Consider the following 137317-nt stretch of genomic DNA (forward strand, 5'->3'; position numbering starts at 1 on the left):
AACGGGATATCAAGACAGACATCAGCATCCAGCATACAGTGAGAGCACAAGGAATGCTAGTCACTCTTGTTCTTAGACAGGCTCGCTAGGGCAGGGTGGAGGGAGTTGATGACTGGCTGCTGATTGAATTTTATATTCTATCATTGAGTTGTTACCATGGGTCGTTGGTTGGGCTGAGAGCTCTGTTCTGTATGGCTCATGCTGGATTCCAAGGGTAAACTCTCTGTCTCATAGCCTCCCTGCCCACCACCCAGAGGTGAGAAAGGAGACTCTTGAGCTGGGGGCATGGGGATGCGGGCTGGTCTAGGGCTCCACGAAAGCTCAAGGCATTCTGGGCGGGCTGTTCTCCCAGTGAGTTCTGCTCCACACGCACACATACACCTGCCCACGTGTACACACTCATGCACTCAGTTGTGCACACAGCAACCTGTGTACTCCTTACGTGCTCAGGCACACACTCAGGAATGGCACGCGGGCACGCACACTCACACCCGTTCCTGCACGGTCACACAGCGGCACACATACGTTTGGGCATGGATGTGCACACTTACATGCATGTGCACACTCCCATTCCCCCGTGCACACAGACACACTCGCATGCATTTCTACCCCCTGCAGGATCATTGGCTACACACCGGACCTGGACCCTGAGACGGTGGATGATGCCTTTGCCCGTGCCTTCCAAGTCTGGAGTGACGTAACTCCGCTACGATTTTCTCGTATCCACGATGGGGAGGCGGACATCATGATCAACTTCGGCCGCTGGGGTAGGCAGAAGAGGGGTGCAGAGACAGAGGGGCAGTCTGGCCATCAGGGGGCCCGGGATACTGAGTAGAGCTTAGACAAGAGGGTAGAAGGTGTAGACACTGGGCGGCCACACTGATTGGGGTCAGGTGACGTGACAGAGGGATCCTGAAGGCCGGTGGTCTGTCTGCCCCGCCCAGCATGGTGGCCACTAGGGGCACAGGGCCATTCACATTTAAATTAGTTAGAATTAAACTGAACTGGAAACTCCGTTTCTCCGTCACACTAGCCACATTTTGGCTTCTCAGTGGCCACATGAGATCAGTGGCTCTTGAACTGAACGGAACAAAGAATACCCCATCATCACAGAAAGTTCTCTTGGCTAATGCTGGCAGACATGGAGGCATTCTAGATGTGAGAGTGAGTCAGGAAGAGTGGAGCAGTGTAGACTTGGGAGGAAGTGGGCTAGATCCAGGGACCAAGGACGCCATGTGGATTGGTCCTATGAACGCTGGCGGCAGTGTGGACCTGAAGGTGGGTGGTGTGGACATTGTGAGTGGTAGCATGATGTGGGTAAATGACACGGGCACAGGCAACAGTGTTGATAGGCGGGTGGGCAGCGTGCTCCTGGGTGGCAAAGCAGAGCTGAAGGTTAACATTGTGGATTTTGGAGATGGGATGACTTGAGGGTAAGCGACAGGCTGGACGGGCAGTGTGGGTGTGTACAGTGTAGGTGATACAGACAACGGTACAGATGAGGGACAGTAGAGAGTGGCGAGGACATGGGTGGACGTATTGGTCTGTGGGTAGGTATGATGTTGCCGGCCGTCATGTGGACAGTGAAGGTCAGCGGTAGAGATAACGGGGAGCCATATAGACTTGAGGGGACAGCGCAGACCATCGGATGATAACAGTCAAGTCAGGAACTCTCTGCTGAGATGCTCTGTTCCCAGGATTGAATAACCACACCGGACAGGGAAAGGGATGGACGTCAGGGCAGCTAAGGGCCCACGGATGGGAGTGTGGCCGGGTTTCGGGGCCCAGCTGGAGCAGTTGGAAGCCGACACCCTGTGTGTTGCAGAACATGGAGATGGATACCCTTTCGATGGCAAGGACGGGCTCCTGGCTCATGCCTTTGCCCCCGGTCCCGGCGTTGGGGGAGACTCCCACTTTGACGACGATGAGCTGTGGACCCTGGGAGAAGGGCAAGGTAAGAGAGTGAATATCCGGGTCATGCCTGGGTCTCCTCTCTGGTCCGCCTCATGCCTCGCTGTCCCTTGGCCACAAGGACTGTGGCTTCCCTGGCCACCTCAGGCCCCTCCATCTGCTCTGATGGGACCAGAGAGCCAGCCGTGGGAGGGAGGTCCCATAACCCGGCTGAGTCAGAATCCCGGTCTCCAAAGAAGCGCCCAGAGGGGCTGACCACCCACCCTGTGCTGCCCACAGTGGTCCGAGTGAAGTATGGGAATGCCGACGGCGAGTACTGCAAGTTCCCCTTCCTGTTCAACGGCCGGGAGTACACCAGCTGCACAGACACGGGCCGCTCCGACGGCTTCCTCTGGTGCTCCACCACCTATAATTTCGAAAAGGACGGCAAGTACGGCTTCTGCCCCCACGAAGGTGAGCGACCGCCTGGCCCCAGGCTTTCCTCCTCAGCCTCCACCTCCCTGGGTCGCCCCCCCACTCCCATGCCCACTCCTCCACAGGCCTGATGCTGCCCATCAGCCAGCATCCCCCCACCGCCTCATTCGCGCAGCCCCCCCCCAACTGAGCCACAGCTGCATCCTTCTTGTCCACCCATTTACGTGATACTGTCATTAAACCAGTTGGTTCGTTGGTTTGTTTTGTCGTTAGCAATAATAGTTGTGAAATCACAGGTTTGATGTGCTAATTATGTTTTTTCTAGTATGTGTGAGAAATGAACTTGGAACTACTCAAATGCCCGGTGGTTCTCTCTAGAATCACTCTCTACCCCCAGACCAGGATTGGGGGGGTAGGGGCGTGCCTCAAGGACATGAGGAGAGGCTGGGGGATGGATTGAAAGCCCAGCAGCGGGAGTGGGAGGCAAGATGCAGACACTGAGGCTGGTACCCAACCCGGCTTGGGGACTCTGGCCCTGGGAATGTCAGTGATTGTTTCTGGTCTTGATGCTAACTCTTCCTGCGTGTGTGTGTGTGTGTGTGTGTGTGTGTGTGTGTGTGTTTGACACACACACATCTGGGTGTGGGGGCGGTTTCATATCTGTCTGAGTCTTTGTCTTTGCTTGTGTCTCCATCTCTGTGTCTTGGCAAAGGAAGTAGGCCTGACTCAGTATTCTCGTATGTGTTTTTGCCAATGCTTGGGACACGACATTTTCAGATATTTTGAAACCATATAGAGGGAGAAGTTTTTTAAAGGGGTAAGGTACTGACCTACACACTCAATCCTTTTTTAATATATTCTTCACAGTGAGACACACTCTGTAACCAGAAATCCTAAAAAGACAGCATGCACATCTTCGTACGTGGTCACATCATTAGATTGGATGATTCTAGAAGTCAAAAGTCCAGAAAACTGGGGGGGACATGGGAAAAAAACCCAAAAATTAATTTTGCGGATACGTGTTTCTTCTCCATCCCGTAAAGACTCTTTGATCTATCTATGCCTCTGTCTTTTCAGCTGTAATTTGACGTGTTTGTGACTCTCTCTGACCCCACTGCAACTGAACGCTGAGCACCAGCCATCTTAACAGAAGGGAGGGAACAAAGAGCTAGTTAATCATGTTCCTGTTTACACTTTTAATACCAAATCTCTCACAATACTTTGTATTAAGTAAGAGTTCAAGCCATTGACCATTCATGAGTCAGAAACTTTTAAACAAAAGTAGTTTATGTATGTGGCTTTTCCCAGGAGGGATTCAAGCAGCCTTAACCATGCCATGTGTCAGTCCCTATGATTAGAACAGAATGCCTTGATCGTAGAAGTGGAAACAGCTGTAATTCATAAGTCTGGTTTTTCCTTGCACTGGGCATTAGCCATTTACTTGGTCTTTAGCCAGATGCAAATACGTAGAACACGCACGGGTTTGGGTCTTGGGATAGATGTTCTGGTTACTCAGGCCCTCCTGACTGCTGAGTCAGTGGCTGTTTTTCTTTATCTTTGTTGGGGGCTGGATCTGAAAGGAGATAGGGGACTTCCTGGGGGGTAGACCTGCAGCTGTCTGCAGAGCAAAGGCAGAGGCTGGCCTCTGTGGAGGTTAACACTTTGCCTTTCCTTCTCTGAGGTCACCAAGGCATCTCTGGCTTCAGTTTGGGCTCTCCCCAGTGTCTCATTGTTTCTGGCTTTGCGGGGGAAGGTCTCCTGGTTGGGGAGAGGGGAGTAGTGAGGATATGGGGCCCTGATCCTGTGATCCCTGGCCCCCATTTTGGTCATGGTGGAGTTAACGGGGGGCTGATGAGGTCACTTCTGGCGCCTCTGCACACAGACTGTCCTTGTTACGCACTTGTGGTTTTGCTCATTGGCAATTCCGGAGACACATCATTTTGTAGCTTTGGGGTGGATGAACGCACGGGGGAGCGGGGGGAGAACCCACCCAGATGAGCCCAGACTCTGAACCCCACTCTCCCCCCAATCCTCCAGTCCTAGCCTCTGTCCTGGGGAGATTGGAGAGGGAACTCAGAGGGCGTGTTAAAAGGTTTCTGAAGACACCACCTCCCTTCCGTTCCCTCTGTCCTCCTCTGCTCCTCCTCTCTGTCCAGCAGGGACCACAGCAGGCCATCCAGGAAAGCCCCTGGGGTTGAAAGGGAGGTGAAGCTTCCTGTGTGTGTGTTTGTGTGTGTGTGCGCGCGCAAGCACGCACGCGTGCGCACGTGTGCTAAAGACTGTGAGCAAGAGAGAGAGGAGGACCAGGAGCCTTCTCAGAACTGTTTTCCTATCTCTCCAATGGAAAGACTCTTATGGTCCTGCCAACCACAATCTGCATGGCGTGGGCACGGCCAGGCAGCTTGGACCGTGTCCTTGAGGTGTGGGCCGGGCTCTGCAGATCCTGTGCTATGTGCCAGGTTTTAACCGTTTCATTGTTGGGAGGAAGGGGTTTGGGTGCGTTCAGGCAGGCGTCCCTAAGGTCTCTGGGAAGGGATGGAGCTGGCCAGGGAGGCAGGGATGCTCTCCAGGAGCCCGGAGAAGCACCAAGTCCCCCACCACTGGAGACGGTTTTGAATATTCTCACGATGCTGTAACCTCGCTGGTGTGACTTGGCCGCCAGCGCCATCCCCATGCAGGCGCCCAGCTGATCCCCAGCCAGGCAGGCGGGTGGCCTCTCACATTCGCACCCTTCCCCTCTCTCCCCGCCTCCCCAGCCCTGTTCACCATGGGTGGCAACGCTGATGGACAGCCCTGCAAGTTCCCGTTCCGCTTCCAGGGTACATCTTACGACAGCTGCACCACGGAGGGCCGCACGGACGGCTACCGCTGGTGCGGCACCACCGAGGACTACGACCGTGACAAGAAGTATGGCTTCTGCCCCGAGACTGGTGGGTGTCACTGCCTCTCCCTGCCCCTCCCTGCCCCTCGGGGCCGGCAGCCTGCCCTGCGAGAGAAAACCTACCAGAGCCCCTTCCCCACCCCAACCTCCTTTCCCCAGGACTGGGGTGCCAGCCAGAGTGCTTAGCGGCTGGGACAGCGTGGGCACCCACATCAGGACAGACAGTGCATGGGCACCAGTAGCCCGTTGAGCTGAGTTGGGGATGCCTAACATCCGGCCAGCTCAGAACCCTGTCTGAATGGTCCACATTCCCTCAGCTTTCCGGGTAATCCTCTCTCTCTCTCTTTCCCCGTCTCATCTTCAAGTTTTTCTTCCCTGCCTTTCTTTGCTCTCATCCGCATCTCTAGCCTTCAGTTGCTGTTTTACAGCAAGGACTCCCTGCTTTCTTTCTTCCTCCCTCTGTCCTTGCTTCTTTTTGCTTCTCCCAGCAGATCTTTACCGAACACCTGCTTTCTGCTGGAGACCCAGGTAGGTCCTCCCTAGGACCCTGCGTGAGGGTGCTCACGGTCTAAGGAAGTATATTGGCACCGTTAGCTCTGCCCGGCCCCTTCTGCCTCGGGTCCCTCTGGCCCCATCCATGGGAGGCTGAATTAAGCTCTGGAATCTGGTTGTGTGGGTTGAGTCTTAGCCCTCACACTTCTGGCAATAAACTGCTCAGGCAAGTTTCTTTACTTCTCCGAGCTCCATTTTCCCATCCATGAAACGGGGGGGGTAATGAATGGTCCCTACTGCCCAGGGTTGTCGAGACATGTATAAAGTGCTTGCTTCAGGGCCCGGGGCTGAGCGAGTACCCCGGACGTGTGGCTCATTAAAGTCCACATTGTGTCATTCCCTGGTGGTGGCCTCAGATGACTTACTGCCCCCTGACCCGTATCCCTCCCTCCACAGCCATGTCCACCGTTGGCGGGAACTCGGAAGGCGCCCCCTGTGTCTTCCCCTTCACCTTCTTGGGCAACAAGCATGAGAGCTGTACCAGTGCGGGCCGCAGTGATGGCAAAATGTGGTGTGCGACTACGGCCAACTATGACGATGACCGCAAATGGGGCTTCTGCCCCGACCAAGGTACAAGGCTCTGACCACTGGGCAGAAACACCAGACACCGCCCCGCCCCTGCACCAGAAACCTTCCAGGGCACCCCCACCACTTATGGCATAGACTCCAACCCCCCAGACCCCCGCTTGTGTTGGTTGAGACACGGTGGTGGCAGAGGTCCTGCCCAACCACGGAGATGCTGTCTTTCCCCTCCAGTCTTGACCACCCTTCCAGTGGGGTTCTTACTACCCCAAACATTCAGCACTGGGCACAGGGTATCCTATACCAGAGAATGATTCCCCTATGGGGCATCCCCACCTTCAAGGGGCTGGGTGGGCAGGAGAAGGGAAGAAAACGGAAGTAACCTCATTCTCCAATGCCACTGTCCACACAGCACGAGAGCCCCCCGAGCCTTCCTTGCCCCCTCGACACCATCCTTGGCCAAGTTGTGAATGGGGGTTCTCTGACAGTGCTGAGTGCTAAGGACAGAGCCACCTGAGACAGCTCTCAGCCCTCCAGGGCACACAGGCTGGGGCAGGAGAGTGACCAGGAGGTAGGCCATGACCTTACCATGTGGTCAGCACAGTGAGCAGGCTGCCTGGGGTTCCTATCTGATGGCCCCGATGGCCAGGTGAGAGGGTTGGTCCGTGGCTGGTCAGAATTCGATCAGCCTCTTTTTCTGTGACTTTTCTTCTTTTTTACTCACAGTGAGGTGGAGTTTGGATCATGCTAACTGAAAGAGGCTGGACAAAGGAGTTTTTTTTAACCCCTGTCGAACAGCATGCTGGGGCCTAACTCTGCCCCAGTTTCTCCTTAGAGGCGGGAGTCTCCCTCTGCTGGTAAATGGCGTGAGACTCTGGAGCTGGTGTGGCACCTTGGGGTGTACGTTAGATTCCCAGGGCTGTCATAGCCCAGTGCCACAACCTGGGTGTCTTAAAACGATAGGAATTTATTCTCGTGCATTTTAGAGCCTACAAGTCCAAAGTCAAGGCATTGGTAGGGCCAAGTTCTCCCTGAGGGCTACATTGTTCCTGTCTCTGCCTCTCTTGTTACGTGGCCTCCTATGTATCTTCTCTTCGTAGAATGACACGGTCACATTGGATTAAGGGCCCACTGTACCCCAGGATGACCTCATTTTCACTGAATTTATCTGCAAAGAAGCTATTTCCAAATAAGTTCCCATTCCGCGGTGCTCGGGGCTAGGCATCCCACTTATCTTTTTGGGGAGACTCAATGCATCCCACAGCAGGGTATGAAATGGGGTTTGCTCTCTGTGGCCGAGCCTGGGCAGCCACTCCAATGGAGAGTGGTTTTTACTGCTTCCTGGGGGAGATATGGCAGACCCACTCTCTTACCTCCTTGGAGACCGGGCATGCAAGGTTTGCCCCTACTCTTTGTAAAGAAACACATAGAGCCAGAGAACGGGATTTTTAACAAACGGGACTTGAAGTAGAGGATTTGCAGCCGCTTCTTGCTCTCCTTTATAGCTCCCAGGAAGCCCACCCTGGAAGGGGACAAAGGGACTTTGGCTGGCCCTTCTTGAAGGCAATGGGCATAGTCTCTTGGTCCCGGAACTCTTAGGAGAAAGAAGAATGGATATGAGCCAACCGCAGAGCTCTCAGCCCTGCTAAGGTCCCCACTGCTGGGGCCAGAGCCTCGCTGCTCTCTCAGCTCTCTCCCTGTCTCTCTGCCCCCACCCCTTCCCTCCTCCTGCGGCCCTCAGGGTACAGTTTGTTCCTGGTGGCAGCCCATGAGTTTGGCCACGCAATGGGGCTGGAGCACTCGGAGGACCCTGGAGCCCTGATGGCGCCCATTTACACGTTCACCAAGAACTTCCGCCTGTCCCATGACGACGTCAAGGGCATTCAAGAGCTCTATGGTAACTCTCAGCTTGGGGGCCTCCGGATGGGGGTCTGGGGCTGCCTGCAGCCTGGGATGGAGGCCCAGGGTTCTCCAGGACTGCAGGAGACAAAGGCAGGCGGCAGGAGCGTTGATCTGGGCTGGGGGTAGCAGACAACCCCCGCAAGGGTTAGCCCCTTTCCTTTGGATGGTCCTTTTCCTTTCCAAATAACACCAGCGTTCACGCCCCTCTTGGCTTCCCAGAGCCACTGCGCGAGGTCGGCAGGGGAGAAACTGGTCCCCCACTTTCTAGATGTGTAAACTGAGGCCCAAGTTAAGCGACCCTTCTGGCTCAGGGTCACCAGGTTTAGAATCCAGGTTTAACGAGCTAAACACAGGGAAGAATTGCCCAGTGTATAGAAAGACCCTGATGATACGGGGAATGAAAGTGTCTGGTTTTCATGCCGATTTTTTTCTTCTCTTTTAAGATTTTATTTATTTATGTGTGAGAGAGAGACAGAGATAGCAAGAGAGAGCATGAGCCAGGAGGAAAGGGGGAAGCAGGCTCTCCACTGAGCAGGAAGCCTGAAGAGGGGTTTGATCCCAGGACCCTGAGATCATGACCTGAGCCGAAGGCAGATGCTTAACCGACTGAGCCACTCAGGCGCCTCTGATTGCTTTTTTACTTTAATGTGCAGTAGGCACAGTCCCACCAGAGCTTGAAACCAGTGTTAAATTTATTAACACTTATAATGAGGTTAGAGTGGGCCCATTAAAAAAAAAAAAAAAGGTAGCTATAAAATGGTCCTGGACCAAGTCACAGCAGCGGGGGTGGTGCTGGATGACAGGGCTAGGGGCACATGGATTTAGGAATGAACACCAGATCCAGGGATAGACGCTGGGTTCGCATGCATCCACCACTCACCAACAGCAAGAGAGGGAGCAGGTCTTTACCTCCCTAGACTTGGTTTCCTCATCTCTAAACGGTGGCCAGTTGCCATGAGGGGCAAAGGGATGAATCCTGGAGAAAGTTCCACACACCCAGTGCTGGACACAGAGGTGGCTGCGGATGTCCCTGACTGTCCTGTAGGCTTGAGAACCAGAGCTTTGGGTTTGAATGGTTGGGCGAGTCACTCAACCTCTGTGGGCCTCAGTTTTCCCATCTGTAAAACAGAAGTAATAATGATAGTAATAATGGTGGTGGGGACTGGTCAGGGTGACATCAGCCAACAGCCTCTGTCAAGACTCAGGTTTCTCTTTACTGTCCTCCCCGCTCCACGTCCAGGCGTTCTCTCTGTGTCTTCCCCACGCTCACTCCAAGGCCATAATACTATTTTTTCTGACCTTTCGCAGGCAGGGGTGGGTGGTCTTGGGAGCTCAGCCTGGTGGGGATAGTCGCTGGACCTGGGAGGGTCTGAGGTCACATCCTCCTTCTCCAGGGGCCTCCCCTGACACTGGCACGGGCACCGGCCCCACTCCAACTCTGGGACCCGTCACTCCTGAGATCTGCAAACAGGACATCGTCTTCGATGGCATCTCTCAGATCCGTGGGGAGATCTTCTTCTTTAAGGACCGGTGAGTGTGGGAGCTTGCTCCTTGTTCTTGCCCTCTGCCCATTCCCTGTGATTCTTGCCTCCCCAACCCTCAGTCAGGGAGCCTACTGGGGGCTTCATAGAGCGGCCTGTAGAGGCACTTTGTTCCGGGTATCAGACAGCCCCCAGATGTCAGTGGCTTATGGCAACAGACATCTCTTTCGCTCTCTGCTAGTCTCTGGGTCTGCTCTATTTGCTTTGGTTGTCTGGGTTTCAGTCTGAGGTTTGGGTTCGAGGATGTTCAGCACGTCTCTCATTCTCCCGGGGTTAGCAGCTGCTCGATGCAGATGACAAGCACAAGAGGCCGAATCAAACCACATGAGCACATTTAAAGCCTCCACTCACATCATGTCTGAGAATTTTCCATTGACTGAAGCAGATCGCACGGCCAGCCCCAATGGGCCCTGCTGTCAAGGGTGGTGCCATGAGGTCACATGGCAAACGCACATGGATGTAGAATTTTGAAATAGGGGTGGAGGGAAGAATTGGGAACAACAATCCAGGCTCCCAAAGGCTTTCTCCTGGAATGGCCTTGACCCCAGACAGCCAGATCGTTCCTTGGAGGGGGAGCGAGTAACCACAGGGGAGGTGTGGTCGCCTTTGTGCTAGAGATAAAGGCCCCAGCTCAATCAGCCAAGAGCTGAGACTCACCCAGCCGCCCTAGCCCTCCCAGAGAATGGCAGACATAATGTGGGACTGCATTAAGGCGTCTGCCCATCATCCATCTGTACATAAGTACATGCATACATACACCCATCATTCATCTCTTTGCCCATCATCTATCCATCCATCATCTTTTTATCTATTACCCATTGGTCTGTCATTATCCATCCGTCGTCCATCCACCCATCCATTCATCCTACCACCCATCCATCCACACACCCAGCCAGCCATCCACTCATCCTTTCATCCATCCATCCATTCATCCATCCATCCTTCCATCCATCCAGTGTGGTAATTGACAGAATGGGCTCTGGACCCAGATTGCCTGGCTGGGTTGGAATCCAGGATCTGTGGCTTACTGGTTGCGTGAATATAGGCAAGTTAATTATGAGTTTTCTGTGTACCTCGATTTCTTCATCTATAAAACGGGACTAGTATTCTTACCTATTTCATGGGGCTGTTTTTGGGATTCGAGGCTGTAAGATTAGATGCTTAGAATAATTCCTGACATGGGGTAAGTGTATGCGATCACACTAGCTAGGATTGTCAGCAACGAGCCATTTGGGACCTACGGTGCCAGCTACTTTGCTTTAAGAACTGGGGTGGAGGTGGTGTGCTGGGAGCGGAGGGTATGCCTAATGCCTAGAGAAGCGTTCTCAAAGAGAGGTCCGAGAGCCTCCTACGCCAGAGCTCTCTAGGGAGTGAATGTTAGGGGTATGGGTTGCTGTACCTGCCCGAACGCCCTCTGGCTGAAATCTCTGGGAGTGGGCTCCGGGCATCTCCATATTTGCAAATTCCCCATGAGTCTTAGGCACATTGAAGTGTGAGTAGCAGCGGTCAAGTCTGGGAAACAAAGGCAGGGAGAGCTGACAGTAGTCCATAGCTGAGTGAAAGGATGGAATTGCAGAAGCATTTGGAAAATGCTTGCCTGGACAACCTCGAGTCAGGAAAGGTTCTGAGTAGGAAGCAGCACTTCAGAGGGCCTTTAAACTAGAAGCAGATCTGGGGGGAGTGATGAGCTGACAGGTTGGGAGGGTGTTTGGGTCGGGGGCCCTGCAGGACCAGAGCCACAGAGATGTGAGAATTCCTGGCTTGGGGGAGGGAGAGAGAGAGCCTGATGAGGCTAGAAGGTGTTCTGCGAACTTCCGTGAAGGACCTCCTCCTCTGGTCCAGGCCCTGGGCTAGGTGCTGGGGGACAAGGGCCCTGCTTTTTCCAGTCTTCTGGCCCACAGGGAGATGGCCAGGATGCAGAGAAGGGGGGGGAGACTCAAAATGCAGTGAGAAGTCAGGTACCATCGGGTCCCCCTCCCCAACAGAGTCCTTAACCTGGAGCTCTTCCCACTTGGGAGGCCCTGACCACGTTCAGAGCTGAGACATGCGGACCTGGGAAAGGGCGCAGAGCAAAGGCCTGGGTTTGGAGCCATCTGTGGCCTGACACAGCGTCATTTCAAAAAGAAGTTGATGCGTGTTTGATGGGTTCAATGAATTAGCCAGTAAATACTTAAGCACCGCCCATGTGCAGAACGGGTGGTAGGCACTGAGCTGGGGGCAGGGCCAGGGGAGGGGATGAGAAGGGTAATAGGCAAGAAAATTAAACTCAAATCTTGGAGTCAGGTCTGGGTTTGAATCCTGGCAATACCATAATCTCTCTGAGTTTCATTTGTCGGGTAAAGATGGTGATACCTTCTTACAGTATCAGGGTGCCAGGAAGAGGGAACCCCAACTCAAACCAACTTACACAGCAGAGAGAAACTGCTCTCACATGGTATGAAGTCCAGAGGTAGGGCTGCCTCGCGGGATGGAAAACGTTTCACTGATTCAGTGATGCCTTTGTCCACTGCTGTCCTCTGCATTGATTTTTCCTGAAGGCTGGGTCCCTCGTGGTCACACAGTGACTGCCAGGGGCCAGGGTGGGGGTGAGTGGAGGGGGCCGCAGGCTTCCTTGGCCACATCCAACAGGAAAGAGTGAAAGGTTCCCTAGCTGTGAATTCCAAGTCTGTTCGATCTCGTGGGCCCACATGAATCATACAGTCACCGCTGAATCAATGCCACTTACCAAGAAATGCTGATAGGCTTAGACCAGCGGTTCTCAAACAACGGCATGTGTTAGGATCATCTGGAAGGCGTGTTAAGACAGATTGCTGGGCCCCAAGCCCAGAGAGTCTGGTGCATAGGTCCCAAGTGGGACCCAAGAAAGTTGTGTTCCCCAGTTCCCAGATGATGCCCATGCTGCTGGTCTGGGGATCATACTTGGAGACCAGCGGCTTAAGCTCATCAGAATGGGGATGGGATCTGAAGGTGGGCAAGCTTGGATCATAAACACAGGAGTGGGGTGAGGAAGGATGCTACGGAAATAAACGTATCACAGATGCTGGTAGACCACCAAGAGTGCATAGTATCTTGTCATACTGTGAAGATTGCATTTTACAAGACACACAAAGTGCTTGGCACTTAGTAGGCCCTCCATAAATAATAATAGCTCTCACCCTTGCCAAAGTGCACGTGTCCATTCCATTGCAATTCAGGAAATATTTTGAGTACCATCTGCCCCTGCCTCAGTGGAATTCTGGTTCAGTAAGAGACATTTTAACAAACAATCAAACTACTATTCCAAGGCACTCAGTGTTAAAAGCCTCAGAGGAGGAAGACTATGGTAGAGACAGAGGTAGTTAGGGAAGGCTTCCTGGAGGAGGGAGCAAGACAGGGAGCAAAAACGTGGCTTCTCAGCCCTGGCATCTTGCAGAGGGGGCTCTGTCCATTCTCCAATCCCTCTCCAATGTGCCTTTGACCTCGCCTCCCCCTCTGGAGATACCACCACTGGGAAGTTTTTGAGTGGGTTTGGGGAGGCGTATGTGGGAACAGGTGCAGAGTGATGGAAGGTGTGGTTTCCTTTGTCCCCTGCCCCCTACCCCAGGTTCATTTGGCGGACGGTGACGCCACAGAACAAGCCCATGGGGCCCTTGCTGGTAGCCACTTTCTGGCCTGAGCTCCCAGAGAAGATCGATGCGGTGTACGAGGCCCCACAGGAGGAGAAAGCTGTGTTCTTTGCAGGTTTGTGGGAAGGGTTCTGCCTCGCCCTCAGCTCCGCAGGGCTCTGCACCAGGGTTCCTGTGCACCTGTGCGTGCTCCCTTTCCTTTCTGGATCTGTTCTCTCAGTCATTAGTTCCGGAAGCATGGGCTTCAGGGAGAAGGGCTCAGACACCCAGCATCAAACAGCACTAGCCCACGGAGTGAATGTTCCATTACATTTTAATTTTCAGTCCTTCCGACTCCTCTTCTAGAAGCAAAATCCCTGCTCAGTGAGGTGTCTCTAACACTTTTCCAGTACTAGAGCCTTCGGCAGACAGCGATTTTAGCTGGAACTTTTTAAAAGGTCGTGTCATTTTTAACATTTAAAGTGAATTTATTTCCAAAAAATAAATGTCTTTCTATGGATTATAAGATAAATTCCTCAAAAGCAAAGAAGGAAGTAAATAAAAGTACGGGAAATCTCTGTAAGTGGTAAAAACAACCGAGGTAGGGTCCCGTGGCCAACATTTAGGAAACCTTGCTCACCCTGGTTTCTTCAGAACCTACCGTGTGACAGGGGTCCAGGCGCTGACTTCATGGAGCTCACAAGCTAGCAGGGGAGATGGAAAAGCAGGTTTTTAAAAGGAAATGCAGTAAGGCTGTGGCTGGGGAGGGAGGACCTACAGGAGCCTGCCCGGGTCTGAGACGTGGGCCCAAAGGCTCGGCAGTGTGATGCGTATGTGTTCCCCCAGCCAGATCCCTACCTCCTCCATCCCAGAGGGGTCCTGGGCTGTGGTGCCAGTTAGGAGAAGGTCTCATGGCAGGTGTGACATTTAGGGTACGTGGCTCGGTGCGTGAGCGAGGGCTGGAGGTACCCCACCGCCCCCACTCACCTCCTCAGCCAGATAAGCAGTTTGTAAAACCATATACAGGAGACCAGATTCTGGGCACTGAACCGGAAGTGAGCAGGACCCCGTGTCCCCATTGAGAATGGCCACAGCGGGGCCCCCGGCAGTCAGATGACGGAAGGAACAGGCCAGGCTGCGGGATTCCAGCACAAGGAAACAACACAACCTTTGCTTCCGCCCCAGGGAATGAATACTGGGTCTATTCAGCCAGCACCCTGGAGCGAGGGTACCCCAAGCCACTGACCAGCCTGGGGCTGCCTCCTGATGTTCAGCGTGTGGACGCGGCCTTTAATTGGAGCAAGAACAAGAAGACCTACATCTTCGCCGGAGACAAGTTCTGGAGGTGAGGGGTGGGCGGGGAGGGCGCGGAGGAGGGGGGGGGCAGTAGAAAGGAGGTCAGTGCGGCCAGTGTGCGGACGTGGAGAAGATGCTTTATGGTTTCAGGCTTCCTGCGTTAGGGTCGGTGGTTTGGGGCCTCAGATACCCCCTCTCTGACCTCTAACTCGACAGGGCTGCAGGCCCTCTGAGAGGTCCCTGAAGGATGAACAGCACACTGCTGGTACAGGGCTGGTCGGAACCTCCTTTCCTTTTCCAAAGGCTTTTGATAGGGCCCATGTCTGCCCGGTCTGGAGCTTTCCATTTGGGGGCAACTCGCTGCAGAAGGGGATAATAAAAATAAGGCTAATAGCTGCTACTTCTGACTCTATATGCCAGACGTTAGTTATGTCAAGGGCTTTATGAGATCAGTATTGTTACTATTATTCCCATTTTGCAGTTGAGTCAACTGGAGTTCAGAGAGGTTAGGTGTCTAGCTTAAAGTCACCCAGCCACATCATGGCGGGCTGGGATTTGAACCTTGGAATTCTGGCTCCCAGAGAACACGCTATCTATTCTTCACTGTTCAATACTGTACCTAAGATAGCAGGGTCCTCTGAAATAGCGGTGGTGAAGGCAGGGGGAGGGCAGAGGATGAAATATGATGAAGACAGAGATGGGTGCCCCAGCTGCCTGCAGGAACATCCAAATTGGGCCCCCTGGGGAGCAGCAGGTGTGTCTGGTGTGTCTGCCACGGGCGCAGTGTCTGTGGGCACAGACTGGCAGGGGGCCAGTTCAGAAGCAGGTAGCTCCCTGCTCTAGGTCATCAAAAGGGAAGGGTTCAATTCCAAGAGGCCACGGTCAGGGCTACAGGTCAGGGAGCCCGATATCCAAGAAGGGTCAGTGAAAGGCCGCCCAGACTTCCGGAGTTTGATTATAATTTCTTCATATTTCCCAGACAAGGGAACGGTGGCCCAAAAAAATTAAATAACGTGGTCTATGTTACTTAAATGCAAGTGTGTTGACCACAGAGCCAGGACGATGACCGCATCTCCTGTGCCCTAACCCCACGCTCCTCCCCGGTACCCTCAGGGTCATTCGGTTAGTGGGAAGGGGTGGGGGGAGCAGGGGCTGGTTCCTGCATTCCTCCTGTGGCTGCCTCTGGTGGGCCCTTTGTCTGCCATTCCTGGAACAGTCCAGCTTCCCTCCCAGGCCTCTCTCTTCTCCCCCTTCCCTGCGACCCTCCACCCCCGCCCCCAGCTGCCCTGCATTCAGAAGCTGTTCGCCGGTGTCAGGGAGGGATTCCAGACATATCGCTAAGACACTTAGCAACTCAAGCTGATGGATATCTCAAGCCTCAAGAAAGAACACAGTCAGCCAGGAAACCTAGGAGCGGGCTTTCTGCCCACAGGCTCCGGAACAATCCTCAGCACAAGCACATACTACAAATGGCCTTTCTGCATGGTAGGCGCCCTGAATCCCCTCTCCAAATCTTAGAATGAGGACAGTAGGACACACAGAAACGTGAATCTCAGAAGTCGATCATAAAGACAGGTGTCTATGGCTCATGGTGTTGGAAGGACTTCTCTAATCTCCCTCCAGTGCCTCCTGGGGGATTGGTAAACAGACAGGACAGATGTGGTCATGTGTGAACGCAAGGGTATGCGCATACGCGGGCACTCGGGCTGTGCTGGTGCTTTGCTGAGTTTTGGGGAGAGTTACCTGCTTCCCGGTCCCTTTCTGCAGCAAGCTCACCTTCCCAAGTTGGGGTCCACAAGGCCCTGCTCTAGGTCAGCGACACTTACTTAAAAGCAGCCGAGCTGAAGGCCTTACTGGATGCTCTGGACTGAGTTTCCAGAAGAGACAGATGTGTCTCCCAGAAGAGGTGGTTGATGAACTTGACACTGTTACTGGAGCTGAGTCTGCAGAGGGCCCAGAGGAGAAGGACAGAGAGCCCCCGATGACAGAAGACAAGCATCTGCCTCCAGCCTGGCATCTCCCTTATGTCAGGGAGTACTCTGCTTCTGCTTCTGGAAGCTTCCACTAAACCCACCAATATACACTCAGCATCCCCTATGTCCCGGGCACTTAGCTGGGTGCTGGAAGACAGTGGTCAAGACATAGTCACACTTTAACTTGTGGAGCTTAAGCGAGAATGTGGGAAATAGGCATATGTGCATTTCACCTTTATTTCTTATTTAAGGTAGATACTATTCTTAGCCCCATTTTCCAGGTTTAGAAACTGAGGCTGAAGTGTCTCAAGGATACACACCTGTGGAAAAGTTGGGACGCAGGTGTCTGTGTTCTTCACATCTGCTCTACACTGCCAATTCCTACAGCTGCAGGGAAATACAGGGTGTCACAGAGAAAGAAACTTTTTTTTTTTTAAGATTTTATTTATTTATTTGAAAGAGAGAGTAAGAGAGCATGAGCAGGAGGGAGAAGGAGAAGGAGAAGCAGGCTCCCTGTTGAGCAAGGAGCCCAATGCGGGGCTCAATCCCAGGACCCTGAGATCATGACCTGAGCCAAAGGCAGACCCTTAACCGACTGAGCCATCCAGGCATCCCGAAGGAAACCCTTTAAAAGACAGCCAGCAGGAAACACTGTAGGAGCCTGGGGACAGAGCTAAACAAAGAGCTCCAGGCCCCTGCAAAGGCAGCACCTTCTGATGCCTTGATGCTGTGTTCTTCCCCGAGAAACAGAACTTGGAACCAAATGAGTTCACTTCTCTAAGCCTTCGTTTCCGCATCTCTAAAATGCGATTGCCTCCTGCCCTGCCTGCCCTCTGCGGGCGGACTGGACACTAACAGAAGACACATAGCTCCGAGCGGGGGCGTCAGGGAAGGTGATGTGGTGGAGTGCTGGGACTCTGAGCTGCACACTTGAGTTTGGGACGCCCGGTCACGAGGAAGCGTGTTAGGTTTTGCAAGCAGCCTTATGATGCAGCTGGGATCAAGGAAGGCTTTTCTGGCCGTTCTCAGGGTGATGAGGAGAGGGGGAAGCAAAGCTCCCCTGTAGAAGGGAACTTACAGGGGACGTTGTTGTTGGTGTCTCGGGTCGGGGTGATCGGGCTGGCCGTGGGGACGGGGACCCACTCTGAGGCACGGCTGAGGAAAGCCTGACTGTCACCCGAGTGGTATTCAAACACAGGTCTGTCTAGACAATGAGCTCCGCAAGGCCGGGACTTTATCTTGACTAATGCAGTAACCACAGGCAGACAGAGGGGGAGTTCATTAAGTATTTAGGGAACAATGGATAGGTTGAGTGTAAGTGGAGAAGCAAAGGAACCAAAGTGACCCCAGCATTTAAAAAATTCTCTCCGAAATGAAAAAGGTGGCGGCATGGCCAGGAAGAAGACTCTGCCAGCTAATACTCAAGGTATTTAGCTGCGTAACAGGCACAGCCCAGCATAACTACTCACCCTGGTAGCTGCAACAGGGATGGGGGTGGTGGGAGGCCCGCCCTGTGACTAACAGGGCTTAGGTCCCCAAACCTCTTGCCCTGTAACCTGGCCATCCCCGGTGAGATCATCTCTTGGGATGGGGACTGTCACCTCCACCTGATGGATAAAGCAGCAGCAGTTTGTCCAAGTCTCTCAGCCTCTCAGTGAAACAATAATGAGGCTGGAACCCATCCTTGGGCTCCCAGTCCAGTGCTCCTCATACCGCAGCAGGGATCAGAGTTTGGAAAGGGACTAACATTTCCCAAATACCTACAAAGTACCAGATATGGAGACAGACACTTTGCCTATGTTCTCTCATTTGCTCTCTATGTTAATTAAAAACATTAACTACAGCCCCATTTTACAGTTGGTAAAGTAGAGGTTCAGAGAGCAACTCACAGCCCTGGAGTCAGACAGACCTGGTTGGATTACCTCTTGGAAGTTGGATGCCCTTTCAAAGTCTCTGGTCTGTGAAATGGATATTATGGTAATAACTGTGTCCTGGGATTGTCACAAGGATTGACTGAGAAAGTATATGGAAAGCGGTTAGCACATTGCTTTACACATTAGCAATAATCACAAGACTGCTTTTATGGGACTGTTGAAGGTCATGTAATTAGTGAATAGTGGAGTCGGGATCCAGACCCCAGTCTGACTCTCTGGCCTTCCACTCCAGCCGGCTGCCTCCCTGCAGGGCTAGGTCTGATTTCCCAGGCTCAGCCAGGAACTGGCTGCTGGGCCCTCCCAGCCAGGTTTGGAGAAGGGCTGGCCTTTAGGGAGGTCCCATGGGTTCCTCATATCCGTTTCCTTGCAGATACAATGAAGTCAAGAAGAAAATGGATCCCGGCTTCCCCAAGCTCATCGCCGATGCCTGGAACGCCATCCCGGATAACCTGGACGCCGTGGTGGACCTGCAGGGCGGTGGTGAGCTGCCCGAGCCCCTGTCCGCTTTCTAGGACGTGCCTCCCTGCCCCCAGCCAGGGCCCAGCTCCTCCCAAGCACACACTCCCTCATTGTGTAGGGAGGCAGGCGGCGCTTGGTGGGGGGAAACAAACCAGCCTCTTCAGCCCCGTGCTGGGAAGGCATCCAGACCCCTGACCTCCGCTCACTCAGCCGGCTCCAGGCAGTAAGACCCAGAAAGGCCCATCACAGCTGCAGGGCCTGGAGCCAGGAAAGGGAAAGGCAGGAGGCCTGCTGGAACAGGAAACATGGGCTCTGTGCCCTGGATTCATTCTGGGGTTTGGTCCAGGCCTTTCAGGTTCCATAGGAGGCCTTGTGACTGCTTCTCATTAGCAGAACGATGGCTCCATTTGAGACAGGACAGACTTTGTCGTGCCCTGCTGCTGATGTGGCAAAGATCTCCCACTCACCTCCATGCGCCCCTGGTCCCACACTGAGTAAAACACAACTAGTATCGGCAAGGGATAGCATTTGGAGTTTGCAAAACATCTTCCTGGGGAGGCTTCTGTGAGGTCTGCAGGGGCCTGGAAAGGGGTCCCAGTTTGGCCTTTTTAGAAGAGGTTGCATTTAAATTCCTCAAGGATTTCTTCCGAGCCCCTCTGCTACGCGAAGCCCATGGCCCTAACTTCCGGTGGTGAAAGGTCTCACACGTCCGAGAAAGACCTGTGTATTATCTAGAGGGGGCTAGGTTGAGGATTATCTTCAAGAATAAACATCTAGGGAGCACCCACTAGGTGCAGGGATTTTCAAGGAAGTAAATGGGGTCATGTATGTCAGGGGTCCCACATTTTCAAGTCCGTGGGGGCCAGGCCAATAGCGCCAATGAGCAAGGCAGGCGGGCAGACGGGTCTGCGGCAAACCAGAAGGCACATGAGTTATTCACAATCACCTGCTTCTCCTGGTTGCTGTAGGAAAGGGGGGAGGGGCGTGCCGTTAAGATATTCTAGCTGTTTTAAAAGGAGGTGAGAAATGTATATTTTCGTGTGGAATTTCCAGATGTTTACGGGTTGGCATCTTACTCAGAATTCAGAACAAAACAAAACAAAAACCTTTTGGTGTGAGCCAAATACAACCCATCTGTAGGCCGGACAGAGCTAGAAGCCTCCTGGTGTTCCACAGCTGGTCTCTGGGAAGTGCTTCATCTGTGCCCGTGCTTGGTGGAGTGTTGTTATTATATTTATAATATAATAACACATATTATCTCATTTAATCCTTGCCACAAGCTCGAAGAGGTTGGTATCTTTAGTCCCATCTTCAAGATGAAGAAACAGGGATTCCGAGCACTTACTCCCACAGCCATTCCCCTTCTACCGCTCTCCAAGGGATCTTCTCTGGTTGAAAAGCTTGTTCCCTATGGCAGGTGACTCTCAAAGCTCCCGGGAACCTTCCATGTCTCAGGACACGGTGGTGACAGCCTCCCCTCTTTCTCCTCCCAGGTCACAGCTACTTCTTCAAGGGTGCCTATTACCTGAAGTTGGAGAACCAAAGTCTGAAGAGTGTGAAATTCGGAAGCATCAAATCTGACTGGCTGGGCTGCTGAGCAGGCTGTGTCTCCCCCAGGACCTGCCCCTCCGACATCTTCTGCCTACCGAGCCCTGAAGCCAGGGAAGGACCCGGATGGCCTGGCAGCCTTCAGCTCTGTACTTAACCAGCGTGCTCACCCCTCCCTGGTAATTTAAGGTTCTGGAGAGTGACTCTGCCCTGTGCCCAAGGAACGGTGCTGATTGTCCCCCTCCCAGCTGCCTTCACCTCCCCACTCCGTATCCCACCAGCCCTCTAAAGCCACCCCCCAAAGAGATACTTTGATGTTCTCAATGCAGCCCTGACCTGGGCTGCCCTGGTGCTCCCACACTTCAGGCTCTCCCCCCGGCCACGACTTTCTATGGCTGACAGCACCCTCAGAGCCAACAGACAGAGACTGTCTCAAGAGGGCACTGGTGGCCCGACAGCCCGGCCTGGCAGTGGGGCAGTGGGATGGGGACGTGGTCCCGCGGCCGCCCCACACACCTGACTTCTCACTGCTGGCTGCCTTAGGAAACTCTCCTATCTTAGCAGATCGCTTTGTACGCACTTTGTTCTTTTCTTTCAGTTTTTATTTTTCCACTTTGACGTTGAATTTCTTGACAGAAGGACTCAGGTTGTCTGAAGTCACTCCACGAGGCATCTCAGCCCACTGTCGGGATGGTTCTCTCATTTGCTCTATTTAGTACGTCCCTAACCCATCACTTCCTCCACTGGCTGGAGGAAACCCCGCTCAGTCCCGTCCCCCGCTTCCCTTCAACAGTTCCCCATGGGAAATGTCAACGACTACGAATAAAGACACCAACTGCGTGGCAGTGTTTGTGGACTGTTTTGTTTTGTTTTGTTTTTTGCGGAGTCCAGAGAGGATGGAGGATAACAATGTAAAAAGTTTACATCTCTGCTCCCTCTGGAGCTCAGGTGATCTTTGCTGCAAAGGTCAGAGCTGCCAAAATTAATAGCAAGAGGCCCTCCGAGTGGGGGAGCTGGAGTCCCTCTGTCCCGTGGAAAGAGCCTTGACATAGGGGTTCTGTCACTTTGCTGGCAGGGTCTCATTCAAGGCTCCCTGCCTTTTTGAGTCTCTGTTTCTTTGCTGACAAGAACACCAGTTCTAACACTGCTACTACTAACAATGAACAATGGTAACATCCCCTACATCAATAGAACGCTTACTCTGTGCCAGGCCCTTGACGTGCCTCACTTGGTTTAACCTTTACAACAACCTAAAGAGGGGGAAGCTATGATCCCCTTCTCTGGAAATCCTGGAGCTGCTGGGATAACAAGTTGAAGGCCCGGGATTATTTCAGAGCCCCCTTCTGGCTTTAATTAGACTTATGCTTCAGGCCTCTCATGGTGGGGCTGGTGGGGAAGGGGATGAGGAGTAGACACGACTCTCTGCGGGTGAACTTAGTGGGCCGAGAGTTGTCTTTTCTCCTCCCTGTGGCTTGCCTCATGGCTCAGGTCATTGAGGGTCCTAAAGAAATAATCTTCGGGGATGCCTGGGTGGCTCAGTTGGTTAAGCGGCTGCCTTCAGCTCAGGTCGTGATCCCAGTGTCCTGGGATCGAGTCCCGCGTCGGGCTCCTTGCTCCGCAGGGATCCTGCTTTTCCCTCTACCACTCTGTCTGCCTGTGCTCACTCTCACTCTCTCTCTCTGACAAATAAATAAATAAAATCTTAAAAAAAAAGAAAAGAAAAGAAAAGAAAAGAAAAGAAATAGTCTTCGGTGCAAGTTTCTGGCTAAAGAGCCACATGGGACTGCCAGCCCCTACTTGAAGACTCCCAAGGCTTATATTGTGACTGTAATACGCTATTATTAATCTATTAATACACTATTATTAACAATTAAAAAATTGTTTCTGCAACCCTGTGGCGTAGACATTAATCTTTCCCCATGCTTTGATGAGAGTACAGGCTCGGAGAGGTTAATCAAGGAGCTGCAAGCCACACATTTCTCTGGTGGGGTTGGAAGATTTTGAGATTCTGCAGTAGCTGAGTATGAAGCATCGCTGAGCCAGGGCCCAGATTCAGATTCTCACCATGCCCTCCAGCCTGATGTGAGCAGTTGACCCGTAACTGTAAATCATTCCCCATCTTCAGCCTCTGCTTCTCAGCACTCAGGGCTTGACCTGCTGACCTCGGGCTTATCTTACCCAGCGCCCCCCCCCCATCCATCTATGTCCAGATAGGCCCCTGAACTTCCTCAGGGTGAAATGGGGTCACAGCCCAAATCATTTCCCTTTTCAGGGCCGGGTTCCTCATCAAATGTGGAAGGCAATAGTTGTTTCTGCCTTTTTCTAGTAACAGCATTGGGAAAGCTCAGTTTTTCTTTGGACAGCCATCTCCCAGGGTCAGTCCATGTTTTGAGGGGAAGATTCCACCCCAAGTACCAATCTCTCCGTTGTCAAGGCTCTTTCAACTGTAAATCTGAGTTCCGTATATCCCCATTTTACAGAAGGGGCCAACTGAGGCTCATGGAGACATCGGTTTAGCCAAGGTCAGCCACAGAGCCCGGAAAAGAGATTGGTACTCCAGGTGGGCATGACCCTCAAGCAGAGAACTCTGCCTAAACTGTCATTGGGGGTGCCCTGCTCTGAGGGAGAAAGTCACCTCCAGGGGGCGGAGCTATATGACCAAAGAGGAAGAGCCCATACCTTAAGGGGTGTGGCTAGCGCTCAGAGGGTGGAGCCAGGGCCGGAGCATACGGAGTCAGAAGGGTGGGGCGAGACCGGACTGTGTCTAGTTGACTCGCGCTTGCGCGGAGCGCCCGCAGTAGCGCCGCGGGCTGGGACTCCGGAGAAGCTTCCCCTGGGTCTCCCGGGGCGCTTACTCCCGTGTTTCGCATCCGTCGCTGGGTCCGGTCCGACGGCCCGGCTGGGCCATGAGCCAGTGTGCGGAGGCAGCGGCGGTGGCAGCCACCGTGCCGGGCGCGGGCATGGGGAAAGCCGGGCTGCGGCCGCCTATGGTGCCCCGCCAGGCGTCCTTCTTCCCGCCGCCTGTGCCCAACCCTTTCGTGCAGCAGACGCGGATGGGAGCCGCGAGGTGTCTCCAGGTGAGAGCGTGGGCCAAAGGAGGGGTGTGGGTCTGACGGTGGAGGCAGACGCAGGTGAGAGATGTGGGACCGAAAGAGGAGGCAGATCTGGAGAGGGATGTGGGTCTGAAAGAGGAGGCAGATCCAGGGGAGGGGTGCGGATCTGAGAGGGGAGGCGGAGCCAGGTGAGAGAGGTGAAGGATGTGGGTCTGAGAGAGGAGGCAGATCCGAGGGAGGGGCCTGGATCGGCGGGGAGCTGTTGTCTGAGGGGAGTGTGGATATGGTGGGGAGGTATCAGGGGTGGGGGGCGCAAGTCTGAGAAGCAAAGGCCCTGCGGAATAAAGAGATGTGGATCTGCAAGGTGAAGGCTTTTGAAGAGACCCTAAGTCTGGAAGGGGCAGAGATGTGCGTATGAGAATTGAGGGCACTTGGAGGATGGTCCGAGGGTGTGTGAGAGGAGAAAATGCAAAGAACATGCGGGTCTGAGAGGCAGGTCCTAAACAGGAGAAAGCTGAGCCAGTGGCAGAGGAGACATTCCATGCCAAGAAGGGAGATCAGTCTGTGACAAGAGCTTCAACTTGAGTTTGTTAGAGTGGAGGGCTGGGCAATCTACAGGAGAGTGGGCTTGGGAAAGTATTTTCTTTCTTTCTTTTTTCTTTTTTTTTTCTTCTACCTTAGGGAAGGAGTGGAGTCAGTCTAGGAGGTGAAGAGTGAAGGAGAAGGCAGAGAACCCAGGTCTGGAATTAGAACAAGTAAGGCTGGGATGATCTAGCTGAGAAGGAGCAGCAAGGATAGGAAATCAGAGTCTAGGAAAAGGGATAATGTGGGTCAACTTAAGGTGTTCAGAAGTCTTCGCACTGATTCGGTCCTGAATCAGTCTTCACTCAAACGCGTCTAGATTCAACACTTCTGCAAACTTTCTTCCACTGTTAAAAATTGCTGAATACAAAAAGGAAGTTTCCTTTTCTTTCCTTTTTCTTGTAAAACGCTCTTTTACCATTAGCAGTTACAATTCGGTCTGTGGACTTCCTCTTTAGTGCAGTTAGCGATCAAAGAACAAGATAGAGTGTGCAAGCTACGTTTGTCCTGTGTGCTCTGCATGAAAGAAGAGGTTTTGATGTTTTCCTGTCCATCTCACGTATTTCTTTACTTCAGATTGGAAATCGTGTTATTTTTGCATAACCTACTTATATGCACTGAGACTTGTCCCCCGCAGTGGGTAAGAGTAATGGTAAATGGGTGTCTGTTGCAGAAGGGTGTGAGAGAGGAAGAGGAAGATAATGTAGTAATACCTCTTTGTAAAGAAACTAAATGTTTAAAAATTTAATCTTCATGTCTTTAAATGGGCAGATGCCCCCCTTTGTATCTTAAAACTTCTGAAACATTTCTAAATACATGGACTATCACTCAAGATTAATTTTAGTCTGATTTGGTCAAAGTAGTCATTCTTAAATGTAAATATGTCTATTTGGCTTCATATTTTGGAGAGAGGACCAAAGTGGTATATTTATAAAGAGACTAATTGTTGGTGTTGGTTTTCTTTTATTTTTCTTTTCTTTTCTTTTTTTTTTTTAATAGCATGGCCTGTTACTATTCGGAGAGCACTTTGGCATAGCTGTACGAGAGCTGTAGTATAATGGAAAGATCACTAGTTAAGTCAGGAAACCTGCTCAGGCTGTGCCATTTATCAGTTCGTTATATGACTTTGGCCAAGTCACTTAACTTCTTTGAACTTCACTTTTCTTATTTATTAAATTGAAATAGTCTTACACCAAAGAAGGGTTAAAATTAAGTGAGAAAATGTGTGAAAGAATCTGGACTGTTTGGTGATTTTAATATTGATAGTTATGCTATACTATGTTGCCTACAAATCTTAATACTGTATTTAAAATTTACAATTTGTATTAAATGGAATTGAATAGGTCTAGGTTTTTTTGTTTTGTGTTGTTTTGTTTTTAATTAAAAATGTAGACCAGAGATGGCTACAACAATGGCTTGAACAGTCTAGGCAAAAGGAAGATTTAACCAGACATGATTGAAAAACAGTATTGTCTGTATTATCAAGTTTAAAAGATCGATATGCTTTCACTTAAGTATGACTTACTATGATCAATTCAGACTAAATTTAATCTTGAATAATGATCAATATCTTGCTTAAGGGCTGTTGTCACTTTTGTATCTCATTGTAGGACTTAGCTTTGCCCTTCCCCTTCTCTTTTTTACAATTTAAGGTCCTGCTGCTTAGTGGCATGGAAACAAGTGGCCTCGCTTTCATTTCCTCAATAGAATATGGAATTGAAATAAGTGTTTCGTAGTAATCGTGGGTCATTTATCATACCAAAAGTATTTGTTAAATATCATTGTGTACCAGGCATAATGCTAATTTCTGGAGATATAGCAGTGGACAAGAGAAACAAGAACTCTGCCTATGAAGAAAATCCAGAGAAGAAGATTACATTAATAGAGTGTTGAAACAAGGCCTCCCTCCAAAGATGATGCATTACCAAACGGGAATATGATGGGGAATCCTCTTATTTTGTCAAAGAGTTAATCAAAGTTGGTTTATTTACTGTTAAATACTATTATTCGCTGCAGATCTGGAAATGGCACACAAAAAAATTAGCCCAATATTTGACAACTTAATTAAGGTGTTCATTCACATTTTGAATGTGAGTTAGCTTATGTGAATTCTAACCCTATCTTCAGGATCTATGCTATGGTCCTTTCTTGCAGTAAAGATTATTTCTAGGTCATGTGCAAGGCTATTTGCAAGGCTTATTTGACCTGCCTTGGAGGTCACCCGCTGCAGTCTTTTCTCTGGGGGTGTTTGCCAAAACAATCAGAGGCAATTGCTTAACATGACAGCTACCCGAGGCAGTGACTAATGATTGGAGCAAACAATAGGCTTAACCAAACAGCTTGCAAGAAGAAGCAAGGGAATGAGATGCCCATACGGGTTTGACATATTCATGGGAATCTAGAAGGGTATCTACCTGTATAGGTCTGTGTGTATTCCCAGGGCTAAGCAAGGGAATGAGATGCCCATACGGGTTTGACATATTCATGGGAATCTAGAAGGGTATCTACCTGTATAGGTCTGTGTGTATTCCCAGGGCTATGCACGTGAAAACAACAACAACAACAACAACAACAACAACAACAACAACAACAACGGAGACTATCCTAAGCTCTCATCTCTAGCTAACCATCAAGCTTTGTAGAAAGAGGAGGTAAAAGCTAAGGCAGAGCTGTGGACTTCCACTTGGCTGTGTGTTGAAGGTGTGTTCCAACATGTGCACAGAGATTCTTCACAAACATTGAGGAACTTACTGATTCCAGGCACTGAAGGAAATTTTATCTAATATTAGCTGACTCCCAAACTAATTGGTCAGAGACTTCAGTAGCCACACAGGATACATGGCAAAGAATACATCCTTTATAGAAATACATCATAACAGTTACTGAAGAAGCAAATAACAACAGATAGCAATAACAATGCACCTTGGTGACGGAAGAGAATCTGATTTTCAGAGTTGTTACATTATTTAAAATGTTTGGTTTTCAACAAAAAAATTGCAAAATATGCAACAAACAATAAAGTATGCCCCATAATAGCAGTCAGTAAAAACTATCTCCAAGGGATCCCAGATGTTGGACCTACTATCCAAAAACTTTAAGTCAGATATTTTAAATATGTTCAAATAACTAAAAGAAAAAAAATGTGAAAAGAACCAAAGCAAAATATGAGACAGTGAATCACCAAATAGAGATGGTCAGTAGAGATAGAAATTATTTAAATTATTTTAAAAAGAACCGAAAAGAAGTACAATAACTGAAATGAAAAATTCACTAGAGGGACTCAACAGCAGACTTGAGCAAACAGAAGAATCAGCAAATTTAAAGATAGTTCAATTGAAATTAATTGATCTGAGGAACAGAAAGAAAAAAAATTGAAGAAAAGTGAACAGAACCTCAGAGACCTGTAAGGTATTATCAAGTGTATCAACATAAGCAGAATGGGAGCCACAGAAGGAGGCAAAGAATTTTTGAAGAAAAAATGGCTGAAAACTTGCCAAATTTAGTGAAAAATAGTAACACATTCAAAAAGTTCAATGACTTCTAAGTATAATAAACTCAAAGATATCCGTATCTATACATATCATAATCAAACTGTTAAAAGGCAAAGAAAGAAAGAGACTCTTGAAAGCAGAAAGAGAGAAGTAATTCATCATACAGAAAGAGATCCTGAATAAGAGTGATGTCTGATTGTTCATCAGGAACCATGGAGGCTAGAAGGCAATAGGATGATATACTCAAAGTGCTGAAAGTAGAATATTGTCAACCAGGATTTATATAGTCAGAAAAACTATCTTTCAAAAATAGAGGAGAAATTAACAAAAACAGAATTTGTCACTGGTACACACGCTCTGAAAGAGATACTGCAGGGAGACCTTTGGTTGAAATGACACTAGAGAGTAACTCCAGTCCACATGAAGAAATTAAAATACTGGTAAAGATAACTACATGTATAAATATAAAAGACACCATAAATATAATTTTTATTTGTAAATCTTTTGTCTTCTTTGTGATCTTTTTAAAAACTAATTAATTTATTTATTTGACAGACAGAGATCACAAGTAGGCAGAGAGAGAGGGGGAAGCAGGCTCCCCGCTGAGCAGAGAGCCCAATGCGGGGCTTGATCCCAGGACCCTGGGATCATGACCCAAGCTGAAGGCAGAGGCTTTAACCCACTGAACCACTCAGGCACCCCTGTCTTCCATGATTTAAAGGACAACTACATAGGGGCACCTAGGTGGCTCAGTCAGTTAAGGATCCAACTCTTGATTTCAGCTCAGGCCATGATCTCAGGATTCTGGGATCAAGTTCTGTATTAGGCTCCACACTCAGTGGGGAATCTGCTTCTCTCCTCTCCCTCTGCCCCTCCCCTGACTCATGTGCACACATATGCTCTCTCTCTAAAATAAATAAATCTTTTTTAAAAAGACAATTACACAAAGCAATGTTTAGAAATCTGTGTTGATAGATATACAATGTATAAGATGTAATTTATATGACAAAATTAGCAAACAGGAGGAAGGAGGAAATAGAGTTGAGCTATTAGAGCACAATTTTTATATCCTATTATAATTAAGTTGGTATTAATCCAAGCTAGGTTACTGTAAATGAAGTTGGGAACACTTAGGGCAACCACTAAGAAAATTAATTTTAAAAGAAGTGACAAGGGAATTAAGATAGTACACTAGAAAATATTACTTAACATAAAAGAAGGTAATAATGGAGAAATAGAGAAATGAAAAAGACATAGATATGTAGAAAGCAAGTAGCAAAAGAGCAGATGTAAATCTTACCAGTAATTACATTAAATATAAATGGAAGTGAGAGATGGAAGAATTGATAAAAATATACAATCCAACTCTATACTATATAAAAAGACACACTTCAGATTCAAAGACCCAAATAGGTTGAAAGTAAAAGAATAGAAAAGATACACCATGCAAACAATAACCAAGAGAGAACTGGAGGGGCCATATTAATATTAAATAAAAAAGACCTTAAGACAGACATTGTTACTAGAGATAAAGGAAGACACGTTACAATGATAAAAGGGTTACATCATCAAGAAAACAATTAGAACCATATATGCACCTAACAACAGAGCACCAAATACACAAAGCAAAATAAATTGAAGCAGAAAATACACAATTCAACAATAGTAGTTAGAGACTTCAGTTCCCCACTGTGAGTAGTGGTAGAACAATGAAACAAAATATAAACAAGAAAAAGTCTTGAACAACACTCAACTAAGAAATATATAAAGAGAGCAGCCCATCCAGCAATAGCAGAAAACACATTTTCTCAAGTGCCCAAGGAATATTCTCTAAGACAATTATAGTAGGCTATAAAACAGGTTTCAATAAATGTAGGAGGATTACAATAATATAATATATGTCATCCAACCACAATGGATTGCAATTAGGAAAAAATAAGAAATTGGGACACCTGGGTGGCTCAGTGGGTTAAAGCCTCTGCCTTCGGCTCAGGTCATGAGCCCGGGGTCCTGGGATCAGGCCCCACATGGGGCTCTCTGCTTGGCAGGGGGCCTGCTTCCTCCTCTCTCTCTGCCTGCCTCTCTGCCTACCTGTGATCTCTATCAAATAAATAAATAAAATCTTTAAAAAAAAAAAAGAAATTTAGGAAATTCACAAATAATTGGAAATTAAATTACTGCTAAATAATCAGTGATTTAAAGAAGAAATCATAAGAAATATTTGTAAATACTTTGAGATGAATGAAAATGAAGACAGTGTGTAAAAAATATGTGGCTAGCATTACCTTGATAACAGCATCTGAAAAAATATAAGAAAGGGTTACACTTCTGTTCAACATTAAACTGGGGGTCCTAGCCAGTGCAATGAAATAAGAGAAGAATTACAAGATGGAGAGATGAGAAAAGAAAGTGAATTTTCTCAGTCAGAGAAAATCAAATACCTTATGATTTCTCTCATATGTGGAATTTAAGAAACAGACAAATAACAAAATAAGCAAAGGGGAAAAGAGAGAGACAAACTGAGAAACAGACTCAGAACCATAGAGAACAAACTGATAGTTGTTACCAAAGGGGAAGTGGATGGGGGGATTGGTAAGATAGGTGATGGGGAGTAAGGAAGGCACTCTTCCTGATGAGCACTGGGTAATGTATGGAATTGTTGAATCACTGTATTGCACATCTGAAACTAGGAGGACACTGTAATGTTCCCCTAACTAGAATTTAAAATAAAATTTTAAAAAATTAAAAATACAAAAAGAAAGGAAAAATTATATTTATTTCACAGATATCATGTTTGTATATGTAGAACATTCTAAAGAACCTACAAAGTGGCTAACAGCTAGAAGTAGTGACTGAACTTGGCTAGGTTGTAGGACATAAGATTAAAACTTAAAATCAGTTACATGTCTATATACTAGTAGCAAACAATTGCCATGTAAAATTAAATTATCTTGTTTATAATAGCAATAAAATAACATTAAACAACTGGGAATATATTTAACCAAAACCATTGAAAACAACAAAACACTGTTGTGAGGAATTAATGAAACTTTATATAACTGGAGAGATGTGTTATGTTTGTAAATTGGAAGAGTCAATATTATCATGGTGATAATTCCTCCCAAATTGACCTATAGGTTCACTGAAACCCTAACAAAAATCCCAATAGACTTTTTTGTTTGGGTAGAAACTGACAAATTAATTCTGAAATATATGTGAAAATGCAAAGGAACTAGAGTAGCCCCAAAAAAGTTTGAAGAAGAAAACGCTGCAGAACACAGTACCTGATTTCAAGACTTATTTAAAAAAAAAACAACAAAAAACGGCAGAGTTGAGAGAATGGGGTATAGACAGAAGAGTAGATGAACCAAGCAACGAAACATAATGGAGAGCCCACACATATGTGTTTGATTGATTTTTGATAAAGTTGTCAAGAAAATTCGTTATCGAGTATCAAGTCTTTTCAACAAATGGTGTTGGGACAACCAGATAGAGGCTATGGATGAAAACTAATCTCGATCCCTAGCGCATACCACACACAGAAAGTAATTTAACATGGATCATAGACTGAAAAAAGCTAACACCATACAGCTTCTAGAAGAAGAGAATATAAAATATCATCATGACCTGGAGGTAAGTAAAGATTTCTTAGAAATGACACAGAAAATTAAAATTGATAAATTAGTCTACATCAGAATTAAAATTCTTCTCATCAAAAGATACCATTAAGAAAATGAAAAGGCGGGGCGCCTGGGTGGCTCACTGGGTTAAGCCTCTGCCTTCGGCGCAGGTCATGATCCTAGGGTCCTGGGATTGAGCCCCGCATCGCATCGGGTTCTCTGCTCAGCGGGGAGCCTGCTTCCTCCTCTGCCTGCTTCTCTGCCTACTTGTGATCTCTCTTTCTCTGTGTCAAATAAATAAATAAATAAAATCTTTAAAAAAAAACCCCTCATAATCTGCACGCTTAGAGTAGATGCATTTTAATTTGAGATAAATTGTGCCTTGATAAAGTTGATTTTTTAAAAAAGAATACTAAGACCAAATGTTGGCAACCGACCAAAATTCTCATATGTTGCCAGTAACACTTGGAACTATTACAACCACTGTGGAGAGCACTTTGGCAGTTTCTTATCAAGTTGAACTGTCTGTAACCCAGCAATTCCCCTCCCAGGATGAGAAAGGAAAACACATATCCGCGAAAAGGTTTGTACAAGAATGTTCATAGGGGCTTCAGTCATAAGAGCCCACGACTGGAAATAAGCCAAAGATTGATCAACAGAAGACTAAATAAATTGTCCCATACACAATCAAAAATTCTGCAATCAAAAATAATGAATTATTCATTTATAAAATCACATAGTTGAATTGCAGAAACATTATGTTAAGCGAGAGAAGCTTAGACACGTAAGAATGGATAATGTATGATTCATTTGTATGATGTTCAAGAACAGACAAATGGATAATGTATGATTCATTTGTATGATGTTCAAGAACAGACAAAACTAATCTCTGGTGATAGAAATCTCACATCGGTTACTTAAGAGGGTAGGAAGAAGCCCAAGATGACTGGAGGGCAGACATCGTCTGTGTCTTGATTGCGGTGGTGGTAGGTACTAGAGTACACATTTATCAAAACTCACTAAGCTATCTACTGAAGAGCTGTGCATTTCCTTGTATGTAATTTTGACTTCAAACACGCACACATGCACACACATAATTTGACAGAGATCAAATTAGATGTTAAATCATCTGACAGAAAAGTAGGATCATTTTGGTGTTCATAAATTATCTGATGATGCCCAGATTCACATTAAGGGCCAGGAAAAGCAGAAGGACAGCGCTGTTTGAATAGTGTGGTTGGCTAATAGAAAGATGATTTAGCATGCATGAAAAAAGTCAATATGGTGGGACGCCTGGGTGGCTCAGTCAATTAAGCATCTGTCTTTGGCTCAGGTCATGATCCCAGGGTCCGGGGATTGAGTCCCGCATTGGGCCCTTGCTCAGCAGGGAGCCTGCTTTTCCTTCTGCCTCTGCTGCTCCCCCTGCTTGTGTGTGCTCTCTCTCTCTCCCTCTCTCTGACAAATAAATTTTTTAAATCTTTTAGAAAAAAAAAGTCAATATGGTATAGGATTAAGAGCAAAGGCTTTGTAACCAAGCTGGGTTCAAACCCTGGTGTTGCTTCTTAGTAAGTATGATCTTAAGCAGTGTCACCTAAGTTCCTCTGTGCCATTCTTTTCCCATATGTAAAACAGCCTAAGGTTATAGGAATCAAATGGGTCCCTATATGCCAAGTGCTTCTTCCACCCACTATATAATAAGCATTCATGTATTATTGGCCATTTTTACTAATTTTCATTCTTATTCTTACTTGTTTTTTATTTTATTTTTTCCTTCTCCATCTTCTTATTGTTGTTAGTTATAAAGGACTGGCAGGTCTATAAAATACTGCACTTACTCGTTCACACTCTAATACCTTCATTAACACTCTTCCTTCTATTGATAGCTCTCAAAAACCAATTTCCCCTCTTACCTTGCTAGCTTCTGCTTGTCTTTAAAGACCATTCAGCCGTCAACTCCTCCAGGAAGCTTTCCCTGACTGCGTAGTGAGATACAGCGTTTCCCCAACATCCTCTAGTCACTTTCCTTAATAAACAGATCAGGTGTTCTTATAGTACCTGGTTTTCTTCACTGTTGCTTTTGCTATATTGTAGGTGGTGTACAGCAGGATATAATATGTACATTATTTTTCTTTGAGCTGAGATTCATGTCTGGTGCGGGGTAATATTCAATTCATCCTTCAATGAACACATGAATGACACAAAACTTTGCTCTTCTGCGTTTCTGGTTGATAGCCAGAACATTAAAATACTGTCCCTTCATCTACTTTTTTTTTTTTTAACTTTGTGCTTTCAGATTTTCTTTCTTGGAATTATCCTGCTTCCAATCCGTGCCTTGTTGGTCGCATTAATTGTATTACTCGCCTGGCCATTTGCCACCATTTCAACTGCATGCTGTCCTGAAAAGCTGACCCATCCAATAACTGGTTGGAGGAGGTAAGAAAGAATAATGTCTAAATGTTAGGTAAATCAAATAAAGAAGAGTTTACCATAGTTCAGTCATCGATCGATAGCTTTAGCTACTGATGCCAACACAGTAGTCACCATTTATTTCCCATTTCTCAGATGAAACGGTTATTAATTCATCGTTTGGAGAAATTGCTTCCGGAGCACCTCTGGATAATCTGATGAAGCTCTAATTTCCTACTATTAAAATATTGTTTTCTGAGTTATTGCCGAAAAGCGATAGATCCCTTGTTCTGGAAGACCCAGGTAGTAGGCCTGAAACTACTACAGCTGAAAAGTACCTTTTTCTGCTCTCCCTCAGTCTTGACATTTGCTTTTGTCCCTCCATAGTAACTACGTATTTTCTGCAGTGGCATAATTAGGCAGGTCAGTTACAGTGTATTGAATACTTCAGTGATTATTATTACAGTTTAATTCTTAATCAGTAGAGCCTAGCTTTTTAAAACATCAGCGTAGAAGCAGAATGGAACTGCTTCTCCAGCATTATCTCATTAGGAGGGTGTTAGAGAATAGACTTATCACAAATTAACAAAGTTACTGGTCAAAGTTCACTCCCCTGGGGCAGAGTCAACTTGTTGCCTTAGGTTTATCCTGAGAGTGAAGCCTTTTAAAATGTGCATTTCCTTGGAATGGGAAGCCATCGCTGAGTTTTAGGGCACGGTCGAACTTTCTAAAATTGTGCACATTTTTTTCTTTGCACGCAGGGTCCATTCCTTCCATCCAAATCTCAAAGGAGAATGTCCTCCAAAAATTTTTGAAAACCACTGTTCTAGAAACTTTTAAAAATATGCAATTCACCATCCAGTTCATGTTCTAGTAAATGTCAACATTCAGCCCAAGGCTGGTTTGAAGCAGAAGTGAATCCAAGGCTGGCAGTGTCCCCAGAGAACTAATACCACCTCAATCCTTGCAAATTTCACTGCTTTGTTTTAGAGCTCAAGGTTGTATGTCACTAAAAATTACTTTATGAGAGGTTCGTTTTTTGGGTTTTGTTTTTTGTTTTTTTGTTTTTTCCATGATGTGCTCATCCCTCTCAATTACCCCTTTGGTTTCTATCATTGATGGCTTATGGAGCCCTATAATGACGGAGGGAATAGTCCAAGAATCCAGAAAACAGATTTAATAAATGTTAGGGGGGGCAGAAAGTTCTATTTTTGCCAATTAAGCAAGTATCTCTACTTATCCTCAAACGGGTAACATTGACGTTAATTATGCAGCACCCAACTTTTAGCCTTTTTGAAATCATTTGAATGGAAGTGTCCAACAGCTTTGAACATGGGATATTTTAAAATGCAATTGTCAGAATTTACATCGCTGTAAATCAAAACTAGGAGGTGTGGAGATTCGGTTAATGGGGCGAGCTTTTTATTCTTAGGTAAATGGACATCTGAACTGGAAAGACCGAGAAGGAGAGAGACAGTCATTTCCCCATGCCCTCTGGAAAAGTGCTTTGGTTCTCTGTGTCTTACTTTCTCCTTATGGAGAAACTTCCTCAGTGACCTTCCTAGCCCCTCACTGCATTTGGCAAGACTGTTGAGAGGTAGACAGGAAGCCTATTTTTTAAGGCTCCCATTAGATGTCTTGTGGGAAATACACACGATTTGCTTTCCATGAAAAGCTGTATGCTTATTCACAACCTCAGATGCCTATTCTGTGTTTGCATTTCTAGAAGTGGGTTTTTGTCTCCCTGCTCAGTTGAGCTTCTCAAGGACCGAGACTGGGTCTTATTTGTCTCCTGTGTCCAGCGCAGGTCACCTGGGCAAGTTCGATGAATTATTTTCTAAAGACAGAAATTCTTTTTAAAAAGGAAGCAGTTCGATATCTGAAATTAAGTGCATCTATGTTCCAAGGAATTGAGATGGCGAATTTACCTTTTAAAATATTTGATGATGTCTAAGAATTATAATGGTCTAGTTAATAAGGCTTTTAAAAAAAAAAAAATTACTCCGAGGACAGATTCAGCATGAGAGTTCCAAAAGTCTTTGGGGGAGATAGTAGCATCTTTATTACCCAAATGTACGTTCCCAAGGTGTCTGCTCTGAAGGACTGTACTCACGTGGGTTTCTCAGTGGGGGATGTGTGTTGTCAGTGGAGTCACTTATTAGCCATACATCCTTGGGAAATTTCGCTTCTCTCTGCCTCAGTTTCCCAGCTGCAAAATAAGGGTGCTAATAAATAATACCCATTTCATAAAATTGGGCTGAGGATTAAAGAAATCTAAAGTCCTTCGAATAGTGCCTGGCGGAAAGAATGTTTCATATAACTGCGAGCTATTCTTAGCTCATATTTTAAAATGAAGTATTCTGACACGTTTGGGTTTTTGTGTTGTGTTTTAGAGCAAAGCCCTGCTGTTAGCTGAGATTAGCAAGACTAATTGTGTCTTTTCTTTTCTTCCTTTCTTTCTTTCTTTTTTTCTTTTCTTTTTTTTTTTTTTTTTGTATTTCTTTCCAAAGGAAAATCAGTCAACCAGTTTTGAAGATTCTGGGTCATGCCATGTTCTTTTCAATGGGGTTCATAGTTACTGTGAAGGGAAAGGTGGCGAGACCCACGGAGGCCCCAATTTTTGTCGCTGCCCCCCATTCCACATTCTTTGATGGGATCGCTTGTGTCGTAGCCGGGTTGCCCTCAATGGTCTCTCGAAACGAGAATGCACAGGTTCCTCTGATTGGCAGTAAGTACTTGTAAGACAACATAGATATTTTCATGCTCATGGTTTGCCTTAAAAAAAAAAAAAAGCCAAACTATCATTTATCAGTGGGCTTTTTAAAAACTCTCAGATAATGAAATACTTCAAAACTATTCCTTACTTCTAGTGAGGAACTATATGGAAGGAAGGAATTTATGGTCAAGGTTAGAGACCTCCCTGTCTGTACCCTTAGAATTCTTTCAAATTCTTATTTTTGTCACCGTACTATCACTGCTTAGTGTTTGTATATCTAGCTAGAAAGACCAGCTTTCAAGTCCCAAACATGCTTGATTTTTCGAGAGAGAGAATGTAACTGAAGAATTTGTGAAAACACTGGTTACTTGCTATTTCACGAATTTCTCTTTGGGGTATTAGGCTGATAGACACATGAAGTCTTTTTCCTCTTAACTCTGTTTTCTTATTATTGCCCCAGAGTCTCCATGAGGGACCAACGTGAAACTCTTTGAAAATTATGATGTGGAACGATAAGTGCCTCCTGCCATAAAAAATAATGAAGTCAGTGAGATGTGTATCCCACCAGATGCTTTGGTCCCTCCCTAGGGTGCAGGTCTCTAAGCAACCGCTCCCAGTCGTCCCAAGGTTATTGCAAGCATCCAGTGGTGAGAGAGTGGGTGTGGAATTTGCCTGATGTTACCTTGGCACTCTGGAGAAATAGCATAGTTCCTGCTACTTTGTCACTCAGCTAAGAAAAACACACATGCACACTCTTTCTCTCTCTTCTCTCCGCCCCCCTCTCTCTGTCTCTTTTTTTTTTTTCCAGTGTAACCAACTTGCTTTGTATAATATGGCATTTTCATGAAAAACTATTTAACAGTAGATTTTCAATAAATTGGGGCACTTGAGTGGCTCAGTCTTTAAGCATCTGCCTTCAGCTCATGTTGTGATCCTGGGGTCCTGGGTCCTGGAATCGAGCCCCGCATTGGATGCCCTGCTCAGTGGGAAGCCTACTTCTCTCTCTCCCACTCCCCCGGCTTGTGTCCCCTCTCTCACTGTCTCTCTCTCTCTCTGTGTCAAATAAATAAATAAATAAACACGTTAAAAAAAAAGATTTTCAGTAAACTGAGGTTTATTATGCATGTATGAGAAAGCTCCCCACTTAGAAGACTGGCGTGCTGAAAATGTGAATAAAATTAATAATTGCTCCCTATCCATGTGTACTCTGAATTCACAAAATCAGTTGTCAGGCTATTCCTAAAATAAAACAAGATAATCTTGTAGTATATATTCCAAAGGTTGATTGTCAGTTGAGGAAGAAGACCTTCAGGGAGAAAACTGCATTTGTTTCCTTTCGTATTCTTGCTGCTAACTTCTGTTATATCAATGAAATCCTGTACGTATAAAAACAAAACAAAACAAAACAAAAAAAAACCCTTCTCATAAGCTGTGAATTAAAGCAGATTTTTTTAAAGTTCTCTTTGATTTGCTATATTTTAACTTTACATGAAAATTGTTTTATGATTTATCCAGTATCATTGCTATGGTAGCTTTAGCCAAAAAAAAAAAAAAAAAAAAAAAAAAAAAAGACTTGGCTCTGACCTTTTGTTTGTCTTAAAGGACTGTTACGAGCTCTGCAGCCAGTGCTGGTGTCCCGGGTGGATCCAGACTCTCGAAAAAACACAATAAATGAAATAGTAAGGCGAGCAACATCAGGAGGGCAGTGGCCACAGGTAAAAACACAGGAAATGTCCGTTTAGATATATTGCGAGTTTACTTACTGCGTATGTGTAAATCATTTGGACCCACAGATGGCAGCGTCTGGGGACACCCGTGCTGGGTGTCTTCAGGATAATAGAAACAGAACAAATGAGTGAGTATTAAAAAGTCCTCTTTCCTGTGAGAAACTCCATGGGATTAAATATATCATTCTTTCTTACCTTCCAAACTCTTCGAAACAATTTTTACTTTATGTCATAAAAAGTAATTCTCTACCCCTGAATTTATTTATTATCTTAAAAACAAAATATCAAAGCTCAATTCTACTCAATAATATGGTAGGTTTATTTATTTATTTTTTAAAAGCGATTATCATCTTAATCTTGTCCAAAGTTTATTTAGGCAGGGCTTTTCACTTCAGGGGGTACATCAGAATCACTTATAGAACTTTTTCAGACTTTCAGACTATCTTACTAACCCTATCACCTAGAATGCCTTTTAAAGTTGGCGGGGGGCGGGCAATATTTTCTGGATAAAGGAAGCCTCCTGGGTAATTCTGGTCAGTATCACTCTACCTTGTCCTGGGTATAAGCGGGGGACTCTAGCAGGACTCATGATCTGCAGTGATCTGGCCACCCATGATGATGAGTAGATGTTAAAATACCAAGAGGAATATGTGGGTTTCTAAACCCACCAGGAGGTTTAGAAACCAGGGCATGTGAGGAATGATTTTTAAAAAGTGACCAGGAAGGGGCGCCTGGGTGGCTCAGTGGGTTAAAGCCTCTGCCTTCGGCTCAGGTTATGATCCCAGGATCCTGGGATCAAGTCCCGCATCGGGCTCTCTGCTCAGCAGAGAGCCTGCTTCCTCCTCTCTCTCTGCCTGCCTCTCTGCCTACTTGTGATCTCTGTCAACTAAATTAAAAAAAAAAAAAAAAGTGACCAGGAAGAAACAGCACTCGGAATAAGGGTTCGGTTTTTCTCTTTGGATCCAGGGACTCTATCTAGGACTGGTAGGCCAAAGTTAACAAATTGGTAAGATTTCAGCCCATCTCGCTCATCTCAAGGAACTTTCTGTCCAGATGTACGATGATCTGATCTGAAATCCTTTTCCAGAATTTTCAGGCACTGACTAAGCAACCACTTGGGGGGGATATTGTAGAAAGAATTCAAGCATTGGCATACTGGATGGCTTTTAATGCCCCCTTCCAGGTCGGAGATGTTATGATTTACACTGTATCCACTCATTAATAGAGTAGCTATAGAGTTTCCATTGAGGGAACCATATTTGATATTGTAACCAGTTACAATAGGAAATAGGAAAACAATAGGAAACTTGTTTTTGTTTTTAAACTGGGGGGTGAAATTGCATACACTTATCATTTTTATTTTATAAATAACCCATCATGGTAGCACTTTTGCCTGATAAAGTTTTCCCTTTCTAATTATCGTTTAAAAAAATACCAAATAATTACACATACTAACTACTGTGGGTACAGGAACTTTCTGTTTTTATTTTATGTACTTCGCAATTCACTCATTGCCAAATTCTAAAATCTTCAGAAAATCCAGCTTGTTCACTTAATGGGGAAACTAACTGCACTGTGTGACTTTCACATGAAGAACAGAAAAAACTATGTTAAAAGATAAAAATACTTTCTCAAAAAAGATACTGAATTGTATTCCATATGTCTACTAACCCAAGTAAGCATAAAGCATTGTTGTAAGTATTTTCTCCTTTTTCCCTCCTCCAAATATCCCTGAACAGTATGTTGTAGGAGTGAAGATCCTTGAATGGGAAAACAGAAACAAGGAAGTAGTAATGATTCAGTTAAGGATGGATAGCAGGAGAGGAAAGAGTTTAATGTCCTCTTTGGCCATGACGTAGGGCCTGCATCTTCTTTTAAGTTTATCCAAATCATTAGCATCGTCATTAAGAAACATTTATTAAATGTATTTTCTATTCAGAGCTTTAATCCATTTACTAATTATCCCAATGGTCAGAAAATAGTGCTTTTAGAGGAAAACTGGATAATCCAATTCTAACTTTCGATAGTATCAAATATTAGCCTTTTATTTCACTTTTGTTTTATAAGAATTAGCAGCTCTTTGTGAATTCATAAGAATGAGTAAAGAGGTAATCTATTAATTAGACTGAAATATTAAATCTACGTATTCCTTTTCTCCCAAGATACTAGTTTTCCCAGAAGGTACTTGTACTAATCGTTCCTGTTTGATTACTTTTAAACCAGGTGAGATCAATTAAATTATGTACTATAACAAAGTATGGACGATTTCTCAAATGATTTGATACTAATACACAGAACAGCTTGTTTGTGCTGGCGTTTCCCAGTAGAAAGTTTTTAACATTGCAAATCCTCAAAACTCACTCCTTTACTTTCTGTTTTGGTTTCATAACCCCTTCTTCCTTGGATTGTTGTGCGTGTGTGTGTGTGTGTGTGTGTGTGTGTGTACGTGTGAACCATATTTGATATTGTATCCAGTTGTGTACGTGCACACACATGTACACACACAGAAACCACTGACAGATTTTTCTTTTCCTCCAAGGATACTCTTATAGGCACTCCAGTTCCTGCATTATCCAGTAGAAAACTATTTTGGTGATCATTATAAAGCCTTCAGATGCATTCTTTGCTTTACTCCTTTTTTTATAAAATATTATAAAGTCACTAATTTCATAGTAATGTGTAATTTCATACATAATTTCCTAGTAACTGGTAATGCTTTAACATGTTTTTGTATTAGCTGCTAGAATGCCCAGAGCCAAAGTTAGAACTCACTTCTAGTAAGTGGGATAGTCTTTGCTCCCAGGTATTTGCTTTTTTATTTTATTTATTTATTTGTTCTCCTCAGTTTCTCTTGGTCTTGTCTTTGTCATTACTTTTTTAAAAAATAATGAGTATTATTTTTTTGAATAATGATTTTTTATAAAAAAATTTTTATATTTTTATTATAAAAATAATTTAATAATTATTTTTTGAATAATGAGTATTTGGAAAATGAGAACACGTGGAGATGTAAATAAATATTTTCAGCAACTTGGGCATAACATAAATATTTTGGTTTCATAATTCTGAATTTTAGAACGCTCTCGTTTTGGTAAACACCAGGGATTTACCAACCTTTAGCAAATAGTTTATGTGTACTCTTAAACCAGTAAGGAAAGGTATATCGCTTATTATTAATTTTCTTCACTGTAAACTGTATAGTCCTATAAGGAAGATGCTATAATATTTCACTGTGGTTATAGGAGCCTTCATTCCTGGAGTTCCGGTGCAGCCGATCCTCCTCAGATACCCAAACAAGCTGGTGAGCACAGTGTTTTACAGTGGCAAAAATCTCAGACGTTCCCAACAGGACAAATTCTCTAGCACCCCTTTTAATCTTTGAATAAAGTCCTGAATAGACATACCATGGATGAACATGGGCAGACCCCACTCCCCTTGCCATGTGAAGGATTTAGAAGTTTGCAAGATAGGCACGTACTTGGGGACACCAATATTATATTCTGTCTCTGCTGTTACTAAGCTCCAGGAGAGCATTTCCTTAGCTTCTACTCTGTTGTCAAGGTGATGGTACCAGTAAGTCTCAGATTCAAGGTCTTCTTAGACCGGGTAGCAGAAGACTTGCATATAGTTTGTGATTTTCACTAAGCCCAAAAGGAGAATTTTCCTGATTCAGTGGTTATTGCTGAAAGGATAACGGGTGTAGCAGGATAAATTTGGGGTTGGCTTGGTGTTTCATTTCTGGCTCCATACTTACTAGCCATGTGACTCTTAGCAAGTAACTTAAATATGAAGATAGGGAAAGAATCTGTCATCCTACAGAAAGTGCATAGTTGGCTTAGAAGACAGTCTCTCTGCTCTAGCCAGGTACACTGTTGTCCTCTGGATATGGACGGTGCCACCATTTCCCTAAAGAAAGATTTTCTGGAATCTGTTTTGGTTTTTAGAGGAACTTTCCCTACTAGAGACTTTACATAAAAAGGCAGGCTGTAAATAACTACCTGTGTTATTTAAGGTCAAGAGTTCTTGCTCAAGTCGGCTTTTCTTTCAGTGGCTTCTCAAACTTTTGATATCCGTGGTTAAAAAAATTAGAATCCATCAAAATTTACTTATACTTCTGCCTATTTGACACCTACTGAAATTCTTTCACTATGTATTACTTTAATCTGTTCTCCCAAATACCTGCCCCCCCGACCGCCTTTGGTTGAGAACGGTTATATTCTGGGTTTTGTTAGCAAATTAATTACCTAGCTATGTTCATATTAGGAGAAAGATAGCTAACATGCACATAGTTTTATTAAAAATTAAGAGCAACTTAATTCCACAAAAAGATAGGTGGTTACATATGGAAAACGGATTTTGGTATGTCGATATATAATCCAAGAATTCACAGAGTAATGCCCTGCTGATAATAGTCTCATTTTACACTTCAACATACTGCTTTTAATTCAGAAGGAAAGTATGTGAATACCAATATTAAAATAAGATTTTTTTTTAAAGATTTGGCTTTTATGTGGCATTTTTTCACTGAACTAACAGTCTAAATATTTCTGTTATTGTAGGATACCGTGACTTGGACGTGGCAAGGATATACATTGTAAGTCACTTCTCTTTATTATTGGTTTATTTGAATTTTATTCAAGTGAAGAAAAAAAAAGATCATTTATTCCTTTTTTTTAAATAAGCCTTGTTTTTTTTGTAAAAGGAAAGATTTCTCTTTTTTTAAGCTTTTATTTGTTTATGTATTTATTTGAGAGAGAGAGTGTGTGTGGAACCGAGGGATAGGGAGAGGGACAAGTAGACTCCACCCACTGAGCTAGAGCCGGAGCCTGACGCAGGGCTCGATCTCACAACCCTGAGAACAGGACTTGAGCTGAAACCAAGAGTCAGACTCCCAACCGACTGAGCCACCCAGGTGCCCCTAAAAGTAAAGATTTCTAATCAGCTTCTAAAATCTTGTCACCGAGAAGTCTCTGTAGAGAGCATCACTCTCTTGCCCATTAAACCCCCAGTCCCTCCCATGTGCAGAATTCTGTCTGCCATGTCTTATGGGTCTCACGCGCGTATCTACCAATTCTTAAGAACCAGTCCAGTGACCTGGTTTGCATCCTACTTAGCTTTAATCTTGTAGTTTTATTTCCGTTGCTGGCTTGACATGTTAGCTGGTGTCTCCATTGTTGTTTTACTCTATCGGTTTAAGCAGTCCAGAGCCATTGCGTCATAGGGCCTGAAATAGCCGTGATGTGTCTGATCTGAGCTGAGAAAATAGCTAAGCTTTCAGTTCCGTTCTTGGATTCTAAAAGCATGGGGATCAGCAATTTCTATAAACATTTAAGAGAGGAGAGAAACAGCTCACCAGTAAGCCAGCTGAAGTGAAACAGGCCTTTAGAAAGAACAGAACATGTAGAATCTTACTTTCCCTCAAGACCTTTGATCGAGTTCCCCCTGGATTAAGTCCGAGCCCATCCACACTGTGGTGAGAACCTTGGATAAAATGCCTGGATTGGAGGGCTTTGCCTTGGGCCTTCCCCAGCAATGCCTTTTGATACTGAACACAGAGTTTATATAACATTGTTGATGCACAGACAACCACTTGGACATATTTAAAGGGAATCCTCATTTGCCTTCAAGTACCTTGTGACTTCCTTAGATCATCCCAACAACATATGAAAGTCTGATTTTTTTTTTTTTAACTGCATACCAATTTTCTCCATGTGTGAATTGCACTGAAATAATAAGTTTAAATCAGAGTAGGTAACTGACAGGCCAGTTACATGCATTAGTGGTTATTAACACGTGAGGCACATATGTTCCTATTACGGTTGGGTCCTTCATAGTCAAAGTAAGTGACACTCGAAATAAAGACCATCGATTGTGAAGGACATCTAGGTGTTATGTGATCTTTAACTTCTCTGGAAATCGGTTTATTCCTTTGGCCAGAATACAGGTTTCGTGTCGCTGTTGGTCTTGAGTTCCTGGTTTTCAGCTTTTTAGATAAGGGCCAGTGAGGAGGAGCAAATCGTACGAGAGCATTATAGAAAAGGGAGCGCCTAAAATCTGGGTGTCCTGAGGTATGTGTCCTGAGGTGTGTTATTTTCGTGGCCTTTACAGTTTAAGCTCCTTATAGCGACAGTGACCTGCGTGGTCAGTGTGCCTCGTGTAACTTGTGTGGCAGCACAAATACAGGAAAGCCTTCCTGGAAGGGGAATCAGGCTAGAAAATGGAGTGGCTGGGTTAATCCAGGCTTCTAACCTGGGATGTGTGTGATAAAGGGAAAAAGAAAATAGAAGAGGGAAATCAAAAAAGAGAAGGAAAACATTTTCCCAGAGGTGAAGATTTCTTAGGACCGATAAAGACAAAATCCTCAAAAGGCACGATTTTCTTTTGTCCAGATGCCACATTGCACCTGCCCGGGGTGACTCTCATTTCCACTTCTATCTTCCAGTGGTCTTCATGGCGTATTTAACACTGTGCTGTTTCTGTCAAGTCCGTTTCTTCAGTTGCCTTCGCTCTAAGGGCAAGTCTAGACTGAGATTCTAAGGAAGAGAGTCTATACTAAGGCAAATAGCCTAAGGGAGAGGGATAGTAAACTTAGGGAGTACACTTAGAGAAGGGGAAGCTATGGAAAAGCTTTTTTGTGTGGGTCCAAGAGGTGTTTGGTTTGTGTGTAGTGTAGACAACACAGGTTTAATGAGGTCTTATGCCTGACTCCTTTCTTTCTTCCTCCATCCCTGCCCCCCATCGCTCCCACCCACCCTTCCTTCCTTCCTTCCTTCCTTCCTATCTTTGTCTTTCTTTCTTTCTTACAGCAGTCAGAATTTTCCAAACAGATTTATCTGTTTGAATCGCTAAATTCCAAATCTCAATTTAGATAATTCAAGAATAATTTACTTCATGGTAAATAATGTGGATTGATTTTGCTTGCTTGTGGTTGATAGTAAAAGATCTTTTTCCTCTCAGATGGAAAATTTGAGAACTGATACTTACATTCACAATTTAGAATTATATATAGAATTGGTACATCTACCTAAATTCCTTCTTTTAACTAAATTCCTTGTTTAAATTTCTAAATTTCTTGTCTGAAGTAAGTCCTTCAAGTAATTTTTTATAGATAAATCATATTTTAGTTTCTTTCTTTTTTTTTTTTTTTTTAAAGGGAGAGATGATAGAGCACAGGAGTGGGGAGAGGCAAAGGGAGAGAGAGAATCTCAAACAGACTCCCCACTGAGTGGAGAGCCTAACATAGGGCTCCGTCTCAGGAACCTGAGATCGTGATCTGAGCCAAAATCAAGAGTTAGATTCCTTCAGGGAAATACAAATCAAAACCACAATGAGATACCACCTCACACCAGTCAGAATGGCTAAAATTAACAAGTCAGGAAATGACAGATGCTGACTAATCTCTGGTGATAGAAATCTCACATCGGTTACTTAAGAGGGTAGGAAGAAGCCCAAGATGACTGGAGGGCAGACATCGTCTGTGTCTTGATTGCGGTGGTGGTAGGTACTAGAGTACACATTTATCAAAACTCACTAAGCTATCTACTGAAGAGCTGTGCATTTCCTTGTATGTAATTTTGACTTCAAACACGCACACATGCACACACATAATTTGACAGAGATCAAATTAGATGTTAAATCATCTGACAGAAAAGTAGGATCATTTTGGTGTTCATAAATTATCTGATGATGCCCAGATTCACATTAAGGGCCAGGAAAAGCAGAAGGACAGCGCTGTTTGAATAGTGTGGTTGGCTAATAGAAAGATGATTTAGCATGCATGAAAAAAGTCAATATGGTGGGACGCCTGGGTGGCTCAGTCAATTAAGCATCTGTCTTTGGCTCAGGTCATGATCCCAGGGTCCGGGGATTGAGTCCCGCATTGGGCCCTTGCTCAGCAGGGAGCCTGCTTTTCCTTCTGCCTCTGCTGCTCCCCCTGCTTGTGTGTGCTCTCTCTCTCTCCCTCTCTCTGACAAATAAATTTTTTAAATCTTTTAGAAAAAAAAAGTCAATATGGTATAGGATTAAGAGCAAAGGCTTTGTAACCAAGCTGGGTTCAAACCCTGGTGTTGCTTCTTAGTAAGTATGATCTTAAGCAGTGTCACCTAAGTTCCTCTGTGCCATTCTTTTCCCATATGTAAAACAGCCTAAGGTTATAGGAATCAAATGGGTCCCTATATGCCAAGTGCTTCTTCCACCCACTATATAATAAGCATTCATGTATTATTGGCCATTTTTACTAATTTTCATTCTTATTCTTACTTGTTTTTTATTTTATTTTTTCCTTCTCCATCTTCTTATTGTTGTTAGTTATAAAGGACTGGCAGGTCTATAAAATACTGCACTTACTCGTTCACACTCTAATACCTTCATTAACACTCTTCCTTCTATTGATAGCTCTCAAAAACCAATTTCCCCTCTTACCTTGCTAGCTTCTGCTTGTCTTTAAAGACCATTCAGCCGTCAACTCCTCCAGGAAGCTTTCCCTGACTGCGTAGTGAGATACAGCGTTTCCCCAACATCCTCTAGTCACTTTCCTTAATAAACAGATCAGGTGTTCTTATAGTACCTGGTTTTCTTCACTGTTGCTTTTGCTATATTGTAGGTGGTGTACAGCAGGATATAATATGTACATTATTTTTCTTTGAGCTGAGATTCATGTCTGGTGCGGGGTAATATTCAATTCATCCTTCAATGAACACATGAATGACACAAAACTTTGCTCTTCTGCGTTTCTGGTTGATAGCCAGAACATTAAAATACTGTCCCTTCATCTACTTTTTTTTTTTTTAACTTTGTGCTTTCAGATTTTCTTTCTTGGAATTATCCTGCTTCCAATCCGTGCCTTGTTGGTCGCATTAATTGTATTACTCGCCTGGCCATTTGCCACCATTTCAACTGCATGCTGTCCTGAAAAGCTGACCCATCCAATAACTGGTTGGAGGAGGTAAGAAAGAATAATGTCTAAATGTTAGGTAAATCAAATAAAGAAGAGTTTACCATAGTTCAGTCATCGATCGATAGCTTTAGCTACTGATGCCAACACAGTAGTCACCATTTATTTCCCATTTCTCAGATGAAACGGTTATTAATTCATCGTTTGGAGAAATTGCTTCCGGAGCACCTCTGGATAATCTGATGAAGCTCTAATTTCCTACTATTAAAATATTGTTTTCTGAGTTATTGCCGAAAAGCGATAGATCCCTTGTTCTGGAAGACCCAGGTAGTAGGCCTGAAACTACTACAGCTGAAAAGTACCTTTTTCTGCTCTCCCTCAGTCTTGACATTTGCTTTTGTCCCTCCATAGTAACTACGTATTTTCTGCAGTGGCATAATTAGGCAGGTCAGTTACAGTGTATTGAATACTTCAGTGATTATTATTACAGTTTAATTCTTAATCAGTAGAGCCTAGCTTTTTAAAACATCAGCGTAGAAGCAGAATGGAACTGCTTCTCCAGCATTATCTCATTAGGAGGGTGTTAGAGAATAGACTTATCACAAATTAACAAAGTTACTGGTCAAAGTTCACTCCCCTGGGGCAGAGTCAACTTGTTGCCTTAGGTTTATCCTGAGAGTGAAGCCTTTTAAAATGTGCATTTCCTTGGAATGGGAAGCCATCGCTGAGTTTTAGGGCACGGTCGAACTTTCTAAAATTGTGCACATTTTTTTCTTTGCACGCAGGGTCCATTCCTTCCATCCAAATCTCAAAGGAGAATGTCCTCCAAAAATTTTTGAAAACCACTGTTCTAGAAACTTTTAAAAATATGCAATTCACCATCCAGTTCATGTTCTAGTAAATGTCAACATTCAGCCCAAGGCTGGTTTGAAGCAGAAGTGAATCCAAGGCTGGCAGTGTCCCCAGAGAACTAATACCACCTCAATCCTTGCAAATTTCACTGCTTTGTTTTAGAGCTCAAGGTTGTATGTCACTAAAAATTACTTTATGAGAGGTTCGTTTTTTGGGTTTTGTTTTTTGTTTTTTTGTTTTTTCCATGATGTGCTCATCCCTCTCAATTACCCCTTTGGTTTCTATCATTGATGGCTTATGGAGCCCTATAATGACGGAGGGAATAGTCCAAGAATCCAGAAAACAGATTTAATAAATGTTAGGGGGGGCAGAAAGTTCTATTTTTGCCAATTAAGCAAGTATCTCTACTTATCCTCAAACGGGTAACATTGACGTTAATTATGCAGCACCCAACTTTTAGCCTTTTTGAAATCATTTGAATGGAAGTGTCCAACAGCTTTGAACATGGGATATTTTAAAATGCAATTGTCAGAATTTACATCGCTGTAAATCAAAACTAGGAGGTGTGGAGATTCGGTTAATGGGGCGAGCTTTTTATTCTTAGGTAAATGGACATCTGAACTGGAAAGACCGAGAAGGAGAGAGACAGTCATTTCCCCATGCCCTCTGGAAAAGTGCTTTGGTTCTCTGTGTCTTACTTTCTCCTTATGGAGAAACTTCCTCAGTGACCTTCCTAGCCCCTCACTGCATTTGGCAAGACTGTTGAGAGGTAGACAGGAAGCCTATTTTTTAAGGCTCCCATTAGATGTCTTGTGGGAAATACACACGATTTGCTTTCCATGAAAAGCTGTATGCTTATTCACAACCTCAGATGCCTATTCTGTGTTTGCATTTCTAGAAGTGGGTTTTTGTCTCCCTGCTCAGTTGAGCTTCTCAAGGACCGAGACTGGGTCTTATTTGTCTCCTGTGTCCAGCGCAGGTCACCTGGGCAAGTTCGATGAATTATTTTCTAAAGACAGAAATTCTTTTTAAAAAGGAAGCAGTTCGATATCTGAAATTAAGTGCATCTATGTTCCAAGGAATTGAGATGGCGAATTTACCTTTTAAAATATTTGATGATGTCTAAGAATTATAATGGTCTAGTTAATAAGGCTTTTAAAAAAAAAAAAATTACTCCGAGGACAGATTCAGCATGAGAGTTCCAAAAGTCTTTGGGGGAGATAGTAGCATCTTTATTACCCAAATGTACGTTCCCAAGGTGTCTGCTCTGAAGGACTGTACTCACGTGGGTTTCTCAGTGGGGGATGTGTGTTGTCAGTGGAGTCACTTATTAGCCATACATCCTTGGGAAATTTCGCTTCTCTCTGCCTCAGTTTCCCAGCTGCAAAATAAGGGTGCTAATAAATAATACCCATTTCATAAAATTGGGCTGAGGATTAAAGAAATCTAAAGTCCTTCGAATAGTGCCTGGCGGAAAGAATGTTTCATATAACTGCGAGCTATTCTTAGCTCATATTTTAAAATGAAGTATTCTGACACGTTTGGGTTTTTGTGTTGTGTTTTAGAGCAAAGCCCTGCTGTTAGCTGAGATTAGCAAGACTAATTGTGTCTTTTCTTTTCTTCCTTTCTTTCTTTCTTTTTTTCTTTTCTTTTTTTTTTTTTTTTTGTATTTCTTTCCAAAGGAAAATCAGTCAACCAGTTTTGAAGATTCTGGGTCATGCCATGTTCTTTTCAATGGGGTTCATAGTTACTGTGAAGGGAAAGGTGGCGAGACCCACGGAGGCCCCAATTTTTGTCGCTGCCCCCCATTCCACATTCTTTGATGGGATCGCTTGTGTCGTAGCCGGGTTGCCCTCAATGGTCTCTCGAAACGAGAATGCACAGGTTCCTCTGATTGGCAGTAAGTACTTGTAAGACAACATAGATATTTTCATGCTCATGGTTTGCCTTAAAAAAAAAAAAAAGCCAAACTATCATTTATCAGTGGGCTTTTTAAAAACTCTCAGATAATGAAATACTTCAAAACTATTCCTTACTTCTAGTGAGGAACTATATGGAAGGAAGGAATTTATGGTCAAGGTTAGAGACCTCCCTGTCTGTACCCTTAGAATTCTTTCAAATTCTTATTTTTGTCACCGTACTATCACTGCTTAGTGTTTGTATATCTAGCTAGAAAGACCAGCTTTCAAGTCCCAAACATGCTTGATTTTTCGAGAGAGAGAATGTAACTGAAGAATTTGTGAAAACACTGGTTACTTGCTATTTCACGAATTTCTCTTTGGGGTATTAGGCTGATAGACACATGAAGTCTTTTTCCTCTTAACTCTGTTTTCTTATTATTGCCCCAGAGTCTCCATGAGGGACCAACGTGAAACTCTTTGAAAATTATGATGTGGAACGATAAGTGCCTCCTGCCATAAAAAATAATGAAGTCAGTGAGATGTGTATCCCACCAGATGCTTTGGTCCCTCCCTAGGGTGCAGGTCTCTAAGCAACCGCTCCCAGTCGTCCCAAGGTTATTGCAAGCATCCAGTGGTGAGAGAGTGGGTGTGGAATTTGCCTGATGTTACCTTGGCACTCTGGAGAAATAGCATAGTTCCTGCTACTTTGTCACTCAGCTAAGAAAAACACACATGCACACTCTTTCTCTCTCTTCTCTCCGCCCCCCTCTCTCTGTCTCTTTTTTTTTTTTCCAGTGTAACCAACTTGCTTTGTATAATATGGCATTTTCATGAAAAACTATTTAACAGTAGATTTTCAATAAATTGGGGCACTTGAGTGGCTCAGTCTTTAAGCATCTGCCTTCAGCTCATGTTGTGATCCTGGGGTCCTGGGTCCTGGAATCGAGCCCCGCATTGGATGCCCTGCTCAGTGGGAAGCCTACTTCTCTCTCTCCCACTCCCCCGGCTTGTGTCCCCTCTCTCACTGTCTCTCTCTCTCTCTGTGTCAAATAAATAAATAAATAAACACGTTAAAAAAAAAGATTTTCAGTAAACTGAGGTTTATTATGCATGTATGAGAAAGCTCCCCACTTAGAAGACTGGCGTGCTGAAAATGTGAATAAAATTAATAATTGCTCCCTATCCATGTGTACTCTGAATTCACAAAATCAGTTGTCAGGCTATTCCTAAAATAAAACAAGATAATCTTGTAGTATATATTCCAAAGGTTGATTGTCAGTTGAGGAAGAAGACCTTCAGGGAGAAAACTGCATTTGTTTCCTTTCGTATTCTTGCTGCTAACTTCTGTTATATCAATGAAATCCTGTACGTATAAAAACAAAACAAAACAAAACAAAAAAAAACCCTTCTCATAAGCTGTGAATTAAAGCAGATTTTTTTAAAGTTCTCTTTGATTTGCTATATTTTAACTTTACATGAAAATTGTTTTATGATTTATCCAGTATCATTGCTATGGTAGCTTTAGCCAAAAAAAAAAAAAAAAAAAAAAAAAAAAAGACTTGGCTCTGACCTTTTGTTTGTCTTAAAGGACTGTTACGAGCTCTGCAGCCAGTGCTGGTGTCCCGGGTGGATCCAGACTCTCGAAAAAACACAATAAATGAAATAGTAAGGCGAGCAACATCAGGAGGGCAGTGGCCACAGGTAAAAACACAGGAAATGTCCGTTTAGATATATTGCGAGTTTACTTACTGCGTATGTGTAAATCATTTGGACCCACAGATGGCAGCGTCTGGGGACACCCGTGCTGGGTGTCTTCAGGATAATAGAAACAGAACAAATGAGTGAGTATTAAAAAGTCCTCTTTCCTGTGAGAAACTCCATGGGATTAAATATATCATTCTTTCTTACCTTCCAAACTCTTCGAAACAATTTTTACTTTATGTCATAAAAAGTAATTCTCTACCCCTGAATTTATTTATTATCTTAAAAACAAAATATCAAAGCTCAATTCTACTCAATAATATGGTAGGTTTATTTATTTATTTTTTAAAAGCGATTATCATCTTAATCTTGTCCAAAGTTTATTTAGGCAGGGCTTTTCACTTCAGGGGGTACATCAGAATCACTTATAGAACTTTTTCAGACTTTCAGACTATCTTACTAACCCTATCACCTAGAATGCCTTTTAAAGTTGGCGGGGGGCGGGCAATATTTTCTGGATAAAGGAAGCCTCCTGGGTAATTCTGGTCAGTATCACTCTACCTTGTCCTGGGTATAAGCGGGGGACTCTAGCAGGACTCATGATCTGCAGTGATCTGGCCACCCATGATGATGAGTAGATGTTAAAATACCAAGAGGAATATGTGGGTTTCTAAACCCACCAGGAGGTTTAGAAACCAGGGCATGTGAGGAATGATTTTTAAAAAGTGACCAGGAAGGGGCGCCTGGGTGGCTCAGTGGGTTAAAGCCTCTGCCTTCGGCTCAGGTTATGATCCCAGGATCCTGGGATCAAGTCCCGCATCGGGCTCTCTGCTCAGCAGAGAGCCTGCTTCCTCCTCTCTCTCTGCCTGCCTCTCTGCCTACTTGTGATCTCTGTCAACTAAATTAAAAAAAAAAAAAAAAGTGACCAGGAAGAAACAGCACTCGGAATAAGGGTTCGGTTTTTCTCTTTGGATCCAGGGACTCTATCTAGGACTGGTAGGCCAAAGTTAACAAATTGGTAAGATTTCAGCCCATCTCGCTCATCTCAAGGAACTTTCTGTCCAGATGTACGATGATCTGATCTGAAATCCTTTTCCAGAATTTTCAGGCACTGACTAAGCAACCACTTGGGGGGGATATTGTAGAAAGAATTCAAGCATTGGCATACTGGATGGCTTTTAATGCCCCCTTCCAGGTCGGAGATGTTATGATTTACACTGTATCCACTCATTAATAGAGTAGCTATAGAGTTTCCATTGAGGGAACCATATTTGATATTGTAACCAGTTACAATAGGAAATAGGAAAACAATAGGAAACTTGTTTTTGTTTTTAAACTGGGGGGTGAAATTGCATACACTTATCATTTTTATTTTATAAATAACCCATCATGGTAGCACTTTTGCCTGATAAAGTTTTCCCTTTCTAATTATCGTTTAAAAAAATACCAAATAATTACACATACTAACTACTGTGGGTACAGGAACTTTCTGTTTTTATTTTATGTACTTCGCAATTCACTCATTGCCAAATTCTAAAATCTTCAGAAAATCCAGCTTGTTCACTTAATGGGGAAACTAACTGCACTGTGTGACTTTCACATGAAGAACAGAAAAAACTATGTTAAAAGATAAAAATACTTTCTCAAAAAAGATACTGAATTGTATTCCATATGTCTACTAACCCAAGTAAGCATAAAGCATTGTTGTAAGTATTTTCTCCTTTTTCCCTCCTCCAAATATCCCTGAACAGTATGTTGTAGGAGTGAAGATCCTTGAATGGGAAAACAGAAACAAGGAAGTAGTAATGATTCAGTTAGGGATGGATAGCAGGAGAGGAAAGAGTTTAATGTCCTCTTTGGCCATGACGTAGGGCCTGCATCTTCTTTTAAGTTTATCCAAATCATTAGCATCGTCATTAAGAAACATTTATTAAATGTATTTTCTATTCAGAGCTTTAATCCATTTACTAATTATCCCAATGGTCAGAAAATAGTGCTTTTAGAGGAAAACTGGATAATCCAATTCTAACTTTCGATAGTATCAAATATTAGCCTTTTATTTCACTTTTGTTTTATAAGAATTAGCAGCTCTTTGTGAATTCATAAGAATGAGTAAAGAGGTAATCTATTAATTAGACTGAAATATTAAATCTACGTATTCCTTTTCTCCCAAGATACTAGTTTTCCCAGAAGGTACTTGTACTAATCGTTCCTGTTTGATTACTTTTAAACCAGGTGAGATCAATTAAATTATGTACTATAACAAAGTATGGACGATTTCTCAAATGATTTGATACTAATACACAGAACAGCTTGTTTGTGCTGGCGTTTCCCAGTAGAAAGTTTTTAACATTGCAAATCCTCAAAACTCACTCCTTTACTTTCTGTTTTGGTTTCATAACCCCTTCTTCCTTGGATTGTTGTGCGTGTGTGTGTGTGTGTGTGTGTGTGTGTGTGTGTGTGTACGTGTGAACCATATTTGATATTGTATCCAGTTGTGTACGTGCACACACATGTACACACACAGAAACCACTGACAGATTTTTCTTTTCCTCCAAGGATACTCTTATAGGCACTCCAGTTCCTGCATTATCCAGTAGAAAACTATTTTGGTGATCATTATAAAGCCTTCAGATGCATTCTTTGCTTTACTCCTTTTTTTATAAAATATTATAAAGTCACTAATTTCATAGTAATGTGTAATTTCATACATAATTTCCTAGTAACTGGTAATGCTTTAACATGTTTTTGTATTAGCTGCTAGAATGCCCAGAGCCAAAGTTAGAACTCACTTCTAGTAAGTGGGATAGTCTTTGCTCCCAGGTATTTGCTTTTTTATTTTATTTATTTATTTGTTCTCCTCAGTTTCTCTTGGTCTTGTCTTTGTCATTACTTTTTTAAAAAATAATGAGTATTATTTTTTTGAATAATGATTTTTTATAAAAAAATTTTTATATTTTTATTATAAAAATAATTTAATAATTATTTTTTGAATAATGAGTATTTGGAAAATGAGAACACGTGGAGATGTAAATAAATATTTTCAGCAACTTGGGCATAACATAAATATTTTGGTTTCATAATTCTGAATTTTAGAACGCTCTCGTTTTGGTAAACACCAGGGATTTACCAACCTTTAGCAAATAGTTTATGTGTACTCTTAAACCAGTAAGGAAAGGTATATCGCTTATTATTAATTTTCTTCACTGTAAACTGTATAGTCCTATAAGGAAGATGCTATAATATTTCACTGTGGTTATAGGAGCCTTCATTCCTGGAGTTCCGGTGCAGCCGATCCTCCTCAGATACCCAAACAAGCTGGTGAGCACAGTGTTTTACAGTGGCAAAAATCTCAGACGTTCCCAACAGGACAAATTCTCTAGCACCCCTTTTAATCTTTGAATAAAGTCCTGAATAGACATACCATGGATGAACATGGGCAGACCCCACTCCCCTTGCCATGTGAAGGATTTAGAAGTTTGCAAGATAGGCACGTACTTGGGGACACCAATATTATATTCTGTCTCTGCTGTTACTAAGCTCCAGGAGAGCATTTCCTTAGCTTCTACTCTGTTGTCAAGGTGATGGTACCAGTAAGTCTCAGATTCAAGGTCTTCTTAGACCGGGTAGCAGAAGACTTGCATATAGTTTGTGATTTTCACTAAGCCCAAAAGGAGAATTTTCCTGATTCAGTGGTTATTGCTGAAAGGATAACGGGTGTAGCAGGATAAATTTGGGGTTGGCTTGGTGTTTCATTTCTGGCTCCATACTTACTAGCCATGTGACTCTTAGCAAGTAACTTAAATATGAAGATAGGGAAAGAATCTGTCATCCTACAGAAAGTGCATAGTTGGCTTAGAAGACAGTCTCTCTGCTCTAGCCAGGTACACTGTTGTCCTCTGGATATGGACGGTGCCACCATTTCCCTAAAGAAAGATTTTCTGGAATCTGTTTTGGTTTTTAGAGGAACTTTCCCTACTAGAGACTTTACATAAAAAGGCAGGCTGTAAATAACTACCTGTGTTATTTAAGGTCAAGAGTTCTTGCTCAAGTCGGCTTTTCTTTCAGTGGCTTCTCAAACTTTTGATATCCGTGGTTAAAAAAATTAGAATCCATCAAAATTTACTTATACTTCTGCCTATTTGACACCTACTGAAATTCTTTCACTATGTATTACTTTAATCTGTTCTCCCAAATACCTGCCCCCCCGACCGCCTTTGGTTGAGAACGGTTATATTCTGGGTTTTGTTAGCAAATTAATTACCTAGCTATGTTCATATTAGGAGAAAGATAGCTAACATGCACATAGTTTTATTAAAAATTAAGAGCAACTTAATTCCACAAAAAGATAGGTGGTTACATATGGAAAACGGATTTTGGTATGTCGATATATAATCCAAGAATTCACAGAGTAATGCCCTGCTGATAATAGTCTCATTTTACACTTCAACATACTGCTTTTAATTCAGAAGGAAAGTATGTGAATACCAATATTAAAATAAGATTTTTTTTTAAAGATTTGGCTTTTATGTGGCATTTTTTCACTGAACTAACAGTCTAAATATTTCTGTTATTGTAGGATACCGTGACTTGGACGTGGCAAGGATATACATTGTAAGTCACTTCTCTTTATTATTGGTTTATTTGAATTTTATTCAAGTGAAGAAAAAAAAAGATCATTTATTCCTTTTTTTTAAATAAGCCTTGTTTTTTTTGTAAAAGGAAAGATTTCTCTTTTTTTAAGCTTTTATTTGTTTATGTATTTATTTGAGAGAGAGAGTGTGTGTGGAACCGAGGGATAGGGAGAGGGACAAGTAGACTCCACCCACTGAGCTAGAGCCGGAGCCTGACGCAGGGCTCGATCTCACAACCCTGAGAACAGGACTTGAGCTGAAACCAAGAGTCAGACTCCCAACCGACTGAGCCACCCAGGTGCCCCTAAAAGTAAAGATTTCTAATCAGCTTCTAAAATCTTGTCACCGAGAAGTCTCTGTAGAGAGCATCACTCTCTTGCCCATTAAACCCCCAGTCCCTCCCATGTGCAGAATTCTGTCTGCCATGTCTTATGGGTCTCACGCGCGTATCTACCAATTCTTAAGAACCAGTCCAGTGACCTGGTTTGCATCCTACTTAGCTTTAATCTTGTAGTTTTATTTCCGTTGCTGGCTTGACATGTTAGCTGGTGTCTCCATTGTTGTTTTACTCTATCGGTTTAAGCAGTCCAGAGCCATTGCGTCATAGGGCCTGAAATAGCCGTGATGTGTCTGATCTGAGCTGAGAAAATAGCTAAGCTTTCAGTTCCGTTCTTGGATTCTAAAAGCATGGGGATCAGCAATTTCTATAAACATTTAAGAGAGGAGAGAAACAGCTCACCAGTAAGCCAGCTGAAGTGAAACAGGCCTTTAGAAAGAACAGAACATGTAGAATCTTACTTTCCCTCAAGACCTTTGATCGAGTTCCCCCTGGATTAAGTCCGAGCCCATCCACACTGTGGTGAGAACCTTGGATAAAATGCCTGGATTGGAGGGCTTTGCCTTGGGCCTTCCCCAGCAATGCCTTTTGATACTGAACACAGAGTTTATATAACATTGTTGATGCACAGACAACCACTTGGACATATTTAAAGGGAATCCTCATTTGCCTTCAAGTACCTTGTGACTTCCTTAGATCATCCCAACAACATATGAAAGTCTGATTTTTTTTTTTTTAACTGCATACCAATTTTCTCCATGTGTGAATTGCACTGAAATAATAAGTTTAAATCAGAGTAGGTAACTGACAGGCCAGTTACATGCATTAGTGGTTATTAACACGTGAGGCACATATGTTCCTATTACGGTTGGGTCCTTCATAGTCAAAGTAAGTGACACTCGAAATAAAGACCATCGATTGTGAAGGACATCTAGGTGTTATGTGATCTTTAACTTCTCTGGAAATCGGTTTATTCCTTTGGCCAGAATACAGGTTTCGTGTCGCTGTTGGTCTTGAGTTCCTGGTTTTCAGCTTTTTAGATAAGGGCCAGTGAGGAGGAGCAAATCGTACGAGAGCATTATAGAAAAGGGAGCGCCTAAAATCTGGGTGTCCTGAGGTATGTGTCCTGAGGTGTGTTATTTTCGTGGCCTTTACAGTTTAAGCTCCTTATAGCGACAGTGACCTGCGTGGTCAGTGTGCCTCGTGTAACTTGTGTGGCAGCACAAATACAGGAAAGCCTTCCTGGAAGGGGAATCAGGCTAGAAAATGGAGTGGCTGGGTTAATCCAGGCTTCTAACCTGGGATGTGTGTGATAAAGGGAAAAAGAAAATAGAAGAGGGAAATCAAAAAAGAGAAGGAAAACATTTTCCCAGAGGTGAAGATTTCTTAGGACCGATAAAGACAAAATCCTCAAAAGGCACGATTTTCTTTTGTCCAGATGCCACATTGCACCTGCCCGGGGTGACTCTCATTTCCACTTCTATCTTCCAGTGGTCTTCATGGCGTATTTAACACTGTGCTGTTTCTGTCAAGTCCGTTTCTTCAGTTGCCTTCGCTCTAAGGGCAAGTCTAGACTGAGATTCTAAGGAAGAGAGTCTATACTAAGGCAAATAGCCTAAGGGAGAGGGATAGTAAACTTAGGGAGTACACTTAGAGAAGGGGAAGCTATGGAAAAGCTTTTTTGTGTGGGTCCAAGAGGTGTTTGGTTTGTGTGTAGTGTAGACAACACAGGTTTAATGAGGTCTTATGCCTGACTCCTTTCTTTCTTCCTCCATCCCTGCCCCCCATCGCTCCCACCCACCCTTCCTTCCTTCCTTCCTTCCTTCCTATCTTTGTCTTTCTTTCTTTCTTACAGCAGTCAGAATTTTCCAAACAGATTTATCTGTTTGAATCGCTAAATTCCAAATCTCAATTTAGATAATTCAAGAATAATTTACTTCATGGTAAATAATGTGGATTGATTTTGCTTGCTTGTGGTTGATAGTAAAAGATCTTTTTCCTCTCAGATGGAAAATTTGAGAACTGATACTTACATTCACAATTTAGAATTATATATAGAATTGGTACATCTACCTAAATTCCTTCTTTTAACTAAATTCCTTGTTTAAATTTCTAAATTTCTTGTCTGAAGTAAGTCCTTCAAGTAATTTTTTATAGATAAATCATATTTTAGTTTCTTTCTTTTTTTTTTTTTTTTTAAAGGGAGAGATGATAGAGCACAGGAGTGGGGAGAGGCAAAGGGAGAGAGAGAATCTCAAACAGGCTCCCCACTGAGTGGAGAGCCTAACATAGGGCTCCGTCTCAGGAACCTGAGATCGTGATCTGAGCCAAAATCAAGAGTTAGATTCCTTCAGGGAAATACAAATCAAAACCACAATGAGATACCACCTCACACCAGTCAGAATGGCTAAAATTAACAAGTCAGGAAATGACAGATGCTGGCGAGGATGCGGAGAAAGGGGAACCCTCCTACACTGTTGGTGGGAATGCAAGCTGGTGCAGCCACTCTGGAAAACAGCATGGAGCTTCCTCAAAAAATTGAAAATAGAGCTACCCTATGACCCAGCAATTGCACTACTGGGTATTTACCCTAAAGATACAAACGTAGTGATCCAAAGGGGCACGTGCACCCGAATGTTTATAGCAGCAATGTCCACAATAGCCAAACCATGGAAAGAACCTAGATGTCCATCAACAGATGAATGGATAAAGAAGATGTGGTATATATATACAATGGAATACTATGCAACCATCAAAAGAAATGAAATCTTGCCATTTGCGACGTGAATGGAACTAGAGGGTATTATGCTTTGCGAAATAAATCAATCAGAGAAAGACAACTCTCATATGATCTCCCTGATATGAGGAAGTAGCGATGCAATGTGGGGGGTTTGGGGGTAGGAAAAGAATAAATGAAACAAGATGGGATCAGGAGGGAGACAAATCATAAGAGACTCTTAATCTCACAAAACAAACTGAGAATTGCTGGGGGTAGGAGGGTAGGGAGAGGGTGGTGGGGTTATGGACATTGGGGAGGGTATGTGCTAAGGTGAGTGTTGTGAAGTATGTAAACCTGGCGATTCACCTGTACCCCTGGGGCTAATAATACATTATATGTTTATAAAAAAATTTAAAAATTAAAAAAATAAAGTAAGATGCTTCACCAACTGAGCCACCCAGGTGCCCCAATTTTAGTTTCTTAAGAGCAAAAACAGGTTGGCTGTTTTCTTAAACATGTAGATGAAGCCATTCAGCCACCTCATCTGTCTAAATGAGGTGAAATAAAAATCCCATTGATGTCCCATCCCAATAGTTTAAATATGTATTAGGAAGCCACACATAGAAACAACTGTCCCAGAAATGTTCCTTGAGAGGGTTGGTTATAATCACTTTAAAGCCTTTGTCTTTTGTCTAGCTTTGCAGTGAAAGAAAATTTCTCCATAACTAAAACATTGACAATATATTAATTGGGAAATTATGATAAAGTTTCTGCTGTTAGGGAAAGGCCCTCTGATTTCTTTTTTCTTTTTCTTTTTCATATCAGAAAAGAGTTTAGAAATGTAATGTTCTACTCAGGAGTTGTCCTGTAAACACAGTCACGTACCTTAAAATGTGGCTTCGGTAGTTCCTCTAGGGTCTTAGGCCTACAAGTCCGAGTTGTCAAGGAGACCTCAAATTTGGGGGTTAGCGTGCTGAGCCGCAGCTCTGACTCACAAGGACGTATTTGGTATTGCATTTAGTGATTTGACTTTTGAACATCACGAACACTTGTTCAAGCCCGTGCTACAGCGGCCCGGTGACATGCATAAATGCGGAATATATATGAAGTGTGACATGACGGTGCTCGTGTACAAAGAAAGGATCGTTGAGTAATAATACTAGTTGATACTTGCCTTACCACATAAACATGGCCTGCTCTTTTTTTCTCTTCAGCATTCAGCTTTGTATGCTTACTTTCTGCCAGCCCTTCACAAAGGTGGAAGTTGAGGTAAGTCTTTCAACACGCAGCCTTGGAACCGGACATTTGGCCTTCCCTTTTCTTTCTAATGTCTAGTCTAGGGACCCCAGCTGTACAGAGGTTGGAAGTTAAACCCACCCCCGAAAATGAGCGCTGGTCTTTTACACATTGTCCACCTGGCTCTCAGATCCAGCCCTGAATACCAGGAAGTACTGCTAACTTCTGGGAACTTCCGCCCTTAGCTGCCCTTGGCTGACTAGATTTGCATATTGTTCTCTCTCTTATTCCTTTCAATGCTGACTCTGCCCAGGCGGTTGGTAGGCTTCCCTTCCTCACAGAAGGAGCTCCTGCAGTTGATGGAGTCCTAGCTCTAGCTCCTGGAAGACTATGTTCTGTCAAAGCAGAAGCCCTCACTTTGCGAATCCTTGTGCACGCGGAAGGCCTGGGGAAATCCTATGTGGGAGGCCGCTCATATCATCATGAACAAGGCAGTCTTCTGGTTGGAGTTGCAGCAGCAGGCAGGGGGTGGGGGAGTAATTCGATCTTCCCGAAAATTCTGACCAGATTTTTAAGACTCTGAAGGTGGATTCCAGAACCATTCTCAGATTCTAGGAATGGCGCAGAGTGGACACCTCAATGCAGAATTGAGTTGGTTTTGGTGATGCTCTCAGGTTGCCTTTGAAGAGAGAGGGTCAGAAGGGTGGGGCAGACTCTTAATTTCATTTTTCAGTTGCATCCATAGATTGTGTAATGAGAACGTGGAGTTTGCTATATAATTCAGAATCCTGAGTGGGGGTCCACGTTCCAAGTGATGGGACATGGAATTTAAGTCACGAGGATACTGTCTTTTTACTTTGTTTTATAACTTAGGCATTAAGCCATGTAGAGGTTGTCAGTAATACCAAATGGCACAGAAGGGCAAATTATATCTCAAAATGAGTCTCACCATGGTTGAAATTTTTCTTGAGACTTGCAGGTTGCTTGCCTGCCAGGAAAAGATGTTTCTTAATTATATGCCACACTTCCCCACATTTAAAACCAACTCAGTATCTATCAGAGTGACCAAAAAACACTCGTTCTTGAAATGTGCATAGATGTTTCTAGAGAAAAACACTAATCTGTACCCTAGTAATTAGTTTAAGAAGTACCAGGGTAAACACAATGGATCAGATTTCTTTTCTCAAGAGCTGTCATTGCCTTTGAGGTGGTTTGACTACAGTACCCCTTTTTCTCTGGATACCTCCTGAAACTGGTATTCCAGAGGAAACATTCTGGGGAACCCTATCAGGAAGTAATTTTGTATTATTTCTAAGTACTCCAAGCAGGCTTTTCCTTCTTTAACAGCTATTCAGATCAACTAGCCCTGTGTTCTTTCTCTAAAAAAGAAAAGAAAAGAAAACTCATACTTAAAACAGCCACGCTGTCTTCTGTGCAAATTTGGAAGATACTGTGTGTATAGTATATATGCTCCCCCTAACCACATACCCCTCCCCAGCTAAAACAAGATCTAGCGACAGATGTGGAAATACACATATGTACTTCTTTTTTTTTTCTTTAAGATTTTATTTATCCATCTGTCAGAGAGACCACAAGTAGGCAGAGAGGCAGGCAGAGAGAGGGGGAAGCAGGTTCCCTGCCAAGCAGAGAGCCCGATGCGGGGCTCAATCCCAGGACCCCGAGATCACGACCTGAGCTGAAGGCAGAGGCTTAACCTACTGAGCCACCCAGGTGCCCCAGAACTGTACTTCTTTTGTCTACATGTGTCAGTGGTCAAATTGTTACAACAGAAGTAGGCAAAGTGCTCTTCTCTTTTTGCCCTGAACATTATTATCACATTTCCTTTCTGTGTCATGGCCGGCCTGCCTACCTTCCTACCTTTCCTTCCTTCTTTCTTTTTCTTTCTTTCTTCTTTTCTCTTTCTTCCTTCCTTAGACCTTCCTTCCTTCCTTTCTTTCTTATTACAATATTTCCTTTTTTCCACCCAGTTCTTAGACCAGTCTGTGTAATATTTCCTGGCAAAGACTATATCCCTTGATAACATCACAAACAAAATGGCTACCAGCCTGTGTAAAATAGAAGAATCGGTGAGATTCAATGTATTAGAATTGTGGCACATAGCAAGAGGATGGGAATGGGTGGCCTTTCAAGTTCCGTCTTCTTAGTTTAATTATATTTATTTTAGATTTACGGTGCAAACTTTCACTCTGGGCACTCCTCGCTACTTTATGACTTTTGAATATTTTCATTCCTCCCAGGTTGGGTTCAACTGAAAAATGCATCCCACTGCCTGTCAGGGGCTGGGTGTATCCACACCCAGCTCAGAACTCTCGAGATCTGGGCATGGCCTCCAGGCTTTTTGTACTATGTCCGAGGAAGCCTGGCCTGAGCTGCCGCACATGGAGCTTACATGGAAGGCTCAGTGCATTTAGTTGCACCAATGTCAGGTGACTTCGTTACTCAGAAGCTCCCTCCCCTGCCCACCACCACCTCCATGTTCTTTAAAACTGTTGGAATTCGGGGCACATGGGGGACTCAGTTGGTTAAGTGTCTGACTCTTGATCTCAGCTCAGGTCTTGTACTCCGGATCATGAGCTCAAGCCCCACACTGGGGCTCCACACTTGGTGTGGAGCCTACTTAAAAAACAAAAACAAAAACCAAACAACTTGGTGGAAATCCTAGTTATTGCTTTTTCACATAATTTTTAGAACTTTGTGAATATTCATTAGGTAAGTCTAGTTGAAGATGTGTCGTTCAAGAATATGGTCTTAGTTTTGTGTTTTTTGTTTTTAAGATTTTAGTTATTTATTTGACAGAGATCATAAGTAGGCAGAGACACAGGCAGAGAGAGAGAGGAGGAAGCAGGCTCCCCGCTGAGCAGAGAGCCCGATGCGGGCCTCGATTCCAGGACCCTGGGATCATGATCCCAGCTGAAGGCAGAGGCTTTTAACCCAGTGAGCCACCCAGGCGCCCCAGTTTTGTGGTTTTTAAATGAACTTTGAGTGGATCATTTGATGTCCTTTTAGACACTGCCCTGGTGAGTCACAGGATGTAGAAGGCCTTATTCTTTGATCTTTTACAAGTTGTCCCTCCCTGATGACCATTTCCAACTCTGTAGTCCCCAGAATCACTGGATCACTAAAATCTAGGGAGTGTAATATTGAGGGGTGTTTTCTCATCTCCTCTCCCCACTCCTTCTCTGCTTCCTCGACAGAGACTTATTTTCAAAAAGACCATCATTTTCCTAACTCTTGAATGTTAAAAGTATAATCACTTCCAAACCGCGTGCCCTTTGTAATTGATCTTCCGGCATCCTTGAACAATGGGGCCTGTGTGTCCACAGAGGGTTCTACTGAAAGTTATCCTCTGGGTCATAGTGGCCTAGTGGGTGTGTTTAAAGTGTCTTTTAGTGGTTTCTTTTATTGGCCAGCGACTTCACAAGGGTGCCTTTATAAGCAGATGGCTTGGGGCATAAGGAAGAAAGGAGATAGCTAGTAGGAAGCATCCCAAAATGTGACATAGATCAACAGCCTGCTAGTTGTATCTCATGAGAGAGGATCCACGCAAAGCTGGACTATCGGGCATTGTGAGCAGCATCTGGTTTAATGAATGGAAACAGGGCGTTCACGGCGACCATCAGTCTGTTTCCTCCTTCTTAGGCTGTGTCTCCGTCGTACTCAGAGCCACCACAGGAAAATGATTCGTCTGGAGGCATATTTTGTTTTCATAAAATTCCTTTGCAAAGCTTAGAAGGAGCTTCTGGTGGCTAGTGTTAGACCTACAATACCTTATGGTAGGCAATCCGTGGCTATAAGTAGTAGAAAAAGATTGATTTTCATGAAAACACAATTCTGATTTAGGAAACGATTGCAACAATGAGTGTTATGATCAACACCTGTATTGATAACAACTTTTTTTTTTAATATTTTATTTATTTATTTGACAGACATTGATCAGAAGTAGATAGGGAGAGAGAGGAGGAAGCAGGCTCCCCGCGGAGCAGAGAGCCCGATGCGGGACCCGATCCCAGGACCCTGAGATCATGACCTGAGCCGAAGGCAGCGGCTTAACCCACTGAGCCACCCGGGCGCCCCTGATAACAACTTTTTAAATCTCTGAAGAGTTCATTACTCAAGGAAGGTTCAGATATATTTATATGGATTACTTAAATATCCAAACACACTCAAATGACTTATAGTTTTGAATTTAAAATGAATGGACGTTTTAGAAAACCTTTATTTCATGAATACACACATACACACAAAACCCATATATGCCCGTTTATGTACTTGTTCTAACAAAACTAATTTCTTCTGGAACTTGGTAGAATTCTGAAATTTCTAAGTAGTACCAGAGAAATGGAGCGTTATATCTATATTTTTATTTTCTTTGAGAGACTGCATGATTGGGGTGGGGGAAGAGGGGCAGAGGGAGAGGGAGAGAGAGAATCTCAAGAAGACTCCGCACTGAGCATGGAGCCCATCCTGGGGCTCAGTCCCACGACCCTGAGATCATGACCTGAGCCGAAATCAAGAGTTGGATGCTTAACCCACTGAACCACACAGGCACCCTGAGAAATGGAGTGTTGTAAAAAAAGAGTACTAGCTAGGGTTTTGTTCCAATTCTGCTGCTACCAATCTGTATATGCTTGAGTAAATGAGCCTTTGTTCTCACTGGGAAAATCGGGATGTAACACGTCTTTTCTAGGGTAGTTAGCATTTAATAAGGCGATGTAAGTGGGAGCACGGGGTAGGTGTTCAATAAGCATGCACTTCTGTTTCCCTCACCATCTCAGTTGTTCTGTCCTTTGGGAAGAAAGCAGCAAATGTTAGTTCCCAAATACCTTCCTTCATTCACATTTGCTGTTTTGAAGCCTTCACAGAAGAATCATGGGAAGAACCAGAAAGGCACATCTGTGGAGACCGACTCATGAAATCCTTTTCTGTTACTTGGAGAAAGGAAAGGCTGTTGGTAGTAACATCATTCATCAGTCCTTCTCCTTTTTTACAAGCATTTATTTAATAGAAAGGAATGTGCTCAGTGTGGTCAGGAAACAATGAATAAAGCAGCTTTTCTGGTCCCGAGTATTCGTGTGAAGGGTTGGCTCTGGATATCTGAGCGCCTTCAAAACAGGCTAAAGAATTCTGACTTTCTCTTGTGCGTAGCCTATGGCCCAAGAGATGGTGGGGCACTGTGGGACCAGAAGGGCAGAAGGGGGTGTTCTATGGGCAACTCATCTGTTAGCCGCCTCCTTATATGGGACACGATGGTGCGGAGTCGGCAGGCAGAGGACCAGAGCACCCTCGAGTGAGGAGGGCAGAGGCACTGGGAGCCAGTCTCAGGAGAGATGGAAAAGAATTGGACATTCACGAGGACCTTTGTGGGGAAGGCGAGCCTTCCCTCTACCCACCTAGGTTCCATAGCTGGATCTGTAAAAGGATCTCACCACAGGCAGATTCGTAGGAGAAAAGTATACAGATTTATTCATTTTTAATATGTACACAAAGGCATCCAAGGGGATAAAAAGTGAATGCCCCAGAAAGTGGTGAGGATGGGGAAGGAGATGTTGGCCACTCAGTGGAGAGTCCGTGACCATCAGGAAGGACAGATGGACCCTGGGAAGAATAGCTTGGGAGCTATGATAGTGCGCGGTAAAGCTTGTCTTGGTGTGATGTCGCCTTCCAGTCCCATCTCCTGGGATAAGAGTCCATCCTACCTGTTTGATGAAAGTCCTCTAGGAAGGAATTTATGGCAACCGAGTTCCTTTTGGAGGAGCTGACTTGAGGCAGGTAAGGGAAGTTCAGAGAAAACCTGTCCCTGCATTTGCCATTTTTCAAGTGCCTTTACCTCAAAATAATCAGTGCACCAAAGTGGTACGTTATGAGATAGCATGTCCTGAACTCCTTCACAATTTTTTTTCTAAAGTTGAGCGTGAGGTGCCATTGGAGGGAAAGGAGAATCAAGCCCCTAGAAGCATGGACTGTGTCCGAAACATTAAACTATGATGGCAGCAGGTCCAAAAGGCACACCCCAAGCAGCCGCGAGGGTCAGGTCAAGTCACGTGATCCTCGCATATCACAGAGACATAAAGGAAACAGACTCAGGATTAAGATCCCATCTGGGGGCACACTGGCATGAGTGAGAGGATAAAGGAAGGCCTTCCGCAAAACAAACAGAACCACTTTTGTATCTGGAGGCAGTATGGTCGTCTTGGGAAAATAACGTAATTTTCAAGCAGCCGTGAGGACCCTGTGGAACATAACATGAATTTGTGGTAGACTCAACCCATGAGACCACGGCCCTTCGTTTTAGCACCCCTCAGTGGTCTCTCACTGTGTGGGAAGGAAGGAGCAGGAGAGGTGATTACCCGCTTGTGATTGGCGCCATGAATGTGGCAGAAGGGGGAGATCCTAGGTGACAGAAAGTTGACAGGGAAATCCAGTGAAGACAGGCAGCCAACTGTTGCCAGGAGGGAGTGAAGGAAGAGGGACGGGCCTGGTCCTGAGAGTGACCAGCAGGTTCTCACAGCTGTGTGGGACCGGGTTAGAGAAGTAAACAAGAACTCGTCAGAGGAGACGGCCATCATTGTCAGAAGAGATGGCCGCCATTGTCATTGTTATTGTCTCTGTATCCCAGCCACAGCTGAGAACCCATGTGGCCAGGTGAAGGGGCTTCGAAAGCAATAGGTCAGATGAGCCATCTGTGTGGATACTCGGGATGATGAGAGAAGAGGAAGGTGGAAAGGAAAATCACGGGTCCTGAAGTGACTAGGGTATCGAGCTGTGTGTTAGGGGACGGTAGTAGACAATGGCAATCATGTTTCCCTGCCTTCGGCCAATCTTCCTTCCCAAATAAAAGATGTGGTTTTGCTGTGAGCCTTGAATGACCACATACAAAATAGAAATGTGAAAAAGAGGGCAAGGTCTGCTCTGAGGAGAAGTGACTTTTTATGAGAATTTCCATTGTATTGCTTCTCAGGAGGCATGGGGGGGGGGCCTCCAGGGCCCGTGAGGGTCAAATCCAGGTTTTTAATTATTTTGTACTCTCCGTGGAATTTTCTTCGAGAACAAAATGCCATATAATATGAGGGTTATTAAAAACCATTTTATGGAAAATATTACCTGCACTAAAAGGAATTGAACCCACAGCTTATTGTATTGGTTAACAGTTGTAGCAGCAATTTATTTCCCAGGGTTTTCTGGGTGTGTGTTTATAACCGACAAATTAAGCGTGTTACAAATGATCATGTGGCTTTTTTTTTAATGAAGAATTATATGGTGGCTTAAAACTTTATCGTTTTATGTTGTTAGAGACTTTATGAATATTGATTTTAACATGCCATTTTCTTCCTTGGATTTCATATGAAGCAAATACAAGAGATGAAAATCTAGAACAGGATGGAGGGCATTTTGAGAAATACTGATTTGCAAAGATCCGTTGTTGCTCTGGATAGAGAAGTATTGTGGGGACCTCTGGTGGCTTAGTTTATTTTTCCGTCTTGAAGAGTAGATCCTGAGTGGAAAGCTAATTGCAGAATTCCAGTTGGAGAGGGACTTTGAAATCATCGAGCCAAACTTTTTGATCGGCAAGAGAGGGCACTGAGTGACCTCAGTGATTCAGACCTGATTCAGACCTGACCCCGTCAGGGCTGAATGACTTTTCCAGGATCTTATGGCAGAGCCAAGGCCACAGCCAGGCCGAGTGCTTTTTCTGCAGCATCCCTCCAATCCACTGGGAGAGAATGTTCATTGTGGTACGTGTCACACAGCGCGCTGTCCCGTGATTCGGATCCATGTCATCCTAAAATGCCACTTGCCTTCTTGCTGTCCTCTGCGTCCGCATTCCCTCTCGTCCGCATTCCCTCTCTTCTCTCACCGAGTGGTTGCGGTAGCTTCCCGGGCTACTCCCTGCTCTTAGACTTTTCCTCTTTGGCTCAGCCATTCCCTGCCGTGGAGATTTCCGCTCAAAAGCTTGGCCTTGATCACCACACTCCCTTGCTCAAAGCTCATCTCCAAATCGCCCTTGCCCAAAGGCGTCTTAACGTGACTAACGAGATTTGAAAACAGGTCCACTTGAGTCCAGAAGTGGTGTTATTTATACAGATCTTTCTTTTTCTTTCAAATCACAGTCCTGTCACTAGGGTGTGGCTTTGGCTACATGGCGTAGCCTCTTCAAGCCCTTCTCCACCCAACTGATGAAAGTGGTAAAGCTGGCCTCCAGGAATTGTGGAGAGTTAATCTTATAAATAACCCAGCACACAGTAGGTGCCTAATGAATGATAGCTTATCCTGGTGGACTTGACACATCTGTTGTAACTTTTTACCCCACCTCCCGGAGGGCTCCTTGATGGTAGGGGCTTCCTTGTCCTGCCTTTGGGGCTTAGTGCAGCATCTGGTATACAGTAGGTGCCAAAGCAATATTTGTTGAACGTAAGTGGGCCATGAAAACTTGAGCAAATCATTTGATCTTTGTGAACCCCAATCCTAAGGACAAAAATCGGGAGGACTGGTGAAATGAAATAAGGCATGTAAAAGCGCCTAGCACAGTGCCTGGTTCGTGGTTAGAATTCAATGAACAGTAGCTATTGGCAAGATCATGTTTACCCCCAAAAAGCCAAGATCAAGTATTAGCTCTTCTGTAAAGCCTCTTTGGCTGTTTTTCCCTGCCCCCCAGCCAAATTAATCATTTCTTATCCCTCGCTTTCATATTCCAGGAAGGATGGGTTAGTGGGGAAAACAAGGGTTTTAGAATCTGACCGAACTTGGGCTGAGCTCTGGCCATGTGACCTGTATAACACTAAGCTCACTTAATGAAACTTCTGAGCCCTGTCATTGAGGGTAATGATACTTAGCATATGCTGTGTTGGTCTGTCTTTTAAAGTATGGGTCTTTTTTGGGAGCAGGAATACAGTCCTGTTAATCTTGCCTGGGTTAATGGTAGGTGCTCAAAAATGATGTCGGAACTTAAATATAGCACCACAATCTCATTAATGTTCAAAAACTATAAATAAAACAAGGATGGCACCAATGAGGCACCACCAAACATCAAGTAGAGAAAAAAAAAAGTAAAATTTAAACCGATAAAGCAAAACACAGTGTCGGGCCAAAGCAAGACAGCCCATACTAAGGGTTAAAAGAAAGCCGAAGAAATGACAAAACATGACATTTGAACAAACAATAAACTGCGGCCAACACAGGAGTAGGTAGGGAAGATATACCATAAGTGACAAGCTACTACCTGTATTGACGTTCTCACAGAGGGCTAGGAAACGCAGCGTGAAGAAGAAGGTCTTCCTACCTACAGCTTTACAACTTCCAGAATTCCGGGCCGTGGCTCAGTTCGTCCTCATCACAACCTGGGCAAGTGGGTGATTATCGCCCTCTTGTCAGAGTCCAGGCGACAGTGAAGAATACTTCAGGGACAGCCTCGTGAACACACAGAAAGACGCAGGGCTTGGCTGCAGACCCCCTGAATCCAAGCACAGCGTTCTTTCCACTATAGCATATTACCCATGTGCCAGAAGGGCGGCGGGGGGGGGGGGGGCGGGGGGCGGAGTTACTATAGCTAACTTATAAATTAATATATGTAGCATGTAGCATCTTAGCCCTCACTGTTGTAATGGAAAGGCATGCTTGTCTTTCAGTTTCTGCCTGTTCAGGTACCAAACGATGAAGAAAAAAGTGATCCCATCCTTTTTGCTGGTAGAGTCCGGAATTTAATGGCTGAGTAAGTGTCTGTATGTGATCGCCATCAGTAAATTGTTTTTAAATGATTGGTCAACAGCATTTCATGTAGTTTTAGGATTTGGGTGTTTTGTTTTGTTTTGTTTCATCCTGACGGCCTCATTCCCTACCTCATTCTGGTAAGTAAAATAATGTGCCTGGGATATGTGGTCAGAAAGACAATCTACAAACATGTTCCCCAGATGCAGCCCCAGACTCAAAGCCCCGGTCTTTGGGTTCTTCTAAGCTGGCTTGTCACCGTCACACATTCGTGGCTCGCCTTCTGGGCCCCAGTCTCCACAGAGGTGCCAAGGCCAGGCGTTTCAAAGGCATTAATGATTATAGCCACACAAAGGAGAAAGTTTGCAAGGGAAGGCAATAGATGCACAGAAAAGGGAGGAAAGTCCACCCCCATTAAGGGACGCCTGTAAATTTAGGATTTGTAAATCATAAGCATCAAGCAAATATTTTCCGGCACTTAACGGAGTTTTAGCTGGCAATGATTCTGATTAGATAAATCACCTTTCATCCTGTAATGAAAGAATGAGTGTTGTACCGTCCTACCACCCAGACAGCCCTAAGAGCCTTCCCAGTGTGCACCCCACACCAGGCAGCAGTCCCCGGCTCATTGCAGTTAGTGGTCTCGGCACGAATAGGCCAGTAGTATGTATTCCTAGTAAAAATTCAGATGAGATATCTGAATCTAGCTTCCAAGCTGAATTCGGTTTTATAAACAAGATAGTATATACATAAATTCATATTTCACAGCAGAATAACTATATGTTCACAACAGTCTTAAGTGTTCAAACGCTCAAAACCTTTTTTTTTTTACTATGCGTACCTACATGTACTTGATTTTCCCAGCTTCTAGACTGGCTACAAAATTTGTTTTGAGTTGCTTTTCTTCCCTTTCTTCTTCTCTTTCCATACCAGCTTATGTCCAAAAGTTAGGAACTAAGATCGATCTTAGGAATTGAGAGAATTCATACCAGATAGTTGGACTTCCCAAAAGATGTCTATAAAACAGAGCGGCGGGTTGGTTAGTCAGACTTTTTTCTGAATTTGGAGGCATGGAGGCAGAAGGGCCTTGAATAAAGAGTAAGAAAGACCTCAATCAGCTACACAACCATGAACAAGGCCTTCTGTGGCTCCTTTTCCTAATATTTAAAGTCGGAGTTAAAGTCTTTGCCTTGCCTTTCGCCTGGTTTTGGTGATCATGAGTCACATGGAAGAAAAGTGTATGACAGAAGCATTTGAAAATAGAAAGATGCAAATTAGCGGTGTTATATGACTCATCATGAATATTTACCCAGTAGTGTGCCGGGCCATTTACTCAGGTTATCTAACATAATCTTCACAGCAACTCTTGGAGCCAATCAAGGAAAGTGAGACTCAGAGGGAGATACCGTTTGCCCAAGATCATAGCAGGTAGTGAGGGTCTGGGCTGGGACTCAAATCCACGTTCCCTGTTACCCAAGCCCCAAGCTCTTAAAGGGCATCTCTACTGTCTAGGATTATAAATTATAAATTCCTGAAATATTTAAAATGTTTATTTTCCCAAATAAAAATATTCATATACCAAAATATTTATTAATCAAAAACAGCCTGTAGTTGTAGATAGAAAAAAAAAAATTGTTCTTATTGCATCTGTTGAAAATGTAACATTCTTAGCAGTGATTCAACAAAATCAACAAAAATAGTGGAAGACAGAACTTTAGGATTCACACTGAATATCTGTGAATAAAAGTTCTGTGAAAAGGAACCTTCAGGAAATTATTTTGGGTACCGCACAGGCTTTTTTCTCAGGACTTAGTGTTTTTTCAAGTTGTTAATATCTGTTTTTTTTTTTTCAAATCAAGTTCATTATTAGACCTCTGAGCAGGAGGGAGCCAGTAGGGGTCATGCCCTCCTTTGAGGATGGACGATGTTTAGGTTTGGAAGAACTAATGAGCTTATTCTCAGTTCTCTTTCATATTTTCAGAAGACTGTTTTGTAGCAAGTAATGATCTCCAGGTTTGAGAGATGAAAAAGCTAGCGATTGAAGCTAGCTTCAAGCTGAAGTCGGCTAGTATCACGGTCCCAGTTAAAACACAAAACCAAATGACCAGCCGACCAAAGCTTGCAGACAGAAGGGGATTAACTCAGCCACAGGAAGTCTGTGCAGAAGAGAAGTATGTCTCTTTGGCAATAAGTAGCCAAAGCTACTGCCTTGAAAAGTAGTAACTACTTTCCCATTTACTGTTGTTTGTTGACCAGTTCAGGCCTGATGAAAAAATCATTGCCTTTAAAAAGAAAAAAAATTGAATTTGTTTGCTTTTAAATGCCTCTTAGAGCTTTGGGAATTCCAGTAACAGACCATACCTACGAAGACTGCAGATTAATGATCTCAGCAGGACAGCTGACATTGCCTATGGAAGCTGGGTTGGTGGAATTTACCAAAATAAGCCAGAAATTGAAGTAAGTATGTTTTTAAATTGCTACACTTTCATAAAGGTGCCCCCCAGAGATCTGATGTCTTGTTTCTTTTCTCTGGTTTCATTAATGCTCAGCTCTAGAGCATTTATTCTAGACCCTGTGGCTCTAGAACCCACTTTTTTTTTTTTAATATTTTATTTATTTGACAGACAGAGATCACAAGTAGGCAGAGAAGCAGGCAGAGAGAGAGGAGGAAGCAGGCTCCCTGTTGAGCAGAGAGCCCGATGTGGGGCTCAATCCCAGGACCCTGGGATCATGACCTGAGCCTAAGGCAGAGGCTTTAACCCACTGAGCCACCCAGGCGCCCCCCACGGGTTTTTTATTAAGGAAACCAGGACTGTGATTTCATCTCCCATGTAGTTCACCTAGTTGTGTTTTTTTTCAAGAACAGTTAATTCAGGGGGCGCCTGGGTGGCTCAGTGGGTTAAAACCTCTGCCTTCGGCTCAGATGATGATCCCAGGGTCCTGGGATCAAGCCCTGCATCTGGCTCTCTGCTCAACAGGGAGCCTGCTTCCTCCTCTCTCTCTGCCTGCTTCTCTGCCTACTTGTGATCTCTCTCTCTGTGTCAAATAAATAAGTAAAAATCTTAAAAAAAAAAAAAAAAAAAGAATGGTTAACTCAGAAGCATGGGTACTGGTCATACGAGGAGCCCGAGAGATAGTCGGTGTGGACCAGCACAGATCTGCCCTTCTCAGAGGTGTCTCAGAGCAGTCAGTCTGTCCTGCTGCCCCCTTGCAAAAAGGATGACTTCATTAGATGGTCCTGCCAGGTGGCGGTCAGACCTCGTGTGAAGTCTGAATTGATTTGTAGGGAAGCAATTCTGACCATCACTGAGTTTTAAATACTTATCCTCGATCTCCTTTCTCTTCAGGGTGTGTAATTTTTTTAAGGGAAAACCCCTTCTTTTTACCTTTATAAACAACCCCTTTGAACCATCTGCTATTAAAAGGTATCACCCCCGATTCCCTTATTACTGTTCATTCTGTTTTCAGAATATATCGATTTGCAGAATATATTGATTCAGTAGGCTTTGGCATCCTCCCAAGGAGAGAGCTGCAGAACTGGTTATTATATTAAAGGTCAATATTGGGAGATAATATTTTGATAACTGATAGAGCAAATAGGATTCATATCTTATAAGTAACAAGCATGGTTGATATTATATTCACAATATTCGTGTAATTTGATTCATTTGAAAAGTTTAGGTAGTTACTAAAATCAGATACAGAAGAAAGCAGCATGTGTTAGGTCACCTGTTTAATTGGACAAGACAAAGACAGGATGTGATGTGAGCTATGGTACGTTTTCTGGCATTATGGTGTTTCAGTGTTCTAGAACTTTGCTTGGAGGAAATGTGTGTCATCTAATGAATCTCCCTATCCCAACATTTTGTGTAATGCGAATTCATCATCAGCCTGGAAACTTTTAAAAGCAAGATATGCGTATTTTTTTTAAGATTTTATTTATTTACTTGACAGACAGAGATCTCAAGTAGGCAGAGAGGCAGGCAGAGAGAGAGAAGGGGAAGCAGGCTCCCCGCTGAGCAGAGAGCCCGATGCAGGGCTCGATCCCAGGACCCCGGCATCATGACTTGAGCCAAAGGCAGAGGCTTAACCCACTGAGCCACCCAGGCTCCCCTAGAATTGCATATTTTTTTTAAACAACCCAGTAAGTACTAAGTAATATTTAGATTCAAATACGATTTCTTATTTTCTTTTCACAAGTCATTCCTTATTTCCTCACACTGCTCCTGTTCTCAGTTACTTTCCTCTTCCTTAGGTCTTTGAGAAAACTACAGTCTCACTAATGTCCTTCAAAAAAATCAGAAGCCTGTGTACACATCCCATAAGTACTCTGAAATACCCATTTTATTCTCATTTCCAGATGTAACACTTAAGATATCGTTCCTTCAGACGGTGACTCAAACACCATTCATAAAATGTCCATGTGGGTGGTAAAGGGCTGACCACACGTGTTCATGAGTCTTTGTTTGTTTAGGTTAGACTGGGATGGTGTTCGTAAGCAGTTGGACGAGTACGCAGTAATCGCAAGTTCTTCAAAAGGAGGACGAATCGGAATTGAAGAATTTGCGGAGTATTTGAAGCTGCCTGTTTCAGATGTCCTGAGACAACTCTTTGCACTCTTTGATAGGGTATGTTACAATATCGTCTCTAGCGCCCAAACATCTTTACTCTGCTGGTCTCCAGGGAGCATAAATCAGTAGGTCATTAGAAAAACTCGGCAGGTGACTGTTAGAGGAAGCAAGACCGAGCCCAAGTTTAATTTCATGATCTGGTTTTCCCCCTTAAGTTGTAACAATAGTAGTAATATAATTGTGTGTGTGTGTGTGTGTGTGTGTGTTGCAACAATTATGATGGTATCTAGTTATTTTAAATACCAGGTCAGAAATAAATAGTGTGACCATAAAACCACATTTGTAATATAGAATTGGAAAGGCTTCTATAACTAGCAAGAACCTAAGTCTTTTTTTTTTTTTTTAAGATTTTATTTATTTATTTGACAGACAGAGATCACAAGTAGGCAGAGAGGCAGGTAGAGGGAGAGGGGGAAGCAGGCTCCCTGCTGAGCAGAGAGCCCAATGCAGGATTCGATCCCAGGACCCCGGGATCATGACCTGAACCGAAGGCAGAGGCTTAACCCACTGAACCACCCAGGTGCCCCAAGAACCTAAGTCTTTATGTCAAAATTCATTCATGGATGACAGAGGTGGTATTAGTCTATCCTGAAGACTTCTGGACTGCCCCCAAGACATGTGAGGACCAAATGGATTTTGTTTTCAAGTAACGTTTTATGACAAAGTTTGCCAGTAAAACTTGACCATTCGCCATTATATTAGAGGTATGATTTTCTGCTTATGAGGATGTAAGTACGAGCAGTTAGATAACTGAATTGTCAGAAAGTTTCCCTGAGAAAACTGTATCAAGATGTCAAGCTCTCAATTTTTAATGTGTTTTTTTAATGTACAAAGTTGACAATGAAGTTTACCTTTTTGGTGACAGTATTACGAGTGTTCGTAAATGAACTGAGGCAGGTAACTCCATTCAAGATACAGAACCTGCAAGAAACAGCTGTAGCCACCCCCTTTGTAGTGATATCCTTGCCCTCCCCTTTACCCCCAGCAATCACTCCCCCTCTGTAGCTTTGCCTTTTGTAGATGCCATGTAAATGGAATCAGATAGTGTAGATCTTTCTGAGTCTGGCTTCTTTCACTTGGCATAATGCATCTGAAATTCGGCCATGCGATCGCACATATCAACAATGTGTCCCCCTTTCCTTGCTGAGTGGCCTTCTGTTGTATGGACGCCCCATTCTCGGAGTCCCCTGTCCCCAATGGAGGAGTATTTCAGTTTGTTTCCAGTTTGGGGCAATGATGAATACAAACTATGAATATTCTTCTGTAGGTTTTTGTGTAAATCTAGGCTTTCGTTTCCCTGGGGGTATAGACTTAGGATTGTGATCTTGTTACTGTCTTATCTGAGAGTGACTTTACTTTGCATGCATTCCTAAAGGATATTTCTTTCTTTCTTTTTTTTTTTTTTTTGTTTATTTGACACAGAGAGAAAGATCACAAGTAGGCAGAGAGGCAGGCAGAGAGAGAGGGGGAAGCAGGCTCCCTGCTGAGCAGAGAGCCCAATGTGGGGCTCTATCCCTGGACCTTGAGATCATGGCCTGAGCCGAAGGCAGAGACTTAACCCACTGAGCCACCCAGGTGCCCCCTTATAGGATATTTCTGTTGTGAATAGCATTGACTCGAGAGTCCTTCCCTTTCAACAGGTTAGCGAGAGGTCCTGCTGCCTTCAGTCCTCTGTGGTTATCCTGCCTTACTGATTTTTCTTTAGTTTTGGCTCTCCTCACCAATCCTCCTTCCACAGCATTCTGTCCAGAGGTGGTTGCCTTTTGTATTTTGACTAGAGTTTCTAATTGTAATCGAAAGGAGAGATGGGCTCACCCGGGCTTTTTCCATCCTGGCTGGCTCCAGAAGTCTCGGTTCTCTATGGACCACTGGGAAAAGATCTTGCAAAGAAATCATAGCTTGATGACAGAAACCAGGACGTGGTTTTTTTTTTCTCTCTTTACCCAGAGCACTGGGTACTCATGATCCTAATGACTCATTCTCTGACCTCTGAGATGAACCATCCTTCAACCTGAGGCAGGGGAGGAATCTTCTTCTCTCTGGAGTGCCCGGTCCCCTGTTCTCGGCTTGCTTACAGCAAACAGACCATCTTCCCTTGTCCCGGAAACAGTCGTGTGCCACTGCAGTTGAACTCCTAGAAGGTATAATGAAGGTTTAGAAGAAAGGAGAAGTAAGTTATTGGCTAGAACCACGCAAGTTGGGAAAATAGAAGCACTTCTTACTGGTACTATTACCAGTCTCTCTGCGAGCTTCATGTTGTCTCATCTTCCTTTTTGGCTCCAGAAACCAGGCAAGTAATTTTATACGAAGCTTCTATAAATACGAACTTGGTGACAGGAAGGGATATGGCAGGGATCGACAAACAAGGACAGGAGATGGGGGAATGGGACATGAAATGAGGGCTAAGGAGGAAACTCAGAGCATATCTCAGACGTCGGGTTCATCAGGATTTTCCACCAAAATTGGAAATTATATCTGTGGAGGTTGCCGTCCCTTTTCAGATGTCAAAGTGTCATTGCTGGCAATTCCATGACACCCGTTCTGTCATTTGGTGGCTGATGACCCCTGTCGTTTCTCTGGTAATCTTAAGGATGGGAAGATTTGGGAGTAGGGAAGGGAGGGGACAAGGATTAAAATAACCCCCAGTTAGCCGGGTTGACTCAGAACTAGAGGATACAGCGAGCCTTGGCAGTGAAGTTGGCCAATCACATTTCTGCATGGACAGCTTCCACTAGCGCACACGCCACTTACAACCGCGAGTGTGACTTTGTATAGTGTGACTTGGCTCTCACCGGAGACCGCGAGATGGTCTTTCCAGCAACTTTTCTTTTTATCTCCAACATACTGGAATGTTGAGAAAATAGCCTGGAGAATGAGGGATTCAGGCATGGGACCTTCCTTTCTCTCCTTTCCTTTTCTCCTTTCTTTTTTCCTCTTCCCCCTTTCTGTCTTTGTCTGTCTTTCTTTCCTTTTCCGTCTCTAACCTTTCTGCATGTCTGTGCCTGTGAAGATGTGCTTTGTTTTGAGAAGGCGAATTATGCAATTGTTGCCACGCCCTGGGCACATACCCACTTAACTCCCAGGCTAGGCTTGTTTTCTTGGTCTCTTGAAGTCATCTAGCTGGGGAATGTTCCACGGGAAAGATGAGAAGTTCAGTAATGCCAGTTTGTTTCTCTCCGAGTAGCTTATCTTGCTAAACGCTATGCTTAATGAGGGGTGGGGGTTCAGGGGAGGAAGGGTGGGAACGAGAAAGGGTGGGGTGTTCCTGTGGGTCTTCCAACAGCTGTAAATGTTTGCAGTGCCGACAGCTGCCCTCAGCCTCTCTGTCTTCCCCCAAGACTAATGAGGTTGTGTTGGGATTTGGGGGATGGGACAAAGACCTGAAAATCTCTCCACATTCCCTAACTCTTTCTTCCCATGTACAGTCTTGGCTGGTCTAGAAAGACTTCATAATGGTCTTGTCTCAGTTTGTCGCTAAAAAATACACTGTCTCTTCAGCTCCTGCTGACATCCTGACATGTCCTTTCAGGTTCTTGGGGGAATCTGATGACAAGTAAGGTCTGACAAAAACATGACATTCGCCATCCCAAGCATGGCGTAGTTCCCTAGTTTTTAGGATCATTGCCTTTGGAGAGATCCTATCTCTCTGAAAAAGATGAATAAACGTTTTTATCTTTGCGTTGAATTTTGCTTCTTTATTTTTTATGGACGTATCCTGAACTCTCCGCATTGGATGGGTCAGATGTCCAGATGAGTCAGAGCTAAAGGCTAAGACAATGGTTTAAAACAGCGGTGTCTTGACATTTTTTTATATTCATTAATTCAGTTTTAAATACAAGATTTTTTGCCAGCACTCCGGAATGGATTGAAGCTTCTTTAATGGGATTAAGGAACATCGCTAACTAACCCGAAGTCATTATAACACAGTCATTTTTCCAGTTCTAACCATGTCTCAGGATGTCTGTGACAGCAAGCCTGTCCCCTGAGCCCTCCTTCAGAGCTGTGTTCCTGAATCAGCAGTCTCCGATGTACCTGTAAGACAGAGTCCTCAAATGCTTCGGGATGTAGCTCGCCCCTGGTGCTGGCTTGACTAGGCACCGTGTTATCTGCCTCTCACCTCTTACTAGCGGCAAGTTCCATCTCCTCTAACTGTACCTCCTGATAGACTCAGTTTAACATTTCATCAACACCCGTATGCCCACGCGCTGATGACCAAGCCACATGTAGGGGTCAGCACATTCTTCCTGTAAAGAGCCAGATAGTAAATATTTTTTTACTTTATAGCACTTATGGTCCAAAACTTTCAGGGAAGCTTGTACAATCGAAGAGAAAAGTTCATCGTAGCCCACTCAGAAAGATCTTTCCATTTACCCGCAGTCACCTAAGCCACGAAAGTACCCTGTCCCAACTCTCAGCACGAGCAGAAAATCTGCACGCTATAACACCCTGCCCTCTCCAACAGGAAGGGGCAAGCAAAGATGCTTGTTATTCTTGGCACTCAGGATTTGATGCTGGAACTAATACCAAGAACTAGGCAGGCAGGAAAGAACTTAGGATAAAGAGATGCATTCATTCCACATAATGTGAAACGGTGGTAAAAGATTTACAGAAGTTTACGATAGCCGAAAATGCTGGATTATCAAAGTGCTAAGGCACACACACTTTTCCTGCCTAACAGTTAAACAAAGGATGTAGTAAATGCCAGAAGAACTAAGTACACGTTAGAAGACCGAGAGAGGGAAAATCGTGATGGTTTTCAAAATTATTTTACAGAATGGAAAGAACAACCACTTATCTAAATTTTATCAGGTGATGGTCTGTTTTGCAATGTTATTGGTAAAAAAGGCATGAGCTCGTGCTAGACTATATGTAGCTGAGGAGTTAGAAAGGAGTCTGTCTAGTCTGTGAAGACAAATAGTATGAGACCAGTAGAAATGAGGGAGGGTATCAGCCAGAGGCAGAGAGAGAAGACAAGAAGAAAGATTTAGAGGATCACTTTTAAATCAGATGGGAGGTTCCCTACCAATTAAACGGTGGTCACTCTGAGGCCTGACTACAGTCCATCTATCAGTCCTTAAACTTTACCAACCTGCTTTGTTTTCATTAGCTTCGGAAACAGAGCAGTAATCAGCAAACTACAGCAGACTGGGCCAGATCCAGCCTGATGCCTGTTTTGCTAATAAAGTTTTATTGAGACACACCCATGCCCATTTGTCTATGTATTGCCTGTGGCTGCTTTCTGTCTTCAGTGGCAGAGGTGAACAGTAACCAACAGTTAAGTCTTCTATCCTTTAAGTTTCCAGTTCAGGTTTGATTTGTAATATAGTATTTCATACTTCATGTGAAAAGAACTATTGATTGCAATCTCAGTTCATCAGCATTTGTTATGTGAAATCTACCCATAACTTACATGAAGCAATTGACAGAAAAAGGCTATACTCTTCTTTCTATGTTGTTTTACGCGTTGTCCTAAATGTTCGGTGGTCCTATGTGTCTGACCATTTCCCTGTCCATGTCCCAGGTTGACTTAGCTCCTCCATTCTGCCCATTACAGTATTTTCTCTCTCTCATGTTGTTACATGAGAAATCTCCATCTAGAGGTAAAAATTGGGAGATGCTTAGAAGGAACAGGAAGGAGGCTGCAGGAGTTAAAGCTTAACTTTTTCTTCATAAGCACAAGTGAGCAATGTCTGTCCTCCTCCATGAGCACAAGGGAGGAAAGAACAGAGCTTTGTAAAGACCAAATTGTGTCAGACCAATTTAATTTCCTCCTGTGATAGAGTGATGGTCGAAGATGATAAAGAAGAAGAAATAGATATTATCTGTATGGGCTCTAGAAAGGCTTTTGATTTCATCCAACATGACATCCTCATCAATAAATTAGGAAGGTCTGGTCCAGATCATGCTGCAGTTGGGCGAAAGCCCCTCTTGACAGAAAGGCTTTGCAGCAAGTGGGAGCTGTATGTCCTTCTGGATTCAGCGCTGCCCCCGCCTTGGCATTCTGTTTGGAGGGGTACCATACTTGATAGGATGCCACCCAGAATACTTGTGAAAACCAGACGATAAGTCAAAGCAGGGATAAGGGTATATCCTTAAAAGGGGTGGAACCATACCCAAGAAAAAGGAAGATTAAATTCATTCAACATACAGCATGAGAACACTTGGGCTGGAGAAGGAAAAGAAATGCCATCGCCACCATTTCAGGACACGTGAGGATCTAGACTCCCTGAATTCTAGAGCTAAAGGGACCTTTCACGTCCAACTGCCCACCTTCCTCATTTTGCAGAAGGCAGCCAGCCTGAGAGGAAGTGAGTGCTAGAGGCTACACAGCTGGTTAGTTGTAGGACTGAGACTAGAATGGCTGGTCCGTGTCCTTTTTACTTCAACCTGCACTGTTGGCTGATACACACACACACACGTGGGTTCTTAGGGCATTTTTTATACTTCCTATCACTCACCCATTTCAAACCTACAGTTCTATGATTTTTTGAGTAAATGTGCCAAGTTGTGCAACCATCCCCATAAATCAGCTTGAGAACATTTCCAGCACCCCACTGAATGCCCTGGTGGCATTAAGGGTTAGATCCTGCCACCAGCTTTCTCCCAGCCCTAGGCAACCACAGCAGGGTTGTTAGTCCTTTAGTGTGATTCGAGACCTGGTCTAGAAGAGAGACTTTTGGTGTCTGTGGATTTGCCTTTTCCAGACGTTTCATGTAACGGAATCGTACAGTAGATGGTCTCCTGTGTCTGGATTCTGACTACTTTGCCTAAAGTTTTTGCCATTCACCCATGCTGTAGCATGTATAGGTGATCTGTCCTCTTTGCTTGCCAAAAAGTACTCCGTTATATGGACACGTTGTATTTTTTTTAAAGATTTTATTTATTTATTTGACAAAGGAAGAGATCACAAGTAGGCAGAGAAGCAGAGCAGAGAGAGAGAGGGAAGCAGGCTCCCTGCTGAGCGGAGAGCCCAATGCAGGGCTCGATCCCAGGACGCTGGGATCATGACCTGAGCCAAAGGCAGAGGCTTAACCCACTGAGCCACTCAGGTGCCCCGACATGTTGTGTTTTATTTATGCACCAGCTGGTGGACATTCAGGTTGTTTCTACCTTGAGGCCATTATGAGGAATGTGGCTACTAGCGTTCATGTTTCTCTCTTTACTTTTTTATATTCAGTAACTTTCCCCCTTCACATCCATCAGATGTGTCCTCTTCCCCTACTCTTTTTCCGTCCCAATCTGGACAGTAGAGTTCCCCCAGATGGCAACCCAAGATGTTATTAATGTTCTAATAAATAGCCTCGGGGGATTCAATGGTCCAGAGAAGAAAAGGTTTGTTAATCTAATAAGAGTCTTTTATTCCAAGATGGCTTATGAGAAACTATTAGCCAAACGCCCTCCATCGTCATAGGAAATAAGTGAGAGGAATCGGATTTAAACGTCAGGGAAAACCACTTCAGCTGGGCACGAGGAGGCTTGTTTTATGTGGCAGTGGTTGCTATCAAGTTAATTTGCAATATTATAAAAACAAAGTCCATGTAATGTCCTCCGAGAGAAGCTCCTGTGAATGGGTTTACATCTCTCTGAGGCCAGATGGCCCTGTGATCCCCTAAAAGGAGGACAGTCCTCTTGGGGCGCTTTCTTCTGTGTGGTGAAGGAAGACATTTGGCCTTTGGTGTTCACAGAGGCCATTTCATTGGGCCCATGAGACCAGTTATTGGAGTCATTGTGGCATAAAACCAGTGGTTGGAGAGTTTTACACAAACCACAGGGTGTGGTGGAAGGAGACATTGCTCCCGTGCCCTGAACAGAGCAAGGTCTCCCAGCTGCTGCTCTCTCCCTAACAATAGCTACTACAAGCGTGGTTGTTCAGTTCTAGAAATTGTACAGCTTACAGTGTAATTTCACATCTTCTCTCCTTTTGACTTCACATTCGAGCCTGGAGAGTTCCCACTGAGAGACCGACCATCACGCGGCAGTTAGTTCAAAGCCCTTTCCAGCCCAAGTCCGTTCTGCAGATCTGCCTCTCTCTGCTGTTGAGCCCAGAACGGACCATCATCACGTTTCACTGTTTCTTAAAGACCACACATCCTTTAGCTCCTCTGCATTTTTGCTGTGCTCTCCCTTCACATCCCTTGTCTGTTCAGAGAGCTCTGGCTTGGCCGTAGTCAGGCCTGCGTGTTATCTCTTGTGTAGGTCAGTGTTCTCCTTGGCAGAATTCATCACTCCCTTTTTGGGAACCCACAGTCCTGGATAATAGAGCGCACCACTTTTCCTCAGTAGCTCACCTTCCCTGAGTCTTTCTTTCCTTATCACAAATACTTTGTCTTTCAGAGGAATTCTGTGAAACTTAAATACCAAAAAATACTATATACAAATGTAATAGTTTGGTATTAATAATAGAAATGTGGGAGACTCCTGGGTCGCTCAGTCAGTTAAGTGTCTGCCTTTGGCTTAGGTCGTGATCCCAGAGTCCTGGGATCGAGTCCCATATCAGGCTCCTTGCTCAGTGGGGAGCCTGCTTCTCCCTCTGCCTGCTGCTCCCCCTGATTATGTGCTCTCTTCCCCCCTCTCTCTCTGACAAGTGGGTGGATAAAATCTTTTAAAAAAATAGTAGAAATGTGAATATAGATATCAGGTTATAATTACAACTAGTTTTTGGTGGGTGTTCCCAATCCTTGAGCACAGCAACCCTAATGTATTTGCCTTCATCTCCTAAACACTGAATCCAAGTCCTCATTCTTAACAAATGAGATTGAATTATTGTGAACTAGGCATAATGAGATATTACCACCTCGTACCCATTAGGATGGCCAGTCAGGAAGGGAGGAAGGAAGGGAGGGAGGGGTGAGAGGAAGGAAGGAAGGAAGGAAGGGCTGTTGGCTGGGCTGTAGAGAAATTGGAACCCCTGTGCACTATTCGTAGGAATATAAAATAGTGTATCTACTATTGAAAACAGTATGGTGGTTCTTCAAAAACTTAAAAAACCAAATTACTCTATATGATCTGAGAGTTCTGGTAGAATCAACCCAAGCATCCACCAATAGACAAGTGGATAAACCAAATGTTTCTTATACATACAGTGGAATATTATTTAGCTCTGAAAAAGGAAATAAATCCCAACACTTGCTATAACATGGATGGACCCAGAACACATTACGTTAGGTGAAAGAAGCCCATCATGAAGGGACAAATCCTATGTGGTTCCACTGATGTGAGGTCCCTAGAGCAGTCAGACTCATAGAGTCAAAGTAGGACGGGGGCTGCCAGGGCCTAGCGGGAGGAGGGAACGGGGAGTTCCTGTTTAATGGGGACAGAGCTTCAGTTTGGGAAGATGAAAAAGTTTCTGGGGATGAACAGTGGTGACGGTTGCACAATGATATGAATGTACCTAATGCCACTCAACTGACCTCTTACAGTTAAGACGGTAAATTACATGTTACGTGTACTTCACCACAGTTTCTAGACATTTTATTTTTTTATTTATTTATTTTTAAAAATTATTTATTTATTTATTTGACAGAGATCACAAGTAGGCAGAGAGGCAGGCAGAGAGAGAGAAAGGGAAGCAGAATCCCTGCTCAGCAGAGAGCCAGACGTGGCGCTTGATCCCAGGACCCTGGGATCATGACCTGAGCCAAAGGCAGAGGCTTGAACCCACTGAGCCACCCAGGCGCCCCTGTTTCTAGACATTTAAATTCAAAACATTTAAATTTTTAAAAACAAGACGCAAAGAAGTCTCTCCTGGTTGGTTCCGTTTGTTCAGGGCACGGCAATCAGTTGATGGTGTTCGATGTTGAGATAATGGTTACCCTGGGGAGGGAAGAGTAACTAGAAAGCAGGAGGTGGTTCTAGGGCATGGCCATATTCTATCTTTTGATCTGGCCGTTATCACATAGGTGTGTATGGTGTGTGAACTTCTCCGAGCTCTCCAGTTGTGACTTGTAGGGTTTTCTATGTGTCTGTTATACTCCAAAAATAAATCCAGAAATGGAGATCCTTAGGGCCACAGCAGACTATAGAGTCAGACTCTGTGAGGATGGGACCAGGGGACCCTGCATCTTAAAACCTTCCCTTACAGGTTTTTCTTAAGAGCATTGGATTTGGGGAATCTTCACTAAAAGAAAGGGATCGGAGAAACAGCCTCCAATGCCCAAGAATCCCATTCTGCACTAACAATAAATACTCCTTAGAAAAGAAATTCTTGATATCTTGGAGTCACTTAGCTTCCCCGGTTAGGAAAACACCTATCATCTTTCAGGTGCTGAGAAATCAGTGATGTAGAGAAAGGTGTGAATGTGTATTTTAATATATTACATTTAAAAATAGTATTTCTTATAATTCGTCATAAGCACAATGACTCACGAATATTTTGAGGCCCTCTAAAAACAGGCAGGTGCTAGGACCTAATGGAAGTCAGGCTTTCAGTAGGAGGGGAGGCAGCACTATGGGGCGTGGTCCCCTGGAAGCAGGTACAGAAAAGCCAGTTCTTCCACCTGGAAGCTAATGAAACTCCATTTCAACTCTCTCCACACCACCTCCGAGACACCAGCAGCTTTCACACTTGCTTGTCAAACCAAAAGCATGTTTCTTGCAAAGGCTTTATTGGAAGGGGCCGATCGAGGTCTTGGAGAAGCTCTTGGAGGCCTTCTTAGAGGAGGCGGTCAGAGAAGAGGAGGAGGAGGAGGAGGAGGAGGAGGAGGAGGAGGAAATTTCGGAGGGATAGTTGGAGGAATCGTGAATTTCATCAGCGAGGCCGCGGCAGCTCAGTACACCCCAGAACCGCCTCCCACTCAGCAGCATTTCACGACCGTGGAGGCTAATGAAAGTGAGGAAGTTCGTCGGTTTCGACAGCAGTTTGCCCAGCTGGCGGGACCGGACATGGAGGTGGGTGCCACCGACCTAATGACTATTCTCAACAAAGTCCTTTCCAAGCACAAGGACCTGAAGACCGACGGCTTCAGCCTTGACACCTGCCGGAGCATCGTGTCCGTGATGGACAGTGACACGACCGGCAAGCTGGGCTTTGAAGAATTTAAGTACCTCTGGAACAACATCAAGAAGTGGCAGTGTGTTTATAGGCAGTATGACAGGGACCGCTCTGGGTTCCTGAGAAGTTCCCAGCTGCGCGAGGCCCTGCGGGCAGCGGGTTTCCAGCTAAACGAGCAGCTTTACCAAATGATCATCCGCCGCTATGCTGATGAGGATGGCAGCATGGATTTCAACAACTTCATCAGCTGTCTGGTCCGTCTGGATGCCATGTTCCGCGCCTTCAGATCCCTGGATAGGGACGCAGACGGTCTGGTTCAAGTGTCCCTCCAAGACTGGCTGCAACTGACCATGTATTCCTGAAGCCGGCCCCTCCCCGAGGACGGGACTCCTGACAGCCTCGCTCTCCCGTCCCCACGGCGGCTGATACCCTGTCCCAGAGCTGTCGTTTCCTGCGAGCTCATATATCTCCCTGCATGCTTCTGAACTGGGACTGCCCTTTGGTGATCAATTAAAACAGATTTTCTTTTTTTTAAATGAGAAATGTTCTGAGTGGTTTGTATGTCAGCTCTGTGAGATACTGGATGTGTAGGGATGTATGTATGGGGTCGGGGGGCATGGGGCAGAGCCCCCTTGGAATAGATTTTAATAGGGCATTGCTTATTTGGTGAGTGAATTCCAAGGAGCAGGAAACTTGTTGTCATTGAGAATGAAATCTTGAAAAAAGAAAACCCTGGAGTAAATCAAGAAAGCCCTCAAGAGATCTATTTTTCCCTTTAAAAACGGTGAGGAGGAGGGAAGTTCAGAATCTGTTTTTCTCTTAATTTCACATCTGGTCTTTCCATTTTGAAAAAAAGAGAGGGAAAAAAAGAGAAAGAAAAAGTGTTTTCCTGGAAGCCTATTTAACTGTATAGAAACAGGTTCAGAAAGGAGAAAAGAAGCAATTTCTCGTAAGGGAAGTATATATAAGTTTTTAAATATGGAGCAACTGTCTGAAATTCCAGAATTCTTTAGTCCTGTTTCTCTAGTAAAATAAGCATGCAGCAAATTTGTTTTGTTTTGATGTATTTGTAAAGAGGGTCAGGGCATTGGGGAATGAAGGGTGGACCCGTAGCCCAATATGTCAGTCTCAATCATTCTTCACATGCTTCATACAAAATCAGGCTTGCCCAACACACGTTGGCTGGCTCTTGTCGTGTCTTGCCCTGCCTCAGAGCTAGGAATGTTTTGTTGTTGTTCCTTTTGCGAAACTGTGAACAGAAGAAACGTAAGCGAAGGAGCAAAAAAAGGTGTGGGGGGGAGCATAGAGTGATCAGTTATTTGGTATATAAAGGAATATAGAGATATATAAAGATGTTTAAGTACTGCTGAGTGTCACAGGGGTTCTTAGTCCGGACTGTGATTCAGAGGGAGAGCTCTTTAGGAATACTGACGGCTGAGTCCCACTCCGGATGCGTTGAAGAACTTTCTTTCGAGGTGGGGCCTGGAGACGAGTATTTTTAAAGCTCCCTGGGTGATTCCAGTAAGCAGCCAAGGTCACCAGCCTGGGCAGTTGTCCCTTGCTTGTGTATGGCCCTTGGTTTGGCTCTGTCATTTTGATTCAGACGGTGATGATGGGGCGGGCAGAATCCAGAATGCCCAGCTAGGCAAGTAGACTGAACCACGGGGGCTGTGTATGCAAGGACTCAGTAACCCTCCCCTCCCCACCACCACCCCTGCCCTGCTATTGAATTGGTTCCCACCGCTCTGGCTTCTCTGGCTCTCAGTGCCCTCCCTCTCTCTCCAAAGGCTGGTTTAGAGGGTCCTCCTGAGTTTGAAGATCAATTCTTCCTTCCTCTTTTGACCCATTTCAAGGAAAGTTTAACTCTGGAACGGATGTCACTCTTCTGTTAACAGTCCGCAGCGGCAGGTGAGAAATCCCCAGGGCCAGTTAGGAGAGGTTGGCTTTCGGCCTCCGCACTCACCATCGTCACCATCGTCACTATCATGGGATATTTATACAACACTACGTGCGTATACTTCTGCGCGGAGTCAGGTCCAGAGACCACATCCGCCTTCCGCGAGGGACCTGTACGTGTAAGCTCGCTCCAGTGGGCTGCCCAGCCACCTATGCTCATATCAGAAGGAGGCTGTGCCAACAACCACACACGTTAATTTCAGGATCCCCATGTTAGAATCAGCCCATTCATATGTCAGGCGTGAGCGTAGGCATCTAGCCAAGAAAGGGGAGAGCTGCCAAGGTGCCTTTTAAGGCCTCAGAATATTAGGTTTATTATTTAACCTTTCCACATGATGGCTACAGAAAGGGCAACCGAGCCTTACCCTGGTGGTCCTCAGTTATTTCTAAATATTTTATGAAAGTTAAGGTGGTTGCGTCGTGCTGGGGGTGGTGGTAAGTATTTTTCTTGCTCCTCGGGTCAAGGGATTATCTGCTCTTACGATTCCCTTCTTGCCCGCCCAGGGCAAAACATCCTGAAGTCACCTCCATGTCCCTTCTGTTCTCTTCTGGATTTGTATAACGTTTGTACGGATCACCCCAGACATTAGAGAAAATGCTAGAAAATCCAGTCTAAACTCCGGACTTTGTCAAGTACTCAAAATTTTGGCATTGCGTAGAACCGAGAGCCTGATGAGTGATTGAACTTCTTAGTTTTTATCCAGTAGTTGACATTTTCAGGGCACATTTTCAATTTAAGGGGGAAGAGTATTTACCTGATGATTTTTTTTTTTTTATTTTGCCATTTCTACATGGAAGCCTCCTTATAGGCTGAGACAAGGGTCTTTGATTCATATCATTCCATCCCATGATCTTTCAATTTCTAACATGAAGCAATACCATCGATGTAGTAAGTTGAAAATAATACTCAGCGATTTTAAAAAGCATGTGAAGGGGTGCCTGGGTGGCTCAGTGGGTTAAAGCCTCTGCCTTCGGCTCAGGTCATGATCCCAGAGTCCTGGGATCAAGCCCCACATCAGGCTCTCTGCTCAGCAGGGAGCCTGCTTCCTCCTCCTCTCTCTCTCTGCCTGCCTGTCTGCCTACTTGTGATCTCTGCCAAATAAATAAAATCTTTAAAAAAAAAAGCATGTGAAGTTGCACAGTCTCCACCTTTTAAATTTCAAAATACCCCATATGATTTCGAAAAACACCTTTATCTTAATGTGATCCACAGGACTCTGTAACCTGTAACAGCAGGAAAAAGAACGTAGGTCTGTACTTGACGCATGCATGCTGTGTACCTAAGAAAAGCAGACCTCCAAGAATATTCTAAATGTATACATCATCTTAAAGGTCACATTTTAAATGTCTTGAGTAGTGGTGCATGTGTTTTTAAGAACTGTTTTTTTTTTTTAAGCCAGAGATTTCATCAGTAATATTGCACAGCTAACCCATGCTGGGGCCTTGAAAAAATATTCACAGATACACCTGCAGGGCCCTGATATTTAACACGTCTCTTGATCTTGAGGTGCTTTCAGAATTACTTCTTAAAAGTGTCTGTGTTTAATGCTAAGTGGATTAAAGCAATTTAATTCTGAGAAAATTGGTAATGCAATTATGTATGTGGGTGGAAATACGCTCTTAATAAGCGTATTTGAGTAAACAGAATACCTCTTCCCAGACTCCTCTGGAAAACTGAGAATTTACTGGATTTTGATAATAGTACTCTTTTGGATTTGTAGTCATCTTCAAAGACTCAAAGTCTTTTTCTGTTGGCTGCTGCATAGTAGCTTCTGTTTTTAGGTGAACATCCCTGAATTGTTTTGATGGCATTGATTTTCTCTCCTTTGCAGGGATGATATCAATTATAACACACCAAAGACAATATAGACCTATTCCTTGGGAGTTTACCATCTCTCAGTATATTCAGAACTGCATCCTTACATGTTGCTGGACTTGGAAGGTTGTAAAATATATCCAGTTCAGTAAGAATGAAAATGTTGACTAAATCCAAATAGGAAAGGCCTCAAGGAATGGCTACCTGAGAATCAAACACAGGAACACCACCATTTGTTCCTTCTGGACTTTTAAATGGACCATGTCTGAACACGTGGTCTGCCTTCCCACTGGTCTGAGAAGCCAGCGTCGTGTGGTTATGGGGATAGCATGGTGCGGGAGCACTGGGAGATCACAGTGACCCCCAACTTTCACTTCCGTGCTTTTCTGATCTGCTGACCACCAGGGAAGGGGTGGGCCCCACCATCTAGAGTTCCAGCCAGGCTCAGTCATCCTTTCTCTTCGCAGTGACCCAAAACAAATCCGTAGTTGCTACTCAGGGCCGTCCTGGCTTCCAGATTAGGACAGATAATGGAGGGATTAGAGTCTCCTTCCAGAAAGCTGGGCTCCTCCTTTGAAATGTGGCCCTACAGTATTTTCAAGTCTAGATTTTTTTTTTAAGTTTATGACTCTTCCTGAAAAGTTTAGTAGGTTTTTAAAGAAAAGAACCACAGATCTGAAGGATAATTTTTATCATGGAACTGATTTGAAATAAAAAAATTAGAAGAGTGTGTTTTGTTGTCTACTTTTAAATTATCTGTTTTTGAATGGATTTTATTAAGCTACTTGCTTTGATTTGAATGATTTAGAGTCCAATTATCTAAATTTTCATTGGAGTTCATGGTAATAGCAAATTTCGTGACCTCAATTAAAGCTTATGACTCATTCTTTTTATTTAAAGTCAATTAATTAACATATAGTGTACTATTAGTTTCAGAGGGAAAGTTTAGTCATCAGTAACATATAAGACCCAGTGCTCATTCTATCACGTGCCCTCCTTAATGCTCAATCACCCAGTTACCCAGTTACCCCCTCACCCTCCCACCCAACCCCCATCAACCCTCAGTTTATTGCCTATAGTTGAGTCTTTTATGGTTTGTCCCCCTCTCTCATTTCATCTTACTTTATTTTTCCTTCCCTTCCTGTATGTTCATCTGTTTTGTTTCTTAAAGTCCACATACGAGTAAAATCACACAGTATTTGTCTTTCTCTGGCTGACATATTTCATTTAGCATAGTACCCTCTAGTTCCATCCACATCATTGCAAATGGTAAGATTTCGTTTTTTGGATGGCTGAGTAATATTCCATTGTGTATGTGTATGTGTGTATATATCCAGTAATATTGCATTGTGTGGTACGTATATAAGTGTATACACACACACAACATCTTCTTTACCCATTAATCTGTTGATGGACATCTGGGCTTTTCCCATAGTTTGTGGACATCACTGCTATAAACATTGGGGCGCAGGTGCCCCTTCAGATCACTATGTTTGTATCCTTTGGATTAATACCTAGCAGTGCAATTGATGGACCATAGGGCTCTGGTTTGTTTTTTTTTTTTATTAGTTAGAATGAATTAGTTGAATGGATTATTTCTAAGATTCCTTCCAGTTCAAAGTTTTATTATTCTGAATCGGGGAACTTAACAATGTATTATTGTATTGATCCGATAATAAAATACCTGAGAATAATTTCCATGCTGCTTTTTTCCCCTTTCCATTACTAAGATGAAAACTTACCTATAATTTCCCGTGGGATTGTCAAGGGTCTGCTTTTTGTCAGTCAAAACCATTCAGAGATAAGACTGCTAATGAGTATTAGAGGTCCAGAATATTACCTTGTTTTGTGAATAGTGGTGCTATGAAGGGTTATTTACACTTCTCTTTCTCCATCTGCAAAATGAGTCATGGTGCTTGACCTCTGTGTCAGTGGTATAGATGAAAATTGAACGCCTCACCATAGACAACATAAATTCAGAAAAGTATTTACAATCATACAATTATGATTGCGTCCTCATTGTCCATTGACCATTCTTCTACTCCTTCTTCAGACCTTCCATTCAAGACTTCTGTGTTGCCTCATAGAGGAAGCCAATTGAGGAACTAGTGCATCTATCGTGAGCAGTAGGTCTGTGGTTCAGTGAGCTGCTGGGGCATCTCAGCCCTCGATGGTGTGTAAGGAAATGAATGACGGTGGCCCAAGAAGGAAACGATGTCTCTTAAAACTCCACTGCCTCTAAAATTTCTGGGGTCATGAAAATGTAGCTATTGACTGTGCTGGTGATCACCCTGTGAATACATTTGTCGAAACACATTAACTGTACCCTGCAGATGGGTGCTTTTCATTGGATGTGAATGATACTTTTTTTTTTTTAAATCATCTTCCTCCCCCCCTCCAAAAAAAAGTGGTTCAAGAAAAGGAAGAGAGGCGCGTGGGTGGTTCAGTGGGTTAAGCATATGACTCTTGATTTCGGCTCAAGTCATGATCTCAGGGTTGTGAGATCGATCCCTGCATTGGGCTCCGTGCTTAGTGGGGAGCCTGCTTGAGATCTCTCCCTCTCCCTCTGTCCCCCATTTGTGTGCTGTCTCTCTCTCTCTCTCTCATATAAATAAATATTTTTTTAAGGGGAAAGAGGGGGCACCTGGGTGGCTCAGTGGATTAAGGCCTCTGCCTTCAGCTTGGGTCATGATCCCAGGGTCCTGGGATCGAGCCCTGCATCGGGCTCTCTGCTCAGCAAGAAGCCTGCCTCCCCCTCTCTCTCTGCCTGCCTCTCTGCCTACTTGTGGTTTCTCTCTCTCTGTCAAATAAATAAATAAAACTTAAAAAAAAAAAGTGGGGGGGAGGAGAAAAGGAAGAAAACAGCTCCTTTGTAGATAACCAGACAAAAATGGAAGTCAGTTGACCTGAGTTGTTGTTTCAATAAACCCTGTTCCTTAAGGGAAATCTTTAAAATATCTTTGTTTCTAAGGTCTCAGGTAGGAAAGGGAAGTTAAATTGTTCCTCCTTTTAGTTCCCACCCTGCAGTAAGATAAAGGAATAATATAAAAGCGACTCTTAATCTTTTGAGTCTTGGTTGCTTTGAGGAGCAGGCCAGAGCTTCAATTTTTCTTCCCTAAAAACATGTACACACCAAAACTACACACCTTGTCAGGGGCTTCATGGCCTCCCCTTTCCCCAGGCTCATCTGTGAAACCTCCGCGAAGAACACTTGCCTTAGTTTTAAAGTGAACCCAACGTCATAGGTAAGGGTCAAGGAGAAAAAGGTAGTCTTTGTTTTCAGCGCCTGAGTGTGCTAAGCAGTGGAAACACACTGCCACACAAAGAAACCAGTCCTTGCCCTGAAGGAACTCCTGATGGTGGAGATGCCGATCCTTAGTCACAGTTAAAGATTACGCTCTTATTGACGCCAAACATCATTTGTTCATCTGTCAAGTACTGCGCTAGCCTTGTTGTTCCTAGTTCACACTTTATCTGGGAATTCATCACTTGAAGATTTGGCGGCCAAAAGGCTTCTGACACCTGGGATTATCATCATAGAGCTTGTGTGCAGTTCTCTTTCCTTCTCCCCTCTTCGTCCTCAGGGTTCCTGTCTAGGTGAGTGGTTCATGCATAGGAAACCCTGCTTTGGGTCAGCCTGACTTAGAATCATCATTGACTTCTTCGTTGCCAACATGAAATACCTCCTGCGGTGTATAGATAAGTTCAGGGTCTCTTGCGTCTAAATGCTTCTGCTCATTACTAAGCAGAAATATATCTTTCTTCCTTCTGAATTGGGAACAGGTGGACCCCTGGCTTGCTGTTTGCTCTCAGTGCAGAGTTTTTTTCCAAGCAGGCTCAGTGCATGATGACATTGAGCTGTGTGACATGCCTGGGTTTCACCTTTGGGGCTGTGATTAGTAGTAATTCAACTAGTGGGCCCGCTAATTGATTTCTCCCCTCCTTCCACAGAACCACGACGGCAGTATCGACTTCCGCGAGTACGTGATCGGCCTGGCTGTCTTGTGCCACCCTGCCAACACGGAGGACATCATTCAGGTGGCATTTAAGGTATTGTCAGCCCCCCTGAAAGCCTCTCGGTCTGCCTCGTGAACAAGCGTTGACGCGAAGCGTGTTATTTGAAAATCAGTGAAATCTGATCGTCGAGTTTATAGATCTGCTGTGCCGTGTACACAGGGGTAACGTGATGACGACCGTTGCTCCCGAGAATAAAGAAAACACGGCATCGAGTTAAGCACAAGGGAAGGCATCGAGACTGGAGAGCAGGTGATTTCACAAATTAGCTTTAAAAATGATTTCTGTCCAGCCTCTCCATTTTGAAGCCCCAAAGTACAGTTTATAAATAAATACCACCTGTCACCAGCCAGCCTAACTCACCATCTGGAAGGTTCCCATCTATCCTGATTTTCTCACTCTGTGTGCCAGAGATATTTTAAGTGCTCTTTTCCAGGTGGAGTTGATGGTGTGGTGATGGTATCCGATGAGCTTCCTGATACACATCCCAGGTCCCCACCCTGTGTGTTTTCCCATAGTATCACGTGTATTTCCACAGCGGCATCAGGGAAGGGGGTGGCCGATGAATAAGACCCCGTCCGCAGCAGGACTGGGTGGAGGGCTGAACTTTGAGGACTCAGACTCCCTTTATCCTGCCCACGCCCAAGAGATAGGGGGAAGAGACACTCCCAAAATGTGTTTTTCATTTTTCTGTGATAAACGGGGCTTCTAATTAGTCTTAGAACTAATTAGAATTAATTAGGTGTCTAATTAATATTTAGGGAGGATGTTCCTAAGGTTGTGTAGTTTGATCTCAAGTGAAACAAGACTTGATTTCCCTGCTTGTCTCTGTACCGAGCTGTAGATACTGACCCATCCTGACTTGGCTGTCTCTCCGCTTCCGTCCGCCATGACACCCGAGGACCTTCCCTCTTCCTGTTTCCTACTCTCCTCTCTTCCTGGTTTCTGAGAAGAATATCCCACTGTGATTCTGACAGGTTTTCTTTCCCCTCTATCATCTAGAAAGACACTCTTTCTCCAAGAGTCCTTTGTCACGTTTTAGAGGCCACTGGGGCCAGCCTCAGGAATGTTCCCGCATTCTACCATTGACAGAGGAGTCCCCAGGCTTTCTTTTTATTTCAGATTGGTTTAAACTGAGTTAACTGCGAGGCCCGTGAAGAACTAAGTGGTTGATGCTTAGCAGATGGTCATAAGGCAAGGGCCAGAACTTTTTCCAAGTTTAAAACGTTTGGCTTTTACAGACTTATTCATCATAAAACCTAAAATTATACACATAGCTAACTTATTCCAATCCAGATATTTCTGTCTGTGTTTTGGGATTGTATTCGTAATTATAAGTTGAGCTGAGCAAACGGTCAGTTTGGGTTTACCGATGAAAGATCTGATAGAAAATTTGGCCCTCGAGCCCAGTAATTATTGTTTTTAAAGACGTCGTGAGATTTTTCTCTAGCCTAGACCTTGGTCTGGTGTGGAGGAGGGAAGCAAGGAGGACTTAAAACTATAATTAGTTCTTTTTCCAGTAAGACAAGGATCATGCTTTACGTTGCCTTTTTTTTTTTTTTTTTTTTTTTTTTGCCACGTTCTCTTTCAGGGGTGTTGGATGTTTTTGAAAATATTTTGGCACGCTTGTATTTTTCAATGGAGTGTTGTCCTTTTCTATGCACAGGACCCTGTCACTTCCTTTAATCTGGGAAGGCCTTCACAATGAACTCCCCTTCTCTGAGCCCATTTTGTCGTCACAGAGACCTGCAGAGCTAGAGGATTAGCTAGAGTTCTTCAGCCGTGAGCAACAGGCATGCGCTATGGCCGAGACATCTGTCCTAAGGCCGGGGAGGGGGCTCCAGGGTCAGCTCGGGGGCAGCAAGTCCGCAGGCCCCGTGTGTGAGTGTGAGCACCTCTGCCTCTGCCCTCAGTCACACTCCAGGGAGGGTCCAGAGGGCCTACAGCCACGTGCTTGCTGGAAAGACAGGATGTCTGGGCTGAGGGTCCCGCCGTATTCCAAGCAACAGACAGATCTCATTACCCAAAGGAAACTGGGTTCTTGAGCTTCCTACCAGGGCCCAGAGCGTGGGATTTACCTTAGATCTGGGAACCCTGTAGCCGAGAGACTATCGGGAGTGATGCGTAACAGAGGGAAAGTGGGCATTTCTCTGAGGGGCCCAGCCTGGGGCAGTCATGACGAGGCCAGAGGGAGAGAGAGGAAAAGCACCTAGTGTGGACACGCGAAGGGACTTTCCACAGAAAGGAGAGCCACCAGAGCACCAGACGTGACAGATGGAGTGCAGAGGATCGTGTCAGAATGGAAGGCCTCTCAGGAAAGCTTAGCGCCCGTGAGGAATGGGCTGGGCTGGCGCGGGGAGCGGGGGGATCTCCTGGCAGTTACTGCTGGAAGTCCAAGCCCATAGAGAGCCCTGGGCTGCACTTCGTGCAAACAAATGCTAAGCCACTTTTCACTCTGCAGCTGTCTTGTCCCTCACATGGGGGCTGGGGGACAGAAAATGAGCAAGCCCCTGCTTTCTCAGCTGGGGCAGCAAATCAACAACGTCAAGTGCTAGTGTTTTCTCCCGCCCTGGTGGACAGTTAAAACACTAGTCAGTTTGTGCTTGTGGTTCTTTTTGTGATGATCACACCTTATCTAATGCCTCTGGTCGTGTGTTTGGTCAGAAGCAGAGGCCTTAATGGCCAGCGCTCTAGATGTTGCCTGCCTAGTTTTGGATGCCAGCTCCACAACCGACCAGTTGGTGACCTTGGGAAAGGGACCCAACTGTCTCGGGCTTCAGCTTTCTTGTTGGGAAGCCAGGGCTAATGACGGCGCCTGCCCAGCATAAGACTGTGGTGAGGGTGTCATCGGGTAATACAAGGACAGTGACTTGAACACTTCGGGGCCTGCTGGGAATCAGAGCTGGCATAATTTAAAACCATGAATGCCCAGGAGAAGATTTTGAATATGGGATAGTAATGATCTAACAACGATCACAGCTTTGCTGCTTGACTTTGAATCTGTCCCACCTACTGCCTTTTCCTTTCGGCCTATAAACATGTTCAGACTCTCCCTTCCTAAAGACAGCCTCCTTTTGTGCTTGGCCAATGCCCCCCTTCCCTCCTTCCTGTTATTGCAGGAGCCCATGCTGGTTGTCTCCACCGCTCACCTCTCTCCGTTCCCGGCCTCCCATGACCACCTGGCCTCCCGTTCCCTGAAGCTGCGCTTCCCAAGGCACCCGGACCTCCTAACTGCCATCCCGGCAACTCTCTTTGCTTCTCGCCCGGCCTCACTGTGGTATTTTGCTCAGTGGGCCTCCACCGCCCTCAGAGCGTCTCCCTCTTTCCAGAAAGCCCTCCTGAGTCCCAGTGGCACGATCCTCCTTTCCGGTTCTCTCTGAGGACTTCTTCTGAATCTTTTTTTTTTTTTTTTTTTTTTTGCCAGCTCCTCTTCCCTACACACACTTGAACCCTTGCTGCTCCCGCGCTTCCTGTCACTTTGTGCATTCTCTGCAGATAAGCTCCAGTCCCCCCAGAGTTGGCAGTACTTACCGGAAGTCATGGCTCGAGCCTCAACTGCTCTCCTCGGCTGAGGTGCTCCCTCTCATACTACCCCCGGGTACCTCTGACTCAAGTCTAACCTCTCCAGGTCCAGCTTTTGATCTCCCGCTCTGGGGAGCCCACCCCACTTTCCCCCAGGGGCCCAAGCCAGAGTACCGCAGGCCACTCTCACTCCTTCTTGCCGTCCCCACAGGGCCCCGACTGCTAGCCAAGCCCCACCTTTGCATCCTCGTAAATTCTGCCCCTTCCCATCCTTCCTGCTTCTCCACCCCCACACTCTTCATTGCTTTCCCCGCCTCTAGACTTTCCAAACTTCTGACTCTAATCCATCCTCCACACTCTCAATGCCACACCGTCATAATCCCACAGGGTGAGGTGAGGCATCCTGCCGCCATCATGGCCTGATTCCTGCTTGTCCATCCGCCCCCCGGTCTGAGCCCCCAGCAGTCACTGCCAGCCCCCGTCGGTTCCAGGAGTATCTCTTGGTGTTCTAAGACCCAACTCAACCTGTCAAATGGGTAAAGCTTTCCCTGACTTCTCTCATGGGATTCATCTTGTTCTCCCCAGGACTCCCATGCCCTTGGGTCTCACTGTTGTTGTACCCCGTGCTTTCCTTCTGTCTCTTCCCATGACCAAGCCAGGTGTCTTGAGGGCAGCAAAGACCCCTCTTCCTTTAGATACTTCTCCCTCACCCCTGGCACAACAGATCTCGAATTACTAGACTTTATTTTCCGAGATGATTCCGTACCATATTGCTCTGCTCACCCTTATGTGTTATTTTCTCTTTCCTTCAGCTCTTTGATGTTGATGAGGACGGCTACATAACAGAGGAAGAGTTTACTACCATTTTGCAGGCTGCTCTTGGGGTGCCCGACCTGGATGTTTCTGGTCTCTTCAAGGAGATAGCCCAGGGGGATTCTGTGTCCTACGGTGAGTAGGCAGTCTGGTTTCTGCATTAGTTCACTAGGAGGGGAACCAGACTATGGATGAACCCTCACACAGGAGTGTGGTTTACCTTCCTTAATTGAATCAACCACAGAAATAGCAGGAATGATGATGACGACAGCAACAGTAGCAGTAGTGGGGTAAGAGAAGCTAATTGCTGAGAACTTACACGCTGAGTACTCTTCTAAACATTTTAAAATAAATCTTTACAGCAAGTTTACTTAATCAGCACATTTAATATTATTTTATTGAATTTATGGAATTTGACTTTTCATCAGCTAGAGAATGTCAGAGCCAGGATCCAAAAACCAAGAGTCTGGTTTTAGAGCCGCTGCCCTTCCCACCTTCCCTCTCATCAGCTGCCCCTCCTGGAAGGGTCTTTTCCTTTCTGCTCTCACTGTGGTCAAGCAAAACTGAGCAAGTTAACTAGAGTGGTTGTAACTCCACTAGAGGGGGACAGACTGGGGCACCAACGGTAACTACAGCGGCAAACCCGTCTGTCACCACGTTTGTCGTTAGCAGCTTTAGTAAGCCTTCATGTAGGCTCGTTTTCTCCTGCCCCTTGGATGGCACCCCTGTGAGGTCAGGACCATCATGGCGGAAGAAGACCCCATGGCCAAATGGCAGGTCCATGCGTCAGAGATCAAGCTTTCTCCAGATGGCTTGGTCCACACGTCTGTTTCCATGTATTTCCTGGTACAGTCGTTGAGAAAACCACACCTGAGTGGAGACGCCTAGCTGACTTGTTTCCCTGTCTTAGCTTTGATGTGGTCATTCATGTCAGGTTGGCTTCTCTTCCCCCAGCCTTTGCCCTCACCCCCTCCCATAGGCTGTCAGGGGATTCCTCTGGAATGCCTCTTTCCTCATGGTGTTCAGAGAGTTTTAGCTGTTAACTTTCATGGAATGGGAGAATTAGATCATATACTTCTTTTACACTCTGTTGTTGTTGTTTTTTTACTATCATTCTGCATGCCCTTTATTCTGTTTGAGGTAATTAAATGCCTAGAGCACTTACTCTATTGAGTTCATGGAAGGAAGGAAGGAAGGAAAGAAAGGGAAAGGAAGGATGGAAAGGGAAGGAGGGGAGGGGAGGGAAAATGGGAAGTACACACTGAGATAAAATGCAAGAGTCATAAACCCCATGTGTACTAATTCTCTGTCCATTTTCCTTTCATAAGTAAGACTCTTTATTGATCTGAGCTGCCAAATATGGAACACTTATTTGAAATGACTATTTCAGTGGAAGTTACACCACAAATGATTTATTAGGTAGTCATAACTTTACCTGTTGATTATAACAAACTTTTAGGGAAATCTGCTTTGTTTTCTGGAATTCAGTCTTTTAGTTTTAGAATATACACGGTATCTCCCTCTCCCCGATATTATGCCAGTTTCCTTTCTGGCGGCAATGCTTAAAGGTATTTAAGTAAGATTTTATGAAAGAATAACTATTGAAATGTGTCGGAATATGACCATCTAAACTGTTTTCCTTCTCAATTTTCCATTTAGATAAATTAATTGATTCCCACAGTTCCACAGATTAGCCAATTCACAGCACTTCTTCTAGAAACGAGTTACCTTTTTTTTGGAAATGAATTACTTCTTAATGCCACTGACATCCCAAAAAAGACAGAGACCTTGATCTTTTGAACAGATCCCAAGTCTTGAAAGACAGACTTTGGTTTCAGCAGATCAACTCTCATGTGTCATTTCCACAAAAGTCCTCTGTGCCTCAATCACTGAGACAGACTCATGCAGATGAACCTTTATTTTGGATGTTAAGAAAAAAATATCTAAAGACCATGTTCGTAGCTTGCCTGATTTGGAAACATAAAATGGTCTATGAATGCAAAATTACGTTGCAGTTGCAAAGAATGATTCGGACTCAGTCCAATGGCTTCCTTATTACTGAGACCTACTTCTGTCTTGAAGAGTTGTTAGTCTAACGTGCTGTGAAGTAGACTCTGGGTTATCAGAGGATTTAAAAAAAATAAATAGAAATAGATCATGGGGTTAAAAATCCTTTTATTAGAGAGCCAAATAGGTTGCAGATTCAAAGTCTAGGCTCCTTTTGCTGTATAAGCTCAGTAAAGTTTTTTCCATCCAAACAGAAGAGGAGAGAGGGATTTCAGAGTGGAGGGGAGCAGCACGTTTCAGAAACTCCAGGGTATTGGAGGCTCGATATTCAAACTCTGCTGGTTAACTTAATTAGCCTTCTATAGCTCTACTGTAGTTCCTAAACTTAAAACACCCAAGACAGAAAGGGGCCCACCACTCCGAGGTCTTGTGTTATGATCATTATATATTGTATGTTCTACTTGCCTTTATTGCTCAGAAGTCAGGGCTCAGCTTTTCAAGACTGTGTATTTGTATACCAGAATGAAGGGTGAAAATAGTTTTAAAAACCAGTAAGAAAAAGTCACAGGCAATAGCATTTTTAAACATTTTGTATTATAAAAAAATGGTAGCCATTCAGAAAACGAAATGAAACATAAACACAGAGGGTAACAGGGTTTCATAAAGCAAGCTGTTGTGTTACTACTGCTCAGGTCAAGAAATAGAGCTTTTCAAGAACTCTAGAAACCCCCGTGCTCCCTTTCCCAGCGACAGCCCCTTCCTCTCTCCTACAGGGGGGCATGGCTGACCTGACTTTAAAAAGAATACTCTCCCTTGCTTTACTTTTCAGCACATCACCGCAAAGTCTTTAAGTATTATGTGTTCGTTTTGCCTGAGTTTTTGAACTTCATAGAAGGGGCTCCCATAGTATATGTTGTTTGGTATTTGGCTGTTTTCGCTCAACATTATGGCTTTAAGGTGTATCCATAGTGTTACAACACAGCTGTTCCTTCCTCTTCATTGCTGTAAAGCCCTTCTGTCCCATGAAAATGCTACAAGTCTCCATTTCTGCTGACAAACACCTGAGTGGTTTCCATTTCTCACCTGTCATAAGTAACTGTGGCTGTGAACTTTCTTGGGCATGTCCCCCAATCACGGCGGGCACACATTTCTCTAGGTTATACACTTTGGAATAGAATGAACGGGTCATGGAGTATGTGAGTCCTCAGCTTTTCTAGATAATGGAAAAATCATCTTGCAAAGTGGCTGCACAGTTTCTAAGAGTAGAGTGAGAAGATTTGGTGATAATTGTATTATTAAGGTCATATATGAATCTGTCTCATGCCAAAAGAAGATTCGCCTCTGTTTATTGGATTTTGTTTGTTTTTCCCTCCCTTTCAGAGGAATTTAAAAGTTTTGCCCTAAAGCATCCAGAATACGCTAAAATATTTACAACCTACCTAGACCTCCAGACGTGCCACGTGTTCTCATTACCGAAGGAAGTCCCGCCAACTCCCTTGTTCGCCAGCAATAAAGTCAGCCCTGAAAATCATGACGAGAGCCCCTCAGACAAAAAAGATGACTGAAAGCAAATATTTACAATAAGGGAAGGATTTTCCTTGAAATTGCGAAGGCATTTGTTGATAGTGTTTTCAAAGTGATTTCTGAGTAATGATGTTTAAAACGAAGAGCTTTTTAAAAAAAAAATGGTAGCTTTTCTTATTAAATTGCTTTTATCCATGTATGTGTATTATTAAGTAATATTCCCTATCTTTTATGTTATATTGTGTTGTACCGAGGGGTTTCCTGGTGACAAAGATGTTTTTATGGATTTTCCACTTTAATTTGCAAATGCAAATGAATGAAATGATCTCATTTATTTACTGATGAACATTAATCAATGCTGCAGAGAGTTTTAAAAAGTGCGAACACTCTTTAATCTACTTTCCTCTAAGGACATGAAGTGGTAGTGTTATTCGAATCCCTTCTCATTCCAGAAATAGGAACGCTGCGGGATCTTATGCCTCTAACTTCCCAGATGCATTCTTTCATTTCTAGTTCAGTTTCTTGGATCACTGAATATGATGGATTGGAAGGGAGAGCTCCCGTTAATTCGATGAGACTTCTTAGATCTCATATCCTCTTAATTGCAGATTTCCTTACCCACCTGCTAAGGAAATCATATCGTTCTACAGTTTAGATCTTTGTATTAAAGAGCAAGGCTATGGCCAAAGGCTAAGTGGGAATTGCCTTATTGCAGGTAACCATGACTACCTGCCTGGTGAGAACATGAATCACTTGCCACGGAGCCTAGTTTGAGTTGGGGTAGTTCAGAATGTAGGGCTTCCCGAAGAAGGTGAGGCAACAGCTTAACCCCCTGGAAAGAAGCTAGGCAGTGACATCTTTCCCTCAGGTGACACAGTGATCTCCCCCAAGTGCCATTTTTATTGGATGTCACGCATCATACCTATTGTTAATGTCGCCCGCATTTGAAATTTTGAACAGAGTATCAATTTATATAATGCGATGTACAAAAAAGAATAGTTGGTTCATTTCCGAATTCTGTCTTTGAATTCGGTCTCCTTGTATTGGTGGTGTTTCTGAATATATTGCCGATTTACCCCCAAACTCATTTTTTAAAGCCATTTGTGAAGGGGGGGGTGGGATTCGTCACAAGAGGTGAGTCATCATTTCAAACTAGTTTTACACATTAAGCTATGAGTGTTCTAATTTAATGAATGAATTTGGATGTTAAATGTGTTATCCTTCCGTGTATAGGGTTGTTTGCTTTTTTGGTGTCTTAAAGCTGTGTAGACAGAATATTTAATGAGCTGAAAACAGTTGCTTAAGTAATTAGAAAAATACCTCTTTAATAGTAGTGTCTGCATATGCAGTGAGAAGGATGTACTACTCAGGTACCCTGATTGCTTTTTATCATAGAAAAGCCACACATTACTCCTATGACTTATGAAAAAGTAGCATTGTAAACCAAAAGTTTTCTATGAAGGTCTTGAAAACAATCCCTTTGTTTTACTGTCTTAAAATAATATCTTATGCTCTTGAAGTCCACTTCTGCCAATGTAATATTCCTATTTTATTATGTTACTTGAATAAACAAACTTGCTACATAAAATTCTTGGCAATTAAAAAATTCTGGTTTTGCCATTTTGTCTCAAAGGTAATATTACCTTTTTAATATCGTGGTTTAAACATGTTTGCATATTTATGACTGAGATTCATCATTCTTGTTTGCATTTAAGCTTTATGAAATGTCAGGCGTGATATTACTGTAATGAAAAACTCAAATTTTAGCCAAAGTTGTAATAGTATCCTTAAGGCAGCTGACTTTCAGCTGGTGGGACGTGTGTGATAACACAGTCACAATCATCAAGGTCCTTGTAGCCCAGGCCTCTCCTTTAGATTTCCTTCCAAGAGGCTTTTTTCTCCTTTAATTAGGAATCAAATTTCATTAAATCAGGTCAGTACACTATGGTTTCCTATCACCACTTAAAAAAATATATAGGTTACTCTTTGAAATGAGAAATACTAGATCCTAAGTCCTATATACCATAAAATTTTCAATCATAACAGTCCTATTGCAGGGTAATGATGTGCTACATGCTTATGGACCCAATGGCTAGCAATATGTGTATTTCATACTCCTCTGCCACTGTTTCTAGAGTTTTGGAAGGCTGGCTATGACCGCTAGCAGTGGTCCCTATCATGGAGACAGAAAAGAGACGCCTCCCTTTTAGAATTCAGGTGGGCTGCCATCTGCGGGAGGCACAGCAGTGCAAATACTGGATTCCCAGACTGGGAAACTCTCCCCTTCACACTACTGCAAATGCAAGGTGGGAAGTTGGCACTCCAGGCAGGGTGGACAGGCGGGCTCCCTACCAGAAAAATCCTTGTGTAGGGGTGCCTGGGTGGCTCAGCCGGTTAAACTTCCACCTCTTGATCTTGGCTCGGGTCATGATCTCAAGGTCTTGAGATCAAGCCCCAGGTCGGGTTCCGTATTCGGCACAGTTTCCTGGAGATTTTCCCTCTCTCTCTCCCCCTCTCCCCTCATGTGCTCTCTCTCTCTCTCTCTCTCTCTAAAATAAAATAAAATAATAAAAATTTTTTTCAATCCTTGTGTGTTTGTTTATATTTAGCAATCGCCAAAGAGGATTAAAAAAAATCACGAGTCAGAAACCATTCCCTAGGAAAGGAGAAATAGTTAGAGTCTCCCCCCACGCCATTTGTGTTCTCTTAGATAAACTTCCATTTTTTTGCTGTTGAAGTGTTATACCAGGGGGTTAAATCGGCGCTGCTTGTGATCTGATAGAGGTGAAAGCCCACAGAGTTTTTGATCCAGTATATAGCTCACAGACTCGAGCAAATACAGTAATACCCCCCAGACCTCGTGTCCCTTCCGGCCCTTTTTATGTAGCGCTTGTTTCCAGGTGATCCATAAACCTCTTGAGTGTGTGTGTGACGGGGAGCGTGCTCTAACAAGTGTCTCCCCTACACTGGGATGCCAGCTTGCTATTTTTTCTAACATGGGAACCTTAGCACGTTCTTCTCATGCTGATGAAAGAGTCTGTGTGCATTAGAAAAGATAACAAAGAAAAGAACAAACAGAAGAATCATGGTTACTTCTACTGCCCCAAATCTACAATTACTAATTTTTTGCAATGTTTCATTGCACCCTTTTTTCTAGACACTCTCACATTCTCAAGATAACGATATGCCTGTTACTTTAACGCTCTGCTTGTTCACCTTTTACGAGGTCATTAAAATGTCCCATAAAGGTACATTTTTCACTGTCCCTAATATTCCGTCAGACAGCTAGAAGATAATACATGTGTGATATTCTTCTCAGACTGAACATGAGAGTTTGGTTTTCATTTGGGGATATTACAAAGATCCGACTCAGTACTCCGTAACGGTTCATAATGAGAAATAGTTTGTCAATGGACTTATTTATGATTTCCAAATTCTAAAACGAAGATTTCACTAAAGATATTATAATTATTAAATTTCATCTTAAGCTAATTTTATTGCAGGAAAACAATTGATATTGTTATCCCAGATTACATAGAGTGTGGTCATTTTGACATCATGTAGGGGTTCACAAGTTCATGTCTTTCAAAGGTAAGTACCGGGGTGCCTGGGTGGCTCAGTGAGTTAAGCAGCCTACTCTTGATCTCAACTCAGGTCGTGATCTCAGGGTCATGGGATCAAGCCCCACTTGGGCTCTGTGCTGGGTGTGGAGGCTGCTTAAGAGTCTCTCTTTCCCTGTCCTTTTGCCCCCACCCCCCAAAAGGTAAGTACATCTCATCTTTTAAAAAATATTTATTTTTCCCTTTGTAAAAGTAACAGACTTACTAATTATTGTACTAAGTAATAACAACAATGGCCACCAGTCTGGAGTGCTTACCATGTATTAGGCATTGTGCTAAATGATTTACAAGTATAATTCATTGAAAGACTTAATGAAATATCGGTACTGAACAAAATTTAGAGCAATCTTTAAGTCACTCATTTAATGGCAGAGCTTGGAATTAAAACTGATTTTGTCTGACTACGAAGGCCATGATTCTAATCATTTACATATAGCATCACCGTTGCCATATCTATAGAATTTATAGATTAGTATCTGCTATATATATTTCCTACTTGTGGGTCCTAGATACCAAATTTTGACTGAGTTCTTAAATGGAAGAGCGACAGAGGTGGTTCCAAATGGCTCTGGGCAATAGTTGATATTGGAAAAGATGGGTGAACTGAGGCCCAGGATAGGGCAGCTGAAAATCCAGAAACCTTCCTATATGAATAATCCAAGTTGCCATAAATCAATGGAGAGGTCAACTTCAGGATCCTATGGTCATCTTTTCCTTTGTGGATAGTGAAGGAGCATGGGTTCTTTCCTTCTTATGGGTCCCTCTGTTGTGGGTCACTTTTTAGTCACGTCTCTGCTCTCAGAATAATGTTACATGACCAATAAGGTCACGTTGGAGGGAACTGAAGACCAAGTCAAAATAAGAATACCTTCATTCTCGTTGTTCTGGAGGCTCCCCTTTGCTGTTCTCCTCACTTATACCTTTGCCCTCCTATAAATTCCCTTGCCAGACAGAGAGCACCATGATTGTCCCAAAGCATAAACCAGTTACCATTTCTCCAGTAAATGTTTTCGAAAGCCGCCCATTGCAATTTGGACACAATCCCAAATATTCAACATGGCCCACAAGGCCCTACATGGTCTGGCCTCCCTTCTCTGGAGGTCTGGATCTTGACCGTCTTCTGTCTATCCCTCACTGAACTCCTACTACCCGCTCTTTCCTCTCCTCAAACTGACTAAAATCCCTTCCAGCCTTAGGGGTCTGTGTACCTGGTTTTCTTTCCAGTTACAAGGCTGCTCACCTGCCTCTCTCTTCTTCACCCAGATTAAAACAAAACAAAACAAAACAAAAAAAGCTTCATTGAGATGATTCACACATACAATTCACCCACTTAAAGTGTGCGATGCAGTGCTTTTTTCTGTTCCCAGACTCGTGCTGCCATCACATCTGATTTTTAAAATGTTTGTTTATTCAGATTCCAAATCAAATGTCATGTCCTCAAACAGGAATCCCCCACTGCCCGATCAAAACAGCCCATCCCGTCGCAGACATTCTCAGTCCCATTACCCTTGTGGTTGGACTTTACACCCCTGGGAAATTATTTGTTTATATATTTATTGTCTGTTACCCCTACCACTTCGGAGGCGCACCCAACATGAAGCAAACACTATTTGGTGAATGAACAATGATAACGTTAGGTTTTCTTGACTGTGCCTCGCATCGCATGAGAGCAAAGATCATCTTTACAACAAAGTTGAAAACCTGGCATTATGACATCCCTAATATTCCTGGAGAAATGGGCTGGGAGAGGTTCTGTCACTTAGGCCAGAGTTGTATAACAGGAGAGTACCAGGGCTGGAATTCAAACCCAAGGCTGTCTGGCTTTGAATGAGGGGACTTCTGATTAGGCCAAAGTAACTCGAACCCATAAAATAACTAAAGGATATTATATGACAGGTTTCAGTTTCCAGAAACATGGATACTAGATATGGCCACAAAACCCATAGAATGCTGAGCAAAATGTCACAAACATTTGAAATGTTAGCTGAGCATGCAAAACACCAAGGGAAACCGTCCCTGGGCAAAAATGAAAAGAGAGTTGGAAACTGGAACTGAATGAAGGGATAAAAGTTCTAAGGGACACGTGGATTATTTGTTTGTCTCTGTAACAAAGGGGCTCAGTATTTTGCAGCTCTACAAGGCAAAGCACAAGGTTTTTGTGTGAGGTGGGGATCTGGGACCAAGATCTCCAGGGAGAAAAACAGACATAGGAAGGGCTATGCTCTCAGGAAAAGAGTAAACCAGAAACATTCAACTTCTGGCAAAGGACGACGGAGGAAATGTTTCTGTCTTGGCCTGGATTCTAGGCTGGGGTTGAAAAACCTTCCCTCTGATCTTTTAAAAAAATTTTTTTCATATCTGTTCTTTTCAATGTTTTAAGACTCATGTTATAGCCCAGCCGATGGTGTGTCTTGGTGAAGAGTTTCATGGGTTCTTGTAAAGAGAACGAGTGTTCAGCAATTGCTGGGTGTAATGTTCTGTGAATATAAGTCAGACCCGGTTTGTTGATCGCTCGAGAAGTCCTCTTCTACCTTACTAACTTTGTATCCCTTTCTTCTAGCAGTTATTGGAAGAAGGATGTGGAAATCTCCAACGACGTAGTTTTATCAACTGTCGTTTGTCCGCAGCTCTGCCATTTGGCTCATAACCTTTTTTGATTATTACGTCGTTTTGATTAACCCTTTTGTCGTGATGAGTATTTATTTCTTCCAGTAATACCACTTGTCCTGTTATTAAGCAACTGCTCAGCCTTGCCAGCTTTCTTACACTAGTGTTTGCCTGCTTTATCTCTTCCCTTCCTTCCTCCTTTTAACCCATCTGTGTCTTTATACTCACGATGCATCTCTTAAATGACTATTTTGTGATCCATTCGGCTCTTCCTTTTTATCTTGTCTGGCAATTCCTGCCTTTTCATTGGAGCATTTGGTCTACTTCTAGTTAATGTAGTTATTGATATGATTGGATGTGAGTCTACTTCTTGCTTTTTGTTTTCTATGTTCCATCTGTTCTTTAATCTTTTCTCCTTTCTGACTTCTTCTGAACTAATTTTTTTTTTTTTTTTTTTTTTAGTATTTGTCACTTGTTTTCTTTTGGCTTATTAGTTATATTTATTTTACTTACTTTTAGTGGTTCCTCCAGGGCTTACAATATAAACCTTTCCTTTCATATCATCTACTTTCAAATACTAATATGCTTTTTTACTTATAACATAGGAAGCTTACAATATGCTTCTGTTTTCTCCTATCCTATCATTTGTACTATTAGCATGTATCTTCTGTGTGTCTTCAACCACACAAGACACACTTATCATTTCTGTTCTAAAGCATCAAGTGAAATTTTGAGAAAAAAAGTTCTATTTATCAACATATTTACTATTTCCAACTCTCTCTGTTTCAATTACTTCGTATAATTTCACCTTTCCATCATTTTTCCTCAGCCTGAAGAATGTCCTGGAACAATTCTTAGAGTACAAAACTCCTGACAATAAATTCTCTCTGCTTTCTTTTGTCTAAATATGTCTTCATTTTGCCTTCATCAAAGACGTATTTTTGCCAGATACAGAATTCTGTGTTGACTTCCTTTTTCCTCTCAGCGTTGTCAAGATTCCATTGTTCTCTTGCTTTCATTGTGTCTGATGAGAAGTTAGAAATTATTCTCTTCGTGGTTCTCTTGTATATAATGTATTTTTATCATCGGGCTATTTTGTTTTTTCTTACATTTTTTCTTTATTACTAGTGTTGAGAAATTTTATTATGATTTTCCCTCAACTCTAACCACTATAGAATATCACAGCCGGGATAATGACATGGATACAGTCAAGACACAGAACATTTCCACCACCACAAAAATTCCTCATTGGGCTCTTTATAGCCCCTGCCCCTGCCCTCTGATTCCCGCCTACCCCCTTTAGTCTCCAACAACCACTCATCTACCCACCATGTCTGTAGTTCTGTCATTTCAAGAATGTATCAATGAGTATGTAATGTTGGAGAGACCTGTTCTTTTCACTCAGTGTATTTCTCTGGAGATTCATTCAGTTGCCTGTTCTATCAAGACTTTGTTCCTTTCTAGTCGATGACATGAGCGTACCATAATTTATTTCACCCTTCACCCACTGACGGACATCTGGGCTGGAAAATGGGAACAGAAAGAAACTTCTTTAACCTGACTATCTGCCAGGAATCTCTAGCAAAAAGCGTACTGAATTATGAAAGTATTCCTTCAAAATCAGAAAGAAGGCAAGAATGTCTCCTGTCGCTGCTTCTAGTTCCTGTTGTAGCAGAGGTCTTTCAAGCACAGACAAACGGGGAGAAGATCAAGGAATGAGAGAAGGACAATGTAAGGTATAAACTATTTAAGAAACTCTACAAATAAATTATTAGAATTAATAAGAGTCACGGATACCATAAATTGCATTTCTACATACAAGTAATCATTAGAAAAGGAAATACTGAAAAGGAAGATATCTGAAAATAAATTGTAAATACATTTGTAAGAACTTATGGATGAAATTATGAAATATGAGTAAAAATATGTTAAATGAGGGCCAGATAGAAAGCATAGGAAGATCTAATTAAATTTACAGGCTGACTTGACATGATAAATGTGTATTTTCCACCAATATTTCCATCAATTTGAGCAATTACATTCAAGAGCCTTCTATGGTAGGGTGTGTGTGTGTGTGTGTGTGTGTAAAAGACAAGCTGATTCTAAAAAGCTTATTGTAAAATGTAGACAGAAGTACAAAGAGTCACCTATAACAAGTTCCGAAGACAAAGAAACCAAATTACATGTGCTTGCTATGGGGGCTTGCCACCTCTGATAAAAAACAGGATTGTAAAGCTATGGTAATGAATGCAAAGTGAAATCGTGCCCTTGTAAAGTAGACCGTGGACTGATAGCAAGCCTGAAGAAAGATCTCTCCTTTACTCGTCTTACTTTCTCCATTCATTTACCTTCAGTAATAACTATGTATTGAGCAGGTAATTAGTGCCAGGTCCTGATATAGATTCCAGACACACAATGGTGAACAAAACAGCAGTCCTTGTTCTCCTGGGATACAGTCTTGTGGAGACAGATCATTCAAAAGTGGAAACGAACCTGCAATGGGCTTATGAAACAGGAAAGTACAGTTGCTTTGTGAAGATATCAAAGGGTACTGGTACCCAACATTGACAGAGGAAGTCCTCCCTGTATCAGGAAAGAGGAGCAGAAGTTAGAGAGTGGAGGAGGGAGAGTTTCTTCCAGCAAGAGCAAAAGGTGCAGGGGAAAGCCAGGCTTGTTCACGGAATTATCAGAAATCTAGTTTGTTTGGGAGGTGGAAAGATCCCGGGGAGACCGACCTCTTCGGATTAATTGCATTGCTTTCAAAGAGACCTCTTCCCCAGGTATATTCCCTATACTTGACAGGAAAAACAAGACATGCCTCTCACCTCGTCTGAATCTTAAAATCCCACCTTACTCCAGGGATGTGAAAATCCCCTGGACATGGAACAAGGCACCTGCTGGAGTATGGATAGAGGTATTAAGAAAGTGAACGGGAGGGCGCCTGGGTGGCTCAGTCCGTTGAGCAAAACTACCTTTGGCTCAGGTCCTGATCCCAGACTTCCAGGATGGAGTCCCACATCCGGCTCCCAGCTCCTTGGGGAATCTGCTTCTCCCTCTGACCTTCTCCTCTCTCATGCTCTCACTCACTCATTCTCTCTCAAATAAATAAATAAAATCTTTAAAAAAAAAAGTGAAAGGGAAACTAATCGGTTAAAAAATACTTGGTGGTGTTATTTAACTCATGTATGTGCATATTTAACGCCAATGGTTTTCATTATTTGCTTTCAGTGAAACTGAAGGTGGACCAATCAACTTGTGAGTCTGGGGATCATTACATATAATCTTCGATAGTAGATATGTGACTTTTGGTAAATATCCTGAAAGTAATTTAAATAATGCTCTATAACAAATCCCTCCATTCCTACCGCTGACATATATGCAAATAAGCTTTTTCAGGGCTTTCATCCATAAAAAGGAAAATGGGGATAGTACTGATGGGGAATCATGAATGCTTGTAGCAGTAAGCAATACTCATGAACAGATACAAGATGTAGAGAGAAATCTTACCCATCTTATTAAAATGCATTTCCAATGCATTTGTATCTGATACTAATTTCCTCTGTATTTGATAGCAGGAAGAATGTATACTACATTCCGTTCAATACATTCAAAACGGAAGATCTAAGACACACATAAAGATTAAGAGAATTGGGGGCCCCTGGGTGGCTCTGTGGGTTAAAGCCTCTGCCTTCAGCTCAGGTCATGATCCCAGGGTCCTGGGATCGAGCCCCACATCAGGCTCTCTGCTCAGCAGGGAGCCTGCTTCCCTTCCTCTCTCTCTGCCTCTCTCTCTGCCTGTCTCTCTGCTTACTTGTGATCTCCGTCTGTCAAATAAATAAATAAATAATCTTTAAAAAATTAAGAGAATTATGGTAGGTGATCAATAAAAGGTTATTGAGCTTTAACTTGTAACACAGAAACACAGAGAGTAAAAGGAATATTATAAAACAACCAAATCTTTAGGGAAAACTTGCTCATGTATGTTATTGTTATTTTTGTAGTTATTTTATTTTATTTTTTTAAAGATTTCATTTATTTATTTGTCAGAGAGAGAGCAAGCATGAGCTGGGGGAAAGGCAGAGAGAGGGAGAAGGAGACTCCCAGCTGAGCAGGGAGCCCAACCTGGGGCTCGATCCCAGAACCCCAGGGTCGTGGCCTGAGCCGAAGGCAGACGCTTAACCAACTGAACCACTCAGGAGCCCCTTTGTAGTTATTTTAAATAAAATATACACACACTGAAATGCATAGATCTAACTGGATACACTCATGTGAACCACCCCCTTATCTCAGAAAGTTCCCATAAACCTCTTTACATTCAGTCATCCCATCACCACAGAGATGACCACTATTTTAATTTCTATCACTACAGATTAGCCTGCCTGTTCTAAAAATCCTATAAATGAACTAATCAGATGCATACTTTAAGTACATAAATTATGTGTTCCTTTTGCAGAATGTTATTGAGATTCATCTGTATCGGTGAATACTATTACACAGTAGGATTCTGTTGTAAGAATTAGCTCAATTTCCTTATCCATTCTTCTGTTGACAGACACTTGAGGAGCCTGAAATTTCCCCTAAATATTTATCTCTCTCTCTCTCTCACACACACACACACACACGCGCGCGCGCGCACACACACACACACACACACACACACAGTTTTCTTCAGTGAGAAAACACCCACAATATACACTTGCGCATTTTTCCACATTTCTGGGGTCAGTCCTCTCCTTGTCAGGGCTTTCAGTTAGGAGGTGCTCCAAATTCATTTGAGTTAATTGAAGCAAAATCTCTGTGCTCCACAAAGCAGGAAAGAGTCAGGAAAAGCCATTTCCCTTGAAGGGTAAACACAGGCCCTCGAGGGGCACTGAGGGGCCCGCCGAGGTCACTTTTCACTCCCTTCTGGGCTACAGTCAGACAAGTGGGCTGACAAATGATTTGCCAGAGCTCAAATAAAATGGACCAGGAAAAGCCTGGAAGGCTAAGAGGGTTTTCTGATGGAGCTAATTTACCTGAACCCAGGCGTTGTCTCGGAAGATCAAGCCAACGTGCCATCAAACGCAATGCTTGTTCACTAAACTCTCAGCCTTTTTCTTTCAATGCTACGTTTCCTTCTGTCCAAATTCCACCACGGATGGAGGCCTAGCATTCCCTCCTCCACTCTGCCATATTTCTGGACACACCAGTAGCCTAGTACTCTCAGCCTGAGGGTTCCCTAGTAAAAACAAAAACAAAAACAAAAACAAAACATAGAATCCCAAGAGAGAAGCGCTGTCACCTTCGCGGGTGACAGCTTGGCTCTTGGTTTAAACTGTACCCAAACAGAAACCCAACCTTCTAGAAAGCACCTTTAAAACCTGCCCAAACTGCCTCTTGCCCCATCATCACCCTGCCAGGCCTGCATCATGGACATTGCAAACAACTTTGGCAAATGGAGAAGAGTTGTGGGAACATGTAGACACAATCCGTACATGGCTGGGAAGAGAAGGAACCGGGTAATTGGTCCCGTGGACAGTTCTATGGCTCTCTAATCCTCAGAGGACATTTCTGGAGAATGACTGTGTTCTTAGCTTGAGCTCACACAGGACAGCCACAAATCGACCTCAGCTGTGTCTCTACTCAGCCAAGGATTCCGTAGGTCATTTCAGTAATGGGGCCCAAAAGTGATGTGTGATATATGTTTTTTTAATCATTCTCAAAGTACTGTCAAAAAGAAGCTACCTCCTTGGACTCAAGCAGAGTCTCAAAAGAAGCAATAACCCCCTTTGGCAAAAAAGGAAGCTGGGACCCTGAGAGATGAGGTCTCAGCTGGGTCTGCTCTGGGGGGCAGAGCTGACCTAGGCTTCCAAGTCCCCTAACCCCCAGGTCAGTTCCGAGTCCCCCACAACACCCCTGAACTGCTTCAGACTGCCTCTCCAAGACTCAAGTCTCTGCATCTCTACAAGGAAACCCTTATCGGGGCTTTGTCTGCCGCAGAGACCCGGTGGAAAGGGACAATGAGACAATATGGCTCCAGCCAGGCCACAAGTGAAGGGTGGGAGTGGTAATCTGACCTCGGATGGAGACCCCCTTTGCTCGGATGGCCTACAGGGCAGCCCCTGAGCCACATGAAAGGCCCACACTTCCTCGGCCATTGTCTGAGTTTATGGATGAATTCCTGCTGGGGTCACCCAGCCCCGGTGTGTTGACAGCAATGACGCATGGCTCCCCAGGGTGGGGTCAGCACGAGAGAAGAGATTGAGTGTTCTGGGGTGGGAGGAAAAGCCTTGTTTGTTCCCAGAGAGCTTGATTGCCTGGCTTGGGGTCAGGGCTCCTGCACTGATTTGAGGGAGGGGGAGACCTGCTCATAGCAAGAGGCTGCAGAGGATGGTGGCCTGGGACAGAGCCCAGGAGACACCTGCATGGGTGCTCAGGCCTTCCCCGTCCCACCCTCCATGTCTGCCTCAGCTCACCGTTTTCAAAGTGGGCCCGTTATGCAGAGAAAGGAAAGCCAAGGTCAGGGTACTTAGGTTCTAGTCCCTGGGTTCATGCACTGACTTATTGCCACATCTCTTACCATCCTAGGACTCAGTGTCCTCATCCATAAAATGGGGACATTACTTCAACTACATATTTTTGTTGCTAAATTTTAGTCAGTTCAGACCAAATTCCTCTGTGTGTGTGTGTGTGTGTGTGTGTGTGTGTGTGTGTACATACATATGAGACCGAGACAGAGACAGGGACTGAAAGAATGAAAGAAAACCTTTCAAAGAAGAACATCCTAGATATAGTATTTCCTTGAAAGCTGGCATTATTGTCTGAGCTTTGGAAAACTCCGATGGATATAATCTGACCTCCAAGGACCTCCTAGCTCAGCAGAGATCTTGTCTAGGTTGTCCTTCTAATACCCTGGGACACCCATTTTACAGATATATGGAGAGAGGCAGAAGTAAGGCCAGGGAGGCTGAGAGAGACAGGTAGTTCAGTCTTCTCGCCACTTCCAAACGGGAGCCCAAGGAGACACCCAATGAAGGGCCACTTTGATCGAACCCAGGTGTCGGTCAAGCAATAGCTTGGGTGGAATGGGTGGCAGGGGGGAGGGGGGAGAGGGGGTTGCCCCCAGTACCAGCTGCTGGGTACTCCACGCCCTGTTGACAGTGTCAGACGAATATAAATCACCTTCCTCAGAACAAGCATGTTTTTCTGTCTTGTCAAATGGGATGTGACATGAACCACAACTCCAAACTGTAGCAGGAAAAAAAGAAAAAATCAAGCTCATTTTCTAAAGCTCGAGTCAAACCAATTATTTTTTTCCCCTTAATTTCAAAGGAAAGCTCAGTTATAGCTTCTTGCTTATCTCCAACATCTACTAATAAATCCATTCCAGGAGGAATCCATTTTTTCATTTTTTTTTCTGTAACTAAAATACTAGGAAAAAAAAATCCAAAGGTCAATATATTATTTGAACGGAGTGGATTTAGTCTGAGACTGAGGTCATTTCACATAAGAAAAAAAGACTACTCCTGGTCAGGGTACTCCTAGAGGCCCTCAGTTCTGGATCTGAGCTCAGTTGGGAAAAGCCACCGGAAAGCCCCCAGCCCACTCCCAGAACAACTCACAACACTGACTTCTCGAGGGAAGACAAAGTAAATGGCCACTGTCAGGGTCCTCAGTATGGGGATGCAACCACTAAGTGGCCGGATAGGCTGGTCCGCTCCAGCAGCAGCATACAGGCTGAGTGGACCGAGGAAACACCAGCCAGCACCCACATCTGCCCCTTCGTGGACCTCTGGGTGGACCAGAGCAGGCTGAGGAGCCCTGTTATTGGGTCATTATCCGAACTGATTTTGTCACTGAGGTCTCACCGACGTCATCTTTCGACCATCAGCTGGGAGACAGCAAAGCCTGGAAGTGAAGGAGGTTCTGGTATTTGCTGCTAGGTGGGGACGCCTTTGCTACTTAGCATCACAGCCCCTGAACCCACCTCTGATTTCAGCCTCAGGGGCAAAGGAGAACATTCTCCGTGGGCTCAGAGTCGCCTTCTGCAGGCAGTGCGTGACCTCAAGAGGGCGCAGGGCAACGTCTGCTTTCTGCTCAGGGGCTCCTGGGATGCCTGGCAGGAAACCCTCCTGACCTGTGTGCAGGGGGAGCTGATGCCCTTAGCCCCCACCCAAGAGGGGTAGATGGTGGGAGCTGCTGGGCACGCGTCCCACCTTCCATCCTTCTGGAGACAATGCTGGGGGCGGGGAGCTCTGTGCAAGTAGCTTCTGGGAGGAACTGGCAGAGCCGAACCCCCGTTGCTCACAGCACAACCCTGAGAACACCCGCTTAGGTTGGTCTTTCTTCCTTCTAGAGGTCGCTTGTCCTCTTCCTTCTAGAGGTCGCTTGTCCTCTTCCTTCTAGAGGTCGCTTGTCCTCTTCCTTCCCTCCTGCTGCCTGCGGTCACCTCCCAGATATAACTACCTGGGGCCAAATCTGCGTCACAGGCTGGGAAACCAATCTATGATGGTTTAAGCCTTGATCTTCGGCAACTATGAAAAACCCACGTTTCTTGGGAGGTTGGAGTCACGGTCTTTCTTTTTTCTTTCTTTTTTTTTTTTTAAGATTTTATTTATTTATTTGACAGAGATCACAAGTAGGCAGAGAGGCAGGCAGAGAGAGAGGAGGAAGCAGGCCCCCTGCTGAACAGAGAGCCCGATGTGGGTATCGATCCCAGGACCCCGGGATCATGACCTGAGCCGGAGGCAGAAGCTTTAACCCACTGAGCCACCCAGGCACCCCAGCCACGGTCTTTCTGAGAAACCCGGAGAAGGGGTTACATATCCCACCCATCTATCCTTCCTGTCACCTGTCACCCCTCCCTCCTGGCCACCACCCTGCTCCTTCATTCCCCAGAGCTACTGCCCTGTCTCTAGGCTCTTCGCCCAGGAGTAGACACCACCATTCCCCGGTTCCTCAAAGCATGCTTCACGCCAAGATGCAATGTTTGACCAGACACGGTGAGATCTCGAGGCTCTGAGGAGGGAATCCGAGTGCAGAAAACCAACACTACAAACTGGTGTCCAGTCTTCTTCTCTCAGGAGGTCCTTCTGCACTTACGGAACTTTCTGGGCACAGGTGCCGCAGTGGGCTGGTTCTCTCCCTGGCAGGGGGCCTGCAATTCCCAGCATTCTCCTCGGGAGCCCGGAGGGAGGAGGAGCACTCCCCCGCCCCGCTGAAAGTCACTGGGGCTGCCAATGGGAGCCACTGGCTCATTTAGGGATTCATCCCTCGCAGCCTGGGCCAGACCACCCCATGAGTCCCCACAGTTCCCCCAAACCTGGCTCTTGTCCTTTAGAGAAGGTCGGGGAACGCTGCTCCCAGGTGAGTGCCGTTCCTTCCAGAGGCCCTTCTCCAGCATGAGGGAGAGACAAGACGTGGCCAGCAGACTCTCGATGTGTGTGTTTGGAGAAGGGGCTGCTGGATGGGGAAGCCTTCTGCTCCTGTAATCTTGTGAGAAAATACCTAAAAGCAAGAGTCAGCAACTTCACTTCTTCCATATTTAGGGGGAAAACAGTCAGTCTACCAGGGCGAGATCTTGTCGGGTAACACCCATTTCTGTGGACCTCTCTCAACCGTGAGCCTCTGTGTTTATGTTTCCTCACTGGTTCATCCTAAGAACAATGGGGCTCACTTTGCATCGGTAAGATCAGGAATAGCCAAAATGGGGATGCCTGGGTGGCTCAGTCAGTTAAGCATCTGTCTTTGGCTCAAATCATGACCTCAGTGCCCTGGGATCGATCCCCGCATTGGGCTCCTTGCTCAGCAGGGGGTCTGCTTCTCCCTCTCCCTCTGCCCTCCCCCCATTCATGCCCTTGCTCTCTCTCGCTCTCTTTCAAATAAATAAATAAAATCTTAAAAAAAAAAATAGTTAATGTGCTCCCACTTAGAGCAAAGAGTGGGTCAGGCCCAAGGAGAACGGCCACCCCCTCCCAGCCTCAGCTCACAGAAACTGCTGTTTGCCCCCAAAATGGTAGAGGCCACACTTCCATGATACTCCTTCTTCCTCTGGCAGCATAAAGAGCCCGCTGGCAGATCTAGGTTTGTCCCCTGTCCCCAGCTTATAAATGTGGAGAATCTACCTGTTGCCAAGTACTCCCAAGGTTGGCCTGGGTGCCCCAGGGGTTACTCTGGGCATCCCCCCCGGGGCAGAGGCCCCAGCCTGGGCTGGGTGTCGCCATGCCTGCTAGGCCACTCCGGCCAGGCTTTTCAGGAATCAGGGTGTGCTGAGCTGGGTCAGCCCGGTTTGCCTTCACCACCCTGGAATAGCGGGCCAGGCCCTATGATGGGCAGTCATCCTCCCGGAGGGGCATCACGCTGGGGTCTCACTCTGGTTTTGCTGTCTGCCTTACTTTTTCTCACTTGCTTCTCCACTTAACCCCCGCATGATACGAAACACACATTAAAACTCTCAAGTCCGGGTGCCTGGGTGGCTCAGTGGGTTAAGCTTCTGCCTTCGGCTAGGGTCATGATCTCAGGGTCCTGGGATCGAGCCCCACATCGGGCTCTCTGCTCAGCGGGAAGCCTGCTTCCTCCTCTCTCTCTGCCTGCTGTTCTGCCTACTTGTGATCTCTGTCTGTCAAATAAATAAATAAAATCTTAAAAAAAAAAACACCTCTCAAGTCCTTTAAGGGTAACAATAACAATGATTTTATCAGATTCTATTTCCTCTCTTGCACGAGTTTGGAACTGAATCCAAGTAGATGCTAAGTTCTGTGGCGTGCTCAGTCTGTGATTTTTTTTCTCGCTTCCCACGTGGGAGAAGTGCAAACTCGAACCCACCTCTTGGCCAAGGATGGCTTGGAGAAGAGAGGGTCGGCATGGTGCCTGCACTCAGAGAAAGGGACCTCATTCAAAGCCGATCACACAAGGTGATGCAGGTTTAGCAGACAAAGGCAGCGGGGCGGGGAGGATCAGGCAGAGGGCATGACATGTGTGAAGACCAGAAGGGCCAAAGGCACTTGACCTGGTCAGAAAACACACGGCAATGCTCACATGGCAGGAGTGCCGGTGGAGGGTTAGCGGTGGCTAGGGAGGTGGACATGCATGGACAGCCCTGGGTCCACTTGCAGAGGAAAGCACAACCACCACAGGGGCCACACGGGGACCAGAGAGACCGAAGTGCCAGGACAGGGGCCGCAGACTCGGCTGAAAGCTAAGTGAGCAGGGCCGACGAGAAGGAAGGGGTCTGGGGTCGACTGGAAAGCTCATGCCCTCTCCAGAACTGAGAGCGGCCAGACAGAGCTCCCCGAAACAGGCAGCTCCTCCCACCATGGACCCTGACACCTGGCTGGTCGATGCCACAGCTGCTTTAGTGACCCTCAGCACCTATGTGAGTGATCACAACCGGTTAGAGCCTGTCCTCCGCTGGAGATGACAAGCAGGTCTCCCCAGGGCGGTGAAGCTGTGCGGATGTTCGTGTTTCACTGTGATGCAATCAATACAAAACAGATCAACGCGACCTGAGAAAGTCAATGACTGGGGAGGGGAAGAGCTGTGTCCCCACGGCCTCTTGGGCAATTAGCCTTGATGTCCCTGGCAGCCGCTGAATTCCAAAGGCGATTCTGGGACTTGTGATTTGGAATCAAGTCTCTTAATACTTAAAGGCAGCCGGGCTGGATGCTTGGCCCCGAGAACAGAGAATCCAAGGTGGGGGTGGGGGGGAGGGTGGTGTTGGGAGTGGGAAGGGAGACTCATTATCCCCGTCCTCCGACATCTGCTGGGTTGTTGTCTAGAAGGACGGAGTCACCTTCCTTTGTGTGGCTCCATGGGCTAAATCCAGGGCCTTAACCAAAGCTTAACCAAAGGACTCCCGAAGAACCAGCGTGGTCTGAAGGGGGAGTTCATTGCCTTTGCAAGAAGTAAGCACTCCATCATGGGAGGCATGCAAGCACGCTAAACGGCCAGAGCTTAGGGGTGACACAGTGGAAAGGGAATGCTGCTTTGGATGAACTCTGGAGTCCCTTCCCCCCCACTCCTCCCCATCCTAGAAATCTTGTGATTTATCTTATGACATTCAGCTGATCTGCTTTATTTGGAGATCTTGGTGTTATTTTAGAAAATATGCAGCAACTTCAGAATTCTCTTTCTACTCTAGAAATGGGACTTGGAGCCATTGGCTCAGGAAGTGTGACAAGTGTAAGGCAACCTGCAGAACCATGGCACTTGGCAGAAGAAGGGAGCAGGGGGTCATCGATAGCCTTCTCGGCCCGCGAAGAGCCAAAGCATAAGCCGGGCTCCTAAGAGGCAGGACGGAGAATGGGCAGCCTGGACACGGGAGCCTGGAATTCATAAGAAGTCAAATGACTGAGTTACTGAGCTAATTTCAATGTCTGAACAGGAAAAAAAAATTAAAAGAAAAAGAAAAAGGAAAAGCAGACAGTGGGAAAATAATGAAAGTTTTGCAAAGACCCCAGGTGACCAAAACAACAGAAGAAGTCGGTAAAACGTAATTACACACTGACATGAGGCCCTCTGTAGCAGTCAGCCCATCCTGCCCCCAGCCTGCCCTGCTCATCTGATTCTTACCTGGTCCCGGGCAGCCCCCTGCTCTATCCCAGGACATGACTAGATGGGCAGAGGGCTACCCATTTTCTCAAAATTGTCCACTTGCTCCCGGGTGCAACGCCCCTCAGTTCACCACACATCCCTCCCTCTCAGTGAGGACGGAGATATCAGACACGAGTGAATATTGGCAATCATTTCACCCATTATACAGAAGGGAAAACTGAGGCCTGAGGAACGGACCCTGTGCCAAGTACGATGGGGAGGACTGATGTGTGCAAGAGTCCATTCTTTCTCCTTCCTGAATTCACAGAGAAAGAAGTTCATGCCACTCAAGTTCCAGCATGTCCTTTTGCTTTAAAGGACATTTTTCTCTGGGAATTAGTACAGGAGTCTCTCCCACTCAATAACGGGCTTTGAGGAACAGAGATCTCTCCTGTTCCACAAACTGAAAGGCAACTTTTCGTTAACAGACGACGTACTTCAGAGCAGTCAGCATCTGTGTTCTGCCCTGTGCACCGGCCAGCCCGAAGCTCGGGCTCTCCCCACCCCACCCCAGACCCCCCGGGGCTCCAAGGGCCCGCAGCCTTTGAAGCTGATCCTGTTTGTCCCACTTTGAAAGACAGAGAAGAGCCCCAAGATGGTTTCCCAGCAGGACTGGGCAAGGTAGGCAGTTCTCTGGGCCAGGACAGTCATATCTCTAAAGAACTAGAGAGAATTTAGTCTCTAAGGGTCTCTCGATGTTTTTTCAGAATTGGACAATGTCTCCAGACTGTTCTTGCCTGCATTCCTCCGCCTTCTCCTGCCTGGGAGGGGGTCTCAGCTGTTCTTCCTCACAGACCCTCATCTCCCCTGGTGTCTCCAGAACTTCTGGCCAGGTTCCACCTTGCACACGCTGGCCAGACAGACCCATACAACCTCAGTCGTGCACTCCCCCTTTTCAGCCATCGGCAGTGGCTTCCTCCATACACGCCGTCCTCCCCACGGTAGACAATGGGTGCCTTAAAATCAGGCCATTGCCTGCCTCCTCCTTCCCTCTCCCACCATCTCCTCTGGAAGGCATTGCCTTTCCTGCTGCTCTGCCCACTCCGACCTCTGCCGGTTCTTTCTCCACCTGTCTCTCCTCCCTGCTCTCTGGAGGGCTGAGCCCGTCTCATCCTCCGTTCTCTCTTAGGAGGCCCTGGAGAGGCTTCCCTGAGAGCCTTCCCAGCCCACAGCCCTCCCCAGGCTTTCTGAGTTAGCCCACACTCTGGTGTGGTTTTCAAGCCCTTGTAAGGATCCCCTGATATCTAATTTATTTGCTTAGTTAATGTGTTTTAGCCTTCAGCTTCTCCTTGATTTTAAGCAGGAGACTTTGCTGTCTTGTTTACTGCTGTAGTCCCGTGTCATAGCTCTGTCCCTGACATACAGTAGTTGCTCAGGAAGGGAGGGAGGGAGGTGGAGAGAAGAAAAAAAGGGCAGGTTGGTGGGTGACATAGAGGAAACCATCCATAATACAAAAAGGCAGCCTACGGAGTAGGAGAAAGTATTTGCAAAATGACATACCTTATAAGGGGTTAGTATCCAAAATATATAAAGAAATGGTACAACTCAACACCAAAAATACAAGTAATCCAGTTAAAAATGGGCAGAAGACACGTAGAGACATTTTTCCAAAGAAGACTCCCAAATTATCAACAGACACATGAAAAGCTGCTCAACATCACTCGTCGTCAGGGAACTGCCGGTCGGAACCACACTGAGACACACTCCCACCTGTCAGGATGGCTAACATCAACAACATGAGAAACAACAGGGGTTGGCGAGGATGCGGAGAAAGGGGAGCCCTCTCTCACTGCTGGTGGGAATGCACGTTGGTGCGGCCGCTCTGGAAAACAGTGCAGAGGGTCCTCCAAAAGTTAAAAATAGAGCTACCCTATTATGTCCCAATAATTCCACTTCAGATATTTACCCAACAGATAAGAAAACACTAATTTGAAAAATACATGTACCCCATGTCTATAGCTGCACAATGTACAGTAGCCAAGATACAGAAGAATCCCGATAAAGAAGTCATGGCGCACGCACACCATGGACTATGACTCAGCCATCACAAAGAGGGAAATCTTGCCATTTGCAACATGGGGGGAGCTAGAGAGTAATTGGGCCAAGTGAACTAAGTCGGTCAGCGGAAGAAAATATCGTATGATTTCACTCGTATGTGGAATCCAAGAAAGAGAACAAAGAAAAAAGAGACCAAAAAAAACAAACAAAAAACAAACAAACAAAAAAAACCCACCAATAAAACAAAATACCAGATGCTTAAGTACAGGGAACAAACTGATGGTTTCAGAGGGTGATGGGGTTAAGAGCACATTTATGATGATGGGCACTGAGTCCTGTATAGAAGGGCTGAATCGCTATATTTTATACCTGCAACTAATGTAACACTTGATGTCAACTGGCATTTTTTTAAAGGGTTAACTATGGGCTTGAAGGTATTAGATGCAGCCATATTTGGGGGGAGGTTGTATGGGTTCCCTGGAGGTCAGCCTTGGGTCTTCTGCCATCGTGCAAATGCACTGTCCCCACTTGAGATCTGGTCACACATAACTAACTATGCATGGCAGATGACGGCATGGGAGGGGTGGGACCTTGCTCCCAAAGATCAGGATAGACCTGATCTTTGGTGTTCCAGGGGGCAGGACTCATGGGTGGGGTACAAGCTACCCCAAAGCAGCTGGCCAGTTACCTGCAGAGTCATGTCTTCTAATCAAGAGTGACAACGACACTGGACAGCCTGCCTAAAGGATGGGGGGGGCACGAGTTCTCCCCCCCACCGCCCCACCACATCCCCGTCCTGACCCTGGGGGGGCTGGAAAGAGCTAGAAGAGCTCATGCGTTAGGTAGAGGCTGGTTAAGGACAGTGCTCGGCGGTCCCTGCCAAACCTCAGATTCTAGGACGCTCAGACAGGGTCCAGTCCCTGCTAATCCCCCAGCGGACTCTCAAAGCCATCCAGAGGGTGTTCAGCCTACTCAGGAAAAAGTCAATTCCCTGGGGCTTTCACTTCTAACTTTGTTTGCAGATAGCGAGCCTTTTCCGTCCAGCTCCTCATCTCGATCCTTTCTGCCTGTAACAATCACATTATTTAATTTAGACGACTGAAGTTACCTTAGATCAATTATACTTATTTTTTTCCTGTGTAATTTCTAAAGCTTAATCTCTCCATTCAGGCCCAGCCTGGGGGACAGGTTGTCTAGCAGAGTCCTAAACAATTTCAGCCCTTAATTCAATTGTACGTTTACCGAGGCCCCGGCGGCTAGCATAATTCTTTTATCCTTAAAATGTCTCATTAGCAATAATCTAATAACACATATTAAAATATAGGTCACCGAGGTGGGCTGCCAAGTAGAAGACTTGTCATAACTTTGAAGGCTGGACAGCTGCCGTGTCCCCACAATACCATACCGCTCCCATCCCAGGCTTCACCCTAAAACAATTCAATGAAAACAGTTTACTTTCTGCAGTTCAAAGTCAAGAACTAACCTTGGCTAGGAAACACAGTTGCTATCTGTCGCAGTGGGGTTGGGTGGAGGGAAATGTTTCTTGCCAGCTTGACGTAGTGGAAAAGATCTCTGGCCTCAGGCATTTTGAAGCCAAGGCCCTTGTTCCAGCTGGGACTTGAACTTGCAGACTGACCCAGTGGGGGGAGGGGGGGCCTGGCTCTTAGCTCCCCGGCCTCAGTTTTCATACCTGTAAAAGGGGAAGAGAGTGGAACCAGAACCCATGTTTTCTCAACGCTGACACCCGTGCTCAGCTTGTCCTAGGATACCCTCAGGGTTTTCCTTGAAATCAACTCACTCTTCTTAATTAAATGCATTTGTTTTTAAAAGGAAGCTCAAGCATCAACATGGAAAAATCTCAAGAACATTTGCAGAAAGATTCGTGCAGAATGATGCCATTTGTATAAACTTGAAACACGCACAAAATGATATTTTCTATTGTTTAGACAGGCACAGGGATTCTGGGCTATTAGAGGTCAAGGGAGTGGCTACTTTGGGAGGAGGGAGGAGACAGATAGTAACTAGGGGAGGCACAGGGGGATTTCTGGGGTGCTGGTCATTTTTTGTAGTGGTCTGAGTAATGATTTTATGGACGTATTTATGAGGATTGATGCACTTTTCTGGGTGTGTTAAGCCTCGCAGGCACACACAGAAAGATGGTTGACCTTGACCAACACTAATAGCCAAGCGTGGATCAGAAGCATTACTGATCCCATCAACAGTCGACTAAGACATGTTTTGTATGGTATAGGTTTTCTAGACTGTATTCTTACAATAAAGCAAGCTAGAGAAAAGAATGTGTTTTTAAGAAAATTCTAAGGAAGAAAAAAATATTCACAGAACTGTACTACAAAATATCTGCAGGATGGGGCGTCTGGGTGGCTCAGTCGGTTAAGCATCTGCCTTTGGCTCAGGTCATGACCCGGGGTCCTGAGATCAGCCCCGCATCGGGCTCCCTGCCAGCGGGAAGCCTGCTTCTCCCTCTCCAACTCCCCCTGCTTGTGTTCCTTCTCTTGCTGTGTCTCCTTCTGTCAAATAAATAAAATCTTTAAAAAAAAAAAATGAGGCTCAGAAATGTTTTAAAAACATCTGCAGGTGTTGCACTACTGGGTATTTACCCCAAAGATACAGATGTAGTGAAAAGAAGGGCCATCTGTACCCCAATGTTCATAGCAGCAATGGCCACAGTCGCCAAACTGTGGAAAGAACCAAGATGCCCTTCAACGGACGAATGGATAAGGAAGATGTGGTCCATATACACTATGGAGTATTATGCCTCCATCAGAAAGGATGAATACCCAACTTTTGTAGCAACATGGACAGGACTGGAGGAGATTGTGCTGAGTGAAATAAGTCAAGCAGAGAGAGTCAATTATCGTATGGTTTCACTTATTTGCGGAGCATGACAAATAACACGGAGGACATGGGGAGATGGAGAGGAGAAGGGAGTTGAGGGAAATTGGAAGGGGAGATGAACCATGAGAGACTATGGACTCTGAAAAACAACCTGAGGGTTTTGAAGGGGCGGGGGGTGGGACGTTGGGGGAGCCAGGTGGTGGGTATTATGGAGGGCACACTGGGTGTGGTGCATAAACAATGAATTCTGTTATACTGAAAAGAAAAAAAAAAACCATCTGCAGGTAACTGGACCTGATAATACAAATTTGTATTGTTAGAGGTTCAGCTATCAAGACACAACATTTTAGGAATACACATTTATAATTTTAGGGATATATGTATCTCTTTGTGTGTAGACCCATATGTATCTCTGTATCTCTGTATCTGTCTGTGTGTCTACCCAGTGAAAGCACAGTTACATGCTTGGGAATAATCAGCATTACGTGAGGACAGCGGTTGGCCAGGGAGGAGGGAGGACAGAGACACACCTGGGGAGGAATGCACAGGGACCTCAATCATATTGCTTGTGTTTTTGTTTCTTAAGCTAGTGAGCTGTTTATTAGGTGATGTCTATCTTTTTATGAAAGGCTGAACTATTCCACAGTTTTGAAAATCTTTGAGTTAAAAGTCATGAATAATTCGAGAAACTTGAGATCATGGTCATAAATGGAAAACCAAGGTCAGTGTCGTAATTAGATGGTAAATGTAAAAGTAAAGTGAGAAGAAAATGCTATCCTTCAATTGTATTGGACACTTTTTGGGCAAGTGGATGACCGCCCCCCCCCCCCAAAGCCAGCTTCCCTCTGGTGAAAGGGGGATCAGACGTATGAGACCAGATTGAAACTTGCTTCTTCAACAGTCAAGGTTAAAGGGACAGGGAAATCAGGACAGACTCTCCCTCTATCTGATTCTAGGTCCCTTAAAGCGGGGCTGGTGCAGGCCTCAACCACAGGCCCTCTCATGGACTAGCCCCGCTGCTCGGCTTCAGGAAGGGGTGGGGAGGCCTCTGTAAGCTCTAGCCTCTAAGTGTTTTGGGGAGCTGGGGAGGGGGAGCGGAAGTCCTGTTAGGAGTGGGGTGGAGGACAGGGAGAAAAACAGGGCCTATTATTAGCAAAATGATTAGCCATGATTGGCGGGATTTGGAAAACCTTGAGGAAGAGCATCCTCCCCCTCCCATGGCCCCTTGCCCAGCCTTGTGACTGCTTGCAAAGCTGTCAGGCTAACAGGCCCCACACTGGGATTTGTTGCCACAGACCAGGGTAGCACTGACTCAGGCCTCAGAGAGTGGCGGAGTCCATCCCTGACACGGCCTTCCACACTCCCCTGTGCCTCTGTGAGCTGGACTGGAGGCCCCGCAGCAGGTGTTTTGGGCTCGGCCCTGCCCTTGAACTACACAGAGGTACAGGCTTCCCTCTCGTGGATGTCCCCCCTTGAGGTCAGCGGCTCAGGCCCTTGCAAGTCCCCTCCCCGTCACCTTGGCTCACCCCCGACACACACGCACATGGAAGGGGTTCAGTGGGAGGGGTGGGGCAGAGTCGGGGCTGAACGGAGCCTCAGCCCACTCCTATCTGTGGGCAGTGTGGACGGGCCACAGAGTCACCTCACTGGGAGAGTGGCACATTGTAGGGTTAGCAGGTATGTTTTTGTGCCCCTTGGAACAAGAAAGAATGGCCTAATGCTGACCTCTCTCGGACTCTGTCAGCACCCGGATCCAGCCGGTCTGGACCTTCTTTGCCAGCGTCCCCATCGCAGCTTCCCTTTCCCCTGTCGCAAGCCCTCAGGGTGTGTCCGGTCTGATAAACACTCCACAGAGGGGCTGTGGGCTGTGAGAAGAGCCCTGGACCCTGTGTCAGGAGCCAGGGTCTGGGTTCATGTTCTGCCACGGACCTGTGTGACTTGGGAAGTAGGGGAGGGGGCACGGAGGCAGCAAAGGGAGGGTTCTCCTTTGAGCCTCAGGAAGAGTGGAGGTAAGCAGGCTACAGCGCTAAGGAGGGGTAGCTTGGACAGGTGGGAAGGGCACAGAGTAGGGGAGGAAAGAAGCAAAACAGGACAGAGACAGGGTGATGGATGGGGTGGGAGTCGGGGACTGGGGTGGGAAGAAGGACTGGAGAAGACAGTGGCTATGACGGACAGTGCTGGGGTGCAGACTGCGTCTCGAAGGGGGCAAGGCCCTGCTGAGATGGGGAGCTCATATGGGGAGGGGGCAGGCAGGAGGTGGGGAGGATGAAGAAGGTGGTGGACCAGAGAGAGAGAGGCTGAGCCACCAGAAAGAACAGTGATCGAGAGCATGTGCCTTGGAGCCAGCCCAGACCTGGGTTCAAATCCCATTTTCTGTCCCATCCTCCCCATGCGGCCACGCACAAGACCTCTAACCATCATGGGCATTAAAAATGGGGATTATACGAACTAGTATGTGGTACTTTGGACCAGTACATGCCTGGGGAAGGAAGGATTGTCAAATTGGAGCAAGTACCCATGTGTCTTCAGTCTGTGCAGACACTGCTGAAGGACTTTACCGTCCTGATGCTGTCATGCCTTTCAACTACCCTGTGGGGTAAGTACTATGATGGCCCCCATTGTAGAAGAGAAGACAGGTGCATGTCAGCCCATGGGGACACAGCGAGGGGGCAACAGGGCCAGGATCTGAAGCCCCACTCAGTTAGTGTGAAAGTTGAGTGTCCCTGTGCTGGCTTATTGTATTTTGGAGACCAGGGATTGGCCATCTCCTAAAAAACTAGAAGGGGGGGGCAGGGTGGCTCAGTTGTTCAAGGTCAGGTCATGATTTCAGTGTCCTGGGACTCAGGGCGTTGCTGGGCTCCCTGCTCAGCAGGGCGTCTGCTTGTCCCTCTGCTTCTGTCCCTCCCTGACTCATGGGCGCTCTCTTTCTCTCTCTCTCTCTCTCTCTCTCTCTCAAATAAGTAAATAAAATCTTTAAAAAAGAAAAACTAGAAGGGGACAGTGATGGCATTTACCATGAAGAGGGGGAGAAAATCACCGCCCTGAGCCAGGCTCCCTAGTTCCCCTGCCCTTTCCCTAAGACCGTCCAGCTTTCACCTTGGGGGTAGAGGGTAGAGAAGGAGGAGGACAGGTGTGCTCTGTGCATGGACTATGGCCTGCACTGCCAACACTAACTGTCTTCAGGTTCCTGGGCACAAACGCAGAGAAGGACCAGAGCCCTTAGCTTCGCTGTGGACAACCCCACGATGAGGCCTCACAATGACCACTTTGACGAGGGTGCTGCTCCCACCTCTGTCCCCTTGCCCATCCCTATCCCACCTGCTCTGGGGGCTTTGTGGCCTTTCCTAGTAATTCCACAACTGTCACCCCAAAGCTGAGCATGAAGCAGCTTTTCTCCCTTCCATCCCTAGAGGGCGCCCGTCCACCCCTCCCGGGGAACAGGCAGTTCCGCCAGGAAGCAGGTGTGTGCTGTTGGCTAAGTGTGGCAGGAGCAAAAGGAAGGAGTACCAGTGTGAGACAAAGAAGGCACTCCGGCCAGGCAAATTACGTGTGTATGGCTCTGGTCACGCTCAGCCTGGGACAGTGGTCATGAAACATGCCACTGGCGCTGGAATTCTATTTTTTAAAAAATAGGAATTAAACACGCTATAAACATGCAGATCCCGGGTCCCCACTGTAGATGGACTGAATCCAAATTTCTGGGATGGGACCAAGGAATCTGCCCTTTGAGCAATCGGCTAGACTAGTGTGGTCTGTGATCTGGGAAAGGGGCAGAGAGGATCAGCCTCTAGGAAGAAGCAGTGACCTGCGGGGACCTGGCTACAGCTGGCATCACGGAATCCTGATAAACAAGTCTCTTCCAATAGTGTTCTCAAAGTGCTTGTCATTGGTTCTCTTACTGTACAGTTACTCCATTTTACAGATGGAAAAACTGAGGCTCAGAAACCAAAGTCCCTCAGCACGCACGGGGTGAGGCCAGGCTTTGAACCCACCCAACTCTTTCTAAAAACAATTTCCCACTCTGTACTCATAATTGTTATATCAACCTGTATCTGCTCTGCCATCCCTGTCCTGGAATGGGAAGTCTGATAAACTTCACTTAAAATTCTGGAAAAGAACCTTACCTCCCACAGACAGAGAGAAATTAAACTTTTTGAAACAACAACAAGAAGAGATTACCCATTATGCGGTGACAGACACCGCTCAAGTGCTCTGCATATATCTATTCCTTTAATCTCCTTGACAATTCCGTTGGCGGGCGCTGTTGCCATCACCATCGTACCCATTTTACAGATGAAGAAACTGAGACACACAGAGAAGCGGGGGAACGTGGCCAAGATCTCACAGACAGTAAGTGGTGGAACCAGGATTAGAGCTCATGTCATGGGACCCTAAATCAATGCATTTAGAAAGTTTACTATTCGGCATCTCCAGGCTGCTGAAAAAGCTGAACTTGGTCAGTTTCCCAGGAATGGATATCAGAGGGCCAGAAGGAGGAGCGGGAGGGAGGTAGGAGGTAGCTTCAAGATTGGGCTCTTATGTATTACTGGAAAAGAGAGCAGAGAGGCCAACAGGCAGTAATGTTGAGGGATTCTGGGACGGGTTTCATGCGGGAATCTGCAAGTCCCCCTATGCTCTATTTAAAATGCTGTGTCTACTAAAGATGGAAAATATAAGGAGCTATGTGCTGTGTTCTTGGATAGAAAGACTGAATACAGTAGAAGTGTCAATTCTCCCTAAACTGATCTGTAGATGTAGTGTAATCACAGCTGAAATTCCAATGGGATTTTCAAGGAACCCAGCAAGCTGATTCTGAAATTTGTAAGGAATAACATTGCCAAGACACTCCTTTCTTTTTTTTTTTTAATTTTATTTATTTATTTCAGAGAAAGAGAGTAAGAGAAAACACAAGCGGGGAAGAAGGAGAAGCAGACTCCCCACTGAGCAGGGTGCCCGACGTGGGGCTTGATCCCAGAACCCTGAGATCATGACCTAAGCCGAAGGCAGAGGCTTTACCCACTGAGCCACCCAGGTGCCCCCACCAAGACACTCCTGAAGAAAAGGAGCTGGAGAATCTTGCCCCATCAGTTAGAAAAACACGTTTTAAATCAACGCTATTTGTTTTCCCAGCTTTGTTGAAGTATAATAGACAAAATTGTATATATTGAAAGTATATAATGTGTTCATTTGATATACATACACATCCCAATATGGTTATCATAATTAGGTTAATTAACATATCCATTACCTCACATAGGGTTTCCTTTTTGTGTGAGAACAAGATCTACTCCCTTAGCAAATTTCAAATATGTATTTTTTTTATTTTTTTTTCCTGCAAATTTCAAATATGTATTACACCATTGTTAACGCTGGCCACCCTTCTGTATTTTGGATCCCCAGAACTTATTCATCTAATGACTGAAAGTTGGTATCTAGAAAGCAACATTAGTTAAAACATTGAAGCGAACTATGAAGGGAAAAACTGTCAAGTTTTAAGTTGTAATTTAGAAAAATATCAGGTAGGGAAGGATTTCTTAAACAAAGCATAAATACATATGCCAAATAAAAGTTAAAATAAGATCACACTAAATCACATGAAAATGAATAACCTTTATTGATATATAGAGAGAAAAGACGTAATACTACCAAGTAAAGATATTTGCAATGTAACTGACAAATATTCATGCCCAGAATATTAAGAAATTCTGGGCAATAAGAAAAGTTGAACAAGGGGCACCTGGGTGGCTCAGTCAGTGAAGTGTCTGCCTTTGGTTCAGCTCATGATCCCAGGGTCCTAGGATGGAGTCCTGCATCAGGCTCCTTGCTCAGCAGGGGGTCTGAGTCTCCCTCTCCCTCTGCCCCTCCCACTTGCTCCTGCTCTCTCTCTCTCTCTCTCTCTCTCTGCACCACCCTCAAATAAATAAAATCTTTAAAAAATTAAAATTAAAAATTTTTTAAAAAAATTTCACAAACAACACACTACCATTTTACAGGAGATAAAGAAATACAATTAGCCAATATGTATATGAAAAGGTGCTCCATGTCACAAGAAGTCAGGAAAAACCACCTTAAAGTCACAACCAAAGGAGCAGCAAAAATTAAAAGTTTAAATGACACCAAGCGTTAGGGAAGATGTAAAGATCTAAAGAAATTAGAAGTGAAGAAATAACTCTATGGGGGAGAGTTTTAATTGGTATGACCGTCTTAGAAAAGAGTTTGACATTCCTTGATAAAGCTAACCATACACATACCCTACAAACCAGCAATTTGCTAAGCACAGAAGCTCTAGAAACTCTTGCCTACATGCAGAGGAACTATCTGTATGCAATTTTATTGGCGGTGTTGTTCAAATATAAAATAACTGGAAATAATCCAAATGTTGTTCAACCATTGAATAAATACATGAATTAGTTATTACTCATAAAATAGAAAGAATATATGCAGCCATGAAAATGAGTGAATGCCACCGTCCTGGGTGGGTCCCCAAAACATTCTATTCAGCCAAAGAAGTCGCAAAACTATCTGTAGTGTGTTTCCTTTTATATGAAGTTCAAAGAAGGACAAAATCATGTATTGTTAGGGAAGTATTGACAGGTGGTAAAGGAAGAGGAAGAAATGATTAGTTGCTGAGCACAGGGTAGTGGTAACCTTGGAGTTGGGGAGAGCAGTGAAGGGGTGTGTTGAGGGAGGGAGACCCAAGGGCTGGTAGGGTACAGGAAATGCTCTATTTCTTACCCCATGAGGTGGGTTCTTACACATTCATGTCATTAATATTATTTAAACTGGAAACTGGTCCTACCTGCTTACTACACTTTTCTTTAAGCATGATAAATTTTGGGGTACCTGGGTGGTTCAGTGGGTTAAAGCTTCTGCCTTCGGCTCAGGTCATGATCCCAGGGTCCTGGGATCGAGCCCCACATCAGGCTCTCTGCTCAGTGGGGAGCCTGCTTCCTCCTCTCTCTCTGCCTGCTTCTCTGCCTACTTGTGATCTGTCTGTCAAATAAATAAATAAAAATCTAAAAAAAAAAGCATGATAAATTTCACATGAAATTAAAAATGCTACATGTATGTATGTGCCTATTTCTGGGAGAATCCAGGTTTCATCAGATTATCTAAGGAGTGCCTGGTCTTCTATCAGAGGGCACCTGGGCATACAGGTTTCTGGGGAGGGAATCCCCCTCTGCTCTGATATTCCCCAGAGGAGCAGAGTCCTTGGGCCAACCTAACTATGGTTCCCCTGGTCAGCTGCTCCCAAGTCCCCTCTGCCCTGGAGACAGACGCAAACTAAGTGTGAGTGCCCTCTCACTGTACTTCACATGACCACCTTAAGGCCAAAGGATGTATTAAGGTGCTCCTACAGTGGAGGGAGGGCCCTCTTTCCTCCTAAGAGACTGAATCCCTTCATCTTGTACCCCTCCTTCCATTTCTCCCTCCCCAGCTCCTCTCCTGACCTGCCTTCTTCTTCCTGGGGTCCTTCCCCATGTCGCCATTGAACTTGCCCATGTTCCCAAAGCCTGAAACCAGCACAGCAGGGGTTAGGACCCTGGGTGCTGACTCCCAGCCCAGGGCTGTTTCGGCCACACCACTTGCCCCTCCTGTTCTCACCCAGCCCCTCTGTCCTTGCCTGATTCCCCTCTCCCTGGGGCCACAAGGCTTGGTTGGGCTTGCGTAGGCAAGTCCACAAAAGGATGCATGTATTCAGTTTTATGCTGAATGAGATGGGAGCACGAGAGAGAGGGACGGGATCTGAACTCATTCCCAAAAGTTCTAGCAGTCGCATAGAGCTTGACCTTCAGAGGCAAGGAGAGAGTTTGGGACGACCCTCAGAGACTGTGCAGTGATCCAGGTGAGAGATGGTAGCAGGCCAGGCCCCGTGGAGGTGGGGAGAGGTGAGGTGGCTCCGACCCACAGAGTTCGCAGTAGCAATGGACATAAAAGTATGAAAAAGAGGAGTCGAGGTCAACTCCAAGGTTTTCTGGCTTGAGGAGCTAGAAAGAAGATGCCATCACTCGGAATGAGGGAGAACTAGGAGGAGTACGTTTGTGGGGAGGTCAGGAAGGGGAGCTTAAGAAGTCTGTTTTGGACACAGTAAGTTCCAGATGCCTTTTATCACTGGGTAGAGACGTGCAGTGTGTGGATGGACCCAGGATGTGAATGTGCAGGTCAGTGAAGGTTGGATGCCCTTAATGTGGGAGCCTGATTTGTGGTCCGTTAGGGCAGGAGCTCAGCAGAGAGGACTCTAAGGCCTGAGCCACCTCTGGGTAAGCTGGTAGCCTCAAGGACCAGGGGGCTTTTGCAGGGGGAGTTCAGCCTATGAGGGTCTTTTATTGAGGGGACTGTTATGCTATTTGTAAATGCAGCAGGTCAGCTGCAAGGTCGTAGGTCTAATCCCTGGAAAGAGAGAAAAGAAAAGAACAAGGGGAGGGAGGAAGAGAGGAAGGGAGGAAGGGAGGAAGGGAGGAAGGGAGGGGGGGAGGAAATCTATAGACAAACCTCTCCTCTTCTCTGACCTTAGTTCCCCCATCAGGGCAACAAAGCACATTCAGATAGTATCCTCAAGACACCCTCGGTACCCAGCCCTTTGGATTCCAAATGTCCCCCAGCGTATCCTTTGTGTGTCAGGGTCTTGGCGTCGGCCGGGAGACGTCCAGAGCTGGACTGATAGCACCAGCCATCACCTTGTGCCCATGGCCTGTGTCACCAAGTGCCATGGTAAGTGGAAGTGACGCCTCCCCAGAGATCAAGTTAGCTCTGATAATGCTCCAGCCGTCTGCCCACCCACTTGCCCTCAGGCCACCTGAAGGGCAGAATGCAGGGTATGGAGAGAAGCCACATGGCCCCATGGCTCTTGGAGCCAGAAAGGGAGGGAGCCGCCGTGCCCTTCAGTCCAGGCCCAGCCTGGTGTTTCCACTGCTGTTCCCCAGAAGTCCCGGAAAGCACCAGGCGGAACTCTCGGGGCTTGCTGATTGGCACTCTGATGGCGTGCAGGAGTTGGGGGATGCCTCCCTCCATCCCTGCAGCAGACACTTCCAATGCCCCGCCCACACGGTTCCTGCCAATGCAGGCCCCACCACCAGCTTCCTATTGCCAGTACCTGGGATGCTGCTAGAAGCCTTTTCCTGGCAACGGGAGCATGTTCAGCCCACACACCAGGCAGGCTGGAAATGCTGGCAAGTTAGCACCCCTGGCACAGACTTAATGGATAAATATTCTAACCTCCTTGCTCAGGAGTGGGACAACAGAGGCAGGCTCTATGCAGTCTCCCAGAGGTCCCCAGCAGGGCTGAACACCAACTGCCCACAGCTGTAACTGCTCCTTCACATCCCCTCTGCTGGTTCCTTTTCCTTTCTTGCCTCCCGCCCCACTCCTATATAATTCCTCCAGGAATTACCTCCTAAATAAACCACTTGAATTCGAATCTTTGTTTCAGATTCTGCTTCTGGAGGAATTCAACATTAACAACCCCAACCAAAGATAGCAAACCCAGCCAATGACTGAGATCTGTTCTAGTTCTGTTTTGTACACATTTCTAGAGCACAAGCTATGTGACAGGATATACTGGGTTCTGTCCTTGTCCCTAGAAGGGAAATCACACAGGTAACTGTACTAGACAAATATACAAAGCAGTATAAAGAAGAAGGAGGTAGGGAGGTGGTGGTTATCAGGGAGTTTTACAGTGGAGGTGACATCTGAGGTTTTGAAGGATGAATAGGAGTTCTCCGGGTAGACAAGCAGACTATGGAGACAGCATAGTTAAAAATCCAGAGATGTGAAAATGCACAAGATATCGAGGATACCGCTAGTTGTTGAGTATCTCCCATGTTGCTAGAGAACAAAGTATATTTTTGTATCAAGTAAAGGGTTTGTAGGGAGAATGAGGAGAGAATTAGAATAGCAAGAGATGTGATTGAATAGACAGGCAGAATCTGGTCCGTACTGCTAAAGGTGTTTAGATATTATCCTGAAAAGATCAGAGGATTTTAAGAAATTGTGCATTATCTTTTTCTGATTGTATAATATCAAATGTTCATTGTAGACAAGTTGGCCGATAAAGAGAAGTATAAAGAAGAAAATAAAATTACCTTAAATCCAGGGTTAATGAAATCACGTCGGTGTGTTGTCTCTTGGGGGAGACAGAAGAGGAGGCCAAAGAGTGAGGTGATCAGTCTGGAGTTTTAGAAAGAGCTCTGGCAGCTGGTGACTATCACGCGGCTGGAAAGATACTGGACGTGAGAGGAAAGTTGTTGCAGTGAGGGGTTGGGGATACTGTGATGGTGGGGGTCGGGGGCGGCAGAGAAGGCTGGGGCTTCCTGCGGTGTTCAGAGGTGGGATACTTGGGACCAGCTGGGTGGGGTCAAAGCAGAGGAGGAAATCATGATCCCTAGAGAGATTCTGAGTATCTTGACTCGCCAATTGGTGGAAGGGGCAGGAGCTGGGAGCTGGGAGACCTGGGTTGTCATTTCCAACCTGTGGGACCTCACGCAGGTCCCCTGAATCCTCAGAGCCACGGTTCCCTGACCTGAAAAATGGAAAGATGATTTCATTTCTGCTCTCTTACAGGCTTGTCAAAATAGCCCGGGGTCGGGTGGGGGGTCGGTCAAAGGAAATTGACAACCTTGATGGATGGGAATCCATGGCTCCAGGCTCTCCTGAAACTTAGCCCAATCCTTCCCTTGACTTCTGCCTCTCCTCATCAGCCCCCAGAAGGCCAGGGCTGACTCACTATCCACTAATTTTCCCTTCTTCTCTATATCTTTCACAGAAGATATTTGTCATGCTGGTCCTTCTGGCAAAAATGCTCTCAATGCCCCCATGCACCAGCATGAATGCATTCAGTGTCCCTACTAATTGGTGCCTTAGTATGTTCCAGGTGTTAGGAACACAGAGATGTTTAGGACAGTCAGGGTCCCTGCACTCACAGAGCTCATACACTACTCCAAGAGGAGACATATAATAAACAAATAAATGCATTTGTATACTGGTGTAGTGAAGGGAATAAAATAGGGTGATGTGTTAGACAGTGGGGGTGTATTTTAGATTTGAGTGATCAGAAAAGGACCACTAAACTAAGATCTGAACAACTCAGGCAGAGGAACCAGCAAGTGTCAAGGTCCTGGGGTGGGTTTGAGCTTGGACTGTTTAAAGAACAGAAAGGTCAGCATGTCTGGGTTTGTCAAAATTTCTGCCCATCCCCTTTCCTGTTGTCACCTCCGTGATGCCTTCTTGGATTACTTCTCCACCCCATCCTTTACCTGCTCATTCAGCTCCAACCAGTTTCCATACCCCTGTAGTTGCAACCAATCCTGACCACACTGGGTTGTGATGGACTCTTTACACAGGGAACTGCTAGCTCTTTGAAGGCAGGAACTATCTCCATGGCTCCTGGAGCCAGCAATGTTTCCGGACACAGCAGGTGATCATTTGATGAATGAAGAAATTAACCAACAGACAAACAAGTGAAGAAATGCATGAATACCAGGCCCAAATGGCTCACTCCTTTACTTGCTTAAATGCCGCCTTCTCAAATTCCCTGACCAAACTGCCTTCCCCTTTCCCCCCAACACACCACCCCTCAACACCTTCCCAGGCTCACTTTTCTCTTTGCGCATATCTCCATCCCACACACCCTACAGTGTGTTTATTTATTATACTTCTTGTTTTCCTGCAGGACGGAATGCAAAGTCGACCCTGCCAGGGATTTTTCCGTAAGTTGTGTGGAAAGTCTCCTAAGAGCCTAGAGCGGTGGCTGGCACATAGCAGGCATATGGACGTGTGGGTAAATTAGTAAAGTTCGCAGCCTCATGGAACAGGAGTCACACCTGCAAATCTGTGTAATAAACAGAGGAGGTCAGGGCTGGGGTGTGACCTTCCAGCCTCCAGCCAGCCAAGGGGCCCCCAGCAGGTTTGCCGACCTAGGTAGGCACCGAGCAGAACATGCCCACTTTGTTGATGGAGAAACTCCGCAGGGTAGTTTAAGTGGCCTGTGGCAGATGACAGAGCTGGCACCGACTTGGGTCATTTGCTCTCCCTGGTCTTTTCCCGGGCCCCTCTCAGACGCGACTCTGACCCCAGTTCTGGGCGTCTCGCTCTCTTCCCGTTTTGGGAAGTCAGAGCCCGGTGCCCCCGGGAGCTGTGTCTGGCGCGAGGGTGCGTGCTGGGAAGACAGCGGGCGCCCGGGTCCCCGAGTCGCCCCCCGAGCCCGCGCCGCGCCCCCGCCCCTGCCCAGCCCCGGCCGCGCTGTCAGTCCGCATTAGCGCTAACAGGCTCCAGACGGAGCGGGCTCCG

The 137317-nt window shown here is 44.9% G+C and overlaps 3 protein-coding genes across 3 annotated transcripts in view; all 3 read left to right on the forward strand.

Moving 5' to 3' along the window:
- The window catches only part of LOC111157340 (matrix metallopeptidase 2), a 24727-nt gene extending 3370 nt beyond the window's left edge, over positions 1 to 21357 (forward strand). Inside the window, exons 3-13 of the mRNA XM_022518662.1 lie at positions 619 to 767; positions 1826 to 1954; positions 2191 to 2364; positions 5082 to 5255; positions 6155 to 6328; positions 8022 to 8177; positions 9577 to 9712; positions 13307 to 13443; positions 14493 to 14652; positions 18881 to 18990; positions 20463 to 21357. Coding sequence (XP_022374370.1) covers positions 619 to 767; positions 1826 to 1954; positions 2191 to 2364; positions 5082 to 5255; positions 6155 to 6328; positions 8022 to 8177; positions 9577 to 9712; positions 13307 to 13443; positions 14493 to 14652; positions 18881 to 18990; positions 20463 to 20566 — 1603 coding nt within the window. The 3' untranslated portion in view covers positions 20567 to 21357. The remainder of the gene's footprint in view (positions 1 to 618; positions 768 to 1825; positions 1955 to 2190; positions 2365 to 5081; positions 5256 to 6154; positions 6329 to 8021; positions 8178 to 9576; positions 9713 to 13306; positions 13444 to 14492; positions 14653 to 18880; positions 18991 to 20462) is intronic.
- Positions 21358 to 23416: 2059 nt separating this feature from the next.
- On the forward strand, positions 23417 to 102971 carry LOC111157357 (lysophosphatidylcholine acyltransferase 2). The gene is made up of 14 exons (XM_022518700.1): positions 23417 to 23594; positions 33557 to 33696; positions 36180 to 36397; positions 37988 to 38100; positions 40275 to 40335; positions 41355 to 41413; positions 42672 to 42706; positions 60364 to 60418; positions 70030 to 70112; positions 72440 to 72565; positions 74583 to 74736; positions 93453 to 93551; positions 97850 to 97985; positions 101238 to 102971. The coding sequence occupies exons 1-14, from the start codon at positions 23424 to 23426 to the stop codon at positions 101420 to 101422; spliced, it is 1635 nt and encodes a 544-aa protein (XP_022374408.1). The 5' UTR covers positions 23417 to 23423; the 3' UTR covers positions 101423 to 102971.
- Positions 85246 to 86091, forward strand: LOC111157358 (calpain small subunit 2). Its single transcript, XM_022518701.1, has one exon. It carries the CDS (start codon positions 85246 to 85248, stop codon positions 86089 to 86091), a length of 846 nt encoding a protein of 281 aa, XP_022374409.1.
- Positions 102972 to 137317: the final 34346 nt, after the last annotated feature.

This window comes from Enhydra lutris, unplaced genomic scaffold (genome assembly GCF_002288905.1).
Source record: "Enhydra lutris kenyoni isolate GAN:26980312 unplaced genomic scaffold, ASM228890v2 scaffoldscaffold54, whole genome shotgun sequence".
Lineage (NCBI taxonomy): Eukaryota > Metazoa > Chordata > Mammalia > Carnivora > Mustelidae > Enhydra > Enhydra lutris.

What these genes read in the sequence shown, in the direction of transcription:
- LOC111157357 (XM_022518700.1), top strand. Translation starts at nt 23,424, where the DNA reads ATGAGCCAGTGTGCGGAGGCAGCGGCGGTGGCAGCCACCGTGCCGGGC. An exon ending in GAGCCGCGAGGTGTCTCCAG is followed by an intron (nt 23,595 to 33,556) that starts GTGAGAGCGTGG and finishes TTGTGCTTTCAG; the next exon opens with ATTTTCTTTCTTGGAATTAT. An exon ending in CCAATAACTGGTTGGAGGAG is followed by an intron (nt 33,697 to 36,179) that starts GTAAGAAAGAAT and finishes TTCTTTCCAAAG; the next exon opens with GAAAATCAGTCAACCAGTTT.
- LOC111157358 (XM_022518701.1), top strand. Translation starts at nt 85,246, where the DNA reads ATGAAACTCCATTTCAACTCTCTCCACACCACCTCCGAGACACCAGCA.